Source organism: Musca autumnalis, unplaced genomic scaffold, assembly GCF_047663935.1.
Source record: "Musca autumnalis isolate F117 unplaced genomic scaffold, ASM4766393v1 scaffold_3, whole genome shotgun sequence".
Lineage (NCBI taxonomy): Eukaryota > Metazoa > Arthropoda > Insecta > Diptera > Muscidae > Musca > Musca autumnalis.
The window spans coordinates 117,274,327-117,412,041 of record NW_027411866.1 but is presented as its reverse complement, the minus strand read 5'-3'; the positions used below and the strand labels follow the sequence as shown (position 1 = coordinate 117,412,041).

The following is a 137,715-nucleotide window of genomic DNA, read 5'->3' as shown; positions in this document are numbered from 1 at the left end:
CGTTATTTTAATACACTGAGAGAAATTTTAGTACTTTTTAAAACAACAAACGAAATCTAAAACCTCAATTTCCATGACTGTGTTTTTCCGCGAAAACGGGGCTTTTACATTTTCGAGTTCAGTTAAAAAAACTACTAATTCGTAAAATCCGGTATAGAGAGCATAACCTGGTCCATTTATATTGGAGCACAACACTGTTGAGAGCAGTCGCGGACACCGAAATAAGAACACATATAAAATTCAAAGTCCAAAAGTTGTGTTCAATTTGAAAATGTGCTAAAATTTCCCTCAGTGTATTAAAATAGCGGTTGTTTTCATATTAGATTATTTTCCTCTTAATGTGGACCATATTTCCAAACCTTTAAACGGCAGACTTGTTCGCGGAAAAACCATTTTATTGAACAAAACATCATGGTTTTCATAAGAAATTTTGACGTTTTTCATAATTATTTTAAAAATGTTCCATCTTATCAGCATCCGAAGCACTCGATTGTATCCGACGAGGTTGCCTGTGTCATATTCTATCTTATTGTGAAGAAATATTATATAATTGCGAGACTCCTATTGATATTCCGAGATGTTTCAAATATCTGTCAATTTAAACCCTTTAACGCTGTTATTTCGGTGTCCGCGAAATAATTTATAGGTTTTCTTTGGTGAAAAATGATAAGAAAGCCTTGCTTTATCGACTGAAAGAAATTTCGGCGTTAATATCTCAAAAATTCGGGTAAATAAAATGACTGTTCTATCCTGATGACCAAAAATAAATGCCTATTTTTCATAGTACTATCTGAAAATTGACCAGAAAATAATTTTGCGAAGAGCTAGAAGCATAATTTTTTCTGTGTTTGATACGGAACATCATAGACTTTAAATCCCCACAAGATTAAAAGCGCAGATTCATTCGTTTTGGGATAAATAAGCTAACATTAACAAAAATTTAGGTGTTCTATTCTACTGACGTGGAGTGTATATACCAAAATGAATGTCTCGATGAGCTGAGTCGATCTGGCTATGTGTGTCCGTCCGTCAGTCCGTCCGTCTGTTCGTCTGTCCATCTAAACTTTGTAATCACGCTACAGGTCGCAATTTTACTCGGATCGTCACAAAATTTTGAATGTTGATGGGGGTCCCGGAGGGGAAGAAGCCTGTTGATTTTGGTGATGGTGGGAATGGGCGAAAAACTTATGTGGATAAAAAGACAACGTTTTTTTTCCAAAGCGAATATCTCAGCTTCTAAACGGGGTATATCAAAAGCAAAACCTGACAATAAAAGTAGAAAATATCACCTTTCTAATGATGTAAAGCAGGTTCTCGTAGGTTAGCAAACAACGAAGATATCACAATAGTCGCAAATAAAACCCAAATTTTCATTTTTCCGATTTTAATTATAATGACGAATATCACAGCTTTGGTTGGGGACTTTCCAAAAGCTCTGAAAGTAGAAGATCCCATCTTTACAATGATGTAAACTAGGTCGGCGTAATTGACCAAATAACGGAGATATCGCAATAGTCGGTAGTACATCCCATTTTTCCACTTTTTTGGAAATCACGCTACAGGTCTCAATTTTGATCGGATCGTCACGAAATTTTGAGGGCTAATGGGGATCCTACAGAGAAAGAAGCCTGGTGGTGGTCGGATAATATTCAGGGGTCGGAATGGGCAAAAAACTTATTTGGAGAAAAAGTCAACGTTTTATTTCAAAGCGAATATCTCCGCTTCTAAAAGGGGTATATCAAAAGCAAACCCTGCTAATGAAAGTAAAATATAACGAAGATATCGCAAAAGCCACATAGAACACAACTTTTCATTTTTGCGATTTTAATAATAATGACGAATATCAAAGCTTTGGTTCGGAACCTTCCAAAAGCAAAGTCTGACAATGAAATTAAAAAATCCCATCATTACAATGATGTAAAGCAGGTTGGAGTAGGTATCCAAATAACGGAGATATCGCAATAGTCGGTAATACATCCCATTTTTCCACTTTTTTGGAAATCACGCTACAGGTCGCAATTTTAACTGGATCGTCACGAAATTTTGGGTGTTATTGGGGGTCCCACAGAGGAAAAACCTTTTGATTTCTGATAATGGTCGGATATTATTCAGGGGTCGGAATGTGACAAAAGAAAACTTTTTTGGAGAAAAGGCCAACGTTTTATTTCAAAATGAATATCTCTCTTCTGTAAGAAGTATATCGAAAGCAAAACCTGGCAAGGAAAGTAGAAAATATCACCTTTACAACGATGTGAAGTAGGTCGTCATAAGTGGTCAAACAACAGAGATATCGCAATAGTCGGTAATGCATCCCTTTTTCCATTTTTGTGCAATCACACTACGAAATTTTGATCGGATCCTCACGAAATTTTGGGGGTTGATGGGGGTCTAACAGAGAAACAATCCTATTGATGGTTGGCATACATCCCACTTTTCCATTTTTTATTTGGGTTGTACTATCGATGCACTTAAATGCGTTTCAAAAAAAATTGGCCTGTGTTAATGAAGACATTCAGAGCAAAGGCGCTAAGCTATCTCAATTTTAATATTTTGAATTTTATTAGTCAAAAGGTTATGAACAGGGGTAGTGGTGTAGGGTATCACATAGTCGGCCCCGACCCGACTATAGCCTTGGCTCACTTGTTAATGTATGTTCAATACAATGTTTCTTTGTGCTATTAGTGATTTATATTACAATGGTAACCGCGCTGAAAACTCGCGAAAAAAGAGAAGGTTTTTGGGGTATTTACTTTAATAAATATTTTTTCTTTCTTGGGACACCCTTATGTTGGACCACGCCAATACGTGGAGATTTTTTCCATGCTGAGAACCAAAAATACATTATTACAGGTAATTCTGCAGAAAAAGGTTACTTAATCTTAAAAGTACCGAAAAATGGATGGAAAACCTATATGGAAGCTGTGGTCAAAAGTGGACCGATATCACATTTCTTTATATGGTGGTGTTCTTAACTCTGAGTTCATTATTTAAACCTATTCGGTTTGAATATTTGGGTTAACATCTGCCGAAATAAATCGAGAAATGAATCATATAGGGAGTATACCAAATTATGGAACAACAATGACAATTGCTCGTGGTGAGTTTAACTATTCAATAAGTACTCCTGGTAGCGGGTTACAGCAAATTCGGTTGAACAATAAGTTGGTAACAGCAAAATAATTTAATTCAGGATGATTCGTTACATGGGAACCACGCGTAACCCTTGACCTAGGACTGTAATATTTTTGTTAGAGTGTTTTCAGGTCCCTAGGACCCATTGATAAACATTTCAGTTTGATATATTATCTAGAAGTATTTTTGTCACACCTTCCAATGTTAGTGTCACCACTGTGCGTTTCTTCCTCCACGTCACACATTATTTAAAAATATTGCTTTCCCATTGTAACTACGCGTTTAATATAATGATGATTTCTTCTAACTTCAATGTCTATCCCTTCAAAACCGGCTATGTGTTGGGTATCTCCTCAAAATAAAAGTTACCACAAGCCTTAAATCAAAAACAACCTTTTATCCATGGTTTATGATTTTTATTTGCTTTTACTTTCAGAAAAACTAGAGAAAATGGTTATTTGTTTTATTGGCTTTCGTCTTTTAAGCTCCGAAAGAATTCTACAAAATCACCCAAACTATTGGCATAATAATCTGGTTGTTTTTCTATAGGCATTTGCATCATATCTTCTATAGTATATGTTCCACTTAGAACAAACAGTGATCGAAAACCATGAGCACATGCATACGCTATATCCGAATCTAAGCTATCGCCAACAAAAAGTGCTCTTTTACGATTTTTAATTTGAAATTCTTCTACCATATAATCGGCCAAGAATTTACTTGGCTTTCCAAATAATTTCATATCCTTGTTGCATAACTTCGTAATTGCTTCGATAAACAGTCCCACACCTAAAACGCTGAAATCATCAGTAATAGGAAAGCGATCATCAACAGCATTAATGTAAACGTCACAATCTTCCTTCAGCAAATACTGTTGGATCAAAGCAAACTCGGCAAATGTCATATTAATATGAATATCAACAACAAAAATGGTAGCCTCTTTTATGGGAGTGAGATATCGAAGTTCTTCGGGTTTAATATTGAAGTGCGGAGTCTAAAGAAATAAATAAATATTATATTTGCTATATCAAATTCAGTTTACAATACTTGCCACATCAACAACTTTAACACCAGTGCTTTTAAGCGAATTCATAAAGTATTCCGATCCTGTGCAATAACACGTCTTCCCGGGATGTTGGGTTTTCATAAATCTGGCAAAAGCTTTATATGGTAATATGAAGTCATCCTGTTGGTAAAAAAATTATATTTTTTTTAAAGTCAAATGATATGAATATAGATTCTAGAAGATACCTCTTTAATGTTATTGACTCCCATATTTTCCAATTTGTCAATATAGTCTCTATCGGTTCGCATTCCATCATTATTGGAAACAAATTTAAATTGTTTTCCAGCAGTTTTCAAAAGATTTATTGCTTCACCCGAATTTGCAATTGGCGATGAAAATGCCCATAGTACACCTGCAAAAAGAATGTAATGAATTTTCTATTTATTTATGAATGCATAATGAAAAAAGCCCCTGAGGATTTGGGAACCAGATGCTTTAATTGCTTCACCCGAATTTGCAATTGGCGATGAAAATGCCCATAGTACACCTGCAAAAAGAATGTAATGAATTTTCTATTTATTTATGAATGCATAATGAAAAAAGCCCCTGAGGATTTGGGAACCAGATGCTTTAAGCATCTGATCTTCAGTTTCATACCGATGAACAACTTACAACTCTGATGAAAGCTTAATTTTTCAACATCAGTCTTATTTGCACTCATTCTTCCACCGAACACAAGGATGAGTAGACCGAAGATATATTTGACGGGCGCTTAGAAAAAAACATGTGAGCAGAGTTCTGCAAATGACAGTTAAATCGTTCTAGGTGATTTTAATGTCACAAATGGAAAGGAGAATAGCTTTGGCCCAAGACCTGAGAAATTCAGTCTCCACAATTAAATATCTGACAGCGGAATTAACATCATAAGGGCAAGTGCCTGTCACTAGATAAAAAAAGAACAAGAAGCCAAATTGATCACTTTGTGATAGATGGAGGACATTCACAGAACATATTGGTGTACGATCGTTTCGAGAGTCAAACATCGACACGGACCACTACTTTGTTCTAGCAAAGTTACGTACCCGATTAAACGTAGCAAACAAACCGCAATCATAACAGATAGCCAAAACATATTCCACTCAATTGGGAGAATAACTTTCTCTTCTACCACAAGCTTCCAGACAAATTTCGTCGGATGGTCAAACTGATAATCACAATTAAGGACAAAGGCCGAACTTTTTAAACCCTCCACCATAAAATATTCTAAAATAAAATGGAATGCTTTCCTGTCAATAAATTTAGGTGGAGAAGTTTTTGGACCACGGATACCCCAAGTGCCTTAACTGAACATAGACCTATGTTGACAATTTATCGTGTAGAAGTTTTGTGTATACATTTTTGGTGGAAGAGCTTTGAGACTACAGAGAACCCCAAATAAAAAATTACGGGTAGTTCAATCCAAAAATCTAGCTAAAACCCTCAAGGTACCGAAAATCGGGAGGTACCGTTATACGGAGGCTATACCAAAACATGAACCCATGTTGACAGTTTTAGTGAAAAAGTTTCGTGACTGCAGGGAACCTCAAGTATCAAATTACGGGAAGTTGAGTGAAAACATGTCGCTAAAACTCTCAAAATACCAAAAATCTGCAGGAACCGTTGTATGGAGACTATACCAAAATATGGGGGCTATACCAAAACATAGACCTATGTCGACATTTTTTATGGAGAAGTTTTGAGACAAATGGAAAACTCAAAGATCAAATAACAGGTAGTTCGGTCAAAAAATGTAGCTGAAATCCTCAAGATACCGAATAATGGGAGGTACAAAAGTAGGGAGGTCAAAAATATGTATCTAAAACCATCAAAATGCCGAAAATCGGAAAGTACAATTTTTGGTGGAGAAGTTTCCAAAACTCAATGGGAACTCCAAATATCAACAAACTGGTAGTTCATTCAAATGTTGAAAATTTGTGATGAAGAAGTTTTACGACCACGCACAGTGCAAAATATGAGCACTTTAGCGGAACTTTACTAATAACTTTTAAAGGAAAAGGTGTAGATTCCTTAAATTTTGCACAAATGTTTCTTATTATAGTGGACAGTGTGGGGCTCAAATTGGGCCATATAGACCCGCGGTTTCCTGTAGCGCTCATGTAACAGTGGCTGACGTCTTTACGTTTTACATTCATTTTTCAATCGATTTTGATGCAAATTGGTATATTGAGTTTTCAGCGGATAGAAAACTTATGTACAAAATATTTTCAATATAGGTTCGCGGTTTGGAATAGCCCCCACATGCCGGGTTCCCTCAAATTGGGTATTTTAAAGATTATAGACAAAAATTGCAGCCGATTTTGATGCAAATGTAAATTTTAAGATGTTAGCGAATAAAAAACCTCCTCACACAAAAGTTGTCAACATAAGTCCACTTCTGGGTGAAGTCCCACAACCATGCACATCTATTAAGGAGTAAAATGTCAATATTTTTTGTTTTCATTTGTATCTATAATGTTTATTGGTCCATTCAGCAGGTCTGTACCATTAATTGTGTTAATAATGTCTTTCAGATCAAGTTCAGGTCTGCACTGCATTAAAATTTTTAACGTATTTTGGTATTTGCACCGCAGCATCTAAAAATGTTGCATTATATGTAAATCACCAACATTTAGAGGTCAAAACTATGAAAAATTGCGAGAGGTTTCTTAATTTTACAAAAAATTATCATTGTTAGAATTAGTGAGTCCATTTCTTCAAAACACAGTCAACAATGGCGTTCATTGTCGCCTTTACCTTCCACTTTTGGAAAATGCAACTGAATGAAATTCCCGAAGTCTTTTTATAAAATCTTGAATATCTCCAAAGACCGCGCGATACCGCAGCAGTTTTATAGCTTTGCGAACAGAGGAGAATCCAATCTTTCAGATTATGTATATCTTAACACTTGAATGTACGGAACTCACTTTTGAAATGTCCACGGATAATAAAAAAATATAATTTTGAAAACTTCAAAAAATCACTTCTTTCCGACTAAAATTGCACGAAAACAATAAGGGTTTTTTGCATTGTTTTAAAGTGTAAAATATCATAATTGTTTGTAAAATATTAAGAAAAATAAATCATGGCATACTGGCTTACCATTTGTCCGCGCCACTCGATTTTTTAATGAATCAAAAATACGTTTCTTACAAAAAAAAAATTATTAAACAAAAGTGCAATTTTAAGTGCATTTTTTAGTCGTTTCGTGGAGTAAACCGGCAAACTGAGTATGGACCATTTGCAGTGGAGTACTTAGCTAACGAATTCAATAAAAGTTTAATTAATTTCATGTACTTTGAAAATCCCTTAAAGTTCCACTAAACTTCCCAAATTTCGCACTGTGCCACGGTGTATTTCATATGTGAAATTAAAACCAGTTGGGTCTGAAACTCCGTGTGGATTTTTTTTTTTTTCTTTTTTTTCTCCCATCGGACGCCTCCCCAGGTGGTGGATAGGGGAAAGCTCATCAGATATGACGGGTACCGCAAAAATAAAATATGTGGGGCGAACCAAAAAATAAAAGGAAAAAGGCAGCGTCTGATCGAGATTCGGCGGCAGCAAACAGCGTCTGTACTCCATTGGAGCGGCTGAATATATAGACGGAAAACTATAAACCCTTCAGAAGGCAACGGGAAACCACTGAAGTAACATCCCTTGAAAATCGTACAACATGAACAATACAACGCAAAATACACGGCCCTCAGTCTCCGGCCAAGAGAGGGTGCTAAGAATCCCCGGAGGTAAAACCAAACAAAAATTAACAATTGGGACATGGAATGTCCGAAGTCTCTATGAAACTGGAAAACTTAAAAACACCATCAGTGAAATGAATCGTCTTAAAATAGACATATTAGGTGTTAGCGAAACATGGTGGAAGGACAGCTGTGACTTTAGAACGGAAAATGTGGCTGTTTACCACTCAGGAAATCAGCACGGCATTCATAGAAATGGAGTATGTATCATTGTAAAAAACCACATAGCCTCATGCATAACTGGATATGTTCCACTGTCAGATAGAGCCATTCTACTTAAAATAATGGCAAAACCAATAAACATCAACATAATACAAATTTATGCTCCCACATGCGATGCAAATGCCAATGACATCGAGGAATTTTATAACAACATTGAGCAACTATTAAGAATGACAAAAAATCATGAAATTAATATTATACTAGGTGACTTTAATGCGAAGGTTGGTAAGGATGAAGTCAAAGACATCACTGGAAAATACGGTCTTGGAAACCGAAACGAAAGAGGAGACCGACTTATACAATTCTGCCAAGAAAATAATATGAAGATTATGAACACATTTTATCGTCTACACCCCAGGAGATTATACACATGGAAATCACCGCAAGATAACCATGGAAATATTGTAAGAAACCAAATAGACTATGTGCTAATAAACAAAAGATACAATTCCTGTGTTACGATGTGTACAACTTATCCAGGTGCTGATATTCCATCAGACCACAATCTACTGGTCTCAAAATTGCGCTTCAAACTGTCCCTAACACGGAAAAAGAAATCCCAGCCGAGAATCGATATCGGAAAACTTACCGATCCTATCATAAGGGATGAACTGCAACATCAAATAAACACAGAACTAGGAAATATCAATGAAGACAATTTGGATTTATTGTGGAACAACCTAAAAACTATTATAAATACAGTTACTAAGAGCACACTAGGAAACCGATCAATGGCAAGAACTGAAGACTGGATAACAGTCGAAATTCGAGAACTTTGGGAAGAAAGAAGTAAGCATAAAAATAAAAATTATGAAAAATACTGGGAAATAAACAAGGAAATAAGATCGGCAATCCGCGCAGCAAAAAATGACCAACTAAATAGAAAATGTCAAGAAATCGAATATCTGCAATCCATACATGACGACTTTAACCTACACAAAAAGTTAAAGGAATCTGTTGGGACGTATGGAAGAAAGTCTAACGCTGTCATATTTAATGATAAAAACGAAGCAGTATTTGATATAGAGGGTAGAAAGACCATATGGAAAGATTACATAGAAAAACTTTTCACGGATGACCAACGAGCACCTATTGAGAATAATATAAACAATTCTTTAACAGGATCACCAATAACACGATTAGAATTAGAACGTGCCATACAAACCCTAAAAGATAAAAAGGCTACAGGTCCAGATGAAATACCATCTGAAGTTTTAAAACTAATAGATACCAGCAATATCGAACTCCTCATCACTCTTTTCAACCATGTATACGACACTGGTCAATACCCAGCAGATTGGCTCAAATCTACTTTCATCGCCATACCCAAGAAAAACTGTGCCAAACGTTGTTGTGAATTCAGATTAATAAGTCTAATGAGTCACGTACTGAAAATATTTCTAAAAATTATTCATCAACGCATATATAGCAAATGCGAAAATGCTATGGGGAAAACACAGTTTGGGTTTAAGGAAGGGATGGGTACCCGAGAAGCTCTATTCTGTTTGCAGATTTTAATTCAGAACTGCCGAGAAGCCCAAAAAGATGTTTTCATCTGTTTCATTGATTATGACAAAGCATTCGATACGGTTAAACACGATAAATTAATGGATATTTTGGCATCAATTGGAGTACAAGGAAAAGAATTACGCTGCATCAAAAATTTGTATTGGAATCAAAAAGCACGAATCGACGTCAGTGGTGAACAGACTGAAGAAATTGTTATTTCAAAAGGAGTTAGGCAGGGGTGCATACTTTCCCCATTACTATTCAACGTGTACTCAGAAAAAAATATTTCAAGAAGCGTTAGGTGGAGAAAACATTGGAATAAAAATTAATGGACAATATGTGAATAATATAAGATATGCGGACGACACCACATTACTAGCTGGGAGCATATCAGGTCTACAGAAACTTGTAGAAAAGCTGGCATTCATAAGTGAAAAGTTTGGGTTAAAAATTAATATGAAAAAAACTAAATATATGATCGTAAGCAGAAAGAACGAACATCGAAATGCGAAGCTTACTATACAGAATACCGAGATCGAGAGGGTACACACATTTAAATATCTGGGAGTTCTAATAAATGACCGGTGGGACTACTCCAAAGAAATTACCAGCCGAATAGAAATAGCGAGAGATGCGTTTTTCAAATACAAAAAAGTATTAGCAAGCCACGAAATAAATGTAACAACAAAAATAAGGTTTATCAAATGCTATGTTTGGTCAGTCCTCTTATATGCTGCCGAAGTCTGGACACTTAAAAATTCCGATGAAAGGAAATTGGCAGCTTTTGAAATGTGGACATTCCGCCGAGTACTGAAAATACCCTGGACATCAAAAATAACAAATGACGAAGTACTTAGAAGGATGCATGTGAACCGACAACTAATCTCAACAATTAAAAAGCGCAAAATATCTTACCTTGGACACATATTACGGAATAACAAATACAAAACACTACAAACAATACTTAAGGCAAAAATTGAAGGAAAACGTGGAAGAGGTAGGAGAGAAACAACGTGGCTCAAAAATATCCTGACATGGACTGGCTATAATGATGAATACACACTTTTACATGCCGCTAAGAACAGGGAGCTGAACATCATTGTTTAACAACAAATAATTATAAATATGTATTTAATATTATGCATATATGTAGCATTGAAATATTATTGTACGATCACCAATATCCGAATAACGGATGAGTAAATAAAGAAGAAGGGTCTGAAATGTATCTAAAAACGTAAAAATGCCTAAAATCGGGCGGTACCGTTATATGGCGGCTATAAGATAACATGGACAGATATAGCCCATCTGCGAATATGACCTGCGTATAGATTAAGGTCGCAACTTTCCAAAATCTAAGCGTCCTACCTCAATCAAGAGTGATTATAATTATGGGGTCGCAAATTATTATTTCAATGTATTACAAACGGAAAAACATACTATGGTAAAGGGTATCAAAAGTGGGAGTGATAAAAAACTCGAGATGCACTGGAGCCAAAATGAAGTCCGGAAATTCTACTAAAGACTGGAACATTAAACTGATGGGACAGGCACATTCTGAGACGAGCAAATAAATTGGGTTACAGATAATGTGCTCAGGATATGGAAAGCCTGTCTCCCGGCCAAGATGAGGCAAAGACAGCAATAAACTGACTTAAGAAGAATAAGGCCGCAGGAGTCGATGGCATCAGCTAGTTAGCACCTATGGGAGGAGGAAAGCGTCCCATTGACAAAAAATGAGATACGACAATATGCTCAAAATATATTTTACGGCAAATCCTGGAAAAGACGCAACAGATGCAGATCGACACTTACCAGTTTCCAGTTTTTTCCAGTTTTCAAGGTGCTATTTATTTATTCCATTTTATTTCAAACAAAGGATACATAATAGCTAATGTATTTTATTCTAACAATAAGTAAACATTCTATTGAATTTAATTCTTAGAGATTTCGGATATGCTAGCATGTCTTTCAATACATTGTTTGTTTAACACAAATTCTTAAATCATACAAGTAATAATATAATAATTGTTCCACAAACATCCCAGATGGGACAAGGGAGACTTCTCTCATATCAATGAGTGCACGCCGATTCATATTAGCTCAATGATATGGGATCTACTTTTTATTGCCGAGTCCGAACGGCGTGTCTTACGAAACCACTTGTAGAGAAGTTTTTCATGGCTTAAATACTCAGGAAATGTCGCCAGCATTACTGAGGGGGAATTTTGCCACTGTTGAAAATTTGATGTAGCTTGGCCTAGGATTCGAACCGCAGACCTTCTGAGTGCAAGGCGGACGTGCTAACCATTGCACCACGGTGGCCCCCAAAAAATCATACAAGTAATGCTCGAAAAATTCGAATTAGAAAAAACGGGCCAATATCGGAAATATTGAAAATATTGCTTCCATACCAATTTTATATAACTTATGATCTAAACTTATATACTAACTATTTACAATATATGGTAAATTTCAAATTTCCTTTACAATTACATAGAAAAAAATTAAAAACTTTTTTGGCGAGCACATCCGCCATTTTTGGTACATGAGTTAAGAAAAAAATCGTGGTTTCAAATCTGTTCGCGTTCACAAAATTGGATGCTGCACTCAAAAGTTATATGCGGTTTTACTCTCTTGTAAAGAAAAAATATTTAAAAATTCCTATTGAGTTGTAATAAGAACATGTATATATGAATCGTTAGCAGAATGTGATATCTATCCGTAGATGCTAAAATAGTTGCTAAATTTATTTTTATTTTCGCGGTAAATCAAAAAATATTGAAGAAATCTTGGAATAAATTTTATTTATTCTAAATAAAAGTCCAAAAAATCTCTAAAAAAATAATTTAAAAATACGTACAGAATCTAGACAATGCCTAGAAAAATGTGAGACCAAAATTATAAAGATCGCGTTTATAACTTGCATATTACAGCAACAACAAAGAACGGAAACTTATTGTTGGAAATTATTTCAAAAATATATTTTTGGTTAAATACGAAAAATTTGAAAAATAAATGTTGGGAGTTATTCTATTATTTCGCTAAATTTCGATCCAAATCCTGAAGTATTTTGCTTAAACTTCTACGAGAAAAGTAATTAGTCATCGTGAAAGTATATTTGCTTTCTGTGATAAGCAATAGAAATAAGAAGTAGAGAGTAATATTGAAATTACAACCAAAGAAAAAACACAAAAATTAAAAGGCGAGTAATTCGCGAATCCGTTGAAATCAGTTGGGGTACATGTGCTTTTCGGATACAGGGAGTCCATGTCTATCAATATGCATGGATTTTCCCATGTTTCATTCAGCGGCCAAAGTGTGCCATCAGTTGCATCTTACTATTCAAAAAACCTTCAAGTGGGCAAAAATTACGCGATGTGCATATGATTATAAGGTGCATCCGGTTTCAATGGTCCCCTATTAAAAATACGTCAATATAAATTATTTTAGACAGATTCGTCAAGAACTGCGGATGTGCCACCACATTCTATTTTGGGATAAATAGGAATATTACTCCCGAATCTTTGTAATTTGTGACACACCTTTTTGGCAAATATAATAATCGCGTATAAAGGATTACATTTATGTAAAAATAATCAAAGAAAATCGCGGTTCAATTCGCGGAATTGTCAAAATATATTTTTGCAGATTTTCCTACTTTCAAGGTATCTATATCCGGCGTTTTAGTGGATGGATTTGATCGCGGAAGAGCTCATTAGATCCGGCACGTAAAGAAACTAAAATCACGCGGGGTTCAGGGGTACCTGTACGACAGTTGTAAATTTTAAAGCCAAAAAATAGGTTTTTTCAGAAAATTTACGGACCAAATTTTCGCCTTTGGACTTCTATTACTAGGAAGCTGTACGGAGCACACTCATGAGATATACATCGAACGACGTGGAATCGCGAGTTCTACAATCCTATAAACTAGTTTCGATTATTATCTAGTTGCACCATCTAATTATAAGAAAAATTCGAAAAACACTGAAATCAAAACTTCAAAATGTCAGCATCGATTTTAGGGGGATACAGTGTATATATCGAAAAGTCATACACTAGAACCATATTGCATAAGGGGTATTCTTTAGTTCTTTCTCTGAGCATAGGTTTGAATTTTCCGTGGTTTGGCCAGAAATCAAGAAAGAACACAAAAAAACTTGTAAACTTCAACACATTTTTCCCATTTTTTTATATTACCACCAGCGCAGCTTCCACGAAAATTATTTGTTATGGTCCATATTATGAGATCGTAGCTAAAACACTTCAATATATATAAATGTATTCATATTTTATAAAATATTTTAACAGTTCGCGACTTATTAAATGGTGAACCTCAACTTCAACGATTGTAAAACTTTTTTGAATATTACCATATACAGACAATTTTACTGAGCTGTATTATAAACTAAATCAGCATCACAGTCAAACCTTTGGTACCTACTATGATAATACATGAAAAAGCAATCCCTCTTCGCGTAGCTTCAAATAAGCTGCAGGAAGCATGTGCTTCCTGGCGAGAAGGATTGTTATTTCCTCATCGAGATCGAGGATATCTTTTATCATTCTATAATCTATGTGTTGTGATGATTCCAAGAACTTGAGAGCTCCTTTCATCATGAACACATCGATTCGATCAAATTTTATAGAAGCGTATGTGCTTATATTGTGTGGCCTTCTAGGGATACCATAGGTTCCTACCATACGATTTAACCCCAATGCTGACGATAGTATCGTTCTCTCCCATATTCTAACTCTTTCCATTAGGGAAGGTAATATATCAGCCCACGCAATGAATGAGTATGTCACTATTGGTCTAATAATTTGCTGTTATATAAGTAATTTTACTTCTTTGGTAAGACCACCTCTCATTGCAAATAAGCGCTGATAAGCAAAGTAGATCTTTTTGGTTTTTGCACAGAATGAAGTCGACTTGGGTGAAAAAGTCTCCTTATATTATGACAATAATCTCTTCGGGAATTACCTGTAAGGACAACTGCCAAACATTTGTCTAAGTTGAGTTTTAGACCCCACTTAATAAAATAATCATTCAGTTATTCATATATCTGTTCAGCCTCGTTTCTAGAGGTGACCCATACTTTTCCTACATGGCTAAGAGGATGTCATCAGCGAACATCAGTAGCAACCAGTGTTCGAAAAGAAACAGTACACTAAAATAACGTACCGCTCCAGGTACGGTATCACTAAAAAATATTTTAGTGTACCGTACCGGAGCACAACCACTAAAAAATATTTTAGCGTACCGTACCGGAGCACAACGAAAATCGTAGTGAACTGCAGTCGGTACACTAAAAAATCGTAGCGAACCGCAGTCGGTACACTAAAATATCGTAGTGTACCACTGGTCGGTTCACTAAAAAAATAACGTACCGGCAATGTGCCACACACGTGTTTTTTTTATTTATAAGGAAATATGAATTGTTATATGCTTTTTTGGCAAAGAAGGATAGTATAATATATAAAATTCAATATTGTATAAATGAATTACATTTTAATCGTTTATAAATATTGAGATAATGACTGGAAAATATAATGTTGTTTACCACTTAGGCGCTTAGACATTTATGATATCCAAAAAGGGTGAAAAATCGTGAATTATAAAATCATTTACATGAATGAGTAAAGAATAATTTTACTATTTTGGTGTCATTAGCATTTTTTGGAAAAAGATTATTCAGACAAATGTAATATTTGCTATACAATCCACATTAATATTACCTGTACCAAAAAAAAAAAAAAAATGCCCATCTATTTTGTTTGTAGTGAACAGTATTCGCTAAAGGTGATCGCTCATCGCTAAGGGTTTTTCCAAGCTATTTTTATTTACACATTTAAAAGTATTTGCAGCCAAATTAAAAAATTTAATACGATTTTTTCAATATGGAATGTATTCATCATAACACCAGTATGAGGTTTCTAATTGACGTCATAAGGATGTTTATTTTCGACAAAAGTACCCTCGTGCGAAATTATTATTGGTGGCACCAATAACAGAATATCTATTCATAGTAAGGTAATGTGGACGACCAACGAGAATTTTGCCTGTTACGTTTTGGTACCACTGAAAAAGTCGAAGCAATAAAAATTCGTAGTTCGTATTGTTGGAACAATGAAAATAATATATGTACATATGTATCTGTAATGTACCATACATGTGTTTTTATGAATTATAAGAAAATGTAAAATGTTTATTATTTTATTATGGAAGACTATATAAATTGACCCCATAATTGTGTTATATACATAAATATGTATGTATATCCAAAATATTTGTATAAAGTAATAAAGCACGTGTTGGTGTCACATTGATGTTTTTGGGCCAAACGAACAGTGGAAAAAATACGGATAATGTGCGCCAAAACTGAAAAAATCGCATACGCCATTTAAAAATTATTGGTGCGGTATTGATCTAAGGTGTCCACAGAATCTAGCGACAGTTAAAATAATTTGTTTTACATCAGCCAAAGCGGAATATCGGTTAATTTCTTGTTCACAATTTATGGACTGGTTTTTATAATATATTTTAGTAGTAAATATTCTTTCATCGTATGCAGTCTTCCTACAAAGTAATTTTAAAGCTTTATTGTATTTTACATTTCGTGAAGACAGATGAGTAAAAAATATTTTATATAATATGTTATTTATTGTAACTCGGATTTTACACCAGTGTTCGGAAACAAACAGTACCTTATCATAAGGTACCGTACATGTACACAAACACTAAAAAAAATTATAAAGTTTATGTACACTTACACAAACATTAAAAATCCATTTTAGTGTTTGTGTACGTGTACCCAACGAGATTCGAAAAGTTCGTCAAACACACATGTTTGGTAGGCAACCTCCATCGTAATGTAACAACCACGTACCCAACCGAAAAGGTTGCGTACATCAGCGCGTACATTAAAAAACCACGTAGAGTACACCATAATGTACCTTTAGCAAGAAAGTGTTGGTAGGGTACAATTACATTTGTTTGGTTAATAAGGTATTAAAAATATTAACTTTAATTTTTGTGGAATATATACAAATGAAATACAAGTAAATATAAATGAATATGTATCTTCAATTAATTAGGACTAAACATGTCATTATTTAAATGTCATAAATACTTATGCAAGAAGTTAGGAATGCCTAAACAAAACTCTCTCATCGAATATCTAAAATCTTGACATTTTTCAAAAGGGTTGCTATAGGGCTGTAGTTTAAAGGTAGAATTATCGGAATTTTGGTTTTGATAAGTTAGAAAGTCAGAATTAGGTAGAAATATTATTTCTCGCACAACAAAACCATAAAGTACCTTTCACTTCTTTTTGACATCATAAAAATTATGAGTTAAAAAATTGTAAACCACAATATTGGTTTTTACCTTTCTTGTGTATTGTAATAAATTATAACCATTACCACATGAATGATCTAGTTTTTGAGTTTGTTACACTCGTAGTCTTATTGTATAATTTATGGAAATTTCGCGAAAACCCTTTGGAACAGTTGCAGGTAATTAATTTTTTAAGAAAATTCATTTTTTGCAAACAATACATATATGCAAAAGAACCCCGCAAATTCTATTTACAAGTAGTTCATTTTTAAACGTTAAGTGAAAATAATTATAAAAATGCCAAGACCAAAAAATATTGTTCTTCGTGATATATTCAGTACAAACGAATCAAATAAAACAGTGTGTAATTTACAAAATTTCGTCAACAATGTTTTAAATTGGCATTTCGCAAATTTATAGCGACATTTGTAAATGTGCATCCCGATTTGTATGCGAACTATATTGATCAAAAGCGGGAAAACGTAAAAGAAAAAAAGTGACATCAAAGTAATATTAAAAAAAGTGGGAATCCAAAAAACACTGAAACAGCATTGGTGGAACTGTTTACAAAAAATGGACGTCCTTTACATATGGACGAAGAGAAAGCCTTCAAAGTTCTTATAGAACCTGTTTTAAGTGTACTCGGGATAACGGTAAATGAACATAACGTCCGATTTATAGGTTTCTCAAAAAATATTAAAACGGAAATCTCAAACGATCTTAAAGGGATATTATTTTCCCTTAAGATGGATGTCGCAACAAGGCTGGACTTAAGTATGCTGTTCAATACATTAAACATGGTAAAATCGCTGTTAAAACGTTGGCTATAAAGGAACTTAGATCAAGTCACACTTCTGAATATTTAAAAACAGTTATATTGGATGTTCTAAAGGAATATGATGTTGATTTACGTAATATTTTAACGATTACAACCGACAACTATGCTCAAAACTGTACGAATCCTGATGCAATTGTCGATAGATAATGATGCCGTGGATTTCGAAGAAGGTGAAGATTATATTGATTGCCGAATAGCTATTGACACAATTGAATCAATTGATTTTAACATCTCATCGAACACAATTACTAGCATTCTTTGTGGTGCTCACACTCTCCAACTGTGTGTAAACGATGTTCTGAAACAGTCGGCAATAAAAGACAATGTCGATAAGATACGATTCGTGGTAAAAAAAAAAACTTAGAAGTAAAATGATTTTAAATTTTCTAAGAAGTGAACTCTACAAAAAACCTATCATTGATTGTGCAACACGTTGGAATTCAACATATAAAATGATTGAAAGAATCCTTGAAATGAAGGATATTATAAAAACATTAAGCAAGGATTATCCTGATTTATTTCTTGAATCTGAAGGATGGTCTTTCGCAACTGAATTCTTGGCACTATTTAAACCTATTTACAATGCTACCATTAAGTTACAAAGCGAACAGTTGTGCTATAGTGAACTGCAGAGATCAGCAATGAGTTACTTGTCCCCGTAAGCCAATTGTGCACGCACAAGTTTTTTGGGCCTTTTGCTTTTTTAATGCGTGTGTTTTCTTGCACTCTGTATTTTTTCCACCACCACCAAAAATACTTGCGACGCATCAAGACCGTTGCTTGTGCGTAATAAGTAAAACAAGTATTCATCATATTTTGCACTATTACAAAACTCGCAATCGTAGATAGTTTGCCAAGTGACTTATCAAGTGGAAGCACACACACAACATTACAAAAAATAAACATTTCTAATTTTATTTTTTGTTGTTTCGTTTGTGTGTGATTTTCTTTAATTGCTTGGAATGTTATGCGTGCTTTTGAATGCTCTTCTAACCTTTGAAAATCAGTGTTAGAAAATTATTTTTGCTCTCACTCTCTCGGAGAACATAAGACAAACGGTTGAATTACAAGGGTTGAAAACAACACTTGATGTGCGATGAGCAAGAAAGTAAAACAGAAAATGTAATTGCGTATTTAAAACTACTTGGCAAAGCATACGTAAGTGTCAAAAAATATCCATTTTTAAATAACTTATTTTTTGAGTGGCTAGCCACACTCGTACATATTTTGAGAATGGCAAGCAACACTTGCATTTATTTTTTAGAGTAGCAAGCCGCACATACGCTTGTTTTTTTGCATGTGGCTTATGAGTGTCAAAATCAGCTACTTACGCAGTTCTCTGGTGAACTGTACATTATTGTTATGGATATAACATTTCAAATTGACGCTTTACCGGATAGCAACATTAAAACCCTTCTCAAGGAGTCCTTGAAGATAAGAAAGGATAAACTTTTAGAAAATGAACTGTTTAACGCAGCTGTGTTCTTGGATCCACGAATCAAAGTATGCTTAACGTGCGAACAAAAACAAAGGGCGAAGAACTACATACTATCGTTATATAAACGCATGAACTCAACAGAAGGTATGTTTGCTTAAGTAAACCAAAACAATGCATATTTATTTATATTAGTCATCTTTTATGTTTCGGAACACAATACAAACCACCCAATATCTCCATCCAAAAACGCCATCACCGAGCAGACCACATGCAGCCAAATCTTTTTCCGATTATCTGCAAATGATAGATCCTACCACAGAAATTCCGAGTTCATCTAAATTACACAATTTAGAAGCTGATTTTGCCACTTATGAGCGGCAATCAAGATTGCCACTAAACGAAAATATAATAGCATTTTGGTACTCTCAGAAAACCATTATTGGTGAGATTGCAAATATTGTACAGGCAATACCGTCAACCCAAGTAAGCGTGGAACGCTTATTTTCTCCTATGAAATACATATTATCTGATCAGCGCAACCGCATGTCAATGGGGATTTCAATTATGAAAGTTGAGCTTTCTCCTGTTAAATTCTATTTTCTTTATCATTTTATATAATCTGTTACATATGTTTTCACATGTTAATCTTTTATATATTCGTTAATTTTTTATAAAATAAATAAATGTTTTTATATTTACTGGTTAAATATAAATATATATACTTTTGTATTTTTATACGATATTCACTCTTATTTTTATGGTTGTATTTTTCATCATGCCATTCATATTTAATATTTCTTTATAAACATCACTTAGGTGTACGCAACCTCTTTATAAACATCACCCAGGTGTACGCAACCTCTATTTGTTTTTAGGGTACATAATGATGTACGCTACGTGGTTTTTTAATGTACACGCAACATTTATAATGTACGTACCCAACCATTTTGGTTGGGTACGTGGTTGTTACTTTACAATGGTGGTTGCGTACCAAACATGTACGCTACGATTATCGTTGGGTACATGTACACAAACGCTAAAATTTTTTTTAAAGTTTGTGTACATGTACGTTACCTTATCGTAGTGTAACTTTTCATGCTAGGTACGCTACAAAACGTTATTGTACGGTATGTTAATGTAAGTTTTCGAACGCTGTTTTACACATATGTAAATCACGTGGCTTCCGCTTTTCTTTCAAATTGTGTACTTTGTTAAAGCTATTTAGTAGGGAGTGTCGCAGGATGGCGCGTAGATTTTTTATTTTTAGTACATATAGTTCTTACCAAACTTGTAAAGTTTCAGCTGCAACAAACTACAACAAAATATTTTGTATTTGTTTTTATTATAATTTTCTATCTAAAATTAGCGAAATTCGGGCGGTACCTTTCTATGGGGGCCATATCAAAACGTGAACCTGTGCAGACAATTCTCCGTCGGAATATTTTATACTCCCAACGTAGACTAAATGCCAAGTTTCAACTAATTCGGTTGGATAACGTGGCTATATCCTTCAAAATAAAAGATATAATAATAAATGAAGTACACTTGTCAATCTAGAGCTGTTCTTATCCAAATTATGGGCAAACATACAATATACATAACATCGACTTTTATTTTTGGCGCGCTGAATCGGTACTTTTTTCACTGTGAAACGTAAACGTAGTCTACCAGCATGAATTATCACTACGAAGAAGCCCTCTAAAGTTTGAGTTTTTGAGGCATTATTCTCATATTCTTACCATTTTGTTTTGTTACCTATTACAAACGGATTTTATGTTTTATGCAATTTTATTTTAATTGATTCAAACATATCAACATTAAAACTTCTACAGAATAAATTTAAAATATATTAGATGGAGACTCAATCTTTAGTGATCCGACTGTGGCTGTTTTGTTTGTTCATGTGGATTGGACAACAAACATAACCTTTTTTATGAATTTACTTTTGCCGCAAATAAACATCCTTATGACACCAACATATTAACGTTATTCTTTTCCATTCATATAAATGGTTCTACGACACATGCATTATCACCCCTTTTTACTTGTAAAAACTGTCTAATTATTTAACTAGGGAACAAATAATAATTAAAAAACAGTGTTTTAATGTGTACATTGACTATAAGGACTCTAATGAGTCCATAATAAAATTTTCTCAAAGCGAGTAAATAGAAATACATACATACATTAATAATATGGGTTTTAAACCTATTGCTATAATAAAGGGTGGTTCACTTAAAACTTTTTATAGAATTAATTAAAATATGTATTGGTTGGAAATTTTAGCTATTTTCATATTTTACTCTAATTTTCTCAAAATTCGTATACCGACGGAATTTACCACATTCGTGCTATTAATTTATATAATCTTGAATTTTAGTTACTATTCTTGCCCTTATTCTCAAAAACATCAAACATATAATTTTTCATCACAATTTACAAAACACACATGTACGGTACATGACCGGTACGTTATGTTTTAGTGAACCGACCAGTGGTACACTACGATAATCGTACTGTACCGCAGTCGGTTCACTAAAAAATCGTAGCGTACCGCAGTCGGTACACTAAAAATCGTTGTGTACCGCAGTCGGTACAGTAAGATTTTCGTTGTGCTCCGGTACAGTATCACTAAAATATTTTTTAGCGTTTGTGTACCGGTACGGTGCATTATCGTAGCGTACCTATCCACCTTGGTACGGTACAGAACGGTACGGTACGATACCATAGTGTTTATTTTCGAACACTGGTAGCAACCCACCTCCCGTGGACCAGGAATATCGCTCATGAAAAAGTTGTACAGGATCGGTCCCAGAAGAGAACCCTGAGGAACTCCCGTAGAGATACGGTGCTTTCCAGATAACTTTTCACACGCGAACCCTAAATACCCTAACTTCTAGGAAGCTGGCTACCAATCTGCACGTCTGCGCATCAAAACCAAAGGATTGTATTATTGCCATACAGTGTCGAACGCTTTAGCGAAATCGAGACTAACGGCGATAGCGCCTACCCCTTTTTTAAACCCATTCGCTACAAAATTAGTGAATGCCGCTAATGCGCGTGTAGCCGAATGTTTTTGTCTAAAGCCGAATTGGCAACCCCTTAGAATAACATTTTCAAAAAGATTTCCAAAAGAAATAACAAAGATATAGGTCAATATTTCCCACATATCTTAAGGCCTGCCCCCGGCTTCGGGATGGGCACTACCATCGCCTCTTTCAATGCTGAGGTATCCGAGATTTAGGCAGTGATTTATTATCATAGCCAAAAATATCGAAATAATATCACCCACATTTTTATGGGCAACATAGGGAACCCTGTTTATACCCTGCAAACAAAAGAGTTATCTTCTTATCTCCATTTCTTGGGTGCCACCGTGGTGCAATGGCGTGCACACTCGCCTTGCACGTGGAAGTTCGTGGGTTCGATTCCTAGACCAGGGAACATCAAATTTTCAACGGTGGCACAATACCCCTCAGTAATGTTGGCAACGTTTCCTGAGTATTCAGCCATGTAAAACTTCTCTACGAGTGGTGTCTTAAGACACGATGTTCGAAATCGTCAATAAACAGTAGGTCCCTTATCATTGAGCTAACATGAATCGGGGTGCACTCATTGATATAAGAGAAGTCCCCTTGTCCCGTATGGGATGTTTGTGGAACAATTATTATTATACATTATCTCCATTTTTTGTGGATTCTACAGTGATTACCACAGAAAAAAAATTTAAAATGGTCCGAGAGGAGCTCCTAAACTTCACTTTCTCCAAATTTTGTATGGAAGGTACTCGAAGCAGTAGATCTATATAGCCCATATTCGAACCCGGTTCGGACCACTTTGAACTATTTTGAACTTTTGTAGGGGAGGTAAGTGAAGGAGTGGACCAAACTTGAACTTAGTTTGGGTAAAATATTACGAAGTTCAAAATTTATTAATAACTCGAATCGGTTGAACCGTTCGAGAGTTATCGGGCGCACAAGCCAACCAGGCAGACGGACAGAGCTAAATCGACTCTGAATTGTCTGAAACGAATTTCCTCCAAACTTACTTGGTGTCTAAAACCGGTTTTTCGATTAGGCACATATTTGGTCGTATCAAAGAGTATAAACCCTCCTTGGCCAAAGGTTGGGGTATAAAAATACCAATACTTCGAGGTATTGCATTGCTTTTTACCAAAGGTGGTACACAAACTTCAAATGTAGTTATTTGCAAGCAAACCATAACGATAAAGGAACCCACCTTTATGTATGTTCGACAGCAGTTGTACTTTTTTAAATGAAATGTCACGATTATAACACATTTTAAACAATATTATATTGTCTTCATGTACTGGAACACTATATCGTCACCATAAATGCCAAAAGTCGTAACTAAAAAAAACTAATTTTACTGGAGAAGCAAAAAACTTTATAAAAAGAAAAACTGTTTTATGAAAGCGAGTATATGGGATATTATCAATCATATACGAATTGGAGTAAGTAATGAAACCAAAACAGCGGAAACGCTTGGTTTTGGGATCCGTCTCTACAACAAAATCTGCAATGTTATCCCATTTTCTTCAAGAGCATGTATTTTAGTCTTATGTATTAGATTCAATCAAAAAACTAATTTTGACTTTTTTGGAGATACGTCTTCGGGCAGTTATGGTGACAATTTATGACATCACTTGCATTCGTTTATATGAACTCATTTTGACATATTCATTTTTGTTCATAACAAGTTTTAGAATTTGACCATGTTCAAATTAATATACTTTAATTACATTATCGCATTATTTAAGCACATACCATCACAATCGGATAACACAATATCAAATGATTCCAGAAAATCTTGCTTTTCCTTTTTTGTTAATTCCAATAAATGTTTGGGATTCTTTTTAACACTATTACTAATTTGATCCATTGCAGTTTCTTTTTCTCTCACTTTTGAATGTTATACCTATTCAGTGCACCTTTAAGTTGTTAACTGAACCAAAATAACCAAAAAAAATAATTTCGTCTGTGTCTATATGAATATTCGGGTATTTGAGATTTGTGTGAATGTTGGAGCACACAATAAAGAAAGTCAGAGATAAGAATTGGATTTTGTCGACATTATAAACATATGTTCTCATAAACTTTATAAACAAATAATAAAACAGTGAAAAAAACTTGTTTTAATATTTTGATAGATAAACATACGTGCATATAGTGCTGTTCGAAACATTTGCAACAGAAATGCGTTTTTTAGATTTTATAGGTACGAAACGAAAACAAAGACATAAATACAACAAGATAAGACATTTTTTATACCCTCAGCCTTTAGGCTTTCATACGGGCAAAATGTGCCTCATCGAAATAATGGTTTTAGACCCCAAGTATGTTTGGACGAAATGTGTTTCAGACAATTTGGAGTCGATTGAGCAATGTCCGTCCGTCTGTCTGTCTGTCTGGCTGGAGCGCACAATAACTCTCGAACGGATGAACCGATTCGGTTCAAATTTTGGCTTTCGTAATATTTTGCCCAAACTTAGTTTAAGTTCGAAGATGAGCTATATCGGTCCACTCCTTCCGGTACCTCCCCCACAAAAGTTCGAAAATGTTCGGAAAATTTGTGCGCACGATAACTCTTGAAGGGAGTAACCGATTTGGTCCATACTTTGCCCATCGTGGAGCGTGTACCAGACTTAGATCAGGTTTTAATATGGACTCAATCGGTCCACTCCCTCGGGTACCTCCCACACAAAAATTTGGAAAAGTTCAGTTTAGGGCATCTCTCGAATCGCTTTGATTTTTGCTTTAGCAACTTGTATTCACTGCCCTCCATACGACGGTATAAGTTTCATCAGGGGCAAGTCCATGCTTCCTGAGAAAATAGCCTGAAAGTTGCAAAAAACCCCTATGACACTGTGTGAGGAGGTTGGAGGGCAAAATAACTCTCGAACAGGTCTGCATATTCGGTCCAAAGTTTGGCCTTAGTAATATTTTGTCCAAACATAGTTTAAGTTCGAAGATAAGCCATATCGGTGCACTCCTTCAGGTACCTCCCCCACAAAAGTTCAAAAATGTTCGGAAAAATTGTGCGTACGATAACTTTTGAAGAGAGTGGCCGAATTGGACCATACCTTACACATCCTAATATATCTACCAGATATAAATCAGGTTCAAATATGGACTATATTTGTCCACTCCATCCGGTACCTCCCACACAAAATTTCGGATACATGTTCACTTTAAGACCTGCTTTCGAATCACTTTGATTTTTGTTGATGCAACTTGCATTCGCTGCCTCAATTGCGATGGTAAATGTTTTTTCAGGGGCAAGTCCATACTTCTTGAGCAAACGTCCCTGAAGTTGTAAAAAACCCCTATGGTACCATATATAGTGGCTGGAGATCCATTCTTTTTAGTATCTCCTCCGCAAAACTTTTGATCTTTAATCCTAATCAACATTTTTGTCAGTTCAAACGCCCAAAATTTTTAAAACTCCCTAAATACATGCGTTTTTTTGTAAAAAAATATACACAGGCTGAGGGTATATCTCCGTCGGCAAAGCCGACTGATACTTTTTTACTTGTTTGCTAGCATTCTTCAGTGAATGGCTTTTGAATTTAACATAATGTTATATTACGATATTTAACCGAACATTTTTACGTATTTAACCGAATTTACCGATCCAATTGACATACAATTATTCTTGAATAGATCCTTGAATTCATAAATTTCGTTTCTGATACCATTACATGAAATGTTCCACCTTGGTTGCGATTTTGAATTAACTGCAACCTGTTAAGGGTAATGTTTCTATACAAAGTTTCGTAAACATTTTTTTGTTGCCTGCATTTTGTCTAGTCTTAGTGCTGTTTTACATTTAAGCGACTTGTCTTACGATTTTTTGTCTCCTCTTTGTGGTGGTTATTCTTGTTAGGCAGAGTTGCAAAACATAGTAAGAGAAATTGAAACAAAATTTAGTTTTGCAATGAATTTTGTGCATAAAAAATCATTTAAAGCATAAAATGATTATTTGTTATAAGCATTTTAAAATTTGTATAACATATTTTTATAAAATACCTTCTTTTTACATTAAGTATTTTTAACAAAATGTACACTTGGTACCATGTTACAAAAAAATGCAACCCTGTGTGTGAAATTTACGAAGATGAGCAAAGAGGAGACAAAAAATCGTAAGACAAGTCGCTTAAATGTAAAACAGCACTTAGTTGTATTTATGTCTTTGACGAAAACTCTTTTCTTATGCCATGTTCACACCAGTACTTTAATTAAGTTGTTCGCTCTCACAATTATGTGTACGAATTAACCCGTTCATACGACCTGGTACATACTTCAAACCAACATAGCTCATAGTTTCGTACTTTTTGTTAGTTGATTTTAAATGAAGTTTCAGACAAAAGAAATGCAAAATTAGTTGATACGAACTGGAAAAATCAGTTTCCTTCCTTCAAACAACTATTTTATGTTATATTCTATTCATTTCATTCATGTTTCTTATTTTTTCTTAAAATTGAATTGAACAATGTACAAAAATCGTTCTTTGCTCTCAGAATTTTGTATGGAAAATGAAGTACTTAATACATAATTTGGGCTCGAACAACGAATAGGGAGCGAATGACCGTCAGTATGAACAAGGCAATTTCTCGACAATCTAAGTCGATCTGACTTTGTGTATCCATCCATCTACCCATCTAAACCTTGTAATTGCACAAAAGGTCGGAATTTTTTTAATTTTTTTTAATCAGAATGGCACGAAATTTTTGTGGTTAATGGGGGTCTTGAAGGGAAAGAGGCCTATTGGTGTTGGTGGTGGTATTTTGGTTGAGTTATCCCTAAGCCTTTTGGTATAAAAGCAAGAGTGGGCGAAAACTTATGCACAATGGTAGTGGTGTTGGATATCTCATATACGCAGAGAAAAAATATGATTGATCCAACAAAATTCGAAGAGCAAAATACATATGTTTTTTAAAGATATTTTTAGATTCCGTATGTAGTATTGTGACTCCAACAATCGTTTTTGTCATCTACAACAATTGTGTTTATCATCTCCAACAATAGTTTTTGTCAACTGGACAGTATTATTCTTTCTGTGGTGAAAAAACTATTTTGCCGAGTTTTGTTTGTATGACAGAACGATTTTATCATTGTTTTTTGTGTATATACCCCACCAACCATGAGATTCTTGTTTGAACGTATTTGTTTCTTTTTTCTCATTCTCCTTTGATTTTGATAGTTTAGGAAGTATTTTTGTGAGGAAACCTGCTGCCTGGTCGTAATATGTGTTGTCTTTTTTATTCCTTATGTTGGGATGAGTGGTTGGATGAGCGCAACGGAGTAGTTATGTTTACTTTGTTGTCAGTTAAAGCAGAAAATCTGGACCATCTACTGTGTTCGTAATATAATACGCGACATTTATACCAAAGTTATGTGGAAATTGTGTGTAAGAGAATTATATACTACAATCAAATCAAAAATTTCGGTAACAAGTTTTCTGTTTGGAGCAAAAGATGGTATTTTTGGATTTCGATTACAATGCTTGAACAAAACATATAAATTGTTGGAACAAAAATAAATATTGTAGCTCTCTTAATATACTGAATATCGGAAGGACGGTTATATGAGGCCTCTGCCAAAACAAGGACCTATCTAAAAAATGTTTGGTGGAGAAGTGCTGTGATCACTTAGAACCTCGCATATCAAATTACAGTTAGTTTGGTTAAAAATTGTAGCTACAATTCTCAAAATACCGAAAATCGGGAGGTACTGTTATATGCGGCATACCAAAACGGGGGCCGATATATTACATCTTCGAACTTGACCTGCATATGGCAAAACGACACTCTGGTGCAAAAATATAACGTTCTAGCTCAATTATTGTAGACATGACGATATAATTTTATCCTAATCAAGAATATATATGTATACTTTATACTCGTAGTGCCGCAAATTATTACTTCAATGCGTTACAAACGGGGAAAAACTTAATATACCCTTCATACTATGGTGGAGAGTATAAAAATTGTTTAGTTAATAGCGATTTTTTGTCGTATTCGGTGCGGAAATCTTCTTCTATACTTCTATACTGGAAAATGGCTTCGCCTTTCTTAATATTTTCCATGCTCTACAATGATATGTTGTAATATTTTTGATATTTGCAAAAAATGCAAATAAGTTCTAACACGAATACACCATCACACATTTAAAATTAACACATTCCAACATATGTTATTCATAGATTTGTCATAAAAGGAAGTAAAATAAAGCTAATTTGATATACATATTTGAAATTTAAAATTTTTCCCAAAGTCGATTGGCATATATTCAACACATAGGAAAGCGTACCATGCCACATTCGGACAGGACCGCCCATGTGATATCGAACACCACAAAATTTGAGCATTTTCTTTTAGCAAAAATACCTTAAATTGGGAGGTACCATCATATGGGGTATATGTATATAAAAACATGGACTTATATACACCTAGCGAATGCATATACCAAGTTTAAGCCTTTTTGATTCGAAAATGTCGTAAATTCTTCGAAATACTATCTTCTGTACGATATAGTTCTATGGGTCTATACGGACAATTCTGTGAAAAAATGTTGGATGCTCCTACTGAAGACTAATACTCAATTTCAACCACATTCTTGCTCATTGTCCATTGGCAAAACCAAACATTCTAGCAGTAGTATAAACCTCGATATCAAAATATATGTTTCTATTTTAAGTATTGCGAACTCTATCTTCATCCCAACAGACAGATGGACGGACGGACAGACAAACTTTCGTTATATCGACATAGAATGTGAAATTGATGACTCCGACGAATATTTCGATTTGTTACAAACGTAATAACGAAGTATACTTATACCCTATTTTCATAAGTATTTAAAATCTAAATCTAGATTAATTCTTATATATAAGGTGATGTAAAAATATCTCATGCACAAAATGATTTTAAAATTATTATTTTTATTTTTCGAAAGATATATAACACTGTGCAACGTTTTGATGTAATCGTGTGCAAATAAGTCAACGTTTTGTTTTTTTCAGTATGGGTTCACGTTTTTTTGTAGCCCTAATAGAAAGGTACCGAAATTTGGTAGGAATATAAAATATGTCCTGAAAGAATTGTTGGTATAATTCCTCGTTTTGTTTTTCCATATTTTGAAGGATCCACATTATCGAACCAAAATGACTCAAATATTGTGCTTAGTTTTCGCTAGGGGACCACTTGTAGGACCACGATGACTGAAATTTGGTATTTACTCTTTGAAATGTGAATACGACATTCCTATAGAGAAGTTATAATATATACTTTATTTTCATAAGTATTTAAAATCTAAATCTGGAATAATTCTTACATATAAGGTGATTTAAAAATATCTCATGCACAAAATGATTTTAAAATTAATATTTTTATTTTTCGAAAGATATATAACACTGTGCAACCTTTTGATGTAATAAGTCAACGTTTTGTTTTTTTTTTTGGTATGGGTCCACGTTTTTTTGTAGCCCCCATAGAAAGGTATCGAAATTTGGTAGGAATATAAAATATGTCTTGAAAGAATTGTTGGTATAATTCCTCGTTTTGTTTTTCGATATTTTGAAGGATCCACATTATCGAACCAAAATGACTCAAATATTGTACTTAGTCTTCGCTAGGGGACCACTTGTAGGACCACGATGACTGAAATTTGGTATTTACTCCTTGAAATGTGAATACGACATTCCTATACAGGTTATAATATATTCCCTATCTAAGAAGTGCACATGATTTCCGGAATTTTATGAGGTTTTTGGAAATTATGAGTATTTTAGCTTATTTTTCATATGAAGATAACAGTAATCCGACATTTCATGTTCCTGGAGGTCAGATTATGTATCCAATAAAAATTTTAACCTAATGTCCACTTGTTCCTATTACCCACATGTTCCGATTAAAATAGATCTAATTTGCAATTACTCGTATCCAAACCTAACTTATCAAAAATGTAAGAAATGCATAGGTCCACATTTTGGTTATAGAAGTATAGTTGGTAAAAAATCGATGGCACTATCGATTTTTTTAAATGCAATATCGATAAATCGATATCGATATTATCGGATTAAAAACCCCTAAACTAAAATCTATTAAAATGAATAGAAATTACGCGGCTTTTCGGTTTTGTTTATATGAGACAGTCCGTTGTCACAAATTGTATTTTTGTGTCATTTTATTAAATGAATGCAATTGTTTTTTCTCCTTTATATTTCTGTGAAGTATTTGTTTAAAAAAAAAAAAACAGAACCATAAAAATGTCCAACATTTTAATTTCCAAATTAATTGTGATGACAATATAGCGATAGTATCAATAGCTATCGATTTTTTAAATGAAATATCGAAAATATCTAATGTTGGTAATATCGAATATAGCCAGCTCTATATAGAAGACCTCTAGGCGCCTTCAGTTGTCAATAGGAGACATCTAGAGTTTTTCTGTTTCTCTATAAAAAAACTCCAAATGATCTTCTTTTGTATATAGTAGACCTCATGAGACCTTCTGTTGCTTATTGTTATCCATTGAAATCCTCAAGAGGTTTTTTGGTGCTCGCAGAAGATCTCAAAAGATCTTACCTTGTATTTTTGCCTTCTGTTCAAAGATGACTCTTCGGGTCATTGAGGTCCGCCCATAGAAGAACCCCAGAGGGTTTCTGTACATGGGAGACCTTGTGAGGAGGACCGTAAAAGGTATCAATCAAAAGCACTTGTGTCTATAAAAGACCAGAAGAAAACTTCTTTGTATAGAAAGTATCAGAGATCCACTGATCGCAGATATAAATTTAACCCCATTGTTCTCCAATTAAAACACACACACACTTATTTCAAATAATAACATTTATTTTATATCTCTATTAAATTTTGTTATACTACTTATAAAAATATATGTATGTATTTGTGTTTGTATTTTACATTTAGACAAGAGTTTTGGAAGTTTGATTAGTATTTATTTCATAACCCAAAACTTATTTAACAACACATTTTAAATGCAAATTAGGTTATAATTGTTTTTCCTGGTATGGGTTTTTGAATTTCTTTTTCTAAATGTTAATTTTCGCATTAAAATTATTGACAAGCTTTTTTCAACCAACAATTTATTTTTCTTAGGCATTGTGTAAATTTAATTTCAATTTATTTACAATAAAGAGAAAATAAACTAAATTTGTATTTTAGTGTTAAAAGGTACCTTCAAGATTGTACATAACATTTGATAGTGTTTAGAAGTTAGAATTTTAGTGTATTTGTGTTATTTCGATTTTTTTGTTATGTGAAATAGAATATAGTATGCTATTGAATTTTGTAGATGTGTAAGAATATTTGTAGATCAAGTTACAATACAGCCAAACTTTGCATTGTTGATGAACCTTTTGCTTCCGTTAGATTAAGTCAAAAATACATAACACTTTGCTTTGGGGTTTCATATAGGGAAAGATAGATACTAATCGGCTTTAGTATGGCAAAGTCTGTAATTTATTCTGATTCCACTTTTACCCCAAGTGGACACCTGTGATGTGGGGACTCTTGGTAGCTACCTTTAACAACAGCTAAAGGTAGTGAGCTTATATGTGCTGCGCAAAATGTTCAAATAAAACTTTCTTATTTCGGAAAATTGTTTTGTTTCTAAAAAATTATTTTATGTTGTTTGTATAAAATTCCCATTTGCATTTTTCAAATAATTTCGATATAAACAATAAGTGTTGATAAAGACAAGATATGGGTAGGTTACCAAATACAAGACAACAATAGCTCTGTTCCAGAACTAAAAAGTTTTTACAATTTTTACCACTTTTACACACTTTGCGTCAGTATCGCAAACATAACAAAGAAATGAAAACGAAAAAGGTACAAAAGAGAAACATAAAGAAACTCCACCAAAAATGTTTTTCGCCAATATCGTAAAAACTATCGTCAATTCACTCGCTACTAATATTATTACCGATATTCGAAATCGAAGGTTTTCCTGTTACTAAAAATCGCCAATATAATTCCATGTTTTCGTATAGCCCCCATATAACGGTACCCGATATTCGGTATTTTGAGGGTTCTAGCTACAATTTTTAACCGAATTAGCTGTAATTTGATATTTGAGGTTCTCAGTGACCACGAAACTTCTCCAACAAAAATCGTCAATATAGGTCCATGTTTACGTATAGGCCACATACAATGGTACCTCCCGATTATGAGGATTTTAGCTACAATTTTCAACCGAACTAGCTGTAATTAGAAACAACAGGTTCTCAGTGATCACGAAACTCCTTCACAAAAAATTATCAACTTAGGTCCATGTTTCGGTGTAGCTCCCATATAACGGTACCTCCCTATTTTCGGTATTTTGAGGGTTTACCTACATTGTTTGACGGAACTACCCTCAGTTGGACTTTTGAGGTTCCCTGCAATTATAAAACGCTTCCAATAAAAATTGTAATGATAGGTCGACACTTTGATATAGCCTCGTAGGTGGTACCTTTCGCCTGTCTGAACACATTTTTAGATAATATTAGATAGTTTAGGCATTTGGGGTATTCATGGTCGAAACATTTTTCCACCAAAAATTGTGAAAGGAAAGTAATTATTCCATTTTAATTAAGACTATTTTATGGTGGAGGTTATAAAAAGTTCGACCCGGTCGAACTAAATGGCGTTTTACTTGTTTCCTTTTGAAAGTACATATCGAGATACCTAAATGACTGCAGGTTGGATTTCTACATCCAGCTATTGTGTTGACAACCTAAGAATATATATTATTCATATATGTCGGTACTCCTCAAATTTCAAACTCAAAAATTCTCTTTAATACATAGATCAAGTTCGATAATGACCTTGATGGGTCCATTTATTCGAACATCGCAATATTAATTTCAAATTTATATCAAGTTTAAAAATGGACTTGATCGGTTCACACCTTCCGATACCTCCTTCTCAGGCCTAAATTTTTCGCTTAAATGCAGTTCACGGGTTATTTGATGTTTGTCTTGAAATAAATAGTCCGTGTGGTCATCGTCGCAATGATTTATCCTTTTTGGTAAGAAATTCAAATTTCCTGGGATAATAAATAGCGCAAAATCTCTACAACACCACGTCAACCATCTGAAATTACTATTTGCGCTATAAGTTTAGAAAAATATGCGTTGTTGCAAACTTATATCAAGTTTAAAGGTAGATGAATGAGCATGATGAAGCTGACATTGGAAATTAAGCGACAAGGCTTAAGGACCTCAGTCAAGTTCTGCGACGTCAAACTGACTGATGGGGAGCAAGTAATTTCAATCGTCAATTTCTTGAGCACTCATATAAGCTCTTCCTGCCGAGGAATAAGCACAGTTTACATTGGATGATGTCGCAAATTCCTTAAGGAATGCTAAATTATCTTCATGAGGCGGCAGTTGAGTATTTTACCAAAGCCCTCAATCTGTCGCTAGCAACCGACATCGTAGCCGAAGTTTGGAAACTGGACAGGGTGCTCCTGCTACTGAAACCACGCAATTTTACCAGCAAAGGTGAATCGTACAGACTGATTTTGCTTTTGTCGCCCCTAGACGACTCTTAAAGACGACAATTTTTTTGGTAATTTTGGCAAATACGCAATTTTTGCAAATTTGTGGAGAAAGAAATAGCTTTTTCTCGAAAACAAACAAATATTGTGTTCATTGTTTTTATGTTAGATATGTAAGACTGGGGGATTAAATTTTAGTGAAATTCCAATTTTAGTGGACTTGAACTTTTAGGGAGCAGCTTCGAACAAAGTTCCGTTTTCACAGAATGATGCCCGAGAATGCCTTCATAAATTTATTTACATAATTTCAGCCATTTGGGTGTGATAAAATACCAAAAATTAGGAGGTACCAAAAATACTTTCCGTGCAGATATCAGTACGAAATTTTCAGTAAAGGTTAGTTTAGCAACACAAATAAAAAAGCAAAAAAAAATAAACATAGGTCCAACTTTAGGAACAGCCCCCATAGAACGGTACTCCCTGATTTCTGGCACTTTGGTGGTTTTGACCAAATCTTTCAATGAAATTGGCTAAAATTTCGCTATCGGTACTCTCCAGTGTTAGAAAACCTTCTTGCAAAAAATGTTTGAATTGGGTCCACGTTTTGATAGGGTCCCCATATAATGGTACTGCCCGGTTTTCGGAATTTTGAATGTTTTATATAAATTGTTAATTCGAAATGTCCGAAATGCTACTTAATATTTCCAGGAGGTAGGTATTTTGAAAACTTCTTCTATATATTTAAAAAGTTGAAATGTATAACCTGCATATTTGAAAAAAATACAAAAAAGCCCTGAAAGGTATTCTTAGTATTTTGAGAGCAAGTTCCAAAGATGCGGAGAGATGTAACTGATATTTTGAAAACAGAATCTTTAGACTACTACTGATCCTTAAAAAAATCGTGGGGGGAAAGAGGAGGAACATAACTAAGACTTTACATGAAATTCAATTATACTGAAGAAATGACATTACAAAAGCCCTTCAGTCAACACACGTATTCAATATTGAATCCAAAAATTAACAAACACAAAACTGCATAAAAATTAAGTTAATACATTGTTTTTCAATATTCCAATTAAGTTTTGTCAATGTAGATTTCATTAAGTTTGATGCAGTAAGAAGTAGAGTAAAAAATAATCCGTAACAAATTTTTTTAAGAGAAATTTAACATGTTAGAAATAGATATGAACACATTTAGTACCAAAAATTATATTTTCATATTTTTAATTTTGGTCAATGGCAGCGACCACTTTGCGATGGGGGCCTATATCAAAGCGTGGACCGATATTGCCCATTTTCAATACCTAACATCCTTCTGTACCACATTAAAAAGCTCTATTTTAAATATTGCGAGAAGCATCTTGAGACGGGCGGACGGACATGGTTATATCGACTAGGAACTTTATCCTGATTAAAATAAATTTATACGGTGTCCGACGAATACTTCGATGTATTACAAATGGAATAGCAAATTTACTTATACCCTCCATATTTTGGTGAAGGTTATAAAAGTGTGCATAGAGTGAGAGCAATGAAAAATAGAGAATTACTAAAGCACGCTAAAAGAATATGGCACGGATTTAAAACAAAACTGGCAAAGTGCCCGCTACTTCGTATGCGGAAAGGATATAAATGCAAATAAACAATATATAATATGGAAATGGCGAATTTTAATCAACATTTATTTTTATTTTAGTACTGTTCGTCCTTCAGTATGTTTGAAAAAGACCAGCCGTATCTCATCCTTAACCATTAACAGCGAGACCAACGTTGCACACCAATACTCACACTAACTCCAAAACGTACAGATTCCAGCACTGTCCCTACAGCCAACAACAATTTGAGTGTCATTAAGTACTTTTCGTATACTTATGACACGTTTTTCGACGACATATCTCAACCCTACACTGACTTTAATACAAAATAAAAACACTAATCGTAGATCCAAATCTTAAGATTCCAGGTATATCCGTTCATCCAATTCCAAACAGTACCAAACTTAGTACCATTTTGACTCTTGGTACCCATAAGTAAGTCCCAATTTACATTGGGCGAGTTTACTTGCTGCAATTGTCATTTTGTAGGAGAGAGAAGTGAGGCATATGGTAACCCTTTGCCTCTCAGCACCCTCTCTCACCTACAAACTGACAATTGCCGCAAGTAAACTCGCCTAATGTAAATTGGGACTAAGATTTTCGAAAACTACCTCAATCCTTCACTTTAACGGCCATCTTAATTTCACATTTAAGGATTCCAGCTCTATCCGTTCATCCGAATCCAAATTGTAACAAATTTAGTACCATTTAATACTTTTCGTAACCATAAGTACGAATTTCCAAAAGTTCCTCACTCTTACACTCGAAAAGTAACCTTAATTCAAAATTTCAGGATTCCAGCACTATCCGTTCACTCAAATCTAAATTGTCCCAAATTTAGTGTTTTCTGCATCCAAAAGTACGAATTTCCAAAATTACCAAATTTAGTTCCGTTCATCTAAATCCAAATTGTACCAAATTTAGTACTTTTAGTACCCGTATGTACGAATATCCAAAACTACCTCAACTTAATTCAAAACTTCAGGTGTCCAGCTTTATTCGCTCACCCACATTTAGTCCCATTTAGAAATTTTCGTTCCCATAAATACGAATTTCCAAAACTACCCCAATCCTACAATCCAACAGAAATATCAATTCCACATTTCAGTTTCCCAGTTCTATCCGTTCACCCAAATCACCATTGTACCAAATTTAGTACCATTTAGTACTTTTCGTACTCTAAGTACGAACTTCCATAACTACCTTAGTCCTACACTCCAACAGTAATATTAATTCAAAATTTCAGGATTCCTGCTCTATTCGTTTACCCAAATCCAAATTGTACCAAATTTAGTACCATTTAGAAGTTTTCGTACCCATAAGTACACATTTTCAAAACTACCTCAGTGCTATGTTCAAACAATAAGCTTAATTCCGAATTTCAGGATTCCAGATAAATCCGATCACTCAAATCCAAATTTGGTACCTTTTAGTACAATTCGTATCCAAAGTACGAATATCCAAACCCACCTCTATCAACACACCAACATCAATTTTAATTCCGAATTTCACGATTCCAAATGTATCCTATCATTGAAATCCAAATTTTACCAAATTTAGTACTATTTATTACGTTTCCTACCCGTAACTAAAAGTTTCCAAAAATTTATCAATCCTACACTCCAACAGTACTCCTTATTCCAAATCTCGGGATTCCAGCTATATCCGTTCACCCAAATCCAAATTGTACCAAATTTGGTACCATTTAGTACTATTCGTACCCACGAGTACGAATTTCCACAACTACTTTAATCCTACACGGCAACAGTAATCTTAATTCCAAATTTCAGGATTACAGCTGCATCCGATCATCGTAATCCAAATTGTAGCAAATTTGGTACGATTTAGTAATTTTCGTACCCATAACTAAAAATTTCAAAAACTTCATCAATCCTACACACCAACAGTAATCCTTATTCCGAATCTCGGGATTCCAGCTATATCCGTTCACCCAAAACCAAATTGTACCAAATATATTACCATTTAGTACTTTTAGTAAAATACGGAAAATCCGGAGGTTTCGTTATATGGGGGCTATTCCAAAACGTGGACCTATGTTGACGATTTTTAGTGAAGAAGTTTCGTGGCCACTGAAGACTTCAAATGTTAAATTACAGCTAGTTCTGTTAAAAAATGACAGCTAAAATACTCAAAATACCAAAAATCGGGAGGTGTCGTTATATGGGGGCTATACCAAAACATGGACCTATGTTGACGATTTTTGGTGGAGAAGTTTCGTGGCAACTGAGAGCTTCAAATGTAAAATTACAGCTGGTTCGGTTACAAATTGTAGCAAAAATCCTCAAAATTCAGAAAACCGGGAGGTACCGTTGTATGGAGGCTATACCAAAAAAAAACGTATGCCCATAATTTTTATACCCTACACCACTATGTGGGGAGGGTATTATAAGTTGGTTTTGGCCAAAAAGTTTGTAACGCATCGAAATAATGGTCGTAGACCCATACTTATATATACCAAAATGAATGTATCGACGAGCTGAGTCGATCTGACTATGTGTGTCCGTCCGTCCGTCTGTCCATCTAAACCTACAGGTCGCAATTTTGATCGGATCGTCACGAAATTTTCGTTGTTGATGGGGGTCCCGGAGGGTAAGAAGCCTATTAATTTTGGTGATGGTCGGATAATATTTAGTGGTCGGAATGGGCAAAAAATGTATGTGGATAAAAAGACAACGTTTTTCTAAAGCGAATATCTCAGCTTCTGTATGGGGTATACCAAAAGCAAAACCTGACAATGAAAGTAGAAAATATCACATTTTTAATGATGTAAAGTAGGTGCTCGTAGGTGATCAAACAACGAAGATATCACAATAGTCGCAAATAAAATCCAACTTTAATTTTTTCGATTTTAATTATAATGACGAATATCACAGCTTTGGTTGGCGACTTTCAAAAAGCAAAGCCTGACTATGAAAGTAGAAAATCCCATCTTTACAATGATGTAAACTAGGTCGGCGTAGTGACCAAATAACGGAGATATCGCAATAGTCGGTAATACATCCCATTTTTCAATTTTTTTGGAAAACACGCTACAGGTCGCGATTTTGATCGGATCGTCACGAAATTTAGAGGGTTAATGGGAGTCTCATAAATGTAGAAACCTATTGATTTTGGTGATGGTCGGATAATATTTAGGGACCGTAATGGGCAAAAAACTTATTTGGATAAAAAACAACGTTTTTTCCAAAGCGAATATCTCAGCTTCTATATGGGGTGTACCAAAAGCAAAGCCTGACTATGAAAGTAGAAGATCCCATCTTTACAAGGATGCAAACTAGGTCGGCGTAGGTGACCAAATAACGGAGATATCGCAATAGTCGGTATTACATCCCATTTTTCAATTTTTTTGGAAATCACGCTACACATCGCAATTTTGATCGGATCATCACGTAATTTCGAGGGTTAGGTCTCTCAGAGGAAGAAGCCTATTGATTTTGGTGATGGTCGGTTAATATTTAGGGGTTGGAATGAGCAATTTTTTTTTTTTTTTTTTTTTGGAGAAAAAGTCAACATTTTATTCCAAAGCAAATATCCCATCGTCTATAAGGGAATACAAAAAGCAAAACCTGGCAATGAAAGTAGAAAATATCACCTTTACAACGATGTAAAGTAGGTAGGCAAACAACAAAGATATCGCAATAGTCGCTAATAGAACCAAACGTTTCATTTTTGCGATTTTAATAATAATGACGGATATCACACCTTTTGTTGGGGACCTTCTAAAAGCAAAGCCTGACTAAGAAAGTAGAAAATCCCATCTTTAAAATTATGCAAAGTAGGTTGGTGTAGGTGGTCAAATAGTACAGATATCGCAATAGTCGGTAATGCATCCCTTTTTTCACTTTTTCTGCAATCACACTACAGGTCGGAATTTTGATCGGATCATCACGAAATTTTCTCACAGTGATAGACGCATATTGATGATGGAGATGTCGATAGTAGTCAAATATAAAATTAAATATTAATTATTTTGGTTCAGTTCGCCTTAAGTCATTTGGTATAAAAGCCAGATAGGTGAAAACTTTCGTATTTCCCTAAAAGAAATGTTTTCGAATGAAAAGATTATGCACAGAGGTAGTGGTGTAGGGTATCACATAGTCGGCCCCGTACCGACTATAGCCTTTTCTCACTTGTTGTAATATAAGTTTGTTGATCAGTAGGAACCCTAAATGTCAAATTATAGCTAATTCGGTTTGAAAATGAGACTAACAACGTCAAACTATCTGAAATCGGGCGGTACCGTTATATGGGGGCTATACCAAAACTTGGACCGATATAATCAGTCATCGAACTTGACCTGCCTGCGAACAAAAAGGCATCTTCTTATCTCCATTTCTTGGGTGCCACCGTGGTGCAATGGCGTGCACACTCGACTTGCACGTAGAAGGTCGTGGGTTCGATTCCTAGGCCAGGCAACATCAAATTTTCAACGGTGGCAAAATACCCCTCAGTAATGTTGGCAACGTTTCCTGAGTATTCAGCCATGTAAAACTTCTCTACGTGTGGTGTCTTAAGACACGATGTTCGAACTCGGCAATAAACAGTAGGTCATTATTATACATTATCTGAATTTTTTGTGGATTCTACAGTAAATACCAAATCAAATTTCTGATTCAAACTTCTGATGAAAAAAATTCAAAACGGTCCGAGAGGAGCTCCTAAACTTCACTTTCTCCAAATTTTGTATGGAAGGTACTCGAAGGAGTAGATCCATATAGCCCATATTCGAACCCGGTCTATACAAATTTCGGACCACTTTGAACTTTTTTGAACTTTTGTGGGGGAGGTAAGTGAAGGAGTGGACCAAACTTGAACTTAGTTTGGGTAAAATATTACGAAGTTCAATATTTATTAATAACTCGAATCGGTTGAACCGTTCGAGAGTTATCGGGCGCACAAGCCAACCAGGCAGACGGACAGAGCTAAATCGACTCCGAATTGTCTGAAACGAATTTCCTCCAAACTGACTTGGTGTCTAAAACCGTTATTTCGATTAGGCACATATTTGGTCGTATCAAAGAGTATAAACCCTCCTTGGCCAAAGGTTGGGGTATAAAAATACCAATATTTCGAGGTATTGCATTGCTTTTTACCAAAGGTGGTACACAAACTTCAAATGTAGTTATTTGCAAGCAAACCATAACGTAAAGGAACCCACCTTTATGTATGCTCGACAGCAGTTGTACTTTTTTAAATGAAATGTCACGATTATAACACATTTTAAACAATATTATTGTCTTCATGTACTGGAACACTATATCGTCACCATAAATGCCAAAAGTCGTAACTAAAAAAAAACTAATTTACAGGAGAAGCAAAAAACGTTATAAAAAGAAAAACTGTTTTATGAAAGCGAGTATATGGGATATTATTAAATATATACGAATTGGAGTAAGTAATGAAACCAAACGCTTGATTTTGGGATCCAACAAAATCTGCAGAGTATGTATTTTAGTCTCATGTATTAGATTCAATCAAAAAACTAATTTTGACATTTATGCAGATACGACTTCGGGCATTTATGGTGACGATATATGACATCACTTGCATTCGTTTATATGAACTTATTTTGACATATTAATTTTTGTTTTTAATAAGTTTTAGAATTTGACCATGTTCAAATTAATATACTTTAATTACATTAACGCATTATTTAAGCACATACCATCACAATCGGATAACACAATATCAAATGATTCCAGAAAATCTTGCTTTTCCTTTTTTGTTAATTCCAATAAATGTTTGGGATTCTTTTTAACACTATTACTAATTTGATCCATTGCAGTTTCTTTTTCTCTCACTTTTGAATGTTATACCTATTCAGTGCACCTTTAAGTTGTTAACTGAACCAAAATAACCAAAAAAAATAATTTCGTCTGTGTCTATATGAATATTCGGGTATTTGAGATTTGTGTGAATGTTGGAGCACACAATAAAGAAAGTCAGAGATAAGAATTGGATTTTGTCGACATTATAAACATATGTTCTCATAAACTTTATAAACAAATAATAAAACAGTGAAAAAAACTTGTTTTAATATTTTGATAGATAAACATACGTGCATATAGTGCTGTTCGAAACATTTGCAACAGAAATGCGTTTTTAGATTTTATAGGTACGAAACGAAAACAAAGACATAATGTGTGTCTTTTTACGTGATAATTAGTAATAATTATTACTAATGTTTCAGATTTTGACAGTTGTATAAAGGAAAAGTTGCTGAAAAAAATGTTTCAGCAACATTTAGTAAGTAAAAAGACACACCTAATAATACAACAAGATAAGACATTTTTTTGCTAGCATTCTTCAGTGAATGGCTTTTGAATTTAACATAATGTTATATTACGATATTTAACCGAACATTTTTACGTATTTAACCGAATTTACCGATCCAATTGACATAGAATTATTCTTGAATAGATCCTTGAATTCATAAATTTCGTTTCTGATACCATTACATGAAATGTTCCACCTTGGTTGCGATTTTGAATTAACTGCAACCTGTTAAGGGTAATGTTTCTATACAAAGTTTCGTAAACATTTTTTTGTTGCCTGCATTTTGTCTAGTCTTAGTGCTGTTTTACATTTAAGCGACTTGTCTTACGATTTTTTGTCTCCTCTTTGTGGTGGTTATTCTTGTTAGGCAGAGTTGCAAAACATAGTAAGAGAAATTGAAACAAAATTTAGTTTTGCAATGAATTTTGTGCATAAAAAATCATTTAAAGCATAAAATGATTATTTGTTATAAGCATTTTAAAATTTGTATAACATATTTTTATAAAATACCTTCTTTTTACATTAAGTATTTTTAACAAAATGTACACTTGGTACCATGTTACAAAAAAATGCAACCCTGTGTGTGAAATTTACGAAGATGAGCAAAGAGGAGACAAAAAATCGTAAGACAAGTCGCTTAAATGTAAAACAGCACTTAGTTGTATTTATGTCTTTGACGAAAACTCTTTTCTTATGCCATGTTCACACCAGTACTTTAATTAAGTTGTTCGCTCTCACAATTATGTGTACGAATTAACCCGTTCATACGACCTGGTACATACTTCAAACCAACATAGCTCATAGTTTCGTACTTTTTGTTAGTTGATTTTAAATGAAGTTTCAGACAAAAGAAATGCAAAATTAGTTGATACGAACTGGAAAAATCAGTTTCCTTCCTTCAAACAACTATTTTATGTTATATTCTATTCATTTCATTCATGTTTCTTATTTTTTCTTAAAATTGAATTGAACAATGTACAAAAATCGTTCTTTGCTCTCAGAATTTTGTATGGAAAATGAAGTACTTAATACATAATTTGGGCTCGAACAACGAATAGGGAGCGAATGACCGTCAGTATGAACAAGGCAATTTCTCGACAATCTAAGTCGATCTGACTTTGTGTATCCATCCATCTACCCATCTAAACCTTGTAATTGCACAAAAGGTCGGAATTTTTTTAATTTTTTTTAATCAGAATGGCACGAAATTTTTGTGGTTAATGGTGGTCTTGAAGGGAAAGAGGCATATTGGTGTTGGTGGTGGTATTTTGGTTGAGTTATCCCTAAGCCTTTTGGTATAAAAGCAAGAGTGGGCGAAAACTTATGCACAATGGTAGTGGTGTTGGATATCTCATACACGCAGAGAAAAAATATGATTGTTCCAACAAAATTCGAAGAGCAAAATACATATGTTTTTTAAAGATATATTTAGATTCTGTATGTAGTATTGTGACTCCAACAATCGTTTTTGTCATCTACAACAATTGTGTTTATCATCTCCAACAATAGTTTTTGTCAACTGGACAGTATTATTCTTTCTGTGGTGAAAAAACTATTTTGCCGAGTTTTGTTTGTATGACATAACGATTTTATCTTTGTTTTTTGTGTATATACCCCACCAACCATGAGATTCTTGTTTGAATGTATTGGTTTCTTTTTTCTCATTCTCCTTTGATTTTGATAGTTGAGGAAGTATTTTTGTGAGGAAACCTGCTGCCTGGTCGTAATATGTGTTGTCCTTTTTATTCCTTATGTTGGGGTGAGTGCTTGGATGAGCGCAACGGAGTAGTTATGTTTACTTTGTTGTCAGTTAAAGCAGAAAATCTGGACCATCTACTGTGTTCGTAATATAATACGCGACATTTATACCAAAGTTATGTGGAAATTGTGTGTAAGAGAATTATATACTACAATCAAATCAAAAATTTCGGTAACAAGTTTTCTGTTTGGAGCAAAAGATGGTATTTTTGGATTTCGATTACAATGCTTGAACAAAACATATAAATTGTTGGAACAAAAATAAATATTGTAGCTCTCTTAATATACTGAATATCGGAAGGACGGTTATATGAGGCCTCTGCCAAAACAAGGACCTATCTAAAAAATGTTTGGTGGAGAAGTGCTGTGATCACTTAGAACCTCGCATATCAAATTACAGTTAGTTTGGTTAAAAATTGTAGCTACAATTCTCAAAATACCGAAAATCGGGAGGTACTGTTATATGCGGCATACCAAAACGGGGGCCGATATATTACATCTTCGAACTTGACCTGCATATGGCAAAACGACACTCTGGTGCAAAAATATAACGTTCTAGCTCAATTATTGTAGACATGACGATATAATTTTATCCTAATCAAGAATATATATGTATACTTTATACTCGTAGTGCCGCAAATTATTACTTCAATGCGTTACAAACGGGGAAAAACTTAATATACCCTTCATACTATGGTGGAGAGTATAAAAATTGTTTAGTTAATAGCGATTTTTTGTCGTATTCGGTGCGGAAATCTTCTTCTATACTTCTATACTGGAAAATGGCTTCGCCTTTCTTAATATTTTCCATGCTCTACAATGATATGTTGTAATATTTTTGATATTTGCAAAAAATGCAAATAAGTTCTAACACGAATACACCATCACACATTTAAAATTAACACATTCCAACATATGTTATTCATAGATTTGTCATAAAAGGAAGTAAAATAAAGCTAATTTGATATACATATTTGAAATTTAAAATTTTTCCCAAAGTCGATTGGCATATATTCAACACATAGGAAAGCGTACCATGCCACATTCGGACAGGACCGCCCATGTGATATCGAACACCACAAAATTTGAGCATTTTCTTTTAGCAAAAATACCTTAAATTGGGAGGTACCATCATATGGGGTATATGTATATAAAAACATGGACTTATATACACCTAGCGAATGCATATACCAAGTTTAAGCCTTTTTGATTCGAAAATGTCGTAAATTCTTCGAAATACTATCTTCTGTACGATATAGTTCTATGGGTCTATACGGACAATTCTGTGAAAAAATGTTGGATGCTCCTACTGAAGACTAATACTCAATTTCAACCACATTCTTGCTCATTGTCCATTGGCAAAACCAAACATTCTAGCAGTAGTATAAACCTCGATATCAAAATATATGTTTCTATTTTAAGTATTGCGAACTCTATCTTCATCCCAACAGACAGATGGACGGACGGACAGACAAACTTTCGTTATATCGACATAGAATGTGAAATTGATGACTCCGACGAATATTTCGATTTGTTACAAACGTAATAACGAAGTATACTTATACCCTATTTTCATAAGTATTTAAAATCTAAATCTAGATTAATTCTTATATATAAGGTGATGTAAAAATATCTCATGCACAAAATGATTTTAAAATTATTATTTTTATTTTTCGAAAGATATATAACACTGTGCAACGTTTTGATGTAATCGTGTGCAAATAAGTCAACGTTTTGTTTTTTTTCAGTATGGGTTCACGTTTTTTTGTAGCCCTAATAGAAAGGTACCGAAATTTGGTAGGAATATAAAATATGTCCTGAAAGAATTGTTGGTATAATTCCTCGTTTTGTTTTTCCATATTTTGAAGGATCCACATTATCGAACCAAAATGACTCAAATATTGTGCTTAGTTTTCGCTAGGGGACCACTTGTAGGACCACGATGACTGAAATTTGGTATTTACTCTTTGAAATGTGAATACGACATTCCTATAGAGAAGTTATAATATATACTTTATTTTCATAAGTATTTAAAATCTAAATCTGGAATAATTCTTACATATAAGGTGATTTAAAAATATCTCATGCACAAAATGATTTTAAAATTAATATTTTTATTTTTCGAAAGATATATAACACTGTGCAACCTTTTGATGTAATAAGTCAACGTTTTGTTTTTTTTTTGGTATGGGTCCACGTTTTTTTGTAGCCCCCATAGAAAGGTATCGAAATTTGGTAGGAATATAAAATATGTCTTGAAAGAATTGTTGGTATAATTCCTCGTTTTGTTTTTCGATATTTTGAAGGATCCACATTATCGAACCAAAATGACTCAAATATTGTACTTAGTCTTCGCTAGGGGACCACTTGTAGGACCACGATGACTGAAATTTGGTATTTACTCCTTGAAATGTGAATACGACATTCCTATACAGGTTATAATATATTCCCTATCTAAGAAGTGCACATGATTTCCGGAATTTTATGAGGTTTTTGGAAATTATGAGTATTTTAGCTTATTTTTCATATGAAGATAACAGTAATCCGACATTTCATGTTCCTGGAGGTCAGATTATGTATCCAATAAAAATTTTAACCTAATGTCCACTTGTTCCTATTACCCACATGTTCCGATTAAAATAGATCTAATTTGCAATTACTCGTATCCAAACCTAACTTATCAAAAATGTAAGAAATGCATAGGTCCACATTTTGGTTATAGAAGTATAGTTGGTAAAAAATCGATGGCACTATCGATTTTTTTAAATGCAATATCGATAAATCGATATCGATATTATCGGATTAAAAACCCCTAAACTAAAATCTATTAAAATGAATAGAAATTACGCGGCTTTTCGGTTTTGTTTATATGAGACAGTCCGTTGTCACAAATTGTATTTTTGTGTCATTTTATTAAATGAATGCAATTGTTTTTTCTCCTTTATATTTCTGTGAAGTATTTGTTTAAAAAAAAAAAAAAAACAGAACCATAAAAATGTCCAACATTTTAATTTCCAAATTAATTGTGATGACAATATAGCGATAGTATCAATAGCTATCGATTTTTTAAATGAAATATCGAAAATATCTAATGTTGGTAATATCGAATATAGCCAGCTCTATATAGAAGACCTCTAGGCGCCTTCAGTTGTCAATAGGAGACATCTAGAGTTTTTCTGTTTCTCTATAAAAAAACTCCAAATGATCTTCTTTTGTATATAGTAGACCTCATGAGACCTTCTGTTGCTTATTGTTATCCATTGAAATCCTCAAGAGGTTTTTTGGTGCTCGCAGAAGATCTCAAAAGATCTTACCTTGTATTTTTGCCTTCTGTTCAAAGATGACTCTTCGGGTCATTGAGGTCCGCCCATAGAAGAACCCCAGAGGGTTTCTGTACATGGGAGACCTTGTGAGGAGGACCGTAAAAGGTATCAATCAAAAGCACTTGTGTCTATAAAAGACCAGAAGAAAACTTCTTTGTATAGAAAGTATCAGAGATCCACTGATCGCAGATATAAATTTAACCCCATTGTTCTCCAATTAAAACACACACACACTTATTTCAAATAATAACATTTATTTTATATCTCTATTAAATTTTGTTATACTACTTATAAAAATATATGTATGTATTTGTGTTTGTATTTTACATTTAGACAAGAGTTTTGGAAGTTTGATTAGTATTTATTTCATAACCCAAAACTTATTTAACAACACATTTTAAATGCAAATTAGGTTATAATTGTTTTTCCTGGTATGGGTTTTTGAATTTCTTTTTCTAAATGTTAATTTTCGCATTAAAATTATTGACAAGCTTTTTTCAACCAACAATTTATTTTTCTTAGGCATTGTGTAAATTTAATTTCAATTTATTTACAATAAAGAGAAAATAAACTAAATTTGTATTTTAGTGTTAAAAGGTACCTTCAAGATTGTACATAACATTTGATAGTGTTTAGAAGTTAGAATTTTAGTGTATTTGTGTTATTTCGATTTTTTTTGTTATGTGAAATAGAATATAGTATGCTATTGAATTTTGTAGATGTGTAAGAATATTTGTAGATCAAGTTACAATACAGCCAAACTTTGCATTGTTGATGAACCTTTTGCTTCCGTTAGATTAAGTCAAAAATACATAACACTTTGCTTTGGGGTTTCATATAGGGAAAGATAGATACTAATCGGCTTTAGTATGGCAAAGTCTGTAATTTATTCTGATTCCACTTTTACCCCAAGTGGACACCTGTGATGTGGGGACTCTTGGTAGCTACCTTTAACAACAGCTAAAGGTAGTGAGCTTATATGTGCTGCGCAAAATGTTCAAATAAAACTTTCTTATTTCGGAAAATTGTTTTGTTTCTAAAAAATTATTTTATGTTGTTTGTATAAAATTCCCATTTGCATTTTTCAAATAATTTCGATATAAACAATAAGTGTTGATAAAGACAAGATATGGGTAGGTTACCAAATACAAGACAACAATAGCTCTGTTCCAGAACTAAAAAGTTTTTACAATTTTTACCACTTTTACACACTTTGCGTCAGTATCGCAAACATAACAAAGAAATGAAAACGAAAAAGGTACAAAAGAGAAACATAAAGAAACTCCACCAAAAATGTTTTTCGCCAATATCGTAAAAACTATCGTCAATTCACTCGCTACTAATATTATTACCGATATTCGAAATCGAAGGTTTTCCTGTTACTAAAAATCGCCAATATAATTCCATGTTTTCGTATAGCCCCCATATAACGGTACCCGATATTCGGTATTTTGAGGGTTCTAGCTACAATTTTTAACCGAATTAGCTGTAATTTGATATTTGAGGTTCTCAGTGACCACGAAACTTCTCCAACAAAAATCGTCAATATAGGTCCATGTTTACGTATAGGCCACATACAATGGTACCTCCCGATTATGAGGATTTTAGCTACAATTTTCAACCGAACTAGCTGTAATTAGAAACAACAGGTTCTCAGTGATCACGAAACTCCTTCACAAAAAATTATCAACTTAGGTCCATGTTTCGGTGTAGCTCCCATATAACGGTACCTCCCTATTTTCGGTATTTTGAGGGTTTACCTACATTGTTTGACGGAACTACCCTCAGTTGGACTTTTGAGGTTCCCTGCAATTATAAAACGCTTCCAATAAAAATTGTAATGATAGGTCGACACTTTGATATAGCCTCGTAGGTGGTACCTTTCGCCTGTCTGAACACATTTTTAGATAATATTAGATAGTTTAGGCATTTGGGGTATTCATGGTCGAAACATTTTTCCACCAAAAATTGTGAAAGGAAAGTAATTATTCCATTTTAATTAAGACTATTTTATGGTGGAGGTTATAAAAAGTTCGACCCGGTCGAACTAAATGGCGTTTTACTTGTTTCCTTTTGAAAGTACATATCGAGATACCTAAATGACTGCAGGTTGGATTTCTACATCCAGCTATTGTGTTGACAACCTAAGAATATATATTATTCATATATGTCGGTACTCCTCAAATTTCAAACTCAAAAATTCTCTTTAATACATAGATCAAGTTCGATAATGACCTTGATGGGTCCATTTATTCGAACATCGCAATATTAATTTCAAATTTATATCAAGTTTAAAAATGGACTTGATCGGTTCACACCTTCCGATACCTCCTTCTCAGGCCTAAATTTTTCGCTTAAATGCAGTTCACGGGTTATTTGATGTTTGTCTTGAAATAAATAGTCCGTGTGGTCATCGTCGCAATGATTTATCCTTTTTGGTAAGAAATTCAAATTTCCTGGGATAATAAATAGCGCAAAATCTCTACAACACCACGTCAACCATCTGAAATTACTATTTGCGCTATAAGTTTAGAAAAATATGCGTTGTTGCAAACTTATATCAAGTTTAAAGGTAGATGAATGAGCATGATGAAGCTGACATTGGAAATTAAGCGACAAGGCTTAAGGACCTCAGTCAAGTTCTGCGACGTCAAACTGACTGATGGGGAGCAAGTAATTTCAATCGTCAATTTCTTGAGCACTCATATAAGCTCTTCCTGCCGAGGAATAAGCACAGTTTACATTGGATGATGTCGCAAATTCCTTAAGGAATGCTAAATTATCTTCATGAGGCGGCAGTTGAGTATTTTACCAAAGCCCTCAATCTGTCGCTAGCAACCGACATCGTAGCCGAAGTTTGGAAACTGGACAGGGTGCTCCTGCTACTGAAACCACGCAATTTTACCAGCAAAGGTGAATCGTACAGACTGATTTTGCTTTTGTCGCCCCTAGACGACTCTTAAAGACGACAATTTTTTTGGTAATTTTGGCAAATACGCAATTTTTGCAAATTTGTGGAGAAAGAAATAGCTTTTTCTCGAAAACAAACAAATATTGTGTTCATTGTTTTTATGTTAGATATGTAAGACTGGGGGATTAAATTTTAGTGAAATTCCAATTTTAGTGGACTTGAACTTTTAGGGAGCAGCTTCGAACAAAGTTCCGTTTTCACAGAATGATGCCCGAGAATGCCTTCATAAATTTATTTACATAATTTCAGCCATTTGGGTGTGATAAAATACCAAAAATTAGGAGGTACCAAAAATACTTTCCGTGCAGATATCAGTACGAAATTTTCAGTAAAGGTTAGTTTAGCAACACAAATAAAAAAGCAAAAAAAAATAAACATAGGTCCAACTTTAGGAACAGCCCCCATAGAACGGTACTCCCTGATTTCTGGCACTTTGGTGGTTTTGACCAAATCTTTCAATGAAATTGGCTAAAATTTCGCTATCGGTACTCTCCAGTGTTAGAAAACCTTCTTGCAAAAAATGTTTGAATTGGGTCCACGTTTTGATAGGGTCCCCATATAATGGTACTGCCCGGTTTTCGGAATTTTGAATGTTTTATATAAATTGTTAATTCGAAATGTCCGAAATGCTACTTAATATTTCCAGGAGGTAGGTATTTTGAAAACTTCTTCTATATATTTAAAAAGTTGAAATGTATAACCTGCATATTTGAAAAAAATACAAAAATGCCCTGAAAGGTATCCTTAGTATTTTGAGAGCAAGTTCCAAAGATGCGGAGAGATGTAACTGATATTTTGAAAACAGAATCTTTAGACTACTACTGATCCTTAAAAAAAATCGTGGGGGGAAAGAGGAGGAACATAACTAAGACTTTACATGAAATTTAATTATACTGAAGAAATGACATTACAAAAGCCCTTCAGTCAACACACGTATTCAATATTGAATCCAAAAATTAACAAACACAAAACTGCATAAAAATTAAGTTAATACATTGTTTTTCAATATTCCAATTAAGTTTTGTCAATGTAGATTTCATTAAGTTTGATGCAGTAAGAAGTAGAGTAAAAAATAATCCGTAACAAATTTTTTTAAGAGAAATTTAACATGTTAGAAATAGATATGAACACATTTAGTACCAAAAATTATATTTTCATATTTTTAATTTTGGTCAATGGCAGCGACCACTTTGCGATGGGGGCCTATATCAAAGCGTGGACCGATATTGCCCATTTTCAATACCTAACATCCTTCTGTACCACATTAAAAAGCTCTATTTTAAATATTGCGAGAAGCATCTTGAGACGGGCGGACGGACATGGTTATATCGACTAGGAACTTTATCCTGATTAAAATAAATTTATACGGTGTCCGACGAATACTTCGATGTATTACAAATGGAATAGCAAATTTACTTATACCCTCCATATTTTGGTGAAGGTTATAAAAAGTGTGCATAGAGTGAGAGCAATGAAAAATAGAGAATTACTAAAGCACGCTAAAAGAATATGGCACGGATTTAAAACAAAACTGGCAAAGTGCCCGCTACTTCGTATGCGGAAAGGATATAAATGCAAATAAACAATATATAATATGGAAATGGCGAATTTTAATCAACATTTATTTTTATTTTAGTACTGTTCGTCCTTCAGTATGTTTGAAAAAGACCAGCCGTATCTCATCCTTAACCATTAACAGAGAGACCAACGTTGCACACCAATACTCACACTAACTCCAAAACGTACAGATTCCAGCACTGTCCCTACAGCCAACAACAATTTGAGTGTCATTAAGTACTTTTGGTATACTTATGACACGTTTTTCGACGACATATCTCAACCCTACACTGACTTTAATACAAAATAAAAACACTAATCGTAGATCCAAATCTTAAGATTCCAGGTATATCCGTTCATCCAATTCCAAACAGTACCAAACTTAGTACCATTTTGACTCTTGGTACCCATAAGTAAGTCCCAATTTACATTGGGCGAGTTTACTTGCGGCAATTGTCATTTTGTAGGAGAGAGAAGTGAGGCATATGGTAACCCTTTGCCTCTCAGCACCCTTTCTCACCTACAAACTGACAATTGCCGCAAGTAAACTCGCCTAATGTAAATTGGGACTAAGATTTTCGAAAACTACCTCAATCCTTCACTTTAACGGCCATCTTAATTTCACATTTAAGGATTCCAGCTCTATCCGTTCATCCGAATCCAAATTGTAACAAATTTAGTACCATTTAATACTTTTCGTAACCATAAGTACGAATTTCCAAAAGTTCCTCACTCTTACACTCGAAAAGTAACCTTAATTCAAAATTTCAGGATTCCAGCACTATCCGTTCACTCAAATCTAAATTGTCCCAAATTTAGTGTTTTCTGCATCCAAAAGTACGAATTTCCAAAATTACCAAATTTAGTTCCGTTCATCTAAATCCAAATTGTACCAAATTTAGTACTTTTAGTACCCGTATGTACGAATATCCAAAACTACCTCAACTTAATTCAAAACTTCAGGTGTCCAGCTTTATTCGCTCACCCACATTTAGTCCCATTTAGAAATTTTCGTTCCCATAAATACGAATTTCCAAAACTACCCCAATCCTACAATCCAACAGAAATATCAATTCCACATTTCAGGTTCCCAGTTCTATCCGTTCACCCAAATCACCATTGTACCAAATTTAGTACCATTTAGTACTTTTCGTACTCTAAGTACGAACTTCCATAACTACCTTAGTCCTACACTCCAACAGTAATATTAATTCAAAATTTCAGGATTCCTGCTCTATTCGTTTACCCAAATCCAAATTGTACCAAATTTAGTACCATTTAGAAGTTTTCGTACCCATAAGTACACATTTTCAAAACTACCTCAGTGCTATGTTCAAACAATAAGCTTAATTCCGAATTTCAGGATTCCAGATAAATCCGATCACTCAAATCCAAATTTGGTACCTTTTAGTACAATTCGTATCCAAAGTACGAATATCCAAACCCACCTCTATCAACACACCAACATCAATTTTAATTCCGAATTTCACGATTCCAAATGTATCCTATCATTGAAATCCAAATTTTACCAAATTTAGTACTATTTATTACGTTTCCTACCCGTAACTAAAAGTTTCCAAAAATTTATCAATCCTACACTCCAACAGTACTCCTTATTCCAAATCTCGGGATTCCAGCTATATCCGTTCACCCAAATCCAAATTGTACCAAATTTGGTACCATTTAGTACTATTCGTACCCACGAGTACGAATTTCCACAACTACTTTAATCCTACACGGCAACAGTAATCTTAATTCCAAATTTCAGGATTACAGCTGCATCCGATCATCGTAATCCAAATTGTAGCAAATTTGGTACGATTTAGTAATTTTCGTACCCATAACAAAAAATTTCAAAAACTTCATCAATCCTACACACCAACAGTAATCCTTATTCCGAATCTCGGGATTCCAGCTATATCCGTTCACCCAAAACCAAATTGTACCAAATATATTACCATTTAGTACTTTTAGTTCCCATAGGTCCGAATTTCCAAACCTACCTCTATCCAACAGTAATCTTAATTTCGAATTTCAGGATTCCAAATGTGTCCGATCTTGGGTGATCGATCTTTTCGTACCCAAAAGTAAGAATTTCCAAAATACCTCTATCCTACACTGCGACAGTAATAGCATTTCCAAATGTCAGAATTTTAACTTTATAGGTTCGCCCAAATTCAAATTGTACCAAATTTAGTACCATTTAGTACAATTCGTACACATGAGTACACATTTTCAAAACCACCTCCTTATATCAACTCATCTTCTAAACCTTGATTTTAATTCCAAATTTCAAGATTTTAGCTCTATCCGTTCACGTAATACCAAATGGTACTAAATTTAGTAACTTTCAGTAGTTTTCGTACACTTTTAGTTCGAATTTCCAAAAACCCTTTGGTACACCTTTCTAACTCCCCATCAGTGAACCTCATTCCAAATTTCAGAATTCTACCTCTTCGCGTTTGCCTAATACCAAGGGTACCATATTTAGTACCTTTTAGTACTTTTCGTACCGTTCTAGTTCGAATTTCCAAAAATCCAGCCTTATCTGACACCTTGGGACCAAGAGTGACACTCCCTCAAAATTTCAAGATTCTAGCTCCAGCCGTTTAGCCTGGTCGTTGATTATGAATCAGTCAGTCAGTCAGTGAGTCATCATTACTGAACTCTTTTATAAGTATAGATAAAGTATTGTTCTATTGTATAGGTATAAAATAATCAATGAAAACGGAATCAATACATTTGTATATTATTTTTATTTTTTACAATTTTGGTTTAACAATATTCAGGAATTTCTAGGCATTTTGTAACTTGATTTAAAAAATATTCTTATATTGTTTTGTTGCTATTTTTGTGTGTTATACTATTTTCTTAGAGAGTCTCTGTGTGTATGATGTTTTTTTTTTCTTGTTTCTTTATTAACATTTTGTACAAATTTCAATATAAAAAACTAAATTTAATTTATCTTCTAAAAAAATATGGACTGCTTCTTTTGTTAAACTTTGTGTGTATATTAAGGCATATTGTGTGTTGAGTGTTTCAGAATTTGTTGTTAATAATTTAACCATTTCTATTTTGAGGCAAATTAAATCTTAACTAAATTTGTGATGCAGGTATTTGTAGTGCTTATTATGTATGTATATAAAAAAAGTTATTTCGACTTAGTTTTTTCCTGTTCCTTATAAATATTTTTTCCAGCAGCTTTCTTAGTTATTATTGTTATTAAAATTTAACATTTGTTAGTACTCGTACTTTAAGTACTTTCTTAATTATTTTTATTGTTATTTGTTTAGTTTTTTAAGTTTGTTTAATTGTTTTTCATCGAATATTAATAAAAAATAAATACAATTTAAATAGTGACGAAAAATAATCCAACATAGCTTAAAAATAACCCACAGGGAAATTAATATCATTGAAAATATTTTAGAATAAATTTGGGACTGGAAGTTATACTGGCAGCCAGAGTAAATGTGTTTTATAGTTTGGGTGAGTTTTAGATTCTTGACGCCAGCGTCACTCTTAGCTATCAGTAGTCTTTATGCGGAAAACTGCATACTTCACGCCATTTGTAAAATTATTTAGGTTATATTTTTTACTCAGACCCAACAAATTTTAAAATCTTTAACTCCAGTCACAAAAACAATATTCAGACACCGATACAAAACAAACATTTCACGCTAAGCTTTAAAAGAATATAGGAAGCGTTTTTTTTCACAACTACACAGTATAAAACGAAATACAAATACAGCTGCTATACATCATAGTCCATAATTAACAAAACTATTACAACTGGCTTCCGGTTGCCCACAACTACTACTTTGGCAACATTGGCAACCGGTGCTAGTGCTGCTACTTTAGAACCTATTACTACCACAGAAGCTAATAACTACAGTTGTGTTGTGTCATCTTGTATTATATTGCGTTTACGAAGCTGGACAACATCATCATCTTCTTCTTCAATGGGATCGGAAAATGTGCCACCACCATTATTTAATGCATTATTATTGATGTTATTGGTAATGCCCTTAATGACATTCGATGCAAGACCATGGACCTTTTCGGCTAATTTCTTTGCAGCTTCCTTTTGGGCTTGGCGCTTTTCATATTCGATAATGTGTTCGCGTAATAAAAAATTTTCACGTTTGATACGACGCAGTAACTTGCCCGAGACATCTGGTATGGCCCAGGCAATAATGGTCTGCAATACGCCAATGACATTCTGAAAAAATAAAAAAGAAACATTCAAATTTTCTCTCAAAACACAACAAATCTCACCAAATCTCACCTGGAATATAACAATGAAGGCCAATCGTATAATCAATATCTTCCAATAATACATTGGTCTCTTGTAGGGATGTTCATGCCAAGGGGGATTTCGAAATTCTGAATAGCGACATTCTGTCACATTACCATATTTCGATTCACCCAAAATGGGTTGTACTTTATAATCTTTGGTATCAAAATATGCCAATGTAAAATTCAAATAACCCTGCATGCTATAATCTTGCGTTTCATGACGATAGATTAGTTTGGGTATTAGATTTGTTGAGAACGCTATAATCATGGCACATGAAGCAACTGCAATTTTTGTCACAACTGTCATTATGTTGAACCATACTCCAATGTCACGTGCTCGCTGTGCTACAGGTCGGCGTATAAATTTCAGCATTTTTACAGCATCCAAACGTACCTCGATGACGTTGTTGATAAGTGCCAGCAACGGTGCCAATGGGAATGCCAATCCGAAGAGAGTGATAAAGCCAAATTGGATAACTGAAAAAAGTTAAAAATTAAAAAACAAATATATTTTTATTCAGATTAAAATAATTTTTGTTGTTTTTAAATACTAAATTTCAGGTAATTCGGTAAGCTAATGTGGCCAAAACCGAAAATCGGGAGATACCGGTCTATAGGGGCTATATCAAACGTGGAGTTGTACCATAAATTATATGCAGAAATGTTGTATGTCCCCAACGAAGACTATATGTATACAGAAATTTACCCATTTGTGTAGGACAATGTGGCTAATACTATGTTTACATTTACGAAATCCTCTCGATTTCATCTGTCAATTCCTTTGCGTATACGTCAAATGAAAACTCATCTGAAATCGATTGGATTTCATTTGGCGTTTGAGCAATGAAATTGACAGTCGAAATCGAGTGGATTTCGTAAATGTGAACATAGTATAAGATATTGAAAAAAACCGAAAATCGGGATGTAGCGCTCAATGGGGGCTATGTCAAAACGTGGACTTATACTGACAAATTTCTGTTGGAAAGTTTCATAGCCTCAATGAAGACTAAATACCAAATTTCATTAAGATGATGTGGCTAACCTTCAAAATACTGAATATCGGGAGGTATCGTGGACCTATCGCAACACATTTTTGTGGGGAAAAGTTTTGTAACCATAACGAAGACTAAATTTCAGCCATTTTGGTAAGAAAGTGTGTCTAAAGCCTTCAAAATACCAAAACACGAAGTTCCGCTCTATGGGTTCTATGCCAAAACATGGACCGATACAGCCCATATTTAATACCAAACATCGTAGGAGTAGCAGATACTTCTGTACCAAATTACAACAATTACATCTTAAATATTGCAAGCTGTATATTGATTTCAACAGATTAGCGAACGGACAGACGGGTATCGTTATTTCGACTTAGAATTTTGTGCTAATCAATAATATGTATACTTTATAGGGTCTCTGAATGAATGAATATTTCGATGCGCTCCAAAAGTAATGACAAATATAAGCGTCGGACTAATCCGAAAAAGATAAAACAGTCTTAGGCAGAAAGCATTGCAGTAGGGTAAGGGAGAATCATCCATCAATAAAGGCAGATGATTTACCGATACCTCATTTCTCCACAAATTTCAAATCTAGATAAGCAATGAAAAAAGAGTAAAAAATAACGTTAAGTTCGGCCGGGCCGAACTTTTTGTACCCTCCACCATAAAATAGAATTAATTAAAATGGAATAATTAGTTTCTTTTCACAATTTTAGGTGAACACATTTTTCGTTTTCCGTACTAGCAAATGCATAAATTATCTAATGTAATCAAAAAAATGTTTTCAGCCTGGTGAAAAGTACCACCTATGGGGCTACATCAAAGTGTCGACCTATCTCTACAATTTTTGATGACAAAGTTTTATAACTGCAGGAAACCTCAAAAGTCAAATTACGGGTAGTTAACCAAAACAATGTAATTAAGACCCGCAAAATAACGAACATCGGGAGGTACCGTTATATGGGAGCTATACCATGGAGGAGAACCTCAATGTCAAAAGACAAATTACAGATAGTACGGTTAAAATTTGTAGCCAAAATCCTCAAAATATCGAAAATCGGGAGGTACCCTTATATGGGGTTACACCAAACCAAGAACCTATGCATACGATATTTAGTGAAGAAGTTTCGTGGCCACTGAGAACTTCAAATGTCAAATTACACTAGTTCGGTTAAAAATGGCAGCTAAAATCCCAAATATATCAAAAATCGGGAGGTACCGTTATATTGGGACTATACTGAAATATGGAAATATGTTGACGATTTTTGGTGGAGAACTTTCGTGACCACTGAGAACATCATATGTCAAAATATAGCTAGCTAGTTCCGTTAAAAATTGTAGCTAAAATCCTCAAAATACCGAAAATCGGGAGGTACCGTTATATTGGAGCAGTGCCAAAACATGGACCTATGTTGACAATTTTTGCTGTAGAACTTTCGTAGAGTATACGTTTGTTGATCCCTAGGAACTCTAAATCTAGGGTCGCAAATGATAATTTCAATGCGTTGCAAACAGAAAAACAAACTTATTATACCCTCCATACTATTTTCAAGCAAATCGATTGGAAAAATGTGACCAATACTCTTGGAATAGGTAAAATCAGGAGGTATCTTTATATGGGCGCTACTCTGAAACATGGACCTACATTGAAAATTTTCGGCGAAAAGTTGTTCTTCCCCCTGGGAAACAAAGATGTCAAATTAGGGGCTAATCAATTGGAAAGTGTTGCCAAGACCTTCGAAGTAGTTAAAATCAGGGTACCTACTATATATGAAGTGGACCTATCTTGATGATTTTTTTGCATAGTAATTTCTATTTACTAAGAATTCAAAATACCAACATATATGTAGGTAAATTAGTCATAAAATATGGTTACAACGTAAAAAATAGTCGAAATTTGGGTATACCCTTATATGGGATCTATAAAAAAGTGAACCGTCATGACCCATTTTTTTCCAATTTGTTTCTATCAAATTTCAAAGCTTTGCTTGGTTAACGTTATATATAAGGGGCTCTAGAAAAGTTTGGCCTGAGAATCCAAAACCCTTTTGGGGTTTTGATCTACTAACCGAATTATATAACCCCCCTTGGAATTTCTCATACTCCAGACCATGACCCGACAATTGATAATAGGTTACATTTAGAAAGTGTGAAAGCAACTCAAACACGTTGTTCCGAGGCTTCGGTTAGAAATTTGTGTGAATGCAACTCGACCGTGTTGTTTCATAACAAGCAGCCGAAGCTCGTGGATTGAACCATGGAGTTCTGAAAGAGGGATAATATCTCCTAGTTTGTTTACCACATACCACTTAGGTAGAGTGTTTTAAGAGGATTATTGCCCATCACATAGACTTCTGTATAAAGATGCATGATTCCATGGCAAAATGTGGATGTTGTGGGTGTTAAAAACAAACTAGTTTTATAACTGAAACTATTTCAATTTAAATTCTTTGGAGGAATAGTAAATATGGTAATCGATTATGTTCTCTTTAAAACTAAAAACAAATTCCATAAACTTACCCATTTCTAAATATTCTCCAAACATCGATGTATTTGTCCATGGCTCCAAATGATAATCCTCCGTCCATTGATTACAAGACACCAATTTCTCTTCATTTTTACGACGACGTAAGCCAACATGTGTTGAGAATTTTCTAAATTTCTTCATTAAATATGGCACTAACATTTCAATAATAGCATTCACAGCCTGTTTACCAACCATAATGATGATCAATTGTATACAAAGTTCCATTAGGCAACCACCAGGACTACATTCCTCTTGACGAAAACCAAATATCGTATTATATTTCATAGGGTAACCCACAAATTTGCCCTTAAGGAAAGCGATATAGAATAACGATGAATAGTAATTTACAAATTGGAATACGTAATGTTTTATGGTTAAGCTCTCGTCGTATTCCGTTTGTGTGCGACAATATTCCCAATCAGTTAGTTTAACAGCCAAAGAACTATAGGCATAATCCAATATTGAAATGACTATCAAATCAATGATACCCGCCGTAAAGGGCATGGCCATAATTTTATATGTGGCTGAATTTTCATCACCCCAAACACTGTGTGATGCTCTCTGGGCCATGCGATAAACAACCATTGAAAAAATGGCTATAAGTGATATGCATATCTGAAATATCAAAAGAGGGAAATGGATTACATATTTGTAGGATGGAAACTCAGACTGAAGCACTTACCGATAATACCATTAAACTGTAACTTGTAAAACTGGGCACAAACTTTGTAGTCCAAAAAGGCACCTCCGGTTCAAACACACTTTCCGGATCCAGTTGATCCAATTTTTGAGCCAGTTTTCTATTTTTCCTCAGCTTTTGCAAATACTGAGGACGAGGATGTTCCACGTCGTGGGTATAACCAGTGAGACCCCATCTATGTATTAGGCGTGCTGAGTAACGTTTCCATAGCTCCAAATAGGTAACAGCTGGAAAGCAGAATTGCAATTAATATTTCTTCGAAGGAATAAAACTTCATATAATGGAGACAATTGGATTAATGAGACATTATGATTACCCACATGTGTTCTTTGCTGTTATCATTACTCACCCCACATTGACATAATAAAAGCAAATAGCACTGTCATATTATTATCTATCAGATAATTCATTTTCGATGATGCACAGGTATTCTTCAGTTCCCAATAATCACAATTACGATCACATTGCGGACACATTAGGGTGGTTTTGTTTGCATTGCATATTTCTTGACTGCAAAGAAAAACAAATATTTCATTAAAAAAATATTCTTCTTTTCAATTGGACGTCTGTCCATGTTCGTCAACTTACCTGATTGGATCATTGTGCCAAGTTATAAAACCGTAAATAAAGAAAAGTATGCCAAAAATGCTAACCGGTATCAACATGTGTGTATAAAATCCTAGCCATGCAAAATAGATGGCCACCTTGGCACCAAAATATTCCTTTATAGCATCTAAAGGTTGTAAACTGGAAGAATAATCAAAACAAAATAATATATTAAAGAGAGAATTACAATAAACGTTAGATTTGTTGAACTTACTGTTTCCATTTTCTAATATTGGCCCATTCGCTTAATAGTAAATCTCTATCAGTGTCCTAAAAGTAAAAAAATATTAAGTTCTTTTTGTTGCTTTGAAGAAGAGGAATTATTTTAGGACTACTTACATCATGCAGCGTATACGCACATTCATAAACACCATCAGCTAAAAGTTTCTCTATACCTAAATTATCTGGAGTCTCTTCACCTTCTATAAAATGTTGTCGTTCCAATATAAAATTGATTATATAAATTCGTGTGCCGGCATCAAAGAAATTTGGTTGTTCACAATCAAATCTGGAAAAGACAGATTTAAGATTTTAGTTTAATACTCCTCCCAAGGCATCCAAGCAGTTGTGTTATTTCTTTGAAAGAAACATCTATGCATATTTTTATACACTGGACTATTAGAATACGTGATCTGATCAAAAGATAGAACGGCGTTAAGTTTGGAGGGGCCGATATTTTTGTACCCTCCACCACGAACTGTATTGAAGTAAATATGAACAAGTAGTACCTACAAACCTTTTCATGTACATTCCTTGGATGAGACTAATATTTTAATGAGACTAAATGGCACTAAAACCTCCAAAATACCGAAAATCGGGAGGTGCCGTAATTTTGGGCCTATATCAAAACATGGACCGATATAACCCATTTTCAATACCAAACATCATAGTAATAGAGAATTCTATACAAAATTATAAAGCTCTATCTTAAAAATTGCCACCTGTATCTTGATTTCAACAGACAAACAGACGGAGATGGCTACTTCGACTTAGATTCTTGAATTCTTGCTTAAGTCATTTAAGGGTAAGGTCCAAAGAAATGCAGATTAAAATTCTTCCACTTTATATTGTTCGTGTCGATATCTTTAAAACTCAACGAGTTACAGCTAATTTACTCGGAGTTTGGCATAAATCATCAAATAATCTTTTTGAGTTTATGAATTACTAAAACACTTCAAAACATGCTTGATCTTGCACAGAAATTTATCACCTTTCCATCAGCAACTTAAAACGCGTTTTCTCGATACTTGAATTTTTGAGATGTAACAATTTTAAAGTAAATGAAATGTCTCCGCCACGCATGACCACATCACATTTTTCCAGGGAGGGGGTTTAACCTCCATACCTTAATGTTGCCTTACACTTTCTGTGTATTTTTCTACAAGTTGGGTCGTATTGTGTTCAACACGCCGCTCGGGTTCAGAAGCTTTCTTTGATGTCTGAAAAAGGATAAGGTACTTACAAATGCTCATAGTTGCGTTGAAATTCAAAATGAATACGTTTTGGTTTAGGTGGAAACTTCTCAGGATTCAGTTGTATTGATTTGAATATATTGCCACAACACGTTCGTACACTGTCGCTGAGTTCATATTCTTCTCTATAGATTTGATCTTGTCCAGGAATCTGAAATATTAAATAAAAACAAATCGGTTAAAAAAATGTATGCTAAAGGACATACATTATACAGAATATAAGTTTTATATCGCTCAGAAGGTTTTCTTTGATATTGATCAAAGTAATGACAATGTTCCCTCCAAAAAAATCTTTATTTATATGTATTGTTGTTTTATCATCTACTTAACAAAAACTAGAAGAAATGTTGGCACAGTGGGCTGGATGCAATTTTCGCTATTGTAAATTTAAAATCAAATTTTAACAACTGCGGTCGATTACAAAAATGTTACGTCCTATTTGGTAGTGGGATTTGAATGATTACTATTTTTTCTTAATTTTTCAAAATTTGTCAATATAATTTTTCCTATATACCAATGTGAAACATTTGTTATTTTACCAAAAAATTTAATTTTTTTAAACATTTGTTTTGTTTTTTTTTTTTTATTTATGAATTTATCTTAAACATCGTAAAAACGCAATAATTTTTTGATTTTGAAAATGGATTAGCAATTATTGTACCAGCCGGACAATAAACTATCTAAGCTAATGATCAAATAACTACAGCTCGGGAATTATATGACTGAGCATCCGAGCCAAATAATCTGCCAAATATTAAAGAGATATTTTCTTCCGAAGATGATTATTTAAATACGAAAGAGGACTTCATTCAGTAATACCCACTAATGCTGGTATACCAATTCGTAAATCATTCTTAAAATCGCTAAATAAAGAAGTTTTTAAGATGTTTAAGATAAATTCCTAAATAAACAACAAATTAAATGTTAATAAATGCAACGTATTGTTACGAATGTAACTGATAGGTTTAAGTTAGTTTAGTTTAATTTCCGTTAATTTAAAAATTTGAATTGTAACGTAAAGTTTTATTACGCAGTTACTTTATTTAAGCAACAACAACTACCATGTAGAACTCTCTTCATTATTCTGGATGTAAAGTAACTTTTATTAATGTGCGTTTGTTTTGTTTTGCAACAATCATGTAATTATTGTTTAGTTTGTTACTTCTTTATTTCTTGAATTTGTTTGTTGTTGTAATTACGTCACTCGTATTTCACCCATGTATGTATGTGAATGTGGTTGTTCGCTTATTGCGAATGTGCGTCTGTGTGTTCGTTGCACAGATTCGAGATGTTGCCAGATTTTGTGGATAATTCTAGACCAAGGAGATTTTGGGTATAAATATGAGATGCCGGCCAAACAGTGGGCAGTTATGAATTTTATCACGAAGTGTAAACATCGACTAGTAAAGAAGTAAAGTAAAGCTGTGTACTTAGCTATAACAGTCAGTTCCGAATAAGTGTAATAAAGTAAATAAAGCATTGTAGAAGCGTAATCTAAAACGAACCCTGTTTTATTTGGTACAAATTGTATCGGGGAATAAAACAACGTCTACACGGAGATTAGTTAAACCTAATTCCGTAACAGTATTATGTTTTTGGTAAAAAAACATATTTTGCACAGTGGTGTATATAGGAAAAACTTTATTAATAAATTTTAAAAAATTTAGAAAAAATAGTAATCATTCGAATCCCACTACCAAATAGGACTTAAAATGATTGTAAATGATCGTAGTTTAATACAAAAAAAATTTAAAGAAAATCCAATAGGTCAATCATTGTTGAAATTTGATTTTAAATTTAAAATCGCGAAATTTGCATCCTGGCCCACTGTGCCAAAATTTCTTCTAGTTTTTGTTAAATAGCACAAACATGTAAAAAAATAATTTTTGAAATTGGACCAATATTAAAGAAGTTATGAGTATTTCTTTGCATATAGTTTTTACAGAATTCGACTTTTCAGCCAAATTTCAGGCAGTTCGGTGGGATTTTGAGGCCACAATCTATAAAAATATCGAAAATCGAAAAGTACTGGAAGGGCTATATGAAGACGTGGACCTATACCGAAGAATTTCTGGCGGAAAGTTTAATACCCCCAACGAAGACTAAATACCAAATTTCAGCCATTTCGGTGGGATACCCCGTAAAAATACCGAATATCGAGAGGTGCCGTTCTATGGGGGCTATACGACAACGTTGACCTCTACTGACAAATTTTTAGATAAAAAGTTGTACACCACCAACGAAGACTAAATACCAAATTTCAGGGATATTTAGGCTAAAACCTTCAAAATACCGAAAATCAGGAGGTGCTGTTCTATGGGTGCTATATGAAAATATGGACCTACACCGACCAATTTTTAGGTGGAAAATTGTATACCCCAAATGAAAAGTAAATACCAAATTTCAGCTATTTCGGTGTGTTAAGGCTAAAACCTCAATATCGAAAATCTGGAGGTACCGTTCTATGGGTGCTTTATGAAGGCGTTTACCTATACCGAAAAGTTTCAGGTGGCAAGCTTTATACCCCCAACGAAGTCAAAGTTTCAGCCATTTCAGTGCGATAATGAGGCTAAAACCTTCAAAATACCGAAAATCGAGAGGTGTCGTTCTATCGGGGCTATATGAAGACGTGGATCTACACCGACGAATTTCAGATGGAAAGTGTTATACCCCTAACGAAGACTAAATACCAAATATCAGCCAAAACTAAATCATTTAATTAATTTTTCTTGCTGGATTTGAGCTGAATGATCGCTGTTAGTTAGGTAGCTCATCAGACATATCGGCTGTGGAGTGACTTCTCTCTCATCGAACTTTGTTTTCTCAAATGCATTGTGTTTTACAGCGACGGATATTTGTCCGTTCAATGGCTTTCATTACAAACTCCAACGAGAAAAAACTAATAAAAATTAATATTAAATTGATCTTCGCCCTAACAGGCAAAATTTCCAATAAATAATTTAGTGTAATTACCTTTTTCATTGGCAGCTTTATTTTAAGTATTTCAGCATAACGATACAACACTTCTTTGGGCGCATGAATCTTTATGAAATGGATCCGTTGGGTATTATCGCGTTCTAGGTGGAGGCCTTCTTTTTCTAAATTCGCTTCGAATGTTTCACGTTTTTTGATGTTGTCCAGTTTGTGATCGGAACCATTGTAGGCCAAAACGTAATCAACGCCACGTACACCATCTTGGAAACGTCGTCGCGTCTATGGGAAAGAGAACGGAAACAAAAGTGAAAAAAATATTTGGTAATATTTAATAAAAATATCTACAATTAAAGAATATAAAAAAATAAAAATGCTTATAAATGCACTTGACTTGGTCTATTTAAAATATTAGAATATACATACATACTTAAATATATAAACCTACATACTTTTATAGGTGATGGTCAAACTAATATTGAAGCCAAAAAATATCAAACCGAAAGCAATAATTAAATGTCAAATACAGTCGAACGTGGTTATCATAAAATGCAAGGTATTGTGAAAAATTATACCAGCCCCATAATATATTCATTCATAGCATACCAATGTCAAAGAGTTCTTTATAACCCTATCCAACCGTATAAATATGTATATAGAGTTTATCATTTTTAATTTCAAAACATATATTCTTACTTTTTGATCACCATCTACCGTATCGAGATCGGCAAATAATTTCATACAATTTCCCATAGTCCAGAAATAGTACTTATTTTTAGAACTTAATAATTATTTTTGAAAACAAAACATTAGGAAACACCAAAAAGCACCGGAAGATTTATTGATGCCCTGAGTCATTAAAGCTAATATTTTCTTTTGTTGTTATTGGAACATTTTTGAAAGCAATCTTTGTTTTGTAAAAATTAAAACAAAAAAGAGTTGATAATATTTTTCGGATTCTTTCCACACGTCTTTCGCGCAACTATTGCTTGTTGTTCTGCCGAAGCAACGACAAGAACACTGAATCAACTGTTTTGTATATTTCTATGAGACCAGATGAGACGTCAACTCAAAAACAACACCAACAGCAACTGGGCAAATATTGTAGCTGACACCGGCGGCCTTCTTCATTGTGGAATGTGGAACATATTTGCATGATCGGGGAATCTCTTGTGCATCATCTGTTTGAAGAGTATTGTATGAAATCTCTTTATAAGAGGATGATTTGGAATAGAAAGAGGGCTACGTATAATATGTTTAGTTTTTGTAACTCGAGCCATAAAATTAGATATATTTTGAATACTCATCTCATTCCCCAAAGTACCTATGTATAACAAAAATACCAAGTACAGAATTTTTTATACCCTCCACCACGAACTGTATTGAAGTAAATATGAACAATTAGTAACTACTAAGCTCTTCAGGTTTTCTACCCACCGTTCTAAAGAGGCTTCTATGGGAAGACTTACACCCACAAATTTGTGGTTAAAAGTTTTATTTCACAAACGAAGACTAAACACAAAATTTCAGCCATTTCGTGGGGATATTGATGTCACAATTTTAAAAATAACTGAAATCGGAGGTTATATCGACACCTCCAAATAATAGTATGCTAAGTCTGAAAAGTGAGTTTTGCAGGAGAAGCTCTCAAAGTTTACAGTTTTCTTTGACTTTCACTACTATTCTGAGAAAACATTTGTTTATAACTTCTGTTCGGATTGACCGATCATTACCAAAATTTGACAGAATTTAAGTTAAAGGACGTAAAATGTAAAAATGTAAAGAAGTTGAAAACATGCTAAGTCGACTTAGCATACTATTGTTTGGAGGAGTCGATATGAAGAGGGCTATATGAAGACGTGGACCTATACAGACAAATTTCAAGCGAAAGTTGTATACCACCAACTGAGGCTAAATACCAAATCTCAGCCATTTCGGTGGGATATTGAGACCAAAACCTTCAAAATTCCGAAAATCGGGAGGTACCGTTCTATGAAGGCTATACCGAAAAATTTAAGGTTGATAGTTTTTTAACGCTAACAAAGACTAAATACCGAATTTCAAAATACCGAAAATCGGGCAGTACCGTTCAATGGGGGCTATATAAAGACGAGGACCTATACCGAAGATAAACTACCAAATTTAAGCCATTTCGGCAGGATATTGAGGCCACAACCTCAAAATATCGAAAATCGGGAGGTACCGTTTAATGGGAGCTAATAAATTTCAGGTGGAAAGATTTATTTCTCCAGCGTAGACTAAATACCAAATTTCAGCCATTTCGGTGGGATATTGGGGCTAAAACCTTGAAAATATCGAAAATTGGGAAATACCGTTCTATGGAGGCTATACGAAGACATGGACCTATACCGATAAATTTCAGGTGGAAAGTTTAATACCCCCAACGAAGACTATGCCCCAGTTAAGGCTAAATACAAAATTTCAGCATTTCGGTGGGATATTGAGGCCACAAACTTCAAAATACCGAAAATCTGAAAGTACCGTTCTATAAGTGCTATATGAAAACGTGGACCTATACCGACAAATATCAGATATAAAATTGTATACCCCCAAAGAAGCAAAGTTCCAAATTTCAGCCATTTCGGTGTTATAATGAGGCTAAAACCTTCGAAATACCGAAAATCGGAGGTAACCGTTTTATTGCGGCTACATCAAAACGGGGACCGATACAGCCCATTTGCAATGCCAAAAATCCTAGGGGAGATATAAACTTCTATCAAAATTATAAATATCTTAAAAATTGCGACCTGTATCTTGATTTCAACAGACGGAAGGCCAGAATAGAATAAATATATTTTGTAGGGTTTTCGATGAATATTTCAATGTGTTACAAACCGAATGACAAATTTAATTATATCCTCCATATTATGGTGGAGGGTACAAAAAAGGAAAAAAAAGCGTAAAGTTCTGCCGGCCCGAACTTTTTACACCCTCCACCATGAAATATTCTGACCTTATATGGAATAATCTATTTTCTTTCCTCCCACTAGGAGGAAAAGTGTTTTTCAACCGTGGGAACCCCAAATACCGAAGTTTACCATTATATTTGGGTTATACCACAACATGGGCCTATGTCCACAATTTTTGATGGAATAGTTTTTAACCACTGGAACCATAAGTGCCAACGGACATCCAATCTTAAGGAAATGTAGAAAAAGAAAACAAAAATACTCATAATCGTAAGGTCATGCCAAAACGTGGACCTATGTATGTATATTAGTAATTTTTGTTGAAGAAATTTTATGACCACTGGGAAATATTAAATTACAGGTAGTTAAATTCCAGCTAGTTCGAATTACGAAAATGGGTTATAGCCCCCGGGTAAAGGTACAATATTTGATGGAGAAGTTTTGTGACCACTGGGAACTTCAAATGTCAAGTTACAGGTAGTTCGGTCTAAAAATTAAGCCAAATACCGAAAATCGGAAGGTATCGTTATATGGGAGCTATACCAAAACATAAAGATATGTTGACAATGCTTAAGGAAGTAGTTTTGTGACCACTAAGTAGTTCAGTTAAAAATTGTGCTGGTACACTCGGGTACTAAAATATAGCGTTCTAGCTCAATTATTGTGGACGCTAGAACTACTCACAAACATAATATGCCCTCCATACTATACATAGCGGTGGGACTCACATGGGAAGGGGTTACATAAATGCTTCTAGCTACAATCGAATGTCTTTATAACGCAGCACTATTTTTCTGTTACCAACACATTGTTCGACATTATTTGCTGTAATCCGGATACCCCGAATTCTTACTGTATAGCAAACTTCCCCGTGAAAAATTGTCGATATTGGTCCATGATTTCGTATACTCCCTACATGATTTATATCTCGATTTGCGATTTTCTACAGAACCAAAAAAAAATTTTGGAATCGCTATCGATATCGGTCCACTTTTGGCCACAGTCTCCATATAAGGTTACCATCCACTTTCTGTTCTTTACACAATTTAACCAACTTTTTCTGCAGAATTGCGTGTATTTTTGGTTATCAGTGCGTCGTTTTGGTTATCAGTATTTATTAAAAGGAATACCCCAAAACTATTTTCATCACTGCTTTCCAATTTCATGGTAACAGAAATCGCTAATAGGATACATTAAAACCAAACAAAAGGGCCTATAGGAATACCGGTCCGACCATGTTATACCCCACAGCAATACCTCATGGCACTAGCATTACGCGAAATTTCTTGTTTATGACTGTGACAATTTGCTGCTGTCGGGTTGTACATACCAGAGTTCTGGCAAGAGTTATTTCCTATATTTAACAATGGACAGGCTTCTCGTTTTAACTAGATCGTTTTATCTCGTTGAAATTTGAAGATCGGCAACCAAAGCATTTGTGTGTAAAACAAACATTTCTACTCTCTCCACAATGTGGTATTTTCCAAAAATATCTCAGAAGAGATTTCGACTATTATTTCATCACAAAACCAAGAAAACTTTTTAAGTTCAGCGAGTTAAAAATTCCAGAATTTGTATTCATTACATATAGGAACCTCTTTTTATTCCAAATCTCCATAGTAGATCATTTTCATACAGTTCTCTTTATTGCCACCACAGTTGTTTACATTCATGAATTAAATGTACAATCATCGCCCTTGCCTCTGACACCAAAAAAAAATTAAATCACGACAAATTTACAAAGAAATAAAAGTTTCTCCACTCCCCTTTCTTCAGCAGCAGAGTAGTGAGAATTTTTGTTGTTATTAAAATATAAAAAGTGGTTGTGTTATACACATTTATACTTTTCTTGCCGAAATTAATCGCTTGGCCTTTTTGGGAATACATTTAGCATTTATCATTGAACTTGCCCTACACTAATAAGGTATTCCATAAAATTCCGTGCATAAATGAATGTAAAATATTTGTTAAAAATGTTTGTTCTTGACTTTAAGAATACAATAATTAAAAGAGAAAGTGCGTGGCAATTTTGGTAGAAATAGAAACTGGAAACTGATTTACAACGTGCTCCTCATATTGAATTGTATTTAAGTTTATTTTAGCTTCATTGGTAGCGAACAATGGTGATTTGGTTCAAAGGATTAAGTGGAATCTAATATATACCTTCTACCATAAAATAGTCTTAATAAAATTAGACTAATAAGTGTCCTTTCACAATTTTAGGTGGAACAATTTTTCGACCACGGATAAATACCTAAATTATCTAATCTAATCTAAAAATATGTTCAGCCAGGTAAAAGGTACGAACTACGGGGGTATATAAATTTACAAATTTTGGTGGAAAAGTTTTATAACTGCAGGAAACCAACCTCAAAAGTAAAATTACGGGTAGACCCTCAAAATACCGAAAATCGGGAGGTACCTTTATATGGAAGCTATACCAAATATGGACCTATGTGACGATTTTTACTGAAAAAGTTTAGTGACCACTGAAAACTACAAATTTCAAATAACAGCTACTTCGATTTTTGGTGGAGAAGTTTCGTGACCACAGAGAACCTCAAATGTCAAATTACAGCTAGTTCAGTTAAAAATTTTTACATAAAATCCTCCGTTAGATGGGGGCTATCTACCAAAACATGGACCTATGTGGCGATTTTTGACGAAAAAGTTCTGTGACCACTGAGAATCTCAAATGTCAAATTACAGCTAGGTCGGTTAAAAATTGTAGCTTAAATCAACAAAATACCGAAAATCGGGAGGTACCCTGAAATAGGGTCTATACCAAAACATGGTCCTATGTCCACCATTTTTGGAATAGAAGTTTGCTGATCACTATGAACCCTAAATGACTAAAAACGTCAAATTACCTGAAATACGGCGGTACCGTTATATAGAATTTCAGCGTCCTATCTCCATTTTTGTGGATGCTAGAGTGATTACCACAGACGGAAGGACGGAAATGCATAAATCAATGCGTTACAAACGAAAAAAAAAACAAACTAAATATACCCCCCATACTATGGCGGAGGGTATAAAAAGTCCAGAAGATAATGCAATGAACAAGCATACCTAATAGTTGCAATTAAAAAATATATATTTTTACTTCAATAATACACCACATTACATGAAAAAAGTAACTATAACTTTTTTACAAAAATGTGACATGATAAAAAATAAATATAAAACACTTTCATCTGTGCACACAACCCTACCGAAGATCCAAAATGAAGCCTCCACAAATCAACAACATGGCGAGGTTCATGAACTTCGTGACAACAATGCACATGGACCAATGCACCAACACTTGACCTACCCTGTGATGTCATTTACAGCAATGTAGCTGATAGATAGCGGAACTACTCGTACTGTCTAATATAGTACATAAACATAAAGGCGCTCGACAGACACACGCCTATACGAAATCGTTAGTTCTATTGAGAAGCCCTTAGAACAAAAACAAGTAAAAAAGCATTAAGTTCGGCCGGGCCGAACTTTTCATACCCTCCACCATAAAATATTCATTCCTGTCCTGTGAGTACGTTAAAATGTCAGATAATGTACAGAAAATGCTTCATTCGGGAGGCCCATTTTTATGGTGCCTATATCTAACTGTTGACAATTTTTGGTGGGCTAGAAATTGGGAGGTACTGTTATATAGGGGTTATAATAAAACATGGGCCTATGTTGACAGTTTTTGATGGGAGCCTTTAATGTCAAATAACTCCTAATTCGGTTAAAAAATTTAGCTACAATCCTCAAAATATCGAAAATCGGTACATAACGTGGGAACTTCAAATGTCATTAACAGCTAGTTCGGAGGTATCTGCGCTATACGAAAATATGAACTTAAATCAACAATTTTTGTTGCAGAATTTTTGTTGACTTTTAAATTTCAAATTACAGAAAGTTCGTCCAAAAAATAAAGCTAAGGTACGGAAAATCGGGAGGTTTGTTTTGGGTCTATACAAAAACATGGACCTACGTTCGGTTAAACATTTTAAGTAAAATCCTCAAAGTACCGAAAATCGGGAAGTATCGTTATATTGGGGCTATGTTGAAAATTGTTGATGCAGATGTGTGGTGACCACTACAACCTTCAAATGTCAAACTACAGTTAGTTCTGTTAAAAATTGTAGCTAAAATTTCCAAATTACTGAAAATTGGGAGGTACCGTTACATGGGAGCTATATCCGAACATGGACCTATGTTGACAATTTTTGATGGAGAGGTGTTGTGACCACTAAGAACTTCAAATGTCAAATTACTGCTAGTTCGGTTTAATATTGTAGCTAAAATCATCAAATTACTGAAAATCGGGAGGTACCGTTATATGGGGGCTTTCTTGACAATTTTTGGTGGAGAGGTGTGGTGTCCACTAAGAATTTTAAATGTCAAATGTTCAAATTACAGATAATTCGGTTAAAACTTGTTGGTAAAATTCTCAAAATACCTGAAATCGGGCGGTAACGTTATATGGGGGCTATTCCAAAACATGGACCTATGTCCACTAGTTATATAAGTTTATTGACATTTAAGAACCCTAAATGTCAATTGATAACTAAATCGGTCTGAAAATGTAGATAAAAACGTCAAAATGCCGTAAAACGGGGGTACTGTTATATGGGGGCTATACCAAAACGTGGACCTAGGTCCCCAACTTTTGTTATATAAGTTTAGTTACACTTAAGAACCCTAAATGTCAAATTATAGCTATATCGGTCTGAAAATGTAGCTAAAAACGTCAAAATACCGTAAATCGGGGGTACCGTTATATGGGGGCTATACCAAAACGTGGACCTATGCCCACAACTTTTGTTATATAAGCTTATTGATACTTAAGAACCCTAAATGTCAAATTATAGTTAAATCGGTCTGAAAATGTAGCTAAAACCGTAAAAATACCGTAATTTGGGGGGGTACCGTTATATGGGGGCTAAACCAAAACGTGGACCTATGTCCACAAGTTTTGTCACATAAGTTAATTGACATTTAAGAACTTCAAATGTCAAATTATAGCTTCATCGGTCTGAAAATGTAGTTAAAAACGTCAAAATACCTTAAATCGGGGGGTACCGTTATATGGGGGCTATACCAAAACGTGGACCTATGCCCACAGCTTTTGTTATATAAGTTTATTGATACTTAAGAACCCTAAATGTCAAATTATAGTTAAATCGGTCTGAAAATGTAGCTAAAACCGTCAAAATACCGTAAATCGGGGGGTACCGTTATATGGGGGCTAAACCAAAACGTGGACCTTTGTCCACAACTTTCGTCATATAAGTTTATTGACATTTAAGAACTTTAAATGTCAAATTATAGCTTCATCGGTCTGAAAATGTAGCTAAAAACGTCAAAATACCTTAAATCGGGGGGTACCGTTATATGGGGGCTATACCAAAATGTGGACCTATGTCCACAACTTTTGTTATATAAGTTTATTGATACTTAAGAACCCTAAATGCCAAATTATAGCTACATCGGTCTGAAAATGTAGCTAAAAACGTCAAAATACCGTAAATCGGGGGGTACCGTTATATGGGGGCTATACCAAAACGTGGACCTATGTACACAAGCTTGGTTATATATGTTTATTAGCACTTAATAACCCTAAATGTCAAATTATAGCCAAATCGGTCTGAAAATGTAGCTAAAACCGTCAAAATACCGTAAATCGGGGGGTACCGTTATATGGGGGCTATACCAAAACGTGGACCTATGTCCACAAGTTTTGTTTTATATGTTTACTGACACTTAAGAACCCTAAATGTCAAATTATAGCCAAATCGGTCTGAAAATGTAGCTAAAAACGTCAAAATACCGTAAATCCGGGGATACCGTTATATGGGGGCTATACCACAACGTGGACCTATGTCCACAACTTTTAATATATAAGTTTATTAACACTTAAGAACCCTAAATGTCAAATTATAGCTACATCGGTCTGAAAATGTAGCTAAAAACGTCAGAATACCGTAAATCGGGGGTACCGTTATATGGGGGCTATACCAAAACGTGGACCTATGTACACAAGCTTCGTTATATATGTTTATTAACACTTAAGAACCCTAAATGTCAAATTATAGCCAAATCGGTCTGAAAATGTAGCTAAAACCGTCAAAATACCGTAAATCGGGGGTACCGTTATATGGGGGCTATACCAAAACGTGGACCTATGTCCACAAGTTTTGTTTTATATGTTTACTGACACTTAAAAACCTAAATGTCAAATTATAGCCAAATAGGTCTGAAAATGTACCTAAAAACGTCAAAATACCGTAAATCGGGGGGTACCGTTATATGGGGGCTATACCAAAACGTGGACCGATATAGCCCATCATCGAACTTGACCTGCCTGCAAACAAAAGACGCATTTTCCCAAAATTTCAGCGTCCTATCTCCTTTTTTGTGGATGCTAGAGTGATTACCACAGACGGACGGACGGACGGAAGGACGGACGTGCTCAGATCGACTTAGAATTTTACCCTGATCAAGAATATATATACTTTATAGGGTCGCAAATGAGTATTTCAATGCGTTACAAACGGAAAAACAAACTTAATATACCCTCCATACTATGGTGGAGGGTATAACAAGTATGATACGGCTATAGTCGGACGGGGCCGACTATGTGATACCCTACACCATTTCGTCTGGGAACTGTTTTCCACGGAATTTATTTTATATGATTGCGACACATTATGTTATTCATATAAATAATTGATATATTTGTATCAATTACACTGTGATACACAAGTTGACAAAAAATTTTTGCAGCGGTTCTGATCCATAAATTCTTTTTTATGGGAGTCCATGGAAGTCGAAAATACCTTTGGTTTCCTTGAGTCACTTCGTTTTTTGATTTTATATCGGTAAATGTAATAAAAACGGGGTTTCTTGGATTTTAAATTTTAAACGGGCATAACTTCTTTTTTAACAACAGATTTCTATAATTTTTCTTTTCTTGAAATAGGAAAAGTGTGACTTTCAAACAAGCCATAATTGTTTAAACCCGGTTAACTAATGACTTTGTAATAGTGGTTTAAGAGTGAAAAAAATCGCATTAAAAACAGGAAAATGCTTTTCTTCTTGCTCTAGGCTGCGTAAAACATACCTAATAGTTTTATTACTTACTTTGAACAAGGAGGAAATTTAGTTAGCTTTCCAAAATGAGAAAAACTATTGAAATCGGTTGAAAAATATTTCAGAGTCCTATGTTAATTTTTGTGGATGCTAGAGTGATTACCACAGACTGACAGAGGGACGAACTTGCATTAAAAACCAAATAGTTTAAACACAAAAAATTTCATGACTCATATATTTTGCAACCGATTTCATTAATTTCTCCCATTTTTGAAAGCTGACTAAATTTCCTCCTTGCTCAGAGTAAATAATAAAATTAATAGGTATCTTCTACGCTGCCTAGAGCACGAAAAAAAGCATTTTCCTGTTTTTTTAATGCTATTTTTTCACACTTTAACAACTATAACATTGTCATTAGATAACCGATTTTAAACAATTATGGCTTGTTTAAAGACATTATTTTCCCCTTTCAAGAAAAGAAAAAAATGTACAAAACCGTTGTTAAAAAAGAAGTTTTGCCCGTTTAAAGATGAAAATCCAAGAAACCCCATTTTTTACTACATTTACCGTTACAAAATCAAAAAACGAAGTGACCCAAAGAAACCAAAGTTATTTTCGCCTTCCATGGACTCCAAAACAGAATTTATGCATCAGAACCGCTGCAAATTTTCACTGTAGCACAGTGTTTTTATTATTGACATTATTGATAATTAAATAAAAGGAGAGGTTGGTTTTTAAGTTCCGTGTTCCTAATTTGTCGCAATATGGCACCAGAATTAAAAATTTGGACCGAATATTACAACTTGAACACTTTTCGCACAATGGTCAATTTCACCCGCTAAATACTATTCGATCATTTTTTAAAATTATTGGCATTTTTCTTGACCAAACCTCTTATTTGTTAGTATTAAAATATAACTGCGGCCTCCAACCTGATTATGGTTGCACTACAAACAATTAAAACTGTGGGATCCCTGTATATACTAGGTTGTAAATATGTTATCTCACCACGTACATCAGCATCAATGGAAAGGTCAAGAGTTATTCTTCTACATATAACGTGCGGGGGAATAAAGATATAGTCATTATACTTAAAATTGTACCAATTTTCAAACAACAGTTTTGGCCCATTTCACCCGATAAATATTATCTGATAATGAGATTACATTGCAAGTTTCTTGTTTGTCGTCCTCGGGGATTGATTACAAATTTTAACGGGCGAATCTCAAAATCACTTTATCTCGTCGAGATATGAACTTTGGTGTTACATGATTTTTCGGAAAAACAAACTTATAACAATGCAATACACCTTAGCTTCTCTGGTGGGAAAAAGTTCTATGTAAAATCTGGTGGAACCATTTACAGGGAGGGGTGATCACGCCACTGCTTTGACTCCTTGTAATAAAGAAAATCCTAAGCAAACGTGACGATCTGGGGATTACGGGGGTTCATTATGCTTACGATGTGGTAATATTCGTCTCTGATTAGTTTCCATTTGTACTGAGATATGCTGCTATTCACTACAAAAACTAAATATGCAATCCCCAATCTATCAAATCTACGACTCGGGTATCTTCACGGAAAAAGCAAACTTAGTTACAGTATCTGACAAACCATTTGCAATTAATGCATAAAATGCAATTTTAGCGCTATAATATTTCCTTTATCTTTAAGCTGTAGTCGAAATATTTTTTGTCGACTTGTTCACACATTCAAAAATGGGTACAAAATCTGAAAACCCCCTAATACAAATTTATTGGAGAAACGGACTTCGGTTGTTTAGCTGGTAGGTATTCAATTCAATATTGTCAATAGATGAAAGAAGAGTGGTACTTTTCTACGTATTTTTATTTTTAAACCCTCCACCATAATGTGGAGGGTATAATTAAATTTGTCATTCCGTTTGCAACACATCAACATATTGGTCGGAGACGCTACTTTATAATTTTGTATAGAAGCTGCTATTACTCCTAGGATGTTTAGCATTGAGAATGGGCTATATCGGTCCACGTTTTGATATAGACCCAATAGAATGGTACCTCGTGATATTTTGAACGTTCTATCATTATTATCACACCGATATGGCTGAAATTTGGTAATTAGTCTTCGTTGGGGGTATGAAACTCTTTACCTGAAATTTGTATGTATAGGTCCACGTCTTCATATGGCCCCCATAGAAGGAAACTTTCCAAATTTCGGTATTTTGAAGGTTTTAGCCTCATTATCATACCGATATGGCTGAAATTTTGAATTTTGTCTTCTTTGAGGCACAAACCTTTCCACCTGAAATTTGGAGACTATACGAAGACGTGGACCTATACCGACAAATTTCAGTCGACAAGTTTTGTACCCACAGCGAAGAAAAAATACCAAATTTCAGTCTTTCGGTAGGATATTGACGTCACAACCTTCAGAATTACGAAAATCTGGAGGTACGGTTCTATGGAGGCTATATCGAAACGTGTACCTATACCGACGAATTTCAGTCACAAAGACTTTTACCTCCAACAAAGACTAAATACCAAATTTCAGCCATTTCGGTGGGTTGCTGTGACCACAACCTTCAAAGTACCGAAAATCGGGAGGTACTGTTCTTTGGGGGCTATATGAAAGCGCGGACCTATGCCGACAAATTTCTGGGAAAAGGTTTTATACCCTCACGGAAAACTAAATACCAAATTTCAGCCTTTTCGGTGTGATAATGAGGCTAAAGCCTTCAAAATACCGAAAATCGGGTGGTACTGTTCTATGGGGGCTATATAAGGCCTGAACCAATACCGACAAATTTCATATGGAACGTTTAATACCCCAAATGAAGACCAAGTACCACATTTCAGGCATTTCGGTGGAATGTTGAAGCCACAACCTGTTCTATGGGGACTCTACTAAGGCGTGGACCTATATCGACAAATTTCATATGGAACATTTAGTATCCCAAATGAAGGCAAAATTACAAATATCTGCCTTTTCGGTGTGATAATGAGACTAAAACCTTAAAAATACCGTAGTACCGTTCTATGAGGGCTATATCAAAACGTGGACCGATATAGCCCATTTGCAATATCAAACTTCCTAGGAGTAATAGAAACTTCTATAACAAATTAGAAAGCTGTATCTTGCAAATTGCGAGCTGTATCTTGATTTCAAGAGACGGACGGATGGACGTACATGGTTATATCGAATTAGAATTATACCCTGATCAAGAATATAGGGTCTCCGATGAATATTTCGATGTGTTAGTTATAAAAATAGAGCATTTTAATTTGGTGTTGATATTACTCCAAGGATGTTTGGTATTGATAAAGGTCTATATTAGTCCATGTTTTGATATAGTCCCCATAGAGCGTTACCTCCCGATTTTCAGTAGTTTTATGGTTGTGGCATCAATATCCCACCAAAATATCTGATATTTGGTATTTAGTTTTAGTTGGTAGAATAAAACTTTCGACCTGAAATTTGTCGGCATAGGCGCACATCTTTATATAGCCTCCATAGAACTGTACTGTAGAACTGAAATGGCTGAAATGTTGTATTTTTTCTTCTTTTCCACCTGAAAATTGTTGGTATAGGTCCACGTCTTAATACACCCCCATAGGACGATACATCCCGATTTTCGGTATTTTGAAAGTTGTGGCCCCAGCAACCCACCGAAATGGCTGAAATAAAACTTTCCTGTAGCGACAGATTTCAGGTGGAAAGTTTTATACCACCAACGAAAACTAAATACCAAATTTCAGCCAGTTCGGTTTTATATTGAGGAAAATCCTTCAAAATATCAAAAATCCAGAGGTACCGTTCTATGTGGGCTATTTCAGTATTAAACAGCCTAGGAGTTATATAAACTTCTATACAAAATTATAAATTATAAAGTTCTGTCTTAAAATTACGAGCTGTATCTGTAGGCATGGCTAGTTCGACTTAGAATTGTATACTGATCACAAATATATATAGATTATAGGGTCTCCAACGAATATTTCGATGTGTTACCAACGAAATGACAAATGTAATTGCACCCTCCATTTTATGGTGGAGGTTATAAAAATAGAGCCTTATAATTTGGTGTAGAAGTTGCTATTACTCCTAGGATGTTTGGTATTGATAAAGGTCTATATTTGTCCACGATTTTCGATTTTCGGTAGTTTGAAGGTATTGGCTCCAATATCCACCGAAATGGTTGAAATTTGGAATATAATCTTCGTTGGGGGTATACAACTTTCTTTCATTCCTAAAGATACAAAACGTTATTACAGGTACAAAACATACCATGCAAAACATACCTTCCATGTAAACCCCATTTAATATTGTTTTGAAGATTTTAGTCACATTTTTCTATCGAATTTGTTATTAATTGGAATTCTGTGTTCCCAGAATATAGAAAATTTACTCTCAAAAAATGATCTTTATATGTAAATCCAGATGCAAGTCTAGCCGGTGTTGCCCTATTCTATGTATGCATTTATAAGGATTTCTAAGATCTAATTGTCCACTATGAAATAAGGCAAAAAGGCGACCTGACTTAACGCCCAAGGACATAACACCGAAAATTAATTTTGGGCGTTATTTCCGCCCGGACTTAACGGCCAAAATAAAATTGGGAGTTACGACCGCCATAACTCCGGACATAAAAATCGGACACAATGCCAAAAAATTTGGGCGTTATGTCCGCGTGGTAAGTGGGCATAACGCCCAAAATATTATTTTTTTTTTTCCATATTTTAATTATTTAAAATTAATATTTGTAATCCAGCGCCGGTTTCAATTGCTGAGCTCCAAAACCTACAATAATCTATTATTTTTGAAATGTCTGTCAAAATTTAAAAAGAAAAAATTTTAAAATCGTAGACTCTTTCAGGTTTTATAATGGTTAAGTAGATTTCAAAGATGATTTGATTGATCCCTAAAATAGTAAACATCATTCAGTTGATTTTAAGCCAATTGGACTCATAAAGAAATCTCATTAAGGAATTTATTAGCACATTTCCAAATAACGAACAATGACAAAACGTAATGTTTGACAGCGTGTTGAATGATTTATTTCTTATTGTGAATTAAAAATTGGGTCTTAGATAAAACCTATAGATTTTGATTATTTAAAATTAAATTATACAGCGCGATCGCTTTCGTGAGTTGTTATGCTAAATGTTAATATGGATTTAAAATTGTTTCCTTATTGAAAATAAAATTGAGTCATATAGCAAACCTGAATATGTTGGAAGCGATGGAGCAAAAATCAAAAACGGTATATTTTATACAGCGCGCGCGATTTCTTATAAAATATACCGTTTTTGAATTTTGCCCTATCGCTTCCAGCATATTCAGGTTTCCTCTATGACTCAATGTTTTATTTATTGCGTTGCAGAAGTATCGCAAGCACACAAGAAACCACAATAACTTTCAAATAAACAAGTAACATCCAAAATGTTCCTACAAATGAGAACCAATAAGATCAAAAATCAATCTATCCCCAGTGGCTTTAGACGAAACATATGCAGATGATAGGGAATTCGGAGATGCAAGCCAATCTGCTCGTCAGATAAATCTTTTATACGAAACATGTTTTAAAAATAAAATTGCATGTTTGCAAAATTGTGCATGCTTGTAAACCTTGTTTCGAGGAAACTCAAGAAAAACATAACGATCACAGTACTGTAATGTTGGGTCCATTTTGTCCACAAATTGTTGGAAAACCCGTATAAATTTAAATATGGGCCTTATGTCCGCTATGGGGGCGGACTTAACGCCCAAAATTAGGGGTCAGGGCGTTATGTCCGTTGGGCGTTAAGTCAGGTCGCCAGGAAAATAACTCCTTACGTTTCCAGTAATGACGGCGTATAAATATATATTTTAAAGATCGTTTTCTATTGTTATTGTTTTTCCGAAATTATTGTATATAATATTTGCTCCGTTCCAGAACTATTTTTTTACTACGATAACAAATTTTCCTTTATGTTATCGCAAAAAAATAGTAGATTCTTGCAGTTCTGGAACAGACCATTAGTATGCCCCCGTTAGTTCTTGTTTTGTTAAAGCGATATCCCTCAAAATTTTAATTCCCAAAAATTCGTAAATTTTTGCTGGCCGCTTGAATTACAAATTATGAAATTTCTACAGTAGTTGGATGCCATGAAATATGTTATATGTACGAACAAAAAGAACAAATTTCAATGAATAAATCTTTTTATAATAATTTTTCTATTTGGCTAATTTTGAAACGATTTTTAGGCTGCAAAGTTTTCAATTCTAATAACTAAGAAATGTGGCCCAAACAGTTAATAACAAGGTCAATATAATCTTTATCAACAGAGTGTCCATGCAGTCAAGCGTTAAGTGGGTTATCAATTTATTTTTTCTAAACTAATCAAAGCCAAAAGGTAATTAAAATAATTCCAAAACTAAATGAACTATTGCAAAATAAACAAATCAAATAAAGTTGGAAAAAATTGCCATTACCCGTTCCCGCAAGCGTTTTCATTAAACATTGTATTGTTTTGTGTGAATTAGGAACATAACAAAATTTGCTGGTTTAGAGAGCGCGAACAGACACACACACACACAAGAGCATAAAAATAGAAATAAATTTTGTTTAAATTAATACAAGGATCAAGGCATTTCAAAAGAAATGAAATTAAGAAAATTGCATGAAAGAATTATAGTGCTTATCATAAAGTATGTAACCAATAAAAGATAATGAAAGCAAATGAATTATGAAAACCAATTAAACAATGAAATAAACCAATTAAAATAGAGAAATAGAGTTTGTGCAGAATACAAAAAAATTGTGCATTTCTTTTATGTGGAATTTAAGTGTAATGATATATGCAAATGATGAGAAGGATAAGGAAGAGGTTGGTAGTGAAATTTTAAATTTTGTTTTTCGTATAACCAATTGTGTGTTTTTGTTGTTGCTGTTTGTAAAGACATGTAAACAAAACAAGGGGAAATTGAAGAATTGTTTACCCTAAATTTCCATTGCGAGTATGTAATTGGCAATTTCTTATCTCTACTATTCTGTGCACTATTTTGTATCAGACGTCTAGACACTTCCATATCGTTGGTCATGTTGTGCAGTGCTGCCTCACTGGCACCTGTTGCATTGATGTAGTTTGATCGACCATTCTGTAGAGCCATTACCTGTGCAGCTATAACGGCATCTGTGTAGTCTGCACCACCACCCACAGCTGATGTTGTCGCCGCTCCATTACCATTTGTATTCGATGGCAAGTAATGATCCAACGGCGATGAATGACGATAATTGGGATTCCATGAAGCACGTGCCTTTAGACCATTTTCAAGGCGTATACTATTCGAACGTCTAGCTGGTGTTTCATCACCGGCTAAATCGGCAGCTGAATAGTAGATTGTGTTGCGTGATTGTGACAATGATTTGCGATGAGCTGCTGCCGCCGCAGCAGCCTCTGAATCGGCAAGGGAAATAGTATCGAAATATAAACTTTCACGATCATCCATTTCCGATTCGGGATAATCGTAATCGTGTGTTCGAACTGCAAAAGAACAAGAAAAAACAAATATGAACATTTTATATTTGTCATAAAACACTTGGGTAAAGATCAATAATAAAACCGAACGTCTAACTAACTACTGACATTTTTACGACATCTACAAATAAAACAACAAACAAGTCAAGAGAATACAATAGATTCATTACAATACAAAATGTTGATAGATGTGTGCGCATAGGTTGACAGTAGTGTTTTGTTGGTAATCGATTAGTTTATGATATGGTTGGTTATTAGATAATGAAGGTACATATTAAATATTTATGATTATGAACTTGGTAATAATGCCGGGCAAATATTTAATTAGAGTTTATCGTTATTAAGTGATAATATTTATTGGTTTTGATAAATATGTATCTTTGAAGTGCTCAAATATATATACAAATTATATTTTTATTGCCAAGTGGCCACTACTTCGTTAATGGAAACTGCATTTCAGATTTAAACATTTAAACAAAAATTATAAATATAGATACAAGCTTCTTATAACCCTACAACAAATGTAGCCCCAGTCAATAATTTTATATATAAAGAATTAAAAAATTACAGGTAAAAAAGCGTTAAATGCTAAACTTTTACACCCTGTACCATAAAATATTCTGAACTTGTATGGAATATTCTTTTCTGTAACGACAGTACCAATGCCCACAATTTTAGATGAAGAAATTTTTTCACCACTGGGTTTGTTCGCTTTAGAGGACAATAACCGTCATCATGAGCTTTGGCATTCCGTCCTAGGTAATGACCAGAGGGCTACAGCGCTGGCCGAGCAAATTGAAAGCTCCACGTTTTGCACGGTGAATGAAGACGCTCCTCACGGTGAGCTTTAACCAACTTTAAATGAAAGGAGCTTACACCTGGGAAGTTTTTGCGGATTCTGAAACTTCAATGTTCATAGATGAGAAAAAATGAAGAAAAAAAAAAAAACAAAAAAATCGGCGGAGGGATTTTCTTATAAATCGCGGCCAAAATTCACATTTTCAGCGTTTTTTAGGTTTTCATATTTTTGGGTGGAAACCGCAAGTCCTATCGTAATGGGACTAAAGAATATGTTATAGCTGTGAAAATTCTCTACAAGATTGACCTCAATGGTATTTTCGTAGGTTTTAACCATTTTTGAGATATAGATGTTCAAATTGGGATTTTGCATGGAAGCGGCAAGTCCTATCGAAATCGGTCTAATGAAAATGTTGTAGCAGTGAAAATCCTCAACAACATTTTCCTTTGTCCCATTACGACAAGACTTGCAGTTTCCAAGCAAAACCCTGAAAATCTAAAAAACGCTAAAAATGAGAACTTTGATCGCTATTTATGAGAAAATCATCTTTGTTTTTTGGATTTTTATCATCTATGAACATTTCTGCTTCAGATTCCGCCAAAAACTTCACAGGTGTAAGCGGTTTTCATTTAAATTTAGTTAAGGCGCACCGTGCATGACATTGTTTTATAAGGAGGCGCTACAGTCAGTCCATTGTACCAATTTGAACTTCTTTCAAAAAATGGTAAAACCTACGAAAATACCATTAGGGTCAGTGCTTTAGAGAATGTGCACAGCTACAACATATTCCTTAGTCCCATTACGATAGGACTTGCGGTTTACAAGCAAAATCGTGAAAACCTAAAAAATGCAAAAAATGTGAACTTTGACCGCGATTTATTTGAAAATCCCTCCGGCGTTTTTTTTTTTTGTTTTTTGATTTTTCTCATCTATGAATATTTTAATTTCAGAATCCGCAAAAACTTACCAGGTGTAAGCCCCTTTCATTTTCTATTGTGGCACCATGTTTGATAAATGACGTATCCTGGCAACCCGTCATTTACCTTGGCTCGAACCACCTCCCTATCATCATCTCCGTAAATGGATCACCCGATTTCATAACCTCTAAACGCCGTACTTTCCTTAACCATGGAAAAGCTTTTTGGCAAGGGTTCAGAGATTTTACCAATCACCGCTTCAGAGAGTTGCCCATTCCTTGAGATCTTTGGGTAGCTGAGAGAACTTTCCGGGACATCATCACTGCAGCAGCCGCTCGCTACATACCTGCTGGTCGAATAGCCGTAGTAGCGAACCAGCAAATGTGCGTGATGAGCTTCGTCGTACGGACCCTGAAGACCCGAGAGTTAGAGAGATTACTCTTGAAGTCAAGAGGCAAGTAGGCGAACATACGCAGAAAAAGTGGCTAAATCTATGCAATATTGGTACAGGATTAAGTGAATTGTGGGCAACGGTTAAATCACTCTCGAATCCGGGAAAGAAGGATAACAGAACGGCTGTTACTTTCAACGGCGTGACAGTAACTGACACAAAGGGGTGCGCGTGTTATTTTAACGGGCAGTTCATAGAGCACCATGAGAGTGATAAGGCGAAGAGGGGTGTGCGAATAACACCACAATTTACGATAGGCGATGTTGCAGATGCCGAAATTATCTAAAGCGTTGGCCCGCACCGAATATCGTTGGTAATGCTTAAGCAACTGGATGAATACGCAGTTTACTATTTAACAAGTGTCCTCAGCTTATTGTTTACCACCCATATTGTATCTGAAGGCAATGGTACCAGCGGAGGTGAGTCGTACAGGCAGATTTCACTCTTGTCTTGTCGCCAGTAGCAAAGATCCTAGAGGTGCTACTCTTCCCCACGATGAGAAGCTGGTTTCCAGTTCCCCAACATCAACATGAATTTCGGAAAATGCATAGCACTACGAGTACAACAGCATTAGACGCCACAGCCACATATATCAGTAGAGGATGGCTCTTGGCCTATCGAAGGCCTTCGATACCGTCAACCATGTCAAGCTGTTCGAGGTTATAGAGAAGACTACTCGCCAACTGTGTTTGAAACGTTGGGTGATCAACTATATACATACAAAAACTTCACTCAGTAATACCCACTAATACTGCCACACAAATTTCTAAACCATTTTCAAAATTCAAAAATGATTAAATTTCTTAGATGTTTAATCTAAATTCCTAAATAAAACAACGAAACAAATGAAAATAAATGTAACCTTTTATTTTTTTGGTATAATAACAAATATTTCACACAGGTATAAAAAAATATTGCCAAAAATAATAACACTACCAAATAGGACTTAACAATTTTGTAAATAATAGCAGTTTAATACACAACATTTTCAAAAAAAAAAAAAAAAAAAAAAAAAATAACGAAAAGTACAATCGGTGATAAAAATTGATTTTTAATATTAGATCCCGAAAATTGTTAGCAAGCCATTGTGCAAAATTTTTATGTTGTTTTTCATTAAGACGATTCCAATTCAAATTCGTTCGAACTACTACTAACTAACTAAACTACCAAAACTACTTTTTTTTTAAATATTTGAATCATTTTTGTTTTCAGTCAAACATAAATTTCTACAAAAACAAAAAAATTATTAATTATTCGAAACCCACTACCAAATAGGACTTATATGTTTGTAATTAATCGTAGTTTAATAAAAAATTCAAAAAAAAAAATGAAGAGTACAATCAGTGATAAAAATTGATTTTAAATATTAAATCCAAAAAATTGCTACCAAGCTCACTGTGACGATTCCAATTTAAATTCGTACGAACTACTGCCAAACTTCTGTTTCTTTTTAATTGGTGTGTCTTTTTACTTACTAAATGTTGCTGAAACACTTTTTTCAGCAACTTTTTCTTTATACAACTGTCCAAATTCGAAACATTTGTAATAATTATTACAAATTATCGAGTACACGGACAGGCATAATATTTGATTCATTTTTATTTTCAGTCATCAAAAATGTCTACAAAAACAAAAAATAGTACTTATTCGAAACCCACTAACAAATAGGACTTAAAACTTTTGTGGTAAATCGTAGTTTAATACAAAAAAAAAAAAAATCGAAGGGTACTGCCACCGATTGTATATTGATTTTAAATATTAAATCCCGAAAATTGTTACCAAACCCACTGTGCAATTGTTTTATGTTGTTTTTCACTAAGACGACAACTCTGTTTCTGTTTTTTAAAAAAATATTAAATTCAAAAATTTCTAAAAAAACAGGAGTTTGGTAGTAATTCGAATCGTCGTAGTGAACAATGCAATTATATTTTTTATTAGATAGCTGACAAAAAAACCAAAATCACAATCCGATTTGCACCAATATTAAAGAATTAATGGGTATTTTTTGCACATTGTTTTGAGATAATTCCAATTTTTTTTTCTAAAATCGATATCTTTGGATCAAAATAGCAAATATTAAAGGAATTCAAAACCCACTTTTTTGCAATTTGTCCGATTTTTCACAGAAATCCGCGTATATTCTTCAGCCAAAAACAAAAAAAAACTCATTTTTTTGCGATGAATAATCATTAAGATATTTGAAAAGATCAATAGCAATAATAAACTACGTGAGTATTTTATTTCTTTATAAATTTAAAAAATAACTTTTGATTTGTGAAATTGCGTATAAAGAATGAGCAAAAATGTTTTCAATATATTAATGAGTTCATAAAAGGCAAGCACACAAGGTTGGAACGTTTCGGCATGCTAATGAAGACAACAATATTTAAATGGAAAGTAAAACAAAAACACTCAATCAAAGTGAAAAATTCAATTGAAATTGTGTTTACAATTTTACGACATTGATTGAGTTATATATGGGGATTTCTGAATGAAATCGGACACTTTTCAAAAAGTGGTTTTTGATTTCCTTTATTTTTTGCTGTATTAATGCTACTCATGAGCAAAACATTTTATTACATTTTCAGATTTTCGTTTTAATTATCACACCGAAATGGCTGAAATTTGGTACTTAGTCTTCGTTGGGGGTATAGCCCCATAGAACAATATCTCCCGATTTTCAGTATTTTGAAGGTTGTTGCCACAATAATCCAACGAAATGGCTAAAATTTGGTATTTAGTCTTCGTTGGGGGTATAAAACTTTCCATATGAAATTTGTCGGTATAGGTCCTCGCCTTAGTATAACCCCCATATAACGGTACCTCCGGATTTCCAGTATTTTAAAGTTTGTGGCATCAATATTCCACCGAAATTGTTGAATTTTGGTATTTAATCTTTATTTGGGGTACAACTCTTTCCATATGAAATTTGTATATATAGTCCCATAGAAGTACATTCCAATTTCCGATATTTTGAAGGTTGTGGCATCAATATTCCAACGTTGGGGGTACAAATCTTTCCACCTGAAATCTTATTACCCTTAAATAACGGTACATCCCTATTGTGGCCACAAACCTTCAAAATACCGAAAATCAACCATCAATATGGCTGTAATTTGGTATTCAGTCTACGTTGGAGGTAAAAACCTTTCCGACTGAAATTCGTCAGTATAGGTCCTCGTTTCGATATAGCCCCTATGGAAGGTATCTCCCGATTTTCGTAATTCTGAGGGTTGTCACGTCAATATCCCACCGATAGACTGAAATTTGTTATTTAGTCTTCCGTGGGGTTATAAAATTTTCCAGAAGGGAATTATCAGTACTGGTCCACGTCTCTCTATATCCCCCATAGAAGCGTATCTCTTGATTTTCGGTATTTTGAAGGTTTTACCTTACCGAAATATCGGAAGTTTGGTATTTAGTCTTCTTTGAGTCTAAAAACTTTCCCCCAGAAATTTGTCGGTATAGATCAAAGTTTTGATATTGCCGCCATAGAACTGTACCTCCTGAAGTTCGATATTTTGAAATTTGGTATTTAGTCTTCTTCATAAACGAAAATAAAGTTATTGTTCCATTTTGCTTCAATACAACTCATGGTGGAGGGTATAACAAGTTCAGCACGGCTGAACTTAACGCCGTTCTTGCTAGTTTTTTGCATTTTTTGTCTTTGTGGCCCTTGTAACGGCTGTACAATTTTTTGGGGGCCAACTTCCATTCTTCTCGGGAAATTGGACCAAAATTAAAAAAAAAACCATAGAGACGTTATAAGTATTGATTTACTGACTGACTGAGGGTATATCTCTTTCGGCACAGCTGACTGATACTTTCTAACTTGTTTTAATAATATGTAGCAAAAAAACCGATTAGTCATTATAAAATACGGAAAATAATACCTTACCATATATATCAACTTATGTACATATGTATGACCGGATCGCAATCATATAAAAGAAATTCATAGAAAATAGTGCCAAGGTGTAGTGGTGTAGGGTATCATATAGTCCACCCTGTCTGACTATAATCCTCTCGTAATTGCTTTTTTAATGAAATGCTGCTATTAGGATAAATTTTGTCAGTCTTTGGATCCTTTTTGTATTTCAAGGTATTAAAAATTAAACGTACTAAAAACTAAATTCATTGACCCCACTCTCTCGTCTAAATTATTGGCATAAATTTCCTAAATTTATATACCACACTCTTGAGGCCGTTTTTTTTTACAAAGCATTGTTACTAACCGCAAGTTACAATAAATTCAAAGTTCAGATTTATGTGGCCATTCTAAAACTTATGGCGCTTTCGAAAAAAAAAACAATATACAAATGTTTTCAAATTCTGTGATGATGACAATGAGATGCTAATGAGGAAACAAACATGTTTTGAGAATGAACTAAATTTAAATAAATTTATATTTTAACCACAAAAATAAAATACAAAAAACAATTGCTAAAGAACAGTTATAAAGTTTAAATTTATATTCAAAGCTAATAGGAATAACATTTATGGGTTAATTACCGGCTGAATACATGTTTATCTTTCTCTCTCTCTCTTTTTCTCCTCAGCTTCGACGACAAAGTCGAGTTAGAGAATTAAGTTGAAATTTCGTTGAAGCCAATGCTGCTGTTGATGGCGGTGATGTTAGCTTTGTAGACAAGTGCCAAGCGCTCATAAGAACAAAAGACGGGACAATAATAGCCCGTTTCAAGACACAAAGAAGAAATCGTACTTGATGAGAAAATTTCGAAATTTTTTTAAAATTTTGTACAGCTTGTTGAAATTTTATTGTATTTGACGGCTTAGATTTCTTTGAGTTGTTTATGTTGCTGCATTTCAGTCAAGTGGAGAAAATTTCGTAAATTTTCCAATCGTGTCATGACCAGATGTTCTATGTCTGCAGTTGTTGGCAGTGATGTTGAACGGCGTTGTAGATGATAGGGCTATTTATTTATTTATTTTTTTTGGGAAAGCTCTTGTTCCCGTTGTGTTTTATATTACGGCTGATGTTGTTTTTTTTTTCGTTCGGTCGTTGGGTCATTCGGTCATTTATTTCGACATTTGTATGTATTTTAGTATTTTCACTTCACAACACTCACTTAGTGGACGGAAATTGTAATAATACGCGCACATAAATATCAATGAACCATCGTCGTCATCATGATCGTCGTCGTCATACAACCATTATTTTATTTACATACCGGCATGTTATTTTTGTAAAATACTAAATAGGTTTTTGCATTTATAGGTCACATACACATGTGTTTTGAAACTATAAGCGATCAAAAGTTCATTAATCCAGTATTTTGCTTGGATAGAACTGTAAACATTTTAAAACATTAACATTTTTCATTAATAATATATAAATCGTTGAATTGATGTCATAGAAAAACACTAATACCCCGATTTGCATTAAGAAAAAAAGTGATATTCTATAATTAAACTAAAGCCTTTCCCAACCCAGAATTGTGTAAGGCACACACAGATCCATACCATTTTGTACAAATACTCAAGAGATAAGCATTTGTAAGATCAAGGTTAGTGAACAATGTCACATAGCATTAACAAATGGTACGCTTGAGTTGTCAGTCTGTCGCACAGCATGGTACTCTTTCTGTGAGAGAAAAGAAACCTTATAAATATTTTTTTCTTACAATTTTCATATCATATTTCAAGAAAACTGCTTTACATTGATGAAGGTCAATAACATAATTATGTAAAAGGCAAAAACAAAGGAGAGAAATATATATTTTTATATATCCCCAGCCTTTAGTCAAATACTTTGGTAAGATCAAAAAAAAATTGTCTGGGCAAAACCCGATTCGGAAAAATTGAAATCGATTTAGCCCTGTCCGTCCGTCTGTCTGTCTAGTAGACGAACGAGTCAACCGAATCAGTCCAAACTGTCTACTTCGTAATAGTTGTTTATACCCTCCACCATAATATAGAGGGCATAATTAAATTTGTAACACATTTTAATATTCGTTGGAGGCACTATACGAGGGCTGCACGAAAACTATCTGGCCATTTGATTTTTATACCCTCCACCATAGTATGGAGGGTATATTAAGTTTGTTTTTCCGTTTGTAACGCATTGAAATACTCATTTGCGAGCCTATAAAGTATATATATTCTTGATCAGGGTAAAATTCTAAGTCGATCTGAGCACGTCCGTCCGTCCGTCCGTCCGTCCGTCCGTCCGTCTGTGGTAATCACTCTAGCATCCACAAAAATGAAGATAGGAAGCTGAAATTTTGGGAAAATGCGTCTTTTGTTTGCAGGCAGGTCAAGTTCGATGATGGGCTATATCGGTCCACGTTTTGGTATAGCCCCCATATAACGGTACCCCCCGATTTACGGTATTTTGACGTTTTTAGCTACATTTTCAGACCGATTTGGCTATAAATTGACATTTAGTGTTCTTAGGTGTCAATAAACATATATAACAAAACTTGTGGACACAGGTCCACGTTTTGGTATAGCCCCCATATAACGGTACCCCCCGATTTGCGGTATTTTGACGTTTTTAGCTACATTTTTAGACCGATTTAGCTATAATTTGACATTTAGGGTTCTTAGGTATCAATAAACTTATATAACAATAGTTGTGGACATAGGTCCACGTTTTGGTATAGCCCCCATATAACGGTACCCCCCGATATACGGTATTTTGACGTTTTTAGCTACATTAACTGACCGATGTAGCTATAATTTGACATTTAGGGTTCTTAAGTGTTGATAAACTTATGTATTAGAAGTTGTGGACATAGGTCCACGTTTTGGTATAGCCCCCATATAACGGTACCCCCCGATTTACGGTATTTTGACGTTTTTAGCTACATTTTCAGACCGATTTGGCTATAATTTGACATTTAGTGTTCTTAAGTGTCAATAAACATATATAACAAAACTTGTGGACACAGGTCTACGTTTTGGTATAGCCCCCATTTAACGGTACCCCCCGATTTGCGGTATTTTGAAGTTTTTAGCTACATTTTTAGACCGATTTAGCTATAATTTGACATTTAGGGTTCTTAAATGTCAATAAACATATATAACAAAACTTGTGGACACAGGTCCACGTTTTGGTATAGCCCCCATATAACGGTACCCCCCGATTTGCGGTATTTTGACGTTTTTAGCTACATTTTTAGACCGATTTGGCTATAATTTGACATTTAGGGTTCTTAAGTGCCAATAAATATATATAACAAAACTTGTGGACATAGGTCCACGTTTTGGTATAGCCCCCATATAACGGTACAGTATTTTGACGTTTGTAGCTACATTATTAGACCGATGTAGCTATAATTTGACATTTAGGGTTCTTAAGTGTTAATAAACTTATATATTAGAAGTTGTGGACATAGGTCCACGTTTTGGTATAGCCCCCATATAACCGATTTGCGGTATTTTGAAGTTTTTAGTTACATTTTCAGACCGATGTAGCTATAATTTGACATTTGAAGTTCTTAAATGTCAATAAACTTATATAACAAAAGTTGTGGACAAATGTTCACGTTTTGGTATAGCCCCCATATAACGGTACCCCCCGATTTACGGTATTTTGACGGTTTTAGCTAAATTTTCAGACCGATTTAGCTATAATTTGACATTTGAAGTTCTTAAATGTCAATAAACTTATGTGACAAAACTTGTGGACATAGGTCCACGTTTTGGTATAGCCCCCATATAACGGTACCCCCCGAATTTACGGTATTTTAACGTTTTTATCTACATTTTCAGACCGATATAGCTATAATTTAACATTTAGTGTTCTTAAAACGTCAGTAAACTTATATAACTTGTGGACATATGTCCATGTTTTGGAATAGCCCCCATATAACGTTACCGCCCGATTTCAGGTATTTTGAGAATTTTACCAACAAGTTTTAACCGAATTATCTGTAATTTGAACATTTGACATTTGAAATTCTTAGTGGTCACCACACCTCTCCACCAAAAATTGTCAAGAAAGCCCCCATATAACGGTACCTCCCAATTTTCAGTAATTTGATGATTTTAGCTACAATATTAAACCGAACTAGCAGTAATTTGACATTTGAAGTTCTTAGTGGTCGCAACACCTCTCCATCAAAAATTGTCAACATAGGTCCATGTTCGGATATAGCTCCCATGTAACGGTACCTCCCAATTTTCAGTAATTTGGCAATTTTAGCTATAATTTTTAACAGAACTAACTGTAATTTGACATTTGAAGGTTGTAGTGGTCACCACACATCTGCATCAACAATTTTCAACATAGCCCCAATAAAACGATACTTCCCGATTTTCGGTACTTTGAGGATCTTACTCAAAATGTTTAACCGAACGTAGGTCCATGTTTTTGTATAGCCCCAAAACAAACCTCCCGATTTTCCGTACCTTAGCTTTATTTTTTGGACGAACTTTCTGTAATTTGAAATATAAAAGTCAACAAAAATTCTGCAACAAAAATTGTTCATTTAAGTTCATATTTTCGTATAGCCCAGATACCTCCGAACTGAAGTTCCCACGTTATGTACCGATTTTCGATATTTAGAGAATTCTAGCTAAATTTTTTAACCTAATTAAGAGTTATTTGACATTAAAGGCTCCCATCAAAAACTGTCAACATAGGCCCATGTTTTATTATAACCCATATATAACAGTACCTCCCAATTTCTAGCCCACCAAAAATTGTCAACAGTTAGATATAGGCACCATAAAAAAGGGCCTCCCGAATGAAGCATTTTATGTACATTATCTGACATTTTAACGTACTTAAAGTTGGGGACAGGAATGAATATTTTATGGTGGAGGGTATGAAAAGTTCGGCCCGGCCGAACTTAATGCTTTTTTACTTGTTTTTTTTTGAAATTTACTTGTGAACATTTTCGTCCGATAATTTTTACATCTTTGTATGTTGATAAAGGGCCATCCTATAGCACTATGAAATACTGGTTTCATGCATTCAATTGGGCGCCACTAGCCAAAAAGCGAAGGCCGTGGAAATGGATTTTTCTAGTTAGATCCAACAAAATTGGGCACTCACTCAAAAAGAGGCTCTTGTAGATTGGTGCAATAAAGTTGTGAATAAAAACGGTCTTTGTGCTTCAAACGACGTTTATAGGATCGTCACAGACGACGAATCTTGGATCTATGCTTAGGAGCCCGAAAAAAGCAGGAATCAACCGTTTAGGTCTTCGAAAGGGACCCAAATATGATGAAAGTTGTTCATGTAAGAAGCACTTCGAAGCAAATGGTCCCCTGTTTCTTCGGCAAAACTGACCATGTGGCGACTATAAGGCGGTACACTACAATTCGTTTGCCAGAAGTCTCCTGAGAAACGACAGGACAAAACGTGGAATGGATGAACGCCGTACAGCCCTGGCTGGGGATCCAATGACTTAATTTGATTCCAGCATATCAAGAAAAAGAGGCGTGATCAACGATTTCCGTAGCCAGAAGATGCTGTAAAAGCGTTCAAAAACCATGTTTTGGAGGTGTCTTAACGGGAGTGGAAAAAGGGATTCAACAATTGATTTGAGCGCATAAAAAACGTATAAATCATGCTGGGGACTACTTAAGAAAACAATAATACCATTTTTGATGGTTAATATTCGCGTTTTCATTGTTAGACCAGATAGTTATCGTTCAGCCCTAGTATATATTCTTGGTCAGCATAAAATTCTAAGTCGAAATAGCCATGTCCGTCTGTCCGATCGTATGTTGAAATCAAAATACAGCTCGAAATTTTTAAGATAAGGTTTTACAATGTGAGATAGTAGTTTATGTTACTCCTAGGATATTTGGTATTGAAAATGGGCTATATCGGTTCATGTTTTCCATAGAACTGTACCTCCCGATTTTCGTTATTTTGAAAGTTTTATCCTAATTATCCCACCGAAATGGCTAAAATTTGGTACTTAGGCTTCGTTTGAGGTATAAAAATTTCCACTTGAAAGTTGTAGATATAGGTCTACATCTTAATATAGCCCCCATAGAACAGTACCTTTCGATTTTCTGTATTTTGAAGGTTCTAGCCGAAATGGCTGAAATTCCGTATTTAGTCTTCTTTAGGGGTATACAACTTTCCTCCTGAAATTTATCGGTAGAGGTTCACGTCTTTATACGGCCCCCACAGAACGGCACCTCCCGATTTTCAGTATTTTGAAGAATTCTTAAGCAACACTGAAAATGCAACCAACTTCTAGTATGCATTTTTTGAAAGTACATATTGAGACTACCAAAAACCTAGTAGTGTTTTGTCCTCATCTAAACCGAGCTAAAACTACAGTTTTTTGCACTTATTGGGCCTTTATTTCAGAAACGATTAGGGATTTGGCCTTGCTGTCATTGGCAATATTGTAGCCATAAAATAGTAGAACAGTAGAACAGACTACATAAGAAAATTTCCATCTAAGGCATCAAAATCGATAAAATATAGAAAATTTTACATTTTACAAATAAAGTTATATCTTCAGATCATTCTGAAACTCTACAATGCTCACTTCATGTTGTTTCAGTGGTATTTTGCATCATATCTTTTACAACACGTATTTCAAACACAGTTTACACCAACAGTTTATTCTCACATTTTGGATTTCACCACATTATTGATATATTTATTAAATCGTCGTTAAAAATTTACAGAGAACAACGTGATAGAGAGATTTTACAACAATGGCATGTTCTGAAGAGTTGTGTATTTCATTCCAGCGAATTCCAAAAAGAAAACATTAAGAAAAATTTACGGTTTTGTAGATATGGTGCGAAATATATACAAATTATGGAAATTTTATAAAATTTGTGGCAATAAATGCTGTTTTTCGAGGTCAATAATTCTCCAAATATTTTATTCTTGCTCTTATCTACAAATTTGCTGTAGATGTCAGGTGAAGATTTACATAGGTTTCAGAGATATAGGCCAGAATTGCTTTAAAAAGTCAATATTTAGCCATGTTTAGATGGGGCATAAAATCCAAGCTGGATCTGACACAACAAAACCCAACTAGGGTTTTCGTCGTTTTGGTCTGTACTTTCAAAAAATCCTCATTGAGAAATAGATCTAAACAAGACACTAGGTTGACTTGATAAGAAAAATGCTTCAAAAATACTTCATATCTGCAAATTTGTAATAATGGTTGCATAAATAGAAGTTATCAAAATCGGCCTTTGTCTTCTAGCCATTCACATCCGATATGTCTGGTGAGCTGAATTAAAACATCAGCGAAACGATCGTAGCATATTGGTTGGGTGTGTGGGTCTTCGCTAGAATTCACTTTTTCAATACAAATGGCCTAAATATTCCCTGAAATGGCTTAAATTTTGTATTTAGTCTTCGTGGGGGTATAAAACTTTCCACCTGAAACTTGTAGGCATAGGTCCACGTCTTCATGTAGTCCCCATAAAACGGTACCTTCCGATTTTGAAGGTTGTTCTATGAGAAAACCCAATCTCTCAATTAAAAGACCTGATGACCGTCCATGAGAAGGTCTGATGTCCTTCCATGGGAAACCCTACTGATCTTATATGAGAAGTCTAAAGATGTTCTTTAAGCAGATATAAAACTTTAACCCGAATGAGAAGGAAAACGGCTATTGTTAGCGCCCTAAGCTCACGTGGGAGTAAAAGGAATGAAATGACAATAAAAGACCTTCTTCGAACAGATCTTAACCACATAATGAATGGTCTTCCATGAGCAGAACTGTCATCCTCTATAAGATGTAATGGTCTTTCCATAGAAGAAAAAAGGTTCAAAATGTCTCATTATTGAAAACCAATAATTCTATGAGAAGACAAGTCGGCTGTTATATCCATAGGTCAACGACGTAGCCAGGAGGAGAACCGCCCCCTTCCCCTCGAAATTGTAATTTTTTAGAGATTTTTTGTAAACTTTACTTGAAAACGTTCAAATTTTGTTGATTGTGACCAACCCCCATTTTGGTCTCGAGATGCATTTCTGACTATAATAGTTGCTCTAATAGTTGCATTGCTTTCCTGGTGTTGGTGCACTCTAAAGTTACGGCAAAATTATCTATATTTCCTCGACTATGTGTATTCAGAGTCTTTCATTCACATTATTTGGTTTGTAACTATCTCGATCGTCTCTCCTTATAACTTTGGTTTGGCAAAATATCACTTGTGACCAGAACATTACCCTCTACAACCCTTGGGGAAAAGTTTTTTGTTGAGTTTTTTAAATAGTTGCATATTTAGGGCTTGCGTGTTATTTATATGATCACTTCATTCGATGCATTTTTATACCCTTCACCATTATCTGGAGAGTATAACAAAATTTGTCGTTCCGCTTTTAACACATCCAAATATTCGTCGGAGACCCTATCTATATGTAATATATTCCTGATCAGAGAGCTCTATAATTTGGTACAGAAGTTTCTATTATATGGTTTTGATATAGCCCCCATAGAACGGTACCTCCCGATTTTCGGTATTTTGAAGGCTTTAGCCTCATTATAACGCCGAAATGGCTGAAATATGGTACTTAGTCTTCGTTGGAGATACAAAACTTTCCACCTGAAATTTGTCGGTATAGGTTCACATCTTCATATAGCCCCCATAGAAATGTGCCAACAGATGTCGACATTTTGAAAGTCGTTGCCTCAATATCCCTCTGAAATGGCTCAAATTAGATGCTTAGTCCTCGTTGGGGGTATAAAACTTTCCACTAGTAAATTTTCGGTATGCGTCCAAGCCATCATATTGGCCGCATGAACGATACCTCCCGATTTTCGGAATTTTAAGGGTTGTGGCCTTAATATTCATCCAAAATGGCTGAAATTTTACATTCTGTCTTCGTTGGGTTTATTCAACTTTTCACATGAAAATGTTCTTATAGCCCCCCAATAGAACGATACTTCCCGATTTTCGTTTTTTTTTAAGATTGTGGACACAATATCCCACCGAAATGGCTGAAATTTGGTATTTAGTTTTCGCTGGAGGTATAAAACATTTCCTATGAAATTTGTCGGTATAGGTCTACGTCTTCATGTAGCCGCGATAGAAGGGAACCTACAGATTTTCGATACCTTGAAGGTTGTCACCACAGCAACCCACCGAAATGGCTGAAATTCGGTACTTATTTGGGGTATTAAACGTTCCATATAGAATTTGCCGGTATAGGTCCACGCCTTCAAATAGTCCCAAGAGAACGTACCTCCCGATTTCGGTGTCTTGAAGGTTGTGGTCTCAATATTCGTCAGAAATGGCTGAAATTTGGTATTTAGACTTCGTACTAAACGTTCCTCTAGAAACTTGTCAGTACGGGTCCCGGCATAGCCTCCATAGAGATGTACCTCCTTATTTCCGGTATTTTTAAGGTTGTGACCTCAATATTCCAGCGAAATTGCTGAAATTTGGTATTTGCTCTTCATTTGGAGTATTAAACGTTCCATATGAAATTTAGGTCAACGCCATAGTTTAGTCCCCATAGAATGGTACCTCCCTATTTCCCGTATTTCGAAGGTTTTAGCCTCATTATCACACCGAAATGGCTGAAATTTGGTACTTAGTCTTCGTTGGAGGTATAAAACTTTATCCCAGAAATTTGTATAGGTCCACGCCTTCATATAGCAGCAATAGAACGGCACCTCCAGATTTTCGCTAATTTGAAATTGTGGCCACAGCTACCCACCGAAATTGCTGAAATCTGGTATTTAGTCTTTGTTGGAGGTAAAAGCCTTTTTGACTGAAATTCGTCGGTATAGGTTCACATTTCGATATAGCCCCCATAGAACGGTACCTCCCGATTTTCGCAATTCTGAAGGTTGTGACAAAAATTTGTAATTTAGTCTTCCACGTGGTTATAAAATATTCCAGAAGAGAATTATTAGTATAGGTCCGCGGGTTCCTTTATCTCCCATAGAAGCGTAACTTTTGATTTTCGGTATTTAAAAGGTTTTACCGATATATCGAAAATTTGGTATTTAGTCTTCTTTGAGTCTGAAAACTTTCCACCAGGAATTTGTAGTTATAGATTGACGGTTTAATATAGCCCCCATGGAACAGAACCCCCGAATTTCGGTATTTTGAAGGTTAGCCACATTGTTTTACCGAACTTGCTGAAATTTGGTATTTAGTCTTCTTCATAAACGAAAGGAAACTAACTGTTCCATTTTACTTCAATACAACTCGTGGTGGAGGGTATAACAAGTTCGGCCTGGCCGAATTTAACGCAGTTCTTACTTGTTAACACATCGAAATATTCGTCGGAGACCCCATAAAGTATGTAAATATTCTTGATCAGAGAGCGCTATAATTTGGTACAGAAGTTTCTATTACTCCTAGGATGTTTGGTATTGAAAATGGTTCATATCGGTTCATGTTTTGATATAGCCCCCATAGAACGGTACCTTCTGATTTTCTGTATTTTTAAGGTTTTAGCCTCATTATAACACCGAAATGGCTGAAATTTGGTATTTAGTCTTCGCTGGAGATACAAAATTTTCCAAGTGAAATTTGCGGTATAGGTCCACGTCTTCATATAGCCCCCATAGAATTGTATCAAGCGATTTCGGCATTTTAAAGCTTGTAGCCTCAATATCCCTACGAAATTGCTGAAATCTGGTTTCAATTAATTTTATGGTGGGGGGTATAAAAAGTTCGGTCCGGCCGAACTTAACGTCATTTTTACTTATTATAATTACATATTTATGACCTTTGGTGCTAATTACATAATTATGTTATGTTCGACAAGATCTCAAAAAAAAAAAAACAATCATATGTTAATATGGTACAATATTCACTTTATATTTGCCTCAAATATCTTCTTTAAATATTCATTTGTTAATAAACATCTGAAAGAAATGCCACATTTTGGATCGCACAAGAAAACATATGAAAGACTTTAGACTCGCATTTATTTCTATGACATCATGGCGATAAAAAATGATTAATCGATCGTTCTATTATACGAATTTGTTTCATATAAAACTGTTGTTTTGTTTCATTTAAATTTTGACGTTGAGTTTGTTTTAATATTTCACTTAATTAATTGGGAAATCACAAAGAATTCTTTTTTTACTTTTTATCAAAAAAATATTGCTACCATATTTTGTTTTTGTTCCAAAAAATATATAAGTATATTTTCTTTTAATTTGTATTTTTATATAAAAGCGCGAAACAGGTAACGTTTTTGTTGTTGCTTTCGTTTTATTTACTTTTGTTTGTAAAGAATATGACTTCAGTTAACGTTGAAGTGTGTCCACGCGAGCGTTACGTTCAAAACTGAAACTAAAGCACAGTGTTTCAATATGCCATAGAATAGAAGGTGCTCCTTAGTTTGTTTGCTTTGCAAGAGCTCTCAAGAGCTTGTTGTTGACGCCTTTTGGAGAGCAGTATTAGTTGTTGGCATTGCTACTCTTCATTGCTGTCTATGATAATGCCAATTTCGCTGTATATGGCTTTGATACGTTTTGTTTTTTGTTTCATTACTGATACGGGCTTTTCTGTTGACTGTTTTAGGCGCTCTGGCATCATCTTTGTGTTTGTTGTTGTGTTAATTCAAATCTAATGACGTAGCATTCGGGTTGTTTTGTTTTTGGGGCAACAATGGAAACAGCTTAACCGGCCTTCAGTCAAGCGTGCACCTTGTAACACTCATCCATACAATTTGTGCGATTCAACAGCTAACTTGCTTCGCGTTTCGTTTTTTGTTCATTCTTTCCAGCACGGCGGCAAACTAATTGTTTTATTTTTAGTCGACTATGTCTCACACAACGCTCTCGTCTGCTTTCTAGCTTGTCTGGGCTATTGTAATTTTGAATCTACCCCCCCTTTTCCCCACCCAAAATAATCATGGAATAACGTCATCGTCAACAACATCATCGTCGTCGTTACCTTATCACGGCGAGGTGGCTACGGAGACCACATTTTGGCCAAAACAGCCAGTGTAAGAATGTTTGATTTGACTTTTGCTACTGTTTTGTTGTTTGGAGTCAAGTGTATTTGCATTTTGGTGAGTGAATAAAAAACATTCTCTTTAAGTATTAGGGTGGAATGAATGAATTTATTTTAAACTTTTAGAAGAAAATATTGCTTTAAAACCAATTATGTTGGAAAATAAATTAAAGTTCCTTACATGTTCGACAGTCCGTAAGATGAGGTAGCGTTATATGGGCGCTATACCAAAACATGGACCCGTATTGACAATTTTTGTTGGAGAAGTTTCGTGACTGCTGTTAACTTCAAATGACAAATTACGATTAATTAGTTCAGTCAAAAATGTGGCAAAACGTAACAGGTAAGAACGGGCCGAACTTTTTATACCCTCCACCACGAACTGTATTGAAGTAAATACGAGTATAAACAATTAGTAACTAATAGGCTCTTCATCTACGTTTAGACTAATTCCTTGGAGGAGAATAATACTTTAACTGATGATAATCACATAATGTCAGGCATTTCGTTAGTATATTGAGACCACAACCTTAAAAATACCGAAAATCGGGATCAACATGAGACGTGGACCTATACAGACAAATTTTTGGTGGGATTTTGAATACCATTTTGGTGGGATAATGAGTGGTGGATATTGAGGCCGCAACCTTCAAAATACGGAAAATCGGGAGGTACCATTCTGTGGGGGCTATATGAAGAAGGGAACCTATACCGACAAGTTTCAGGTGGAATGTTTAGTACCCCCAACGAAGACGTAATACCAAATTTCAGCCACTTCGATGTTATATTGATGCCACAAACTTCAAAAAATCGGGAGGTACCGTTCTATGGGGGCTATATGAAGCCGTGGGCCTATACCGACAAATTTCAAGTGGAAAGTTTAACGCCCCCAATGAAGACTTAATACAAAATGTAAGCTATTTCAAAATACCGAAAACCGGCAGGTACCGTTCTATGGGGGCTATTTGAAAACATGGCCCTATACCGACAAATTTGAAATGGATAGTTTTAAACCCCATCGAACACTTAGTTCCAAATTTCAGCCATTTTCCATGTTATAATGAGGCTAAAACCTTCGAAATACCGAAAATCGGGAGGTACCGTTATGTGGGGGCCATATCAAAACGTGGACCGATATAGCCCGTTTTCAAATAGCAAACATCCTAGGAGTAATAGAAATTTCTGTACCAAATTATAAAAAATTGAGACCTGTATCTTGATCTCAACAGACGGACGGACAGCAGTACTTGGCTATTTTCACTTAGAATTTTATGCTGATCAAGACAAGTAAGAAAGTATCAGTCGGCTTGGCCGACAGAGATATACCCTCAGCCTTGGACCTAACAAAAAGTAACACACAATACTTCTGACGTCTATATAATACGACGTACAACGTTTGGACCAAATCAGTTTTTCCCTTCGAGGATTATATTACTACTACCCAGTTTAGTTGATGACGGCAGGCTTTTTTGGAGCTTTGGGCTATTTTCTCAAGAAGTACTTGTACCGTCGTAATGAATAAAGCGAACACAAGTTGTTATTATAAAAATCAATGGGATTAGAAAGCCAAATTTTGGATCCGTTCGAGAGTTATCGTGCGCTCCAGCCACTACACATGGCATTTGGACAATTTTCTTAGGAAGTATGGACTTTCCCCTGAATGGACCTATATAGTTCATATTCGAACCTGATATATGTATATTCCGTAGAGATATTACGATATGAAAAGTATGGACCACATTAATTACTGCCTTCAGAGTTATCGAGTGTACAATTTTCCCGGACCTTTTTGAACTTTTGTGGGGAAGGTACCTGAAACAGTGAATCGATGTGGCTCATCTTCGAACTTAAATTAGGTTTGGACAAAATATTGCTTTCGGACTTTTGGATTACGTACAATGGTAGATGACTCAGAATTTTACCCGGATCGGGAATATATATACTTTATAGGCTCTTAAATTATTATGGCAGTGTGTTACAAACGGAGGTTAAAATAAAATCGTTTAACTCCTCTATACGAGATATTTTCTCATATCCCTTCTAGAATGTACGATGTTTGATATAACCAAACATTTTATTTTGCTCTATGCTGGATTTGATCATGCGAACTTCTGATTTTAGCCGAACGCACATTAAGAGTTGTTTAAACCAGCGTTAGGCAAGAGAGTGCACACGTGCTCTCAGTGAACGTTTCTCTCTCCATACCTACAATTGAACTAATTTAAAATAGCATATACTCATACAATGACACCCCCTCAAGTATGCAATCGAAAAGAATTGTGCATATCGCTGGTGTAAACGCTAACATGTGCACCACCATCTGTTTGTCAACAAAAAGCACGCGTGGTGACGGTGGGCATTGAACAAACAACCCTTGTATTTGTAGTCGGACATACACGCTCTGCGCCACCGTACTTATAACTTAGTAAGAAGTAATTTAAGTAGTTATTTTTGTTCACATTACTTTGTAATGGGTTACATAATGACTAGCGGATCCGAAATTTTACTGGGTGTGTAGTCAGAAGTTCTGGCGAGTGACGTTTCCTAAAAACCCGTAAGGGTGACTTAGGGGATGAATGATACCAAACAACGCTGGGGCTACTAGCCCATCCACAAAAAACAAAGAAAAGGGAAATCACGCTCCTCTACTTACCCTGCGTTTACACATGACAAGACAGTTTAGTTCATGTATTGATTGTCAAAAACACAAAACTTGCCTGTGTGACGTAGGCGTCCCGACAATTGCAGAACAATATGTAAAATTATGAATGAAAATCATCGATTTCTTTATACCCTCAGCATTTATGCTAACGAGGGTATATACACTTTCATACGGACAAAATGTGCCTCATTGAAATGATGGTTTTAGACCCCAAGTATGTTTGGACGAAATGTGTTTCAGACAATTTGGAGTCGATTGAGCAATGTCAAATTTTGGCTTTCGTAATATTTTGCCCAAACTTAGTATAAGTTCGAAGATGGACTATATCGGTCCATTCCTTCCGGTACCTCTCCCACAAAATTTCGAAAATGTTCGGAAAATTTGTGCGAACGATAACTCTTGAAGGGAGTAACCGATTTGGTCCAAACTTTGCCCATCGTGAAATGTGTACCAGACTTAGATAAGGTTTCAATATGGACTCAATCGGTCCACTCCTTCGGGTACCCACACAAAATTTCGGAAAAGTTCAGTTTAGGGCCATCTCTCGAATCGCTTTGATTTTTGTGTTAGCAACTTGTATTCACTGCACAAGTTTCATCAGGGGCAAGTCCATACTTCCTGAGAAAATAGCCTGAAAGTTGCAAAAAACACCTAAGACACCGTGTGAGGTGGTTGGAGAGCAAGATAGCTCTTCAACGGATCTGCCGATTCGGTCCAAAATTGGGTCTTAGTAATATTTTGTCCAAACATAGTTTAGGTTCGAAGATAAGCCATATCGGTCTACTGCTTCAGGTACCTCCCCCCACAAAAGTTCAAAAATGTTCGGATAAATTGTACGTACGGTAACTCTTGAAGGGAGCGGCCGAATTGGTCCATACTTTACACATCCTAATATATCTACCAGATATAGATCAGGTTTAAATATGGACTATATTTGTCCACTCCATCCGGTGCCTCCCACACAAAATTTCGGATAAGTTCACTTTAAGACCTGACATCGTCTCATTTTTAATTTTGTTGACCCAGCAAAATATTCGATGCCAAAGATGCTATTCAAGAATGGGTGCAAGTGAAATGGAATGTAATTTTTTTAGCATCTTCACTCATTCTTTTTACAAGAGCGTGACCCCCAAAAGATGCAGTTCATTTTCAGATCCTAAACATGTCATCTCCACTAACTCGGTGGAATGGCATCTTCAACAATTCTTTGGCATGAATTTTTCACGTCTTGTTCGGAAAATGCTGAAATATGATTTTCATGGCTTTTTATTTATTCGAAGCAATTTATGAAATAACTATAACTTAATTATAATTGCAGTTTGTTGTTGTAACAGTAATTTATATGTTCATTTTTCTGCTTAATGAATGTGGCAACATATTGAAGTTTGCTAGTAGATTTGATGCTGAGCAGATCTTTTGTGTCATGAAACCTTGCTCTATAGAAATTTAAACGGCAGTACCATCCCGAGCGTATTGAGCCAAAAGTACTCAGCTTTGTCCTGATAGCTTACGCTCCTCAGCTGAGATAAATGGTCGACATTCTCCGAGGACCGCATGCAGACGATAGATAGTTGTTTATTGAATATGCGACTGCAATCATGTGAATACTTCTTAAACCTGCTTGATAGGCTTGTTGTTCCTGGTTCTGCTCCCAGCGACCATGACATTCAACTCTATTGTTCTCAACTCCGCCGCCCAGGTGGTGAACAAAGTGGCCGTAGATTTATTGGCTGATATTTGTATATTCCTCGCGTGGAAAAGGGTAGTAAGATCAGACAAAAATGAGTTCAGCCATTCACAAATTTCATCAGGGAAGGCACCTGACAACAAAATCGTACAATCATCCGCATACGTTATAGGTTAGACAGTTCCTGCAATATCACCTCGGACAACTCCAAGTTTCACTCTACGGGTCTCGGACATCTTGATCCTAAATTCTACGCACGACAGGCGTCCAAACATATAATTTATTATCCAACGTTTCAAACTTGGCCGGAGCGTAGTCTGCTCGATGAACTCAAACAGCGTGGTGTGATTGACAATCTCAAAGGGTTACTATCACTACTATCACTGCTCTATCGCACGGCTTACTTTGATTGGGTCCTCGACTAATATGAGTAGAGATGGCGTTTAGCGCAGTTGTTGTGCTGCTTGCGGATCTCATGTTATTGATCGGCAACTAGACAGTTATTTCTGATGCTGGGGTCATTGTTACGGGCGACTAAAGCGAAATTGGTCTGCACGATTTACCTTTGCTAGCATACTTGCCAGGCTTCAGTAGCTGGTATATTTTCCAGACTTCGGGAACGATGTGTGTGGCTAGCGACAGGTTGAGAACTTTATTGAGATACTTGACATTCGGCCGTCCAGCTGTTGCAGTTTAAGCACCGCCGCTACTCGCAACATAGTTTAATTCCTCAGCAACTGATTGATTGATTCATCTTACAAAAGGTTTTTCAGTTCCCATCACCAGTACAGATTTCGACATGGACTCTAACTGTAAATTAATATTTCGTGAATTTTATTTTACGAACATTTTGGAAATGTAGGGATCTACAAATCGACTTGTAGAGCAGGGCTCTCTAGAGCAGACAAGGAAATCTCATCTGGATTTCATTTGACGTTTAACCTATGGATTTGACAGTTGAAATCGAGTGGATTTCGTAAATGTAAACCAAGCATTAGGTAAGTAAAAGAAAAAATATATACATGTGTATAAATAAAAACACAAAATTCAACTCTATTGGATCGATGGAATGGGTTCAAATGCTGATGAAAAGATCTGATCTATCACGACTTCCTTTGAATGGGTTCAAATGCTAATGAGAAGATCGGATCTTTCACGACTTCATTTGAACCAATGCAAAAGATCCAGTGAAATCATGGCATCTCATGGAACCACATCCATAAAATTTTGCTGGGTGAAGAAACTTGCATTCGCTGCATCAATTAAAAATCCCCTATGGTACCACATGTAGTGGTTAGAGATCTACTTCCAAAATGGTCAATGTCGATCCATTCCTTTTAGTATCTCCTCTGCAAAACTTCTGATCTTTAATCCTAATCAAAATTTTTAAAACCCCCTAAGTACATACGTTTCTTGGGAAAAAATTGTTTTAATATACTCAGACTGAGGGTATATCTCTGTCGGCGAAGCCGACTGATACTTTCTTACTTGTTTTATTTTCCATTCACATATTTTGTTTTTGTTCATGTTCTTTTGTTTGTAACACATTTCAATTATTATCTCAAATATTTGTACAAAAATGTCAAAAATTTGTTGGAAGACAGCCGACAAATGTATGTATGTGTTGGTAAATCAAAGTCGTATTTGAAAACAAACTGTTTGGTGTAAACGCCAAGTTAATAGGTTCCTCGCAAACGTTTTAAGGACCACTCTCAGCGAATCTGCACCTGGAATGTTCGGACTCTTTATAGGTAAGGTGCATTTTAAGCACTATCAGATGAACTTGAAAAATACAATTCCGATATTAATACCATACAGGAAATACGAGGGATCGGGAATGGAGTCACAACAACACATAAAGTTGACACACTGTATTACAGCTACCATAACATAAAGCTTGAGTTTGGTTGCGGATATGTAATTAGTGGGAGGTTAAAATATCTGGTCTCCAGCTTCACCCCAGTGAATTACTTCCCACAATTCGGCTAAAAGCTGAATTTTTCAACACCTGTTTTATTTGCGCTCATGCTCTCACTGAAGACAAGGACGAACAGACCAAATGTATACTTTACTAGCGCTTACAAAAAACATATGACCGTTGTACCGCCCATGACATTCAAATTATTTTAAGCGACTTTAATGCCAAAGTTGGAAAGGAGAAGATCGTTGGCCCAACAGTCGCGAAATTAAATCTCCACAGTAAAACGTCTGAGAATAGAATGAGGCTAACAACATGGTAGTTAGCAGTACCAGATTTATATACCTCGACATGAATTAGGGCACCTGGCTGTCTCCAGTCCAAAAAAAACAAGAAATCAAATTGATCCCGTTGTGAAAGATGGAAGACACTCATCGAGCGTGTTGGATGAACGAACGTCCCAAGGAGCAAACATTGACTCGGATCACAACCCTGTTGCAATAAAGGTACGTATCAAATTATACGTAGCAAATAAAATACGAACATACACAATACGGAAGTTGGACATCGATAAGCTTCCATTACAACAGATAGCCACAGCATGTTCCACTCAACTGGCCCAAATACTTAATCAAAGCACTCCTCGTTCTTATAACATATTAGGAACAAACAAACAGCGCAAACAGCTGCAAAATCCATACTTGGATAACACTGTGCAACAATTTTAAGGTAATCTTGTGCAAACAATTTGAGTTTATGATTTTTTGAAAGTACAGACCCAAACGACAAAAACCCTAGTTGGGTTTTGTTGTGTCAGATCCTGCTTGGATTTTATGGCCCCATCTAAACATGGTTAAATATTAACTTTTTAAAGAAATTTGGGGCTATATCTCTGAAACCTATGCAAATCTTCATCTGACCTCTGAAGCAAATTTATAGATAAGGGCAAGAATAAAATATTTGGAGAAGTAATGAACTCGAAAAACAGCATTTATTGCCTCAAATTTTATAAAATATCGAAATTTTCCATAATTTGTATAGATTTTTCACCATATCTCCAAAACCGTTAATTTGTTCTGAATACTTTCTTCTGGAAAAATATTCCCTAGAATGTAGTACACAACTCTTCAGAACATGTCATTGTTGTAAAATTCCTAATCGTTTCTGAGATAATGGCCCAATAAATGCAAAAAAATGCAGTTTGATTCTCCGACCAGGCAACATAAAATTTTCAACGGTGTCAAAATACCCTTCAGTAATGTTGGCGACATCCCGTATGGGATGTTTGTGAAACAATTACAATTACTATGTTGACGACATTTTTGACGTATTTCAGCCGTGTAAAACTTCTCTACAAGTAGTACAAGTACAATTCTTAGGACACGCCGTTCGGACTCGGCGATAATCTGTAGGTCCCATATCATTGAGCTTAATATGAATCGGGCTGCACCCATTGACATGAGAGAATTCTTCCTTTGTCCCCCCCTGGGATGTTTGTGGAACAATTATACCATGAGTGTCATGTCAGGACTGTACGGCTGATCAATTCCACGTTTTGACCGGTCAAAATGTCGGCGGTTTGAGCCGATTTGTGAGAGCTCGCATTGTCATGGTGCACAATGATTCGTCTTCTCTTGGTCGTTTTTCGAATTTCTCCGAAGACTTCAGGCAAACAAATTGTAGTGAAACACTCAGAATTGACCGCTCAACGTTGCTCAAGCGGAACAGTCGCCATACGACCAGTTTTGCCAAAGTAACAGGCGACCATTTGCTCGATGGGCTTTTTCCAAGAACAACTTTCATTGGATTTGGCTCCTCGATTGCTGTTTTGCTTCGGAATCATACGGTTAGATGCATAGATCTTACAAAAGTCTTTTGAAGCACCGCGATGACATATTTTAACTCTTTAACTCCAAAATATACATAAATTAAATAAATGTGATCTGATTGAATTGAACCCACCAAATAACCTCTACATTTGCTTAAACCCTTCAATTCATTCAACAAATGACAACAATGACAAATTGTTTTCTAACAAACCACAAAAGACCATCGTTAGCAAATCAAAAAAAGGAGACTTCTTCTTTACAACAACCTGTTCAAACTATTATTGTATACTAGCCAGCCAAACTACGAAAGAGGAGGAACTAAGCCACAAGTGCCACATCATGATTGTGTGACATGAATAATGACAATACAGGAAGTTTTATTCTTTGAAAAATGTCTGCTGCAGCATTGTAGTTTGCCAGTCGAACATTACCTTTTATGAGCAGCAATTTGTGTGCAAATTTATTGGGAGTGTTTACAAAGTCAGTAGGGCAAAGGAAGTGTACTTTGCTTTCTTTTCGTTTGTCAATGAATAAATGACTTTAATTGGAAATGTTGTACAATACGAGGTCACAACATGTTACTCTGCTAATAAGGGGGACATTCAAGAAGGTATTAAAAATGAGAATTTAATAAAAATTTAAAGTTAAGTCAGTGAATTTGGTCCTGAAAAGTCTTTCTTATAAACATTTGGAGATTTTTTATGTGGGAAAAAATGCCTACTACCTTCACAATATGATCTGAAACAGAAATAGCCAGAGTTATTTTTATACCCTCCACCATAGTATGGAGGGAATATTGACTCTACATTTTTGCACCAGAGTGTATTTTTGCCATAGGCAGGTCAATTTCGAAAATGGGCTATATCGGTCCAAGTTTTGGTATAGCCCCCATATAACGGTACTTCTCGATTTTCGGTATTTTGAACTAGATGTAATTTGACATTTGAGGTTCTCTGTGGTCACGAAACTTCACCACAAAAAATCGTCAACATAGGTTCATGTTTTGATATGATTTTCGGCTGTAATTTAACATTTAATCTTTTTAGTGGTTCCACCACTTCTCCACCAAAAATTGTTTATATAGGTCCATGCTTTGATGTAAGCCCCGTATAACCGTACCTACCCATTTTCAGTATTTTACGAGTTTTAGCTACAATTTTTCATGAAACTTCTTCACTAAAGATCGTCAACATAGATCCATGTTTTGGTACAGGCCCCATAACCGTACCTCCCGATTTTCGGTATTTTAAGAGCTTTAGCTATAATTTAGCACAATCGATTTAAATCACTAGCGTTTGTACTATTCCTGCTCTTCTCTACCCTGGAATTTTAGCTGCAGGTGCAGAGGAAGCAGCCAAAACTAGGTAAGACTTTGTGTAGCTGGTTCGTCGGCATTGTACCTTCTCCAACTTCGAAATGGTACCGTTACTGTTGTCGGAGCCCATGGAGTCAAACTACTTAACTCTACCACGGTGTAATATGTTTTAGTCTTTGCGCTAGTGACACCAGTCGAAACAGATATTAGAATCCGCCTAATTGGGAGGAAACTTTCCTCAATATGGGAATATTTGTCATTTCGAAACGCCTCAATTTCAGACGAATTGTACTGTATTTCGTTTCCGAAACAAATTTCCAAGATCAAATTTGTTGCACTGTCCTCCTATGGACATGCTTATCGTTCTTTTCCCTGGCCTTACTTTTAGTGGGTGGGAATGTGGTGGAGCGGTCCCACACCATAGCCTCAAACAACTACTGTCGATTTTTATTCCTTATCGTAGTTGCACTTTGGCTGCCCTAGAGCAACAGAGCACCCCTCTCTCTCTCTCTCGCTTCGATTGAGATCGGATAACCGTGGAATCTATTTATTCGTCGTTTTCCCAGTTATTCGCAAGAGAAATTTTTCAGGAGATCGAGCATGGTTAGACTATCCCTACTTAGTAGTAAATGGCTATCCGGATAAACTTCGGTTCAGCCATAGTTTTGGCCTTAATTGTGACACTCAAGTGAGGGAATTGTCATGCTAAATATTTTGAGGATTTTAGCTAAAATTTTTAACACATTTGTCTGTAATTTGACATTTGAAGTTACGAAATTTCTTTACTAAAAATCGTCAACATAGGTCAATGTTTTGCTATAGCCCCCATATAACGGTACCTCCCGGTTTTTGGTATTTTGAGGGTTATAGCAACAATTTTTAACCGGACTAGCTGTAATTTGGCATTTTAGATTCTCCGTGGTCACGAAACTTTTCCATTAAAAATCGTCAACACAGGTCATTGTTTTGGTATAACCCTTATATAATGGTACCTGCCGATTTTCGGTATTTGGAGGGTCTTAGCGACATTGTTTGACAGAACTAACCGTTATTTGACATTTAAGGTTTCTTGCAGTTGCAAAGTTGTTCCAGACCCGATATAAAGGTACATATTTTAGATTATACTAGATAATTTAGGCATCTTCGGTGTACGTTGTCGAAAAATTTTTGCACCTAAAATTGTGAACAGGAAAGGAAACTAATAAGTCCATTATTGTTAAAAATATTTTACGGTGAAGGGACCGGTTCGGCCCGGCCGAATTTAACGGCTTTTTACTTGTTATTGTATCTATTGACTATAGTAATGAACATTGAACCTTTACAGCAACGTATGTATGTACATTAGGGTTATGACTTTTTTATAACCTCATATCCCTGTATCATAGCGTGATGAGTTTTGCCATAAGATTACATAAAATCTTAATTATAAGGTGATTCGGTGAAAAAACCTCACGCACAAAATGATTTTAAAATTTGAATTTATCAAAATTATGGACATTTTTTTTTAAGTCACTGAAAACAGATATATAATTGAAAATAAACTTTAGAGCCACATGAGATAATTAAAATGACATAAATTTTATTTCTCACTATTTTTCTTCAATTCTGAGAAACGTATTTATTTTATTCAAAAATATAATTTTTTAACAAAAAACAAAAAATTTAAAATTTTTTCAAAGTGACTTTTTTCGCGACTTCTTTAATATTTGAATGAAATAAACGTTATTATAGTTATTAGTAGGCTGATATTTATTCATTCGTGCAACAAAAAATAATTTTTTTTTTTCATTTCATATATTTTTTCAAAAAATTATTTTTTTAAAATCGATTTGTGCGTGAACTTTTTTTATATTTCAATGGAATAAACGATAGCATAGTGATTAATAGGCAAAAGTTCATTCATCCCTGCTACAGGAAATCATTTTTGAGGAAAAATGTCAAAAAGTCATAACCCTAATGTACATACAGTTTGTCAAGTAATTGTTTTCGAACCAAGAAAACTAACATTTTTCTGTAGTAATTTATGAAAAATGACTGATAATTGGGATAAAAATGTCGGTTTTTTTGCAAAAAATAGTTGGTAGACTTATTAAAGACAAGATAGGATGCATAAATAATAAATAGACACACGTAGTCCAACAAAAATATCGAAAACCCATAACTACATATAATTCACGCTGTCAAATAAATGTTTTCAAAATTTAATTTTAACCCATATTTTTGGTAAATTCTTGAAAATCATGACATTTTATGAATGTTATTCTTAAAAAGGGTTAACTACTAACAAGTATCAACAATATTAGGCATAGAATATCCCTACTAGGAGGGTTACCATATGGACCAAGGGAGTACCAGGTCATATTACATGTAAGCAGGGTCCTATAGGTTTTAAACCGGGAATATCTGAAAACTAAGACGGTATATGAGTTTTTTAGGTCACGGGGATGGACTGCCATCAAATACAATAAATATTACCTACAGCATAATTAGATCAGAAGGGTTGCCAGATCGACTACAAAGGTACCAGGTTATATAAACAGTGAACGAGGCCACCTTGGCCCCGAAACAGGGCACCCAAGTTTGTTTTTTTACTTAAAATTAATTAAGAGATAATGGCATTTCACTAAACAATCGGAAATATCGCAGTAGGAGACCAATATTGCTTAGAAATGTATGGGGTAAAGATTTCGACAATTTTTAGAAATGCATACTTCGACCTATTGGACACATTTCGCGTACTCTGCAGTACTACTGTAGTATATTTTTAAGGGGAAAATTATGTTGATGGGTGAATAATGCGTCAGTGTTAGCATGGAAGCACAAAAACTTAGAGAATTCCTCTGAACTTGCTATAAACAGTTGAAATCGGAGGTCTATAACAAATCAGCATAGACTGACAATATCTTATATATGCATTTCTAAGCGATTTTTGTACTTTTGTGTCGTATTTTGGTTTATGTTGGAGAATTCCCTTATCCCTTAATTCAATTTGAGTTAAATAAACAAATGTTAAGCCCTGGTTATGGATCCAGACGGCCTCGTTTACTGTTTATATAAACTGTCACCTTTTTGTAGATCTGGCAACCCCCCTGATCTAATTATTCTGTAGGTAATATTTATTGTAATTGATGGCAGTCCATCCTGGTGAACTAAAAAAACTCATAAAATGCCTTAGTTTTCAGATATTCCCGGTATAAGACCTATAGGACCCTGTTAACATGTAATATGACCTGGTACTCCCTTGGTCCATATGGTAACCCTCCTAGTAGGGATATTCTATGCCTAATATTGTTGATACTTGTTAGTAGTTAACTCTTTTTAAGAATAACATTCATAAAATGTCATTATTTTCAAGAATTTACGAAAAATATGGGTTATTTTAAAACCTCCATTAAATTTCGAAAACATTTATTTGACAGCTTGAATTATATGTAGTTATGGGTTTTCCTTATTTTTGTTGGACTACGTGGGTCAATTTTTTATTTATACATCCTATCTTGTCTTTAATAAGTCTACCAACTATTTTTTGCAAAAAATCCGACATTTTTATCTCAATTATCAGTCATTTTTCATAAATTAAAACCGGAAAAAGTTAGTTTTCTTGGTTCGAAAACAATTACTTGACAAACTGTACATGTGAATGCATTTCCTTTCAATATTAACATTATTAAAAAAACTAAATGAGTAAACTCAACACAAACGCACATACCAATAATGTCCGGCTTATTTATATTGTAACCAAATGCCCTTCTCTAAATAAATCTTTCTAATGTTTCACGTGGTAATAGCTATTACGCAGGAAAAATGTCTTGATATTATAAAATGTAACTGCACTTTGTCTTTAAACTTGCGAAATGCTGATTACAATATTTTTCAAAGATTTTTAATGTCATGGCTGATGTAGGGCATGGCCGTTTGTGAACGGCTTTTACACGGCAAATGTATTATATTAGTTTCCCTTTCATCCCAAATGAACCCCTGAGGATCTATCAAAAACTGTTTTAAAACAAAATGTTTGTAAACCGAATCGTTCGTACTCTGTAGTGCGTTTTAGTAACTAGTTTGCGACAGAACAATTAACGCCAACAATTTTCATAACTATCGAAAGAAACGACTCTCAAAATTATATCCAGTCTCAAGATGGAATTTGTTGGTTAATTTCTGCAAAAGTTCAATACTTTTGCCCATTAATCCTTCAAACTTTCACTTTGTTGTTGTAATCATGAGTAATAATTGTTCTACGAACATCGTCAACATAGGTACATAGGTACGGCCAAAAACTGACCCTCCCTGAAAATTTCAATTTTTATAGCCAGATTTCTAATGTATTCTATGAACTGAAACAAAAAGAACATATGAACATACACCTTACCAGCGTATTGCCTCTAGTCTTAAACAAATTGGCTTCTGCTGCTTTAATCTGAGTGGACTGCATTCATTCAGTAACATGTTCGGGGATTAGATATTCAGGTTCTTCAGTTGTTCAGAAGTTCAGAGGGAGGTGGAAGTTGCTAACATCCCCCCTCCACACCACCATCCCGCCGAACTTCCAAACAACTTCGAAATACCAAACAACCCCCAAATACTTAATTATAGGCAATTTGAGCAGAAAAGGTAGATACAAAAGCTAGATACAAAATTTGATATCTGGCGGTGCCGTTATATGGGGGGCTATACCAAAACCTGTCCACAATTTTTATGGGAAAGTTTCTGGACCATTGGGTACTACAAATGCTAAGTTTTAACCAATTGGGATCAAAATTGTATATAAAAGCATATGCGTGGTACCGCTATATGGGGGCTATACCAAAGCCAGGACCTATGTCCACAGTTTTTGGTGGGGAAGTTTCCGTATCACACTGGGAACTCCAAATTACAAGTTACAGCCCATTCCGGCTAAAAATGCAGATTAAATCCTCAAAATACCTGAAATCGGGTGGTACTGCTACCGAACATTTTATACCTTCCACCACCACTGTAGTGAAGTAAATATGAACAATTAATAAATACTAAGCTCTTTCTCCAGGTTTAATATAATTCCTTGGAAGATAATAATGTCTTAAATGATGATAAATAATCACTTTATACTGATAATTTTCTGTGTGGAGTTTTTCTACCCATTGAGATTCCAGAATGCCAGTTTACATCTACTTCAGAAGGAAAATGTTGCAACACTTTTTAAAAGAGATAATCGTTGTTCTTTCTATCCTTCCAGTAAACACAATACCAAATTACAGCAATCTCGGTTCGAAAATTTGACTAAAAAGCCCTCGAAATACATAAAATAGCGGTCCATGGGGGTTAGACTGAAACTTACACATATGTATATGGATATTTTATTGCGAGTAAGTTTTCTATCTTCTGGGAAAACAAAATTCCAATTAACACCCAATTCGGTAGAAAAATGTGACCAAAATCTTCAAAAAAAAAAAAAAAAAAAAAAAAAAAAAAAAGAAAATAAAAATAAATTAATTCGCTTACATGGGGATACGCTTACATGGGGATTTTGGCAAAACGTGGACGTATGCCCGAATACAAAATTCCAGTCACAACCGTCAAAATACCGAAAATCGGGTGGTACCATTCTATGGGGGCTATATGAATACATGGACCTATACCGACAAATTTCGGGTAGAAAGTTTTATACCCCCAACGAAGACCAAATACTAAATTTCAGCCCTTTCGGGGGGGATATTGAGTCCACAATCTTCAAAATAACGAAAATCGGAAGGTACCACTCTATGGGAACTATATGAGGAAGTGGATCTATACCGACAAATTTTAAGTAGAAAGTTTTATATCCCCAACGAAGACTCAATACCATTTCGGGGGACATTAAGGCTACAACCTTAAGAATATAGAAAATCGGGAGGTACCGTTCTACGGGGGATATATGAAGATGTTGATCTATACCACCGAATTTCAGGTGGAAAGTTGTATACACCCAAAGAAGACAAATTCCACTCATTTCAGTGATATATTGAGGCTAAAACCTTGAAAATACCGAAATTCGGGAGGGACCGTTCTATGGGGACTATATGAAGTCGTTAACCTATGCCGACAAAATCAAGTGAAAAGTTTTATACCCCAAACGAAGACAACATACCAAATTTCAACTTTTAACGTGATATATTGAGTCCACAACCTTCAACCTATACCGACAAATTTCAGGTACAAAGTTTAATACCCCAACGAAGACTAAATACCAAATTTCAGCAATTTCAGTGGGATATCGAGGCTAAATCCTTAAAAATGCCGAAAATCGGGGGATACCATTCTATAGGGGCTATATGAAGACATGGACCTATAACGACAAATTTCAGGTGCAAAGATGTGTACCCCCAACGAAGACTAAATTCCAAATTTCAGCGATTTCAGTATTATAATGGGACTAAACCTTCAAAGTACCGACAATCGGGAAGTTCCTTTTATAGGGGTTATATCAAAACGTGGACCCATTTTCAATACCAAACATCCTAGGAGTAATATAAACTTCTATACTAAATTACAAAGATGTATTTTTAAAATTTCGAGCTGTATCTTTATTTCAACAGACGGACGGACTTATGCTGATAAAAAATAATATACTTTATAGGGTATCCGACGAATATTTCGTTACAAACGAAATGACAGATTTAATTCGGGTTCTTGATTTCAACAGACGGACGGACACGCTTATATCGACTTGCTGATCAAGAATATATATTTTATAGGGTCTCCGACTAATATTGCGATGTGTTACAAACGGAATGATTATGGTGGAGGCTATAAAAACGTAAACAGCCATCTGTTCGGGTTTCAGAAGAGTATTATATTAGGCCTGTTCGATAACTGCGCAAGTAAAAAGTATTTGAAAGTTCTTACAAGTACTTGTAACTACTTCTCATTTTTCTTTTACTGAACAAGTTTGTTATCGAACGGCAAATTGTAAAAGTTTGTACAAACTTTTGGTTTATCGAACAGACCTATTATTCGCTGGGACGATCGATAAGAAAAAATGTCAACAATCGTCCAATGATCTCCGTTAGGAATAACAGAAGATTCATCTGATTAAACCAGGGTTTCGGAGTCGGAGTCGGAGTCTACGAGTCGGAGTCGAGCAATTTTGCTGGAGTCGGAGTCTGAGTCGGAAAAAATAACTCGACATAATTGTTTCCACGTTATAGAAATATAAGATTAAATTTGGAACAAGAACATTTTTTTAAGTCATTATTTATTTTAAAATAAAATTATAAGAAAACATATATGCAAACGGTATTTTATACTAATTTAAAGGATAATTCACAGGATATTTACTATCCTCTGAAGTATATGTATTTCGGTAAATTTCGCATAATCTATTAAATATATATGAAATTCAGATTAAATTCGTTGTTTTTCAACGACAGATTCATCCCGCAATAACTCAGAAGTGTGACAAACGGCGAATCTTTCTTCTAGGATTCTTTATGTACGCAATGAGGGCATTAGATGTAGACATTCAAATAACCGGATCTGTCCGCTAGGAACAGATATAGTTCATGTGTATCCGATTTTTCTACACAATCAATAGCATATACGAAATTCAATGAAATACATAAACATAGAGTTTTCATCAGAAAGGATCAAGTAAAAGTGATAAACGACAATGGAAACATGACAATATCGATTTCTAGTCTTAGTGGACCGACCGTACATAAAATTTTCCTAGCAACATTTTTGTAGAATATTTTCATGCTAATTTTTTCGTTGGCTAACTTTTCAGTTCCAGAAAACATCTGTCTGCTTACGTAATGGGTTGTTAACACAATATATCTCAAATATTTCAATAAAATTATCCACTCCACACCAAAGTTCAAAATGTGAGCGATGAATTTTAGTATAATTAGCATAGCATAGAATATGTGATCAAATTTTTAAGTCGATCGGAACAATATTGCATTGGTATAAGCGTTGGATGGGAACAATTTATTTGATTTTGTATGCAGCGAATAAACTGTGTTTTTCTCGAAATCGGTCACCAAAATATATGACAATTGGCTTATCGGTTTTCGAGGTAGAGTTGGTAGGCACCGTAAACTGCTTTAATAAAAACTGGGTTTTATAGACGGTCTCAAAACTTCGTAATATTTTTCGCTTTCAGATGAAGAAAAAAATCACGCAAAAAGTTACGTAGTTTTCTCGGAAAAATTGCTATTATTGAGCTTTCCAACTGGGGGCCTCCTTTTAAGGCTAAGCACACTAAAATGTTTGGTTACAGCCAATTTGAATCGCTTATAATTTTTATTTTTGTATTGATTTGTATTGCCCCTTCATTTTCACATATTTTAAAAGCTTACAGATTTTCTCACGCGGAAGAATTCCGTCCAGAATATACTCGTGCAAAAAAGGAAAACCCGCAAAAACTTCGAGTCGTCGGCTTTCCTTTTGCAGATGCATTATTAATCATCAAGCTCGATTTCCAACGAGAAATTAATTAAAAATTAATACTTAAAAATGATCATCGCCTAAAAAGGCAAAATTTTCAAAAAAAACTTTCTAAATTTCCTATTTTCAATGTAAGATTCGGCAGAAACAATATTGATATGTTCGAATGTATTCGAACGAATGCCCTTTCTAATGAATATGTAAGGAAAAACTAACACTTTAGCCTATATAGGCCAAAATATAGGAAAATGTGTGCACATTTTATTCATTTTTAGTGGTATAGGAATTCACTCTCGGAGTCGACCCGGAGTCGGAGCCGGAGTCGTGAAAAAAACTCGTCTGGAGTCGGAGTCGAGCCAAAAATACCTCAACTCCGAAACCCTGGATTAAACAATCTTCCAAAAATGTTGGCAGGGGTATTGCATTTGAAATCGGTATGCACTCTTTCATATGAAAGAAGAATTCTTTTCCGCGAACTTTTAATATGTTCGCGGAAAAGAATTTTTAAAAATTTCATCATTGTCCAGCTGAACCTTGTTCCAATTATACTTGTTAATTAAATTCAATGAAATACCTTTCCATATACAATAAATACCCAGCGAAAAGTTTGCCTCCAAAGAGGCAGTTAAATGATATGTACAAGTGATTTGGAAGTGCATCAAATTATGCATTTTCACTCATAATTTTTACAAGGGAGTGACCCCGGAAAGAGGCACTCCATTGCACCTCATTTTAACTGACCCTTTCGCATTGCATTTTAACTGAACCTTTGGCACTGCATTTTAACTGACCCTTTGGCATTGCATTTTAACTGACCCTTTGGGGTAGAATAGGAGACAGTCCAGAGCACGTGTTTTGAATAACAAAATAAAATGCATTTATTATTTGTGTAAAACAAAAATATTAACTTTATTAAATTAACACAAATTATGAAAATTCTCTATTGAATTCAATCGCAAACATGTGTGTTTCCTCCGCTCTTCATTTAATCCAAGCTTATGTGCTTTTGCTTCATCTGCTAAATGGGTTTGATATTGTCTTCCCATCACCAGTTAAGATTTCGACATGTTCTCCAACAGCACTCCATTGCGAAATTTTCTTCTCGTGAGTTACCGGAAAAATGTTCACAAATTAAATATTATTTAGTTTGTATTAACAAATGTTTGGAAATGTTAACACGATTATCTCTTTTTTGGACTGCTGACTGTAGAGATGTACAAACTGATTTATGTACATGTAGGGATCTCTAACAACTGCTAATAAAATGTAGTGAAGGGAGTGCCTTTTTCACGACTCCGTTTGAACTGCATCCGGATGCTGTTAAATTGTGAGGAATTGGAGTGCCTTTTTCACGACTCCGTTGAACTGCCTCCGGATGTTGTTAAAATGTGACAAATGGATGTGATTCTTTGGATTGCATCCAAATGCGGTTAAAATGTGAGGAATGGAGTGCCTTTTTCACGACTCCGTTTGAACTGCATAAAAACATGCCGTGAAAGAACTAGTCTACATTGCACTACTTCCAATTTATTTTGCTGGGTATATTCAAAAGCTATTTATTTTTAATATTATTTATTTTGACATGCTTTTTTTAGTTTATTTCTTGCAAATACATTTGACTCGAAAACAGCGGCAAATGAAAACAAAGCCACTGGTGCGTGATTTGTTTACAAACATTGAAGACGATAATAGATGATACCGTTGTTAACAAGTGGATATCGAAACTAATAACTGACAAAACAGCTGTTGGAACATATGATTGTAGGATAATATCAAGCACCTTGGCAACTCTGAAACACTTGTCATTGAAAACACTGTTATATTTACTCTTTGTTATGTGTGCAAATATTATATAGTATAGAAACATGTTTTTTTTTTGTTTTATTTACTCTTTAATTTTTCTTTATTATTATTTTTAATGGAAGACACACACACCTTGTTTGTTTACATAAGCTTAATTATATAAAAATGTACATTATTCATTAATATTTTGGCATGATTTTTTGTAGATACAAATAATGAATCACATTTGCCATTGAAAACCCACATGCATTGATTGTATTTCGTAGAAGTTAGATGAAGATTAAAACGGATGCGGTTAGTACATTGCGAATTTTATTGTTGTTGTTGTTTGTATTAGCTAAGAGGTTAGTTAAGGATAAAGAATATTTTTTAAGATTTAAATAAAAAACTAAATTTAAATAAAAAACTAAAACTTACTTCACAAAAATATTTTGAAAGAAAAAAAGAAACACTTATTGTTTTTTGTTAAAATAGGCTTCTATATAATCCTTAAAGGAATCAACTCTGTTAGATGTTTTGAATATTTCCTTGAGTTGATTTCATGGGCAAATTTCTGTAGTGGGAGTTGTTGAAGGTAATCCTCATGTAACCACAAACGCACGCACTTGGTATTCACAAAACAAACGAAAGAAAACGACACACATTCATTTCATACTTTTTGGAGATAAACGAAATTTATATTTGACCAATGCAAAGGGAGCTCTGATATTCCACACACTACATCAAAGGCTCTTCTTTGATGTTTGCAGCAAAAAATATATATTTTTTTATTTTTTCTTGGTTTAATCGTATTTTTTTCACAAACACTTCTGCCTAGTGGCTCATGGAATTAGAGACTGATGGATGGATGATTGGCTGCCTAACTGACTGGTAGTGAGTGGATGGCTGAGTGCTTCACTGCATTCACTAGAATAAATATGTTGTTAAATATTCACAAACAACAATAAATGACATCATTTTACAAATATTTTCTTCCATACACAAGAGATTTTTCATTATTATTTGCCGAGATAATTTTGTGATTTTTGCATCTCTTTATCTTTTTTTATTTATTTACTCATTAGATGCACAATTTGTTTATTTATTTACTTAAAAATTACATTTTTACAATTTTTTCACTTTCTTCGCGTAAGAGAGAAGTTGTAGCAAAAACGTAGTAGAATTTTTTCATAGGCCAATTGAATACCGACCAAAAGAAAAAAGAAACAACAACAAAAAAGAAGCAACAAACTACAAGAAGAAAATTCCTGTCCCGTAATAGAAAATGTATCGCTTAGGTTGTACGTACGCCAAGCACCGTTTAATATCTAACACTGGAGCTAGAAAGTGCGACAATGGAAGGTGGCACGCACGATTTCTGCTGTACTCGACGACGCAACGTCAACGTTTTCGGCGTTATGTAGGTTGTTTGTTGTTTTTTAATGAATGGGCTAGCACAACCTTAGTGTAATGTAGAAAATGTTAACATATCCACGCACAACAATAGTACAACAGTTCTTGTATACAAATCCATCCGACCGAACGGCTTTCTATATGTACGTGCGTTAATCGTACGTGTTGTACTTATTTGTTGTCAAGAAACAGAGCGCAGAGCAACTAATAAACAAATGCCTCTTGCACAGATGTTGTTGATGGTGGTTGAAGTATCTCGATATGTTTTTTGTTTACCCTAGGTTGTGGCGAAGATTGCTGGAAATGTCAAATGAATGATGAAACTGGAGGGAATGAATAAATGGTATAAAAACAGATACATTTTAACAGGGTGTATCAAAATGTTTTATATGTTGTGAATTTGTTTTACTTATTATCGTGGACACAAACCCCAACCGAATAAATTAAATGTTTTACCGAATATTAAAAAACAGTAATCAGCATTAAGTTCGGCCGGTCCGAACCCACAACAAACATTCTACACTATATGCCACAATCAGTGTGGCCATTTTAGCATTTTCGCAGCTAAATTTAGCATTATTTTTTTGTATTTAGCCGCAAAATTTCCATTTAGCATTTAGCATTTTTCTTAGCATTTTTCAATATTAATTTATCATTACTCTATCCACGAAATCAGAGATATTTTAGTACTTTTTTTTTATAAAAAATCTGATAAATGTTGGTTGAATTGAATAGAACAGCTCAAACCAACGTAGTTTTTCGTCTTTGCTCTGGTTTAAAGGAATGGAAATGTGAATAAGCAAATACAATAAAACAAGTAAAAACGTTAAGTTTGCCGTGTCGAACTTGTTATACCCTCCACCATGAAATTGTCAGAACTGATATGGAATAGTTAGTTTTTCTTCTTGTTACAAAAGTACCAATGTCACTATTTTAGGTGGAAAAGTTTTTCGACCACTGGCATCCCCAAATACTAATAATTCAGTCTTCTAAAAACTTGAAACTACATGAAATATATGGGGGCTCTAGCACAACATGGGAATATGTACTACATTTTCGATGGGGAAAATCTTACCTACTGCGAACTTTAAATACCAAATGACATCCAATTTTGCCCGAAAATGTAAAATACAAACTAAATCCGATGGTGCCAAAAATGGGCATGTGACTGTGATTTATGGTGAAGAAGTTGCTTAACCACTTTGAACCAAATTGACACCCAAATAATTTAAATCAGTCGGTACCTTTTTATGGGGCCTATTCCAAAACATTGACCTATGTCCAAAACATTGACCTATGGAGACGTTTTTTGACAACCCTAAATTCTAAATTACGGCTTGTTCGGTCTGAAAATGTAGCTAAAAACATAAAAGATACCCGAAATCGGTTGGTTCCGCATTTTTTGGTAGATAGGATTTTTTACCACAAGGAATACTAAATACGAAACTATAACTAAATCGGTCTGAAGATGTAGCTAAAAATATGCCAAAACGTGGACTCTGTGTCCACAACTTTTGGTGGAGAAGGTTTTTGGAACCTTAAATACCAAATCATGCCCGTTCAGCCGGAAAATGTAGCCAAAAACAGCATTATACGTGAAATCGGCCGATACCGTTTTATAGGGGCTGTGTCAAAATATGGAATGATATATTTATTCCACCTTCAAACTTGACCTGCCTGCAAACAAAAGACGAATCTTTCCAAAAATTCAGTGTCCTATCTCAATTTTTGTGGATGTGGATAGATCGATTAAGAATTTTACTCTTATTATGAATATAGGGTCGCAAATAACTATTTCAATGCGCTACAAACGGAAAAACAAACTTAATATACCCACTATACTACATATGGCGGAGGGTATATTTTATTAAAAAAATAACGTTTTTAAATTTAGCATTATTTTTTAGCATTTTAATATTTATTTTAGCATTTTTTAGCATTATTTTAATGCTGATTTAGATGCAACATTTTTTTAAATCTGGTCACACTGGCCACAATACCGTATGGTCCTCCTTAGCATGCAAGGGTGTTCCAACAATAATAAGAGACCTTATTAGAGCTCTCTATTATGACTCTCACTGCAGAATTTTGCCGACGGTGTAACGAGTCAGAGAAGAAAGTATCTACGCTTTTTTTATACCCTCAGCATTTATGGTACATACAGTCAGTATATATACAGTTGCGTTCAAAATAATAGGAGTGTCCATACAAAAAAGGGAATGGTCCAATAAAACATGGTTAAACTTCTCCATTTTGGCTTGTTTTGTATTTGGTTAACATTGTTGACATTCCAACTGTTACTTCATTAAAAGAAATGTGTCAATTTGTAATAAATTATTTACTGTTTACACCAATTTTATAAATCGTCTTACAATTTTTTGTTAAAAAAATAGGAGTGTGGAAGATAAAGGACAATAAAAATATTTGTAGTTGAATTTACGACCAAAACTGTAAATATTTTAGTTGATAGTGCTAAATACAAAATATTTGATTTTTTTTTTTTTTTTTTGCAAACAAAAGTCTTTTGGTAGTATCCAAAAACAGGCTATTGTCCTTGTGCCGACTTTTTCAATAAATTAAGCACTTATTTGGGAATTCGGTGGATTTTATAAACAAACCCTTTATTGATTAGAGTAGTTTAACACTCTGGCTGTTACCTCAAACAGAACATAATGATTGATATCCCATAAATTGGTGTATTTTGAACCAATAACAAAATTTCAGCCGTTTCCATTAATCCTTTATGAAAGGATCGGCCAAAAACAGCGCATTTATAAGTCATTCATTATGAGGTCCTCAGGATGTTAGCTTTATGTACACAATCAATTTCACTTCTATTCCAAAATTTGTTTAAAGCCTGAACGGTTGATGTTTGGTTTACACCATTTTGTGATAATCCGTCTTTGACTACTCTGTTCTTGGTATATACCGTACTATATTTTTTCTCCATAAATTCACGTTTTTCGTTCAAAAGTACTTAATTTAGATTAGTTATCATAGAAAATTGTGTTTTATACGATGCAAAACCTAATAAACATATTCGTAGGACAACTTCAGAAGTATTTCCTTAAATTTATCTTCTTAACAAAGCGTAAAGAAAAATGGCTCATATCTGCCAATCATCCAATTTTTCAAATATAAACAAAATAACACTGTGCAACAAAATTCAATTTTTTTTAAAATTATGAGAAAAACCGAGTAGATTATGAAAGTAGAGCTAAAAATATGAGACACGTGTATCGGCGTTTTTAAAGTTTACGTCGGAAAGTAACCAAAATAGGCGGGGCAAGTTCCGCCCATTTTTAAATTTTTCGAATTACTCGAGTTTAGATATCTTGGAATCCTTGCATTTCAAGTATATAGTGTCTTTGGCAACTTTACTTAGGAGGGTTTGGGAAATATTTTTGTTAAAAATTTTAACCCTCATGCGGTTCATCAAAGGGGTCTTTTTTGTCCTTTTTTCGAAAGTCTTTCAAAAACTCATTAAAAATGTGATCTTATCAAATCCGAATATTCTACAAAATTGTTCGCCATAAACTTTTACTATAGGTCTCGGAATACACCAAATCTGTAACTCTTGTGTAATCGCCAGGAATCTCTAAAAATGAAAAACACGTTTTAGGGTTAAAGTCGGACGTCATCTGAGTTTATTCAAAATTGTCCCACAAACCATAATTTTAGAGAGATGATGTCAGAGACAAAAATATTCTTCGTCAAATTTTACCATAGGTCACCAAAGAAATGAATTGTCTATTTACATTCTATAGCATGAAAATATCAGTATCAATTTTGCTGAAAAAACATGAAAGTATTTCCCATTTTTTTTTTTTTTTTTTTTGTGAAAACTTTTTCCTTCTTTTTTCTAGTTGATACATGGAAGTAATATAAAACTTGGCTATAGGTGAAAAGTGTCAAAGGATGAAAACTTCTACACCAAATTTCACTATGAGTTTCAAAATAAACCATAAATCTATGTACACTATTTCCTTAAAATTACTTAGATTACAAATTTATATATATTAGGATGAAATTATATGTTTTAATTTTGGACTGTTAATATTACATTATTCCATACTGGATCAAAATCTAGCAAAATCCTTTACTTTTTGGGAATATTGTTAAAGAAAGAAATGTTCCGAATGAAATTTCATTATGAGTCTCTGAATAAAAGAAATGTTTGTAGAATATTTGGATTTGATACAATCACATTTTTAAGGAGTTTTTGAAAGATTTTTGAAAAAAGGACAAAAAAAGACACCTTTGATGAACCGCATAAGAGTTAAAATTTTTAACAGAAATATTGCCCACATACTCCTCCTTAAAATTGCCAAAGACACTATATACCTGAAATGCAAGGATTCAAAGATATCTTAACTCGAATATTTCGAAAAAATGAAAAATGGGCGGAACTTGCCCCGCCTATTTTGGTTACTTTCCGACGTAAACTTTAAAAACGCCGATACACGTGTCTCATATTTTAAGCTCCATTTTCATAATCTACTCGGCCTCAAAACAGTATTTGGTCGAGGAATTAATGCCTTATAGATAAGCTTTTTTGGTCAATCCTTACATAAAAGTATAACGGAAACTGGCTAACGCTTGGCACAAGGATCAAAATACACAAATTGATGGGGAACCAATCATTATGTATTGTTCGAGGTAACAGCTAGAGTGTTAAACAACTCTAATCAATAAATGTTTTGTTTATAAAATCCATCTATTTCTCAATAAATGCTCAAATTATAGGAAAATAGCTGCAAGGACAATATCCTGATTGTTGTCACATCCAAAGGCATTTTTGTTTTCAAATTTTTTGCCTTCAAATCTATTAAATTCACTACTAACAACTAAAATATTGTCAATTCTGGTCTTAAACTCAAATAAAAATATTTTTATTGTCCTTTTTCTTCCATACTCCTACTTTTTTTGAACTCAAAAATTGAAGACGATTTATTATGTTGGTGTAAACAGCAAATAATTTAAAACAAATTGTCACATTTCTGTTATTGAATTAAAGGTTGGGATGTTAACAACCTTAAACAAGTACAGAATAAGACAAAATGGAGAAGTGTAACCATGTTTATTTGGGCACGCCTATTATTTTGAACACAGCTGTACACTTTCATCGAAATAATGGTTTTAGACCCAACGTATGTTTGGACAAAATCCGTTTCAGACAATTTGGAATCGATTTAGCCATGCCCCTCCGTCTGTCTGGCTGGTTGGAGCGCACGATAACTCTCGAACGGATCAACCAATTCGGCCGGGCAGAAAATAATTTTAGTTTCCATAGGATATTAGCTTATGCTACACATTTCTGAGTACAATTTTAAACTGTTTTAAATTCGGCAATAAATATGTAAAGTATTGGATTAAGTATTACAGAGGATAATTTAACTACATCTGCATACTTATTGTCAAAAATAATGAACAATTAGGCTTCTTGCGTAATTTTCTGCATAGATTCTGTCAAGTTTTCACTTACTCACTTCACAACAATAAGTTTATTTTTATTTATTGAACTTTTTGGTATATACCGTCCAATACTTTGGCTTATGATCAATATCTAGAAAAACAATTCTTGTAATTTTTTGGTTTTGAAATTTGTGATAAGAGCAATTCAATAATGAAAGATAAAATCGTTGTTTAATATTTGGGGTTTTAATTTTTTGTATATTTTCTCTAACACGTTTTTGTAATGAACTATTTGAATACCATAACAATTACAAATTCTTTATTATGTTTAATATTTGCATAAAAACTATATCAAGCAGTTTTCATGATACAATTTGTGTTCGTTAAGATTATTTTCAACTGGTCTCTTGCTACAAATTTACTTCAGAAAATAAACCATATTTTGCACTTTTTCTGCCGATTATTCTTTGAACAAAAGCAGAAGAGACGGTTTAAAACGACTGCATCTAGCATAGCCTTTGGTCATACTAGCGAGTTTTTTGAAACGAATAATAGGAAGAGGTTACATCGTAAACACAGAAAACCATGTACAGCGGTTTTACTACCTCATACCCCTATTAACTCGAAGTTGCCATGTTGAAACAGCGCTAGTGTGACTTTCGCCGTAGAAACCCACAATTTTATTTGTGTAAAACAGGGCGCATGGAACAAAATAGTTCTTCTGATGGATGCATATTTCTAGAAACTTTTTTTCCATCTTCGGTAAAGGACTTTGCGAAGACTCACGAAAAAACAGATGGGAAACCGATTATTGTTCCTCAAAATTTCAACGAGTAAATTAGTATCAGTCGGCTTTACTGGCAGGGATATATCCTTGGCCTGTGTGAATTGAATAGACAGATCGAATACACCACCAAAATACTTTTCTCCAAAAATTATATAGTTAAAGAATTTTCAGAAATCTGTGGCCATTTTGGGACGTGTGAAATTGCCGACAAAATATGAATTTGGATTAATGATCAAAATTCCTTCAAATAGATATTGCGCCCACCAGTATTTTCAGTTGGTCACCGTATAGTTTAGAGCTGTTGGACCATTATGTTAGGAAAGATAGACTTCCCATGATAAACATAATATCGCAGCAGACAGGACCACAAGGAGTATCTTCGGTAACAATTATCAAAGGATCCTTGAACAGAGCTTAAACTGCACTTAAACAAAAATGTTGAACCTTTGTGAGGGAGTTACCCTAAAGAGCGCATCGATGCGGCCCATTTTCGAGTTTAACTATATTTGGACAAAGTATAACTAAATCCCAAGTTTGGAACAAATCGCTTACTCTGTTTAAAAATATCGAGCGTACCATTTAAACGAAAATGTTTGAACTTTTGTGGAGAAGGTACCGGAAGGAGTGGGCTGATAAGCACAATCTTTGAATTTTATCGCAGACTCCCAGAAATATTACGATATTCTAAGTTTGGACCAACGCACAAGCCACTGCACATGGTGGATGTAGGCGTCTTTTACAGCTGCCGGGCCATTTTCTGAGAAAGTATGGACTTGCCCCTGAAAAAAACTTGTACTTATTTGAAATTTTTATTCATAATTTTTAGTTTTAATTTGACAGATTTTTGTCGGTTACCAAAAAATGCCCTAGAGAATCCCACCACAGGTCTTAAAGTGCACTATTCTGAAAATTTTGGAAATTTTTGTGGAAGGTTTCCAAAGTAGTGGACCAATATAGTCCATCTTCGAACTTGATTTTAGTTGGGACAAAATATTACGAGGGCCGAATTTTGGATAGAAAGGGTTGATCCGTTCGAGAGTTATCGGGCTTTCCAGCCATGCAGACAGACGGACATCGCTAACTTGACTCCAAATTGTCTGAGATGGGTTTCGTCCAAACATACTTGGGGCCTAAAACCTTTATTTCAATGAGCCACAATCTGGTCGTAGGAAAGTATGTAAATTCCCTCATTAGCCTTAAGGCTGAGGGTATAAAAATGTAGATTGGTCAAGATTGTGTACAGGGATTTTTGCTAAAAGAAGAATTCTTTACACAACCTAAGAGTATTTGCATACATGTTTAGACCTTGTATTGGGTACCAGTATTTCATTTTAAAATAATTCAAGACTGGTTGCCAGAGTTTTGCTTGCTCCTGAACAATTTGTAGGATCCACGAGGATAAACAAGAATTTCTCTAATAGAAGACCAAAGATTGAATGCCACAATAAGCGTATTGCCAGACGCACGATTAATTTCATGACGATAGACTCACTATTGCTCAGCATTAGTTCTCTATCAACACAACCTCTATTGGATTTCAGACATTCTTTATGATACGATTTACGATTAGGAACCGAAATTTCTTTTTTCAATCTGTGAGGTAATAACTACAATTGTTTTTTTTATGAAAATAACAATGATTGGACGCCCGAATTTCTGCAGGAAATTCCAATCTTTGGTCGCCAGCATTTGTAATTGAAAATATCCATGATGTTTCTCTATGAAAACAACCCATTTGCGCGCCAGAGTTTCTCTGTTAAAATAAACACGATTGGATGCCATAACTTTTCTATAAACAAATTGACGTATGCCCGCCAGAATATGTATATTTAAAAGATACAGTTTGGAGTCCAGAATATTAATATAAACAGGACCGCTATTGGAAGTCAGAAGTTACCCATTAACACACCCACGATTGGGCTCCAGAATTGGTCTAGTAACAAACCCACGTTTTGTCGCTAGAATTTTTATTTTAATAGGATCTCGTGGAAACTATAATAACACTGACGCCGCAGCGTGATAGAGGGCCAAAAAAGAAGACACGTGTCACTGCGTTTTTTTTCCATTACTTTTATAACTGAATTCTACCTTCAATACAAAAACAAAAAAAAAACATGTGGATGATGCCACGATATCCCCAAATTCCCACTGCATAGATCAATTCTCAACTAATCCCATCTTCTTTTCATAAAGTACTGAAAAAATTAGAGTGCGGAATTGAAGCCATCATTTTTTTACTTTTTTGAAGTACGCACAGAGGGGAAACATAGGCCTAAAGTTGCTCAAAACTAAAAAATATGAAAATCGTTTGTTATGGAAAAAATGTTGATAAACGGCAACCAGACTCTTTTCTACATTTGCCATTACCATCCTCGACGTTGTAAGATTAACCAATCCAATGCAGCTGTCGATTGAACTCAGCCATACTGAAAACAAAAAGTAAATTTTTGAAAATTAAAAAATTAGGTGAACATTAAAATGACATTATTTTCGCGAAAATTTATATTTTTCAAGATTTATTGTTTTTGTACAGTCTCCGAACAAGATTAGCATTTAAAATTTTCAGATTGATTTTACATCTTTGCTCTTTAATAATGGCGATACATATCCTCTTAATGAAAATTTTTTATGATAATTTTTAAGATTACTACAATTTCAATAGTGAAAAAGTCTATTTCCCCGTCGTTTCCCGACTATAGTTTCTTCTAATGTTTTATGCGCTTGAGTCTCAAATATCAGATTCAATCATAAAAAAATCGTTTTTTATGGAAAAAATGTTGATAAACGGCAACCAGACTCTTTTCTACATTTGCTATAACCATCCTCGACGTTGTAAGATTAACCAATCCAATGCAGCTGTCGATTGAACTCAGCCATACTGAAAACAAAAAGTAAATTTTTGAAAATTAAAAAATTAGGTGAACATTAAAATGACATTATTTTCGCGAAAATTTATATTTTTCAAGATTTATTGTTTTTGTACAGTCTCCGAACAAGATTAGCATTTAAAATTATCAGATTGATTTTACATCTTTGCTCTTTAATAATGGCGATACATATCCTCTTTATGAAAATTTTTTATGATAATTTTTAAGATTACTACAATTTCAATAGTGAAAAAAGTCTATTTCCCCGTCGTTTCCCGACTATAGTTTCTTCTAATGTTTTATGCGCTTGAGTCTCAAATATCAGATCCAATCATAAAAAATTGCGCATATTTGCGCCATTCCGAAAAAATCTAATTTTTCTCAACTAAAATATTAAATATTTTTATATGGAATTGCAAGGTTTACTCACACTAAATTTTGTTCCGCCGTATAACCGGGACTCTTATTTATCAGAATAAACCAACATCTATCAAATATGTTTGCATTATTCAGAAACATTCACGGCTTTTCTCATGTGAATTGAGAAAAATCTAATTTAAGTAAGTTTCAAAAAATAAAATTTGGAATGTAATATATGCATATGGGACTATATATACATCTGTACAGATTTGTTTGAAAATTGGCTCAATGTTTTTTTAGGCTAGTTCAGGTTGCATGTGTCAAATTTCAGTGATTTTGGTGCTTTATCTCACATCAGATGCGAATATATATGGAAGCTGCATCCAAATCTGGACCGATTTTCATTATTTTCTATAGGATTAATCCTTTTACAGAAGATATGCTTTGTGCAAAATTTTATATCAATCCGACTATAAATGAGCTTTCTAGGGCTTTTGATCAAATTTTAACACCAATTTCCCCTCTGTGGTACGTAACAAAGGAAAGGACCTGACCATTCCATAGACATATTTAACGCAATTTTGGCATTGGGGTTATAAGCCATTACAAAGTGTGAATTTCCTAAGAAATCGTATAGTTATAATATCCAAAGCGCTACAGCTGCTTTGGCTATGTTTTCTATGCTGAAATAAATAATGGTAAACAAAAAACATTATTTTTTAAATTTTACGATATTTCTAAGTAATAAGAGTAATAGTATATAAGTCTACAACAAGGTTTACATCATTGTTAAATAACAAATTTTTGCTAACATAAACTTCCAAAATTTTGGTCCGGTTTGGTTTGATACCTCTCACTTAATAGAGTACCCGAAAGACGACTTAGCTCAACCATATTTTCTCCTTAATCTGTGTTCGTTCATTAACATTCAAAATTCATTGAGACAATGGTTGTCTTTGATAGCTGCCGTTAAATCCAATTCATTAGGTATGCTATGAGTGTGATGAATCCGAAAAACGATATCATTATGGTAATCACCTACGTTGTCATTTGTCTCAAATTGTAATCAAAATGTAAAACAACAATTTAGCAATCCATCAAAGATAATAAAATTCAAGTACAAGACTGGTGTGTTTCTTTGTGCGCTGGGGAATTTATAATTAAGCAAAACGCCCAACTAATTTAAACTTTGCCAAAATGGCAATTCATAACGAAACTGAAAGCTTAGCGATTTGATGACAAGCTTAACAATGATAACGTTTAAAATTAAATAATATGAATGGTTGAATGTGAACAGATGTGATCGTTAGTCGATGGCCTATATTGTAGAGACAAAAGAAACAATATGCTGGCCTTATTTAAATAGGCATAGCATTAATATATAAAAATCTGCAATGTATGTGGTCATCACCTACTGAACTTTATATATTTTTATTAACAAATTTAGGATCTCACCGTTATCCAAAACACTTCCGAACAAGTTCTCCAGCATCCATCCTACAATCCTTTCCATTTACCAACAAGTAATCTCTTAAACAAATATTTATACGTACCCTTAGATGAAACCACCCAGTCACTTAATTATCGCATAATTTACAATCCGGTTTTCGTTTTAGGCCACTTAGTCCCAATTTACTTACATAGGCGAGTTTACTTGCGGCAATTGTCAGTTTGTAGCTGAGAGAGGGTGCTGAGAGGCAAAGGGTTACCATATGCCTCACCTCTCTCTCCTACAAAATGACAATTGCCGCAAGTAAACTCGCCCAATGTAAATTGGGACTTATGTACATTACATGCCAAATAAATATCTTCGATCTGCAATGAAGGAAATTTACGTTTGTTTTCTTTTATATGGTACTTTAATTAATCTGTAAAACTGCTTTTAAACTTCATCTTAAAAAACAAAAGTTGCTGACTTTCATAACCGGAAAACACTTACAATCCCATCACAATTGTCGCAATTTTTTCCTGCATGACATCAAAAATCTGTGATTACAGTTGTTCGGTTGAAGCCTGCATTATGTTTGGCGTAAATCTGTAATGAAATTGCAAACTGTCCATATTGATTATGTTTTACACTTTACATTCGATGACATTGCAATGTTGATGTAATGTAGTGGACCACTTTTGTTATTGTTTCAAGTGAATATATGAAAAAACCACTACACGTGTAGGGAGAAGGAATCCCAACTGTTTGTAGCGAGAAAAAACTTCGTAAAAGAAGCTGTGGTTGTCATCTAAATATAGGTAGGGATTAACAAAATTTACTTCTGACACCTTATTTGTTTAAGTGACCACTAACCTCCCCCTGGTGTCACCTCGCGTGCTGCCTTTACCACCCGTTAAAGGTAGTGAGCTAACATGTGCCGCGCGTTCTCCCATAAGAACGATACAAACTTGGCTTTGGGTATCACGTCAGTAACCCACCTATAGAAAAAAGCATGCTACTCTGAACAAGTAAGTTAAGTTCAGCCATTTCGGTGGAATATTGAAGACACAACCTTCAAAATACATCCTAGTTTTCGGTAGCCCCCATGGAATGGTACATCCCAGTTTTCGTTGTTTTGATGGTCGTGGCCTCAATATTCCAACGAAATAGCTGAAATTTGGCGTGGACCTATACCGACATATTTGTAGTGGAAGGTTGAATACCCGGAACGAAGACTTAATACCAAATTTCAGCCATTTCGTTGGAATATTGAGGCCACAACCTTCAAAATACCGAAAACTGGGATATACAATTCCATGGGGGCTATATGAAGGCGTAGACCTATACCGACAAATTTCATATGGAAAGTTTTATACCCAAAATGAAGGCTAAATACCAAATTTCATCCAAAAAAAAAAAACTTGGTAGTTAGCAGTACCAGGGCACCTGGTTGTCTCCAGATCAACAATCAAGAAATCAAATTGATCACATAGACTCGGACCACCACCTGGTTATCGCAAAGGTACGTACCAGATTAAACGTAGCAAATAAAGTACGAACAGACACAACATCGAAGTTTGGCATAGAAGAGAAAAATGCGGCATATAGGGCTACTCTACAATCCGTAGCAACGCGTAGCGCATGAGAGTGGTATCGGGAAAAAGAGAGAAATGGAAAAGAAGGAGTGTGAATAAATCGAGATGTACAGGAGCCAGAATGAAGCCCGACATTTCTACCATGGAGTGAAACATCAAACAGATGGCATTGGTACAGGCACATCCTCTTGTAGATACTGTAACTGATACAGACAATGTACTCGTGATATAGAAAGATCACTTTTCCAAATTGTTGGTATCCTATAGTAGCGAAGACGACGAAGATGCCACAGATCCAATCCCAGATGATGATGATGATAAAAGGAGCAATTAACCGGCTGATGAATAATGGCCTAACAGCCGGAGCCGATGGCCTACCGCAAGAAGGTAGATACGGATGTGTGCTCTAACTACAGGAGCATAAGTCTGCTCCCTATTTCTTATAAGATAGTGTCAGGGATATGTTGCGAACGACTAAAGCCTATGGCCAACGAAGTAATTGGGCCATATCAATGCGGCATTGGTAGCCAGGTCCACCAAATGCCACATGTTACTTGCTTATGCTGACGATATAGACATCATGGGACGATCAGTAAGTAATGTTGGTGTGCCGGTGAACGGCGACAAGACTAAGTTGATGGTGTCGACACGCAATGCATCCACAGAACTCGGACCTTACTTACTTAGCTGGCCGATTACAGAACATTTGTTCCATAAGCCGAACTAAGAAAACATCTCCAATTCTCTCTGTTTGTTGCTAGGTTTTTTGGAATACCGCGTCTTTCCATCACTTTTTCCACTTGTTCGCTCCATCGAAGTCTTGGCCTGCCAGTTCTCCGTGACCTGGCCAACGTAATTCGTGCATCCCAATACGTTTATCGATACTGATGTCGTTGTATAGCAGATACAGCTCGTTGTTTATACGACGCCGATATTCACCGTCAACGCAGATTGGCCCGTAGATCTTTCGAAGAATTTTTCTCTCAAACACAGCAAGCTCTGCCTTACCTGCTTGCGCAAGTACCCAAGCTTCGGAACCATGCATTAGCACAGGTAGTATCAGTGTCCTTGTTTTTTAAACTGCTTACATAAGCCAAAGCATCTGTTGGCCAACATAATTCTTCTCTTTATTTCACAACTGATGTTGTTTGTTGTTTTTATAGCGGTGCCGAGGTAGACGAAGTCTTTTACTACCTCAAAATTATAGGAACCAACTTCCACTGTTGGTCCTAGCTCTATGGACTCATTGCGCGTCGACACTATTAACTTTGTCTTTTCGCCGTTTATCGCCAGACCGACTTTAGCAGATTCCCTTTCAACTTTTGCAAAGGTATCAGTTACATTATTTACTGATCGGCCCATGATGTCAATGTCGCCGGCATAAGCAAGTAACATATGACTGTTTTTACATATTGTTTCATTTCTTTTTACCTTCGCACCTCATATAACCTTTTTCAACAGGATACTGAAGAGATCACGCGACAGGCTGTCTCCTTGTCTGAAGCCTCTTTTGGTAATAAACACTTCGAAGAGGGTCTTTCTTATTTTAACTGAGGACCGAGTATCAGTTAATGTCATCTTACAAAGCCGAATGAGCGTTGAGGGGATACCAAAATCGGACATGGCCTGGAATACCTTAGAACGACAAAAAGGTGGTAGGTTTCGTCTGCATCTGATCGATGGTGAACTTGCTAGGTCGTATTCGCTTCTATTGGACACCAACGTTTTGGAAAAATGCTCTTTCCATATCCTGAGCACATTATCTGTATCAGTTACCAAATTACCTTGCTAGTCTCTACAGAAGGATGTGCCTGTACCGAAGCCATCAGTTTGATGTTTTACTCCAGGGCAAATTGTGAAAACGTACTCTTATTTTTTGTGAACCATGAATAATTGAACATTTATGCAACTTTTATTTATATTTTTTTAATAATTTGCATTGTGGACGATTTTAGACAGCATTAAAGTTTTAAAAAATCTTGAAATAAGTAATGACACATCAAGAAAAATTAAATATTAATTCTCCCTTAAAATTCCCTCTCTCTCCATTTTGCTCAGCCCTATTTTATTCTTTAGCTCCTGCACAACTCGATTTTTTCACACACTCGCTTTTCCATGTCTCTCTTTTTCCGGCGGAAAAGACGTTTCTTCTCTCTCCTTTTCTCCCGACACCTCTATTGTGCTCTACGCGTTGCTACTGATTGTAGAGTAGCTCCCCAGCGAAAAGTTTGCCTCCAAAGAGGCAGTTAAATGATATGTACAAGTGATTTGGAAGTGCATCAAATTATGCATTTTCACTCATGATTTTTACAAGGGAGTGACCCCGGAAAGAGGCACTCCATTGCACCGCATTTTAACTGACCCTTTGGCATTGCATTTTAACTGAACCTTTGGCACCGCATTTTAACTGAACCTTTGGCACCGCATTTTAACTGACCCTTTGGCATTGCATTTTAACTGACCCTTTGGGGTAGAATAGGAGGCAGTCCAGAGCACGTGTTTTGAATAACAAAATAAAATGCATTTATTATTTGTGTAAAACAAAAATATTAATAACTTTATTAAATTAACACAAATTATGAAAATTCTCTATTGAATTCAATCGCAAGGTCAAGGCAAGGCAGGTCAAGTTCGATGATGGGCTACATCGGTCCACGTTTTGGTATAGCCCCCATATAGCGGTACCCCCCGATTTACGGTATTTTGCCGTTTTTAGCTACATTTTCAGACCGATTTAGCTATAATTTGACATTTAGGGTTCTTAAGTGTCAATAAACTTATATAACAAAAGTTGTGGACATAGGTCCACGTTTTGGTGTAGCCCCCATATAACAGTACCACCCCCCCCCCCCCCCCTTTTTACGGTATTTTGCCGTTTTTAGCTACTTTTTCAGACCGATTTAGCTATAATTTGATATTTAGTGTTCTTAAGTGGCAATAAACTTATATAATAAAAGTTGTGGACATAGGTCCACGTGTTGGTATAGCCCCCATATAACGACACCCCCCGATTTACGGTATTTTGACGTTTTTAGCTACATTTTCAGACCATATAACAGTACCCCCCGATTTACGATATTTTGCCGTTTTTAGCTAAATTTTCAGGCCGATTTAGCTATAATTTGACATTTAGGGTTCTTAAGTGTCAATAAACTTATATAACAAAAGGGATTTTGAGGATTCTAGCTACAATTTTTAACCGAATTAGGTGTTATTTGACATTAAAGGCTCCCATCAAAAACTGTCAACATAGGTCCATGTTTTATTATAACCCCTATATAACGGTACCTCCCAATTTCTCGCCCACAAAAAATTGTCAACATACATAGTTAGATATAGGCACCATAAAAAAGGGCCTCCCGAATGAAGAATTTTGTGTACATTATCTGACATTTTAACGTACCCACTGAAAGTTGGGGACAGGAATGAAAACTAATTATTCCATTTTAGTTCAGAATATTTTATGGTGGACCGAATTAGCTATAATTTGATATTTAGGGTTCTTAGTGACCAGAAAACTTATATTCGAAAAAATTATGAACATAGGTACCATATAACGGTACCTCCTGATTTTCGGTATTTTGAGATTTTTACCTACAAGTTTTAACCGAATTAGCTGTAATTTAAACATTTGACATTTGAAGTTCTTAGTAGTCACCACACCTCTCCACCAAAATTGTCTGAAATTTTGGGAAAATGCGTCTTTTGTTTGCAGGCAGGTCAAGTTCGATGATGGGCTATATCGGTCCACGTTTTGGTATAGCCCCCATATAACGGTACCCCCCGATTTACGGTATTTTGACGTTTTTAGCTACATTTTCAGACCGATTTAGCTATAATTTGACATTT

At 34.8% G+C, this 137,715-nt stretch overlaps 2 protein-coding genes across 19 annotated transcripts; both read right to left on the bottom strand.

Annotated features, from left to right (window-relative positions):
* Nucleotides 1-3,526: 3,526 nt before the first annotated feature.
* LOC141399994 (uncharacterized) lies at nucleotides 3,527-24,242 on the bottom strand. Its single transcript, XM_073979385.1, has 4 exons — nucleotides 24,063-24,242; nucleotides 4,384-4,550; nucleotides 4,184-4,318; nucleotides 3,527-4,126 (listed from the first exon to the last, which is right to left on the bottom strand). The coding sequence occupies exons 1-4, from the start codon at nucleotides 24,175-24,177 to the stop codon at nucleotides 3,596-3,598; spliced, it is 948 nt and encodes a 315-aa protein (XP_073835486.1). The 5' UTR covers nucleotides 24,178-24,242; the 3' UTR covers nucleotides 3,527-3,595.
* Nucleotides 24,243-54,027: 29,785 nt separating this feature from the next.
* LOC141397624 (anoctamin-1) lies at nucleotides 54,028-121,657 on the bottom strand. Of its 18 annotated transcripts, none has more exons than XM_073974175.1 (13): nucleotides 121,310-121,657; nucleotides 120,439-120,625; nucleotides 81,979-82,349; nucleotides 64,874-65,113; nucleotides 61,891-62,051; nucleotides 60,768-60,936; nucleotides 60,643-60,698; nucleotides 60,411-60,569; nucleotides 60,172-60,332; nucleotides 59,805-60,049; nucleotides 59,116-59,737; nucleotides 55,587-56,074; nucleotides 54,028-55,520 (listed from the first exon to the last, which is right to left on the bottom strand). In XM_073974175.1, exons 3-13 carry the CDS (start codon nucleotides 82,312-82,314, stop codon nucleotides 55,188-55,190), a joined length of 2,970 nt encoding a protein of 989 aa, XP_073830276.1. In that variant the 5' UTR covers nucleotides 82,315-82,349; nucleotides 120,439-120,625; nucleotides 121,310-121,657; the 3' UTR covers nucleotides 54,028-55,187. The 18 variants fall into 18 exon arrangements, with proteins under 18 accessions (XP_073830276.1, XP_073830272.1, XP_073830270.1 ...); XM_073974171.1 differs by lacking the exon at nucleotides 120,439-120,625 and adding an exon at nucleotides 89,023-89,821 and having other exon boundaries at nucleotides 121,462-121,585; XM_073974169.1 differs by lacking the exon at nucleotides 120,439-120,625 and adding an exon at nucleotides 89,023-89,821 and having other exon boundaries at nucleotides 121,310-121,577.
* Nucleotides 121,658-137,715: the final 16,058 nt, after the last annotated feature.

Bases quoted from the DNA above. Each gene is read 5' to 3' on its own strand.
- LOC141397624 (XM_073974160.1), bottom strand. The intron at 65,114-81,804 runs GTAAACAATTCT...TCTTTCCCATAG, and splicing joins ACTCGCAATGGAAATTTAGG to ACGCGACGACGTTTCCAAGA. The intron at 60,699-60,767 runs GTAAGTAGTCCT...TTTTACTTTTAG, and splicing joins GTGCGTATACGCTGCATGAT to GACACTGATAGAGATTTACT.
- LOC141399994 (XM_073979385.1), bottom strand. From the start codon at position 24,177: ATGGATCAAATTAGTAATAGTGTTAAAAAGAATCCCAAACATTTATTG. The intron at 4,551-24,062 runs GTATGTGCTTAA...TTCTTTTTGCAG, and splicing joins TGTGTTATCCGATTGTGATG to GTGTACTATGGGCATTTTCA. The intron at 4,319-4,383 runs GTATCTTCTAGA...TTTTACCAACAG, and splicing joins GAGTCAATAACATTAAAGAG to GATGACTTCATATTACCATA.